Source organism: Rhinatrema bivittatum, chromosome 2, assembly GCF_901001135.1.
Source record: "Rhinatrema bivittatum chromosome 2, aRhiBiv1.1, whole genome shotgun sequence".
NCBI classification, from domain to species: Eukaryota; Metazoa; Chordata; class Amphibia; order Gymnophiona; family Rhinatrematidae; genus Rhinatrema; species Rhinatrema bivittatum.
Genome location: NC_042616.1, coordinates 31,632,884 through 31,777,062, shown reverse-complemented (window position 1 = coordinate 31,777,062; position 144,179 = coordinate 31,632,884). Strand labels below are relative to the sequence as shown.

The 144,179-nt window shown below is 45.7% G+C and overlaps 3 protein-coding genes and 1 long non-coding RNA gene across 8 annotated transcripts in view; 2 read left to right on the top strand and 2 right to left on the bottom strand.

Moving 5' to 3' along the window:
• Positions 1-26,055: 26,055 nt before the first annotated feature.
• Positions 26,056-26,560, bottom strand: LOC115083773. The gene is made up of 3 exons (XR_003854400.1): positions 26,437-26,560; positions 26,220-26,288; positions 26,056-26,120 (listed from the first exon to the last, which is right to left on the bottom strand). It is a non-coding gene; the product is annotated as an uncharacterized LOC115083773 (long non-coding RNA).
• Positions 26,561-43,628: 17,068 nt separating this feature from the next.
• LOC115083752 (zinc finger protein 84-like) lies at positions 43,629-76,840 on the bottom strand. The gene is made up of 5 exons (XM_029587751.1): positions 76,723-76,840; positions 76,410-76,613; positions 75,911-76,037; positions 64,764-64,877; positions 43,629-48,522 (listed from the first exon to the last, which is right to left on the bottom strand). The coding sequence occupies exons 2-5, from the start codon at positions 76,431-76,433 to the stop codon at positions 46,049-46,051; spliced, it is 2,739 nt and encodes a 912-aa protein (XP_029443611.1). The 5' UTR covers positions 76,434-76,613; positions 76,723-76,840; the 3' UTR covers positions 43,629-46,048.
• A 1-nt stretch (position 76,841) lies between these two features.
• LOC115083766 (zinc finger protein 12-like) lies at positions 76,842-104,840 on the top strand. Of its 5 annotated transcripts, none has more exons than XM_029587782.1 (5): positions 76,842-76,972; positions 77,701-77,899; positions 78,961-79,045; positions 87,985-88,098; positions 102,760-104,840. In XM_029587782.1, exons 2-5 carry the CDS (start codon positions 77,876-77,878, stop codon positions 103,701-103,703), a joined length of 1,167 nt encoding a protein of 388 aa, XP_029443642.1. In that variant the 5' UTR covers positions 76,842-76,972; positions 77,701-77,875; the 3' UTR covers positions 103,704-104,840. The 5 variants fall into 5 exon arrangements, with proteins under 5 accessions (XP_029443642.1, XP_029443640.1, XP_029443639.1 ...); XM_029587780.1 differs by having other exon boundaries at positions 87,979-88,098; XM_029587779.1 differs by having other exon boundaries at positions 78,919-79,045.
• A 32,923-nt stretch (positions 104,841-137,763) lies between these two features.
• Positions 137,764-144,179, top strand: part of LOC115083753 (oocyte zinc finger protein XlCOF6-like) — a 187,302-nt gene continuing 180,886 nt past the window's right edge. Inside the window, exon 1 of the mRNA XM_029587753.1 lies at positions 137,764-137,873. Coding sequence (XP_029443613.1) covers positions 137,850-137,873 — 24 coding nt within the window. The 5' untranslated portion in view covers positions 137,764-137,849. The remainder of the gene's footprint in view (positions 137,874-144,179) is intronic.

Below are 144,179 nucleotides of genomic sequence, written 5' to 3'. Positions count from 1 at the left end.
CAGTCTCGACCACTCGGGAATCCCGGGGGATCTTGTACCCCGGCGATTAGAGGCTGCTTCTATTTCCTGGGTAGATCTCTTTAAGGGGATTCATGCCTTTGTCCAGATGCAGACGGCTTCCCGTCCCGGCCCTTCCGTTCCTACTGCTCCTGTTGTTCCTGCTGTGGCGGCGGTTCCTGCAGTGACTGCATCGGCGACGCCTGCTGCGGCTCCTGCTGCGGTGGCGACGCCTAGGGATTCTGTTCCTGGGCCCTCCCAGTCCTCTCGGGAACGGGACCTCACGCCCCTGGACAGTCCAGATCAATCGGACCAGGAGGTTTCGCCAGACGGGTCCGACCTTCCGGACGAGGGAGACCTCCCTCCTGGGACTGAGCCATATAGGACCATGAGACGGTTCTTCCCTAGGGAGGACCTCTCTGACCTGGTGTCGCAGTGTCTGGCGGAGTTGCATATCACTGGTCCCAGTGCTTCGGTACCTCCTGCGCAGAACCCCCTGCTGGAAGGTCTTCGTCCTACAGCCCGCCATTTTCCTTTCCTGCAAGCAGCTCAGCAACTCATCGATTTGGAGTGGACGGCGCCGGCGGCTTCCTTCAAAGGGGGCCGGGCCTTGAGGGGCATGTACCCATTGGCTCCGGCTCTCCAGGACCTGCTGGCGTGTCCTCAGGTGGACGCCTTGGTTAGTGCTGTTGTTAAGCGCACGACCATTCCGGTGGAAGGGGGGACGGCCCTCAGGGACCCTCACGACAGGCGAATGGACACCTTTCTGAAACAATCTTTTGAGGTGGCAGCTCTTTCTTTGCGGATTGCGGCCTGCTGCACTGTGGTGACACGTGCTTGCTTGTCTCAGGTCAGGAATAACGCTCCAGCAGCTGACATGGAGTCCGCTCTTTCCTTCCTCACAGATGCCGCATCTGATTTGGTCCGGACTACAGCTAAGGGGATTTCGTCCTCCGTAGCCGCCAGGAGGCAGCTCTGGATCCGACCATGGTCCGCCGATGCACCTTCAAAGTCTCGCCTCATCAGGTTACCCTTTCAGGGCTCGTTTCAGTTTGGCAGTGACCTTGACAAACTAGCCACTACTTGGGGTGCCTCTCCGGTACCTAGACTGCCGGAAGATCGATCCAGGAGGGGGCAGCGCTCCTTTCCACGGCCCTCCAGGGGCAGGAGTGCACAGCGCTTTGTTCCATATAGGGGGCGCTATCAGACGATGCGTCCTCAGACCAGGACTCAGTCCTTTCGGACCAAGCAGTGCAAGTGGGGGGCTGGACCCGGTGCGGGTCCCGGTCGCGCCCCTCAATGAGAATCCGCCAATCCATCTGGGGGACGGAGCCATAGGGGGCAGGTTAACCCTCTTCTACCCCAGATGGGTCGAGATCACGTCGGACCAGTGGGTCCTCGCCATTGTCCGGGAAGGATATTATCTGGACTTTCATCATCTTCCCCCGGACAGGCTAGTGGACTCTTCCTGTCCCCTGCACAAGAAGGCGGCGTTGGAGGCTACCCTGACGAGGCTCCTGTCCTTGAACGCCATCCTCCCAGTACCTGCCTGGGAAGTGAATTCTGGACACTATTCCATTTATTTCATGGTACCCAAGAAAGGGGGTACCTTTCGGCCTGTTCTGGACCTCAAGTCAGTCAATCGATACTTACGGGTACCGAGGTTTCACATGGAAACTCTGTGCTCCGTCAAGGCCGCAGTCCAGCCCAGAGAATTCCTCACGGCATTAGACCTGTGAGAAGCATATCTTCATATTCCGATCCATCCAGATCATCAGCGTTATCTGCGCTTCAAGGTTCTGGGCCGCCACTTCCAGTTTCGGGCCCTACCCTTCGGGTTGGCCACGTCTCCACGGACATTCACCAAAGTGGTAGTGGTGGTGGCAGCGGCACTCAGACGGGAAGGGATTCTGGTCCATCCCTACCTGGACGACTGGCTGATCAGGGCGAAATCGCGGGAAGAGAGCCTTCGGACAACCGACAGAGTGATCGCCCTTCTGGAAAGCTTGGGCTGGGTAATCAACCTCAGCAAGAGCTGTCTACAACCTTCCCAGTCAATAGAATATCTGGGGGTGCAGTTCGACACCCGGGCAGACACGGTCAGTCTTATGACCAAGAGACAGTTGAAGCTTCGGCAGCGTATCCAGTATCTGATGGGAGCCAGTCGGCCCATAGCCTGGGATTATCTACAGGTTCTGGGTCTCATGGCATCCACCCTGGAAGTGGTGCCTTGGGCGCGGGCCCATATGAGACCTCTACAGCATTCTCTGCTCTCTCGCTGGAGCCCCCGTCGACGGGTCTATTCCACGCACCTTCCTCTACCGGCCGGAGTTCAGACCCAGTTGCGGTGGTGGTTGCGGTCCAACCACCTGAACAAGGGGTCGAGGATGTCCTCGCCCACGTGGACCCTGCTCACCACGGATGCCAGCCTGAGCGGCTGGGGAGCACATTGCGAAGAGCTCACTGCGCAAGGGCGATGGTCCAGCAAGGAGTCCACGTGGAACATCAATCGTCTGGAGGCCCGAGCGGTTCGTTTGGCATGCCTTCGATTCGCTCTCAGACTGCAGCACAGGGCTGTCAGAGTGATGTCCGACAATGCCACCACGGTGGCCTACATCAACCGGCAGGGCGGAACCAGGAGCCGACAAGTATCTCTGGAAATCGCCCCACTGATGGCCTGGGCGGAGGCAAATCTGCAGGACATCTCCGCCGTCCACATTGCCGGGAAGGACAATATCACAGCAGATTTCCTCAGCAGGGAAAGCTTGAATCCGGGAGAGTGGCAGCTCTCGCCCACTGCCTTCCAGATGATCGTGGATCATTGGGGGATGCCGGACATGGATTTACTGGCGGACAAGTCCAACGCCCAAGTACCCAGATACTTCAGCCGCAAGCGCGACCCGTTCTCACGCGGAATCGACGCCCTGGTGCAGCCATGGCCTCCAGGGACTCTGCTGTACGCCTTTCCTTCGTGGCCTCTGCTAGGCGCTGTCATCCACAAGATCCAGAGGCACCGGGGCCTAGTTCTTCTAGTGGCACCGGACTGACCAAGAAGACCCTGGTATGCGGACATGAGAAGACTGCAAGCGGGGGAGCCTCTTCCCCTGCCTCCTCGCCGGGACCTTCTACGTCAAGGTCCCATTCTTCACGAGGATCCGGCTCAATTCTCTCTTACGGTATGGCCCTTGAGAGGGCTAGATTAAAGAAGAAGGGTTACTCGGAGCCCGTTATTTCTACCCTCCTCCGAGCTCGCAAGTTCTCCACATCCCTCATATACATCCGGATCTGGCGTGTTTTTGAAGCATGGTGCGACACTCACGGCACCAATCCACATGCCACCACAATCCCTATTGTATTGGATTTTCTGCAGGATGGACTTCAGAAGGGTCTGTCCCTTAGTTCCATCAAAGTTCAGGTGGCTGCGCTGTCTTGCTATGGTCCCAGGAGGGACGGCAAGACCATCGCCAAGCACCCGGATGTTTCTCGCTTCCTGCAGGGAGTCAAGCATATTCGTCCGCCACTGAAGTGGCCTGTGCCGTTGTGGAACCTCAACCTTGTTTTGGATTTCCTCGCGGGATCCACCTTCAGACCCCTTCGGGGCCTGTCCCTCCGTTCTCTAACCCTGAAGATGGTATTCTTGCTGGCGGTGTGTTCGGCACGCCGCATCTCAGAGCTACAGGCACTGTCCTGCCGGGATCCCTTTCTCCGAATCACTCTAGAGGCTATCCATCTCCGAACAGTTCCCTCCTTTCTCCCTAAAGTGGTTTCACAGTTCCATCTTAATCAGACTGTCTCCCTGCCTACCACGGTGGGACTGAAGAAATCCGAAGAAGGGCGTTTGTTGCGCCATCTCGATATTGGCAGATTGCTGCCCAGATATTTGGTGCTTACACAAGACCTACGAAAGACGGACCGTCTGTTCGTCCTGCACAGCGGGAAGAAGCAGGGTGAAGCGGCCTCTCGGCCCACCATTGCCCGCTGGATCAAAGAAGTGGTCAGAGCCGCCTACGTGGAGGCCGGGAAGACTCCGCCTCTCCAGGTCAAGGCTCATTCTACCAGAGCCCAAGCGGCATCTTGGGCTGAATCTAGGATGCTGTCGCCGGCGGAAATCTGTAGGGCGGCGATGTGGTCCTTCCTCCATACCTTTTCCAGGTTCTACCGTCTGGATGTCCAGGCCAGGGAGGACTCAGCTTTTGCGAGGGCGGTACTACATGGTCCTCAGGCAGCCTCCCGCCCAGTCCGGGAGTAAAAGCTTTTGTACATCCCATTCGTACTGAGTCCATCTGGCTACACGCCAGGAAATGTTTGGATTACTTACCTGGTAATCCCCTTTTCCGTAGTGTAGACAGATGGACTCAGCATCCCGCCCAGCTGCCTGTGTACATGGGTTTCACCGATTCCAGGTAAGCCATGGCATTTGTTCTACATAAGAGCATACACTCTACCCGGTGTCAGCGCCTTCCGGTTGGGACTGCTGGCGGTCTCCAGCCACTGTCAATCGGTTAGGGGAATCCTGTTTTCACTTTTTCACTTTTTCACTTTTCACTGAGTGTCAGTACACACATCCATAACAGCTTTTGCAAGGAAGATTACTGAATCGCTGCGCTTCCTGTGGGGCTATATGTTACGCTTGGGCTCCGGTCAGGAGGCGTGAACACCACCCAGCAGGGTGGCTCCAGGTGGAGAGAGACAGGAAGCTAGAAACAGTGTCTGGTTCCAGGCTGGGTCAAGGCAGGCAGCAATAAGCAGAGTCTAAGTTCAGGCTGGGTCAGGGCAGGCGGCAATGAGCAGAGTCTAAGTTCAGGCTGGGTCAGGGCAGGCGGCAATGAGCAGAGTCTAAGTTCAGGCTGGGTCAGGGCAGGCGGCAATGAGCAGAGCCTAAGTTCAGGCTGGGTCAGGGCACAGTAAGCAGGGCAAGGCAGGTCAGAAGGCCCGTAGGCCACACACACACAGAAGGCCCGTAGGCCACACACCATAAGCGGGGCAAGGCAGGTCAGAAGGCCCGTAGGCCACACACACACAGAAGGCCCGTAGGCCACACACCATAAGCAGAGCAGGGCAGGTCAGAAGGCCCGTAGGCCACACACCGTAAGCAGAGCAAGCAGGTCAGAAGGCCCGTAGGCCAGGTGAGAACAACGAAGAAGGAGGCCCGAAGGCCGCGCAAGGCAAGGCAAGGAAAGGCCCGAAGGCCGCGCAGGGCAAGGCAAGGAAAGGCCCGAAGGCCGCGCAGGGCAAGGCAAGGAAAGGCCCGAAGGCCGCGCAGGGCAAGGCAAGGAAAGGCCCGAAGGCCGCGCAGGGCAAGGCAAGGAAAGGCCCGAAGGCCGCGCAGGGCAAGGCAAGGAAAGGCCCGAAGGCCGCGCAAGGCTAGAGCAGGGAGCCCAGGTGAGCTTGATGCCGAAGCACCGAGGCAACTGTCAGGCAGGGTTATAAGGACACACCCAGAGCACAGAGTGGACAGATAAGATGGACTGGGCCTGTCCGGAAAGCCAGCACTAGAGGGACCCCTGGTGGTGAGGCGGTTGCACTGCAGCCAAAACTGTAACACTATATACCCCGTGCTGACGTCAGATCCGTCTCCAACTGCTAGTACGCGGATACTATCCCATTCGTACTGAGTCCATCTGTCTACACTAAGGAAAAGGGGATTACCAGGTAAGTAATCCAAACATTGTGTATATAGGAATGGTTCTTTGTAAATGCGAAGGCCCCTAGGAATCCTTTTTAACCCGGCAATACTCATTAAGGGATGCTGAATGAAATTCTGTTCTGATCAGTGTCTTTTTTTTGTTTTTTGTATTTAAAGCTTTTATTGGCAAAATGTAAGACATGAAAACAGTATTCAAACAGATTAAGCTGCGCCAAACATTTTCAAGTATATACAATTCTTTCCTTTCCCAATCCTACCCACCCTCCCACTTCCCCCTACCAAACATGATGCAATAATCAACCCAAACAACAATCAGCAGTCCTCCGCCGGTCGTATAAAAAGGCTAAATAAAAGGTAAAAGAAGAGAAAAATAAAATTATAAGGTATTGTGGCAAAGCTACAAGGGCACTTGTCAGCATATTTCAATAAATGAAATAACCAGAGTAAGGCATAGCTTGTAACAAAAAAAAGGAGTACTGTGTAGTAGAGGTATTACTATGAGTCTGAATGTCATGGGAATTAGCGGTATCTTTATGAGGAATCGTGAAGTTGATACCAGGTATTGAAAGGGGCCCAAACAGAGTGAAAGGTAGCCATCCGTCTGTGGCGTTTGGCTGTGAGACGTTCCATATCTATATGCATTGCAGATGTTGTACAAGTAATTCTTGTTTGGGTAATCGAGGGCTTCGCCAAGGCAGTTTTAGCAACTGTGTATATCTGTTGGCATAATCTTTGAGAGGGTGTAGATAGACCTTTCACCTGTTTCCCCAAGAGCATACTGGCTGATGGTACAGTAATAACCTGTCCCATGATCTGGGCAAGCCAATCTACCACCTGTGTCCAGTAAGGGGAAACTGTGGGACAGTTCCACCATATATGAAGATAAGGCCCTTCTTGGCTGCACTGGCGCCAGCATTTATTTGAGGTGTTAGGATATATTTGGTGTATGCGGGTGGGTACAAAGTGCCAGCGGGAAAGAAGTTTTAAATTCAATTCCTGCAAGTGTGCTAATATAGAGCCTCGGCGTGCTAATAAGAATAGTTCATCCCAGTCCTCTGGGCTCCAAATTAGTTGAAGGTCTCCTTCCCAAGAAAGTGAACAGGCCAGTTTAGAAGACTGTGGGCCCTGTAATAGTTTGTAGAGTTTAGAGATTGTGCCCTTAACAAGCTGACAGTGTTTGCAAAATGTTTCAAACAGGGTTGTAGTATGAGCCAGCTGGGAGGAGGAAAGCACAGATTGGAAGAAATAGGTTACTTGAGCATATTCCAGAAAGGGAATGGGAAAAAGGTCATGTTGCTCCACCAATGCGCTGAGAGGGATGATCTTTCCCTGATTTAGCATAGTGCTCCATGCTAGTGAGGCCCAAGATCTTCCAAGTCCGTAAAGTCCTCTGGGGAAGGCCCGTTGAGAAATGTAGGTTATGGAACAGTTCAGAGGAGTGATGATATAGCGTGTCTCCAACTATTTTTGATTTCCATTGCGACCACACCCTTAGGGTGGTATGAAGCAGTGGAGAGAGGTTGAGTATAGGCCTCCACGTGTTGCGAGATTGCCAAAACAGCACCGTGATGGGCATTCCCCGGAGGAAGTGCTGTTCTATAGTCTGCCAAGGGGTGGGTTGCGATCTGCGATTATGGATATGTAGAATCGCCTTTAATTGAGCAGCAGCAGTATAATACCAGCCTAGATTTGGGAAACTCATCCCCCCATGGTCCCTAGAACGGAAGAGGACTGGCCTGGCAATCCTTGGAGGTCTCTTCTTCCAGATGAATGCAAAAAGTTTCCTCTGGGTGGTCTTCAAAAAGCTTGAGGAGAGGGAGATGGGTAACATGATGAATAAGTATAGTAGCCAGCCAAGAATGGGAGTCCCCGTACCAGCGGAATAAGTCAGTATCTATATTTTTAAGCAACGGAGTATAGTTTAAGTGGAACAGCTTGTCTATCTCCGCAGATATGTTAATACTTAGATATTTGAGCGGTTTGTTTGTCCATCTGAACGGGAGGTTGGATTGTATCACCCTAGCTTCAGTGGGGGGCACATTAATATTAAGAATTTCTTACTTCTCAAAATTTACTTTGAATCCGGAGACTGAGCTGAAGTTCCAAATAGCGGTCAAGACTGTAGGCAAGGAATCTTGTGGTTGAGTGAGTGTAAAGAGCACATCGTCGGCAAAAAGTGTCATTTTGTAATGATGCTTGCCCAGTTTTATGCCCTGAATAGTTGCATCACTGCGAACAGTTGAAGTGAAAGGTTTGAGAAAAAGGGCGAAAAGTAAAGGGGAGCGAGGACATCCCTGGCGAGTTCCTCGGGCTATGGAGAGGCTAGCACCGTAACCTCCATTAACTTTCACTTGGGCTGAGGGTTGGTAGTATAACTGATGAAGCCAAGATAAAAAGTATTCCCCAAAGTTCATCTTGGCAACGGTATGGAATAAAAATGGCCAATGCACCATGTCAAATGCTTTTTCCGCGTCCACCGCTAGAAGTACACTGGGTATATCTTCTCTTTTGACCCACCAGATGAGGTCTATGGTCCAGCGTACATTGTCAGAGGCAGATCTGCCAGGTATGAACTCTGCCTGGTCAGGATGCACCAGCCCTGGGAGTAAGTTGTTGAGTCCCTCCACAAGTATACGTGCCAGAAGCTTGAGGTCAAGGTTAATTAAAGAAATAGGTCGATATGACCCGCATTGTGTGGGGTCTTTTCCCGGTTTAGCGATGACGGAAATACCTGCTGTATTAGAATGGGGGCCCAAGATTCCTCCATCTCTTAAAGCATTAAACATTTGCACTAGTGAAGAGGCGAGAGTGGTGGAGAAGGTTGCTAGACAAACCATCAAGCTCGGGTGCCTTACCAGATTTGAGTGATTTTATTGCCAATTGGACTTCCAACAGAGTTATGGGACTGTCCAAAGTAAGCCGTTGTGAAGAGGTAAGAGAGGGGATGGTTACTGAGTCCAGGTAGCGATCTATATCTTGAGTTGTTATATCCGTGTGAGCGCTATATAAAGCAGCATAAAATTGTGTGAAGCATTGGCTGATATCCGCAGTTTGGGTCACCAAGTCTCCTGTGCAGTTTTTAATTTTAGCATTGTTATTTCGGAGTTCCACCTGTTTAAGACGTCGTGCTAGAAGGTGACCCGCTTTGTTGCCACCTTCGAAGTAAAACTGCTTGGTAACATTCAGGGCATGAACCAGTTGGGCATCATCCAAGGATTGTAAGGCCTGTCTAACCGCCATTGGCCATTTCAAAACTAACGATGAGAAGTGACGCATATGTTGCTGAGTCAGGTCTTTAATATCCTGCAGAAGCTGGGTCCATTTTTCCTGTTTGAGTTTTTTGCAGTACAAGGCTCTGGAGATAAACTCTCCCCTTATGTACGCTTTCGAGCATTCCCATATCATAGTAGGGGAGGATTCGGTAGTATTTTGGTTTCGGAAAAATTCCTCCAGTGTGCGTTCAACCTTGGTAACATAATCTATATCCTCTAGCAGTGACTCATTCAGTCTCCAATATTGGTCACCTCATGTCATATGTGGAAGGTGTAGGTCCATCCATATTGGAGCATGGTCCGACAACGTTATTGGTTCGATCTCCATACGCTTAACATTGTTTTGGATTCCCTTATCCACCAAAAGATAGTCTATATGTGTATAAGTGGAATGAGCGTGGGAAAAAAAATGTGTATTGTGGCGAGAGCGTGGTTTTCTTTGATGCCAGATATCTATCACGCTCCAGCGGTCTATGAGATGAAGGAGCGACCGTCGGGTAGCCACTGCAATGAGGGCGCACCCTCGAATTATCCAAACTGGGTTTTAGTGTCAAATCCTATGATTAAATATGGGTCTGCTTGTTGGATCAGTCTATCGTTCTTTCATCATTGCTGGATCTACAATATGGAATACTATGCCCTCTGAATTACGCCAGGAACTTTGCCACAAAAAATTTAAACAAAACCTAAAAACCTGGCTATTCAAAAAAGCCTTCTATCAATAAACTGAGTTCTATTAAATACCTTTCAGAATATTTCTACAGACACTCTTATATAAATAATTTTTTTTATTTATTTATTTTTTTTTTTACAAAGTTATAATTAGTCTTATATTCATACAGTTATTATGTTATATTGTAAAGCTCTTTGCTGAATTAATGTTTGAATGTAAACCGAGGTGATGTTTCTTACGGACCCCGGTATATAAAAATCCTTAAATAAATAAATAAATAAATAAATATAAAATCTTCCAAGTTTCGCAGAAAGTTATCTGTTCGGTATTAGAGGCGTAGACATTAATGTAAGGACAGCCGTGCCTATTCGGATGGTGAGTATGAGAAGCCTACCTCCGGGGTCCACGTACTGTTGTAGAACCTCATGCACTACTGTGGCAGAAATCAGGATAGCTACCCCTGTATACTTGGCTCTAATTGAGCTGGATGCATAATATTGCGATGGGTAGTTTTTGTGGTGTAAAAGTCGTTCATACCTGGTTTTTAGATGAATCTCCTGTAATAGCGCTATATCAACATGAAGATTGACTAATTCCTGGAACAGGAGGTAATGCTTCCTCTAGGTTTGTAGTCCCTTGACATTCAGTGACATCACTCTAATCATTATTCAGATCATAGTCCCTGGGTAAACAGCTATGTGCCACATAGTCTCTGTCTGTGGAGGATAAAACATGATAATATTCATTAAAGTAAAAAGAGAACATATAAAATAGTGTTTGGTAGAAATGCCCCTTACTGTATCTAGAATCTGCCCAACCTTTATGGCAGAACACCAACCCCCAAGGGGGCATGGGCGAGCATGAAGAAGGACATGCAGCCATATGAGACACCCAGAGAACCCCACCCCCCTCCCCATTCTTTATGTGTTACAACAGACTAAAACAAGTCATCAAACTGATCGCTTGGCCCTGGATATGTAAAAGGTATTTCAGAGCTCAGCGTATGTATTAGAGCTGCTCTAGCTCAACAAAACTGGTGGGAACTAGAAGAGGCACAACTAGCCGGGAAGATGGCTCGCAGAGAGTTAAATACAGTATGTACAGGATCCTCCTGTACATGGAGTCAGCCTTGGACCGACAGGGTCGCGCTTGCATCCCCAGATTGTCGTTGCAACCGGCGATGGCCATTAGCTACCCTTTGCCATCGGGGGTAGATGTCTCTTTGCGGCAACGCCATGATGGTAGTTGGCTATTTGAAAGTGACTTGAAGGCCCACGGACTTAAAGGCCTCTGCTGCGTCGGTGATATTCTTGATGTGGTAAGTAAAATCTTGTGTAGAGAAGGCAAGACATGTTTGGTGCATGAAGACTCTTGGGTGGTTTTGGTAAGTTTTTGAACTATTGCGAATAGCATTCTGGGGTTATGATGAAATTTGGAGATTTTGTTGGAGAAGAATTCCTTTTTCGCATTGTCGATGATATTGTTGTATTGAGCTAAGTTGTTCCGATAATTATTTAGTGTGGTAGTATTTTTGTTTTTTCTCCATTCTCTTTCTTTTTTCCGGAGTATATGTTTGGCAGTTCTGATATTTTCGTTATACCTGTTACGGGCGCGTCCGCCACGCAGCTGACGGGCCGAGGGTTTGGAGACCCTCGGGTACTATTGTAGGCACGAGGAGCGCGGCCATCTCTAGAGCAGGTGGTGTGAGCCCTTGAGCCACGGCGAGAGCTAGGGAGGAGCTCCAGCCACACCGTTGGAGGTGAGCTGGTGCAGGCATGGTGAGGCAGGCAGGAACAGAAGCAGGGGATAAGGAGCGGAGTCTGACCCTCAGCCGGACCTGCATGCCCATAGCAACCAGCAACGCAATGTTGGTTGATGAACGGTCCTCCGACTGTTCCAAGCCCTTTCGGACCTGCCGCTGGGTAACGGCAAAGGGCGGCAGGCCGGACAGAGGACGAGGGCAGACAGAGTCCTTAGTACATGGAAGACATCTTAGACGAGGACTGGTGCAGACATCGTAGACTAGGGCTGGTGCAGAGACATCAGAGACGAGGGATGCAGAGACATCAGAGACAAGGGCTGGTGCAGAGACATCGTAGACAAGGCTGGAAAGGGAGACATGGGCAATGTCCCTCAGGGCGCCCTACTCAGCCCACCCACGGGACTGAGTCGCGGACCACCCCGTCCCATGCGCGCCATACACAGCCCAGGAAGGCTGGTCGCGGACCAAGCTGAGAGTGGGAGAGCACTGGGAAGAAGAAGCGGAGGATTACTGCACTCCAGGCAGCTCAAGGCAGGAACGCTGCACTCCAGGCAGGAACATCTGGGACTGGATCAGGAACTGGATCAGGAACAGACATCAGGCAACATCGGGAGCAGACATCAAGGCAACTTCATAGACAGGACAAGGAGCCATCAAAGCAAGCAAGACCACGGAGGACCTGGATCAGGAGAGGTTACAGGCAACTGTAGAGCCCAATCCAAAGGCAGACATCAGGGCTGGAAACAAGGAACAAGAAGACATTGAACACGAAGCCATCAAGACACAGGAGACCATGGTGGACCTGGATCAGCAGACAGGACACAGCAATGTGCAAAGCCAATCCGAAGGCAAGTAGGAAGTGAAACGAGTCCTTTTATACTGCAGGATGTAGGCAACTCCCTGGGAGGAGTTTACCTGGACCGCCCCTCGCTGGCCCTATAACTGAGGTGGAGAGCTGCGGGCCGGCCCCTAGGGAGAAGGGCATGGCCAAACCAGGAAGTCCAAACGCAGCCAAGCAAGCCTCAGGCAGGCCTCAGGAACAGCTAGGCCTCCCAGGCCCTGGAGAAAGTCCTGGATCGTGCACAGGCGAGGCCCTGGCTTCGGAGCAGCCTCCGGAGGGAAGGTGAGATACCTCCTGTAGCGCAGCAACAGGGGGGATCGTAACAATACCATTGGTTGTTGTTTAGTCTTTGTGATAATGGGATTGATGTTGTCTACAACTTGTTTTGAGATGTTTAGCCATGATGAGTTAGCATTCTCGGAGTTGGATAGATTAATGCTGTTTAATTCGGATTGAAGAGTTTTTTGTAAAAGTTCTATGTTGAATGGTGGACGCTAGGATATTTTGTTTGTGGTGATTTGAGGAGGTTTAAGGTTGAGGTTGGTATATAAGTTAGCTTGGATTAGATGTTGGTCAGACCAGGGTATCTCTGTGGTGTGGGTGGAGATTGATTTCCAGATTTCAGTGTTGACAAAGATGAGGTCAATTGTGTGGCTTGCTTTATGAGTTGGAGAAAGGATTATTTGTTCTAGATATAGGGTTGATAGTGCATCAGTGATAGTTTGGCAGGTTTTTGAGTGAGTTGGTAAGTTGAAATGTATGTTGAAGTCACCAAGGATGGGTTTGTTGAGGGAGATGATATTCATAATATATTCAATTAGAGGTGAGCAGTTTTTATCGAGTGCTCCTGAAGGGCAGTAAATGAGTCATATTTGGAGTTTTGGTGAGTCATATAAAGCAATTTCAAATGGTGGAGGAATGTTAAATGGGCGAAGTGTTAGTTGAAGGCTTTTGTTAGATATAAGCATTAGACCACCTCCTTTTTCTGGGGATTGAAGAGGTGTTGTAATCTTGGTTGGATAGTTGGTTTATTAGAACAGAATCTGTGTTTTTGAGCCAGGTTTCAGTAATTGCAATGAAATCAAGTTTGTGTTCACCGAGTAAGTCATTGAATAGAGGGATTTTTTTTTTATTATAGAACAAGTATTGATGAGTATGAATGAGAGAAGCATATAGCTTGAGAGTTGGATATGTGTGTTGTTTTTGTTGTTTATTGGTTGCTTTACTTTGTGTAGAGGTTTCGAGGATGAATGTTTCTTGGAGGATGTAGGTTGATTGTTTGGAGATGAAGTCTTGATGTTGTTCATCTTCATATTTTTTGGGAGGAAGTTGTTTGTAATGAAGTTTGTTTGTTTTTTTTCCCTTCCTTTAAGTGTCATAACTGTCATATCCAAAAAAGTAACCTGTTGATGATCAAATTCAAAGGAGAACTTTAGATGATCATTTTGTGCATTCAAGCATGCCATAAATCCCTGCAGGGCCTCAATTGTACCCCTCCAGACGAAAAATACGTCATCAATAAAGCAGGTCCATAATGGTATATTTTTCCAGAACTCTGAACAATAAACATGTGCCTCTTCAAATTCTGCTACATAAATACATGCCAGCATTGGAGCCATAGTGGCCCTCATCGCCATCCCCTGTACTTGTTGGTAAAAAGAGTTATCAAGGCAAAAAACATTTTCTTAAGGGCAATAGCTGCTACACTCACAATAAAATCCACAAACCCCTGAGAGAAGTCATAAGACTCCATCAATACTCGTTTAATACTCCTCAGAGACTGATCTTGGGGGATATTTGTGTAGAGAGCAGTAATGTCTGCTGTCACCAACAGACAAGGCTCTTCTTCCAGAAGAAAGGGCTCAATGATCTTAATGAAATGTGTGGAAGTAGTATAATGGGTACACGATCAATCAAACTGATTGACAGGCGAGATAAGGATGACAGCAGCCAATCAGCGTTCACTTCCGGTCTAAGCCCCGCCCACACCCCGCCCCACCCATAGAAGTGAATGGGGGTGTAGCCACGCCCCTCCTGCCTCATCCCACCCTTGACCACGCCCCCAGGCCCCACCCCTTCTGCCCCAGGCCACACCCCTTCTGCCCCGGCCCCACCCCAGACCCCATCGATGCTCCACCCCGCCCACACCCCAACCCCAAGCCACACCCCCCTGTGACGTAGCGGGTATGACATCACCGGAAGTCCACCCCACACCGCCCCCCCAAAAACACACCCCCTAAAACGTCATCAGAAAGGGTCCTGTCGCTTTTTTAATGATTAAGTAAGTATCCCAAAGTGCCCCGCTGCTCATATTACACCTGCTTTTGGCGACTCTCTCCTTGTATGACCATCATAATAGGCATCATTGTGCAGCAACTTGTGCTATATTTTTTATCACTCTGCCTTGTTTTTAATCATCGGTCAGTCCCATTTTTTCTTTCTTTTAACTTGCTTAATAAATAAAGTGCTCTGTGCGAATTCAACTATTTCTGTGAAGAAATCTTCAACGTTCGATGATATGGTAACACTTAACTTAATAATTCCTGTGTCTGATGCTGTTAATGCCCGAATTATCCATCCGATAATCTGTAGCAACGTGATGTATCTTCACATTGCCGTGTCTGTGCCCGACACTGTACGGTGTTTCGGACGGGATCGTCCTTCATCAAGGGCAATATTCTGCGCCATAAAAGAACTTGCGTTAAACTCTGAATCACAACGTTATCAAACAATCCAAACGTGCATCGCTACTTACTCAGTTTTTCCACCATTGTTACTCTCAGCGTTTTTTTGATCTTCTCTTCCGGTTTACCACTTCCCGCCACCATGTTTTTAAACCCACTTACGTAAGTGACGTCAACACGCGGCCCTCAATTCCTACAGAGAATACCACTCAATCATATTGTTTAACCCCATCGGGCTTACAGTCCGCATCCAAAATATCCACTGTTGTTCCTTCAAATTCAACAAAACATTCAAATCACCTCCACGTTGTGATGATCTTACTACTTCCAAGACACGCCAAGTCATCTGTTGAAAGGCATGTTGTTTCTCTACACAATGGGCCACCATTGGAGCCATCATTTTACCCGTGGTTAAGCAGCTCCGATGTTCAATCAAACGCACTCTTATTTGACGTTTTGTCCGTCCTATGTAATACAGGTTACATGGACAAATGATGTCAGAATTAATGGACTCTGGCTGTTTTGATGATTTCACCGGAAGTACAATATAAAAATCCCGAAATATGCGCTCCTAGAACATCCTGATGCCTTTTAATGATGTCGGAGCCGGAAGTATGCTTTTAAAATGCGCCCCTAGAACATCCTTACGTCTTTTAATGATGGCAGAGCAGGAAAACTGTGGCTCATTCTGTTGACAAGGATTTGTTTTTTTTAAAACAAGTGATTGAAGCTACCAGTGGTGAATTGCATGAACTGCAGGATCAAACTTTGCAAAAGACAGGTTTGGTTTTTTTTGCAAAGACTAGGGACCGGAGTAGTTTATGGGTACGCTGTCACTCAAACCCCCAAGCCAAACCCCCCAGTGATGTCACCAGAAGCCCAAGCCCACCCCTCCAAGCCCTTGCTGTAGATAGGCATGCCCCAATAAAAGTTACCAGAGAGCAGGCAGGAAGCTGTGACTCATTCTGTACACAGAGACAGGGAGAATCTCTCCCCCCACACCCCCCCTTCCCTCCGCCCCTCTCTGCCTCAATCCTCCCTGCCAGCCTAAAATCTGTGCAGAGGATAATTGAAAGCAGTGGGGGGTATAGGTTTGCAAATGGTAAACCACAAGGCTTTAGTTTTGTTTTAAAAAAAACAGACTTCTGTATTTTACAGCCATATAAAAAAACAAGAATGCACCAGAGGATCTTAAAGAAAATTTATAATGAGCCAGGATATACTGGCAGTTTTGGCGGTATAACATCTCTTTTGCAGGCAGCTAAAGCATGTATGCCGTCTGTGACCAAGAAACAAGTGATTGATTGGCTTACAGAACAAGATGCTTATTCTTTACACAAACCTGCTAGGGTACGTTTTAAAAGAAATAAAACCATAGTGTCTGATGTGGATGCGCAATGGCAAGCAGATTTGGTTGATATGACTGCCTTGTCTGGTTATAACAGAGGCTACAAATACATTTTGACGGTGATAGATGTTTTGTCAAAATACGCATGGGCTGTGACCCTAAAAACAAAAACAGGTCGTGAAGTGGCCGAGGCCTTTGAAAATATATTTAAAGGTGGTCGTGTTCCCAACAAAATACAAACAGACAGAGGTAAAGAGTTTTTAAACAGATCTGTGAAGAGTTTGTTAAAATACAGGGGCATTCATCATTTTGTGACCAACAACGAAGTTAAGGCAGCAGTTGTGGAGAGATTTAACAGGACTTTAAAATCCAAAATGTGGCGATACTTTACAGCGCGCAACACTTTTCGCTATGAAGATGTGCTTCCGGCTTTTATGAACAGTTACAATCACAGTTTTCACAGAACAATACAGGCCCACCCCATCGATGTAACAACCTCAAACTCACTGCGGTTCTGGAAAGTAATCTACGGCAATAACAACAAACATGAAACTGCTAAGCCTTTTTTAAAAAAGAGGGATCATGTTAGACTGTCAAAAACTAAAGGGAAATTTGAAAAAGGTTATGAACAAACATGGACAGATGAGATATTTATAATAACTGACGTCTTAAGCAGGGGACAGAAAACAGTGTACAAGATTATGGTGAGGAAACATTCAAGGTTCTTTTTATCCTGAAGAATTACAGAAAGTCAGCCCTCAACAGGACAGAATATACCGCGTTGATAAGGTTCTAAAGGTAAAAGGGAGAGGTAAGAACAAGCAGTGCTTTGTGAAATGGCGAGGATGGCCTGAAAAATTTAACAGCTGGATAAAAGCATCAGAGATTCAAAACATTTGATTTGAAAAGACCTTGTCTCATAAAAAGAAAAAAATGAATGAAGGGGGATTTTACATAACGCTGCCTAGTAACGCCTCTGTGAGAATATTTCCACAAAACAACAGCTCTAATTTCACCACACAATTAGCTAGACCTTTGGACCTACAGGGCCCGTGGGAAGTGGGTCTGGTGGAAATACAGTACCCGAACACATGGGATAATATTAAAGAAGACCATAAATATGTTGTCATCACTGGTGAAGGAAGCACAGAGCATCACTTTGTTGTACGAAGAGGGTATTATGCAACCGTTCAAAACCTGACGGATCAAATGAACCACGACATGAACAGTGTCCTCAAAGCCATGGCACCACGAATCATCTATGACCCCAATATCCGAAGAATCAAATTAAAATCAGAGGACAAAACAGTAATTTCTGCAGGGGGTGACTTAGCGACCATTTTGGGGCTAGAAGCTAAAACGAATACGAACCGCTCGCTATTTCCAACGGATATCACAGGAGGGTTTAATACCCTATACCTGTATACGGATATCGTAGAGCACCAGCTGGTGGGAGACCATTTTGTGCAGCTACTTCGTTGTGTTCCCACTAAAGGGGGTAAGGACGAGTTTATCACCTTCACTTATGATAAACCGCATTATGTTCCTGTGAACAAGCAGCACATAGACACCATAACATTTGAAATAAAGACGGACCAGAACCAACACGTCTCATTTCGCTATGGGAAAGTGATCCTTAAGCTACACCTGCGACCCCTGAAAACTATTTTTTAAAATGGTTGTGGTTAAATACTATGGGGACCCTGGCGCATACAGAAATTACTATGCAGCACAGGCCGGTGAAGGCCTTTCGGGGTATTACGGTGCTCCGGTCATGTACGGGGCTGGGATAGGTGGAATTTTTCATAGTCTCTTTAGAAATACCTCTTTTGAGAAGGGGTTTTGAGATTGTTAAACCTCATGTGAAAAGTGCAGCAAAAAACATCGCCAAAGATGTTATGGGCCGCGTCACAACGGCGGTTCTGCATAAAATGAACAATAACACAGAGCAGGAGGGGTCAGGATTAGTGGTTATTAGAAGAGCTGTTAAAAGAAAGAGAACCAATCAACAGGGGCCTCCTGAACCTTTTAAAACAAAGAAGACCAAACGTGTCAAGTCTCAAAAGACTAACCGCAAGGGTAAGAAGAGAAACCTCTCCGCCAAGAAGCAAGATATATTCTAAAAACTATGGCTTTCGTACATCAGGGGTCTGAAGAATGTTTGAAATCAGAACTGGATCTGTTTCAACTGGCCCCCACACAAACCAGCATAGAAAAAAGTGTTTATGTGGAGATTCCGCCATTATCTGCCTTGTCAGAAACAGCCCCTTTAGATTTTTATATAGCCGGACATGGCGAGGATTACCTGGATTTGAACAACACGTTGCTGTACCTGACCTGCAAAATCGTGAACGAAGATGGGTCCAATCTTGAAGTAGGGGCCAGAGTAGCTCTCGTGAACTATCCAATAGCCTCTATTTTTAGCCAGCTGGATGTCACTCTCGGAGATAGACTCATTAGTCAGAGCAACAACTGTTACCCTTACAGAGCCCTCATAGAACTGTTTCTCAATTACGGCGAGGGTCCTCTCAAAACACAGTTTACAAGCGGCCTATTTTATAAAGACACAGCCGGAAACCATGAAGTGAGAGACATGGGATCCCGTAATAAAGGTTTTACCGAAAGAGCTGTTTTTACAGCCGCTAGCCATAAAGTAGAGCTTCTGGGACATTTACATAGTGATCTGTTTTTTCAAGAAAAGCTGCTCATAAATGGCGTGGATGTGAAAATTAAACTAACGCGGAACAAAGATACGTTCTGCTTAATGAGCGGAGATGCCAACGAGAGGTACAAACTCCTTATTTTATCTGCAGCCCTCTTTGTAAGGAGAGTGAAAGTGTCACCGGGAGTGCGCTTGGGGCATGCAGAAGCGCTGCTGAGAGCTAATGTCAAGTACGCCGTGGACCGTGTAAGTCTGAAAGTCTTTAGCATACCGGCTGGCGCCCGTGTGACTAACCAGGAAAACCTCTTTTTGGGACAATTACCCAAAATTATCGTATTGGGCTTTGTGGATAATGACGCTTTCAGCGGTAATTACTCTAAAAACCCCTTCAATTTTAAACATTATGATATTAACTTTGCTGCGCTGTATGTGGATGGGGAGCAAGTCCCAGGGAAACCTCTCCAACCGGATTTCGATAATGGCTGTTGTATCAGAGAATACATGCAGCTGGTTCAAGCAACGGGTAAACATTTGAAAGACAGTGCTCTCTTGATTGATCGTCAAGAGTTTTACCAAGGTTATACCTTATTGGCCTTTGACCTATCACCCGACCAAGAGTGCACGGACCACTACTCTTTGATTAAAACCGGTAATCTGCGGGCTGAAATCCGTTTTGCCATCACTTTGCCACACATGGTGAATATGATTGTGTATGGTGTCTTTGACAACGTGATAGAAATTAACCACAGAAGGAACGTCCTTTTTGATTATCTATGATGATGAACACCGTACAGATCTACCGTATTTTAAAGAAGGATCCGTATGTTACAAAATCTTTTGTAGACGTCCTACCCAGTGACTGGCTGTCTGATGTGCAAATAGAAAGGAAACCTGCAAGCTTGGTGGTAAATACCCACCCCCATGACCTTCCTGGAGAACACTGGCTAGCAATATACGTGACTGAAAACGGCACAGGAGAATTTTTTGATTCCTACGGGCAACAGCCTGATAGTTTGTTCTTCCCTAACAGTATTATGAACTTTTTCAATAAACATTGTGAGGATGTTTTATACAGCAGCAAACAACTGCAACACCCTGTATCTACAACCTGCGGTAACCATTGTGTGTTTTTCCTACATCAACGCTGTAAAGGGCTGTCTTTTGAAAATATTTTAAAACTGTATTCCGAAGAACCATTGCAAAATGACAAAATGGTTTTACAATTTGTAAAAAACAACAAACAGAGAACATGTTGTATGTCTAAATCTTTTCACTGTCTGTTTCATACCCCCCAGATGTGTGTACCGTACCAAGAATATTGTACTAATCCTAAATAAAAACAATCTCTCTTGAGAGTTTTTGAAAAACAAACCAAACGTCTATAGTCTATATTTTAAAAAAGCCTTTTTTTATTTGAAAAGATATAATTACACCTTCAACCATCTGTTTGTGTCAAGTACTTTACGTCTTTTACGGGGGAGGGGGTCTTTGCACTTTACAGTCTTTGTGTACATTTCAGCAGTTGTCGCTGAAGGATTTTCCTTGAGCTGTACCAGCAGATCCCTGTTGGCTGGATTACCCATGACGGTGGAGGGCATGTTTAATTCTGCCAGGGTTTGCATGAACTCTCCCCAACCTTTGGGTATCCTCCGATGTGAAAGAGCACGGGTCTGTGTAGCTCCACGAACCAGGTCTAATAGGTTAGAGCCACTTACAGGGCTTCCCTTGTATACAAAAGTCCCATTACTCTCCCAGGATGCAATGTCCTTATTCTTTGACAGTTTATTGAGCAGTATTTCTGCATTTTTTCTACGGTGCATGCTGATGCTGTTTAACACTTCCTGCATGATGGGGTCTGGGGGGCTTTTGTGCTCTAGAAATGCAGAGGTTGCTATATCATCCTGTGGGGGTAGATACAGATTTATTCTTTCTTTTTCCATTTCTCCGTGTCTGTTAAGCACCAGATAGCGCTGTAGCACTTCTGAATAGCGTTTGGCTTTCTCATATTCAGACATACCAGAACTTTGAAGTATACCTTTCATTTCTTCATCGAGTCTTTGAACAGCTGTGGTTCTAATATTTTCCTCATGAACTGAAGGGCTTCTCAAACGGTCAAGTTGTTGACTAGACACTAAATACATTTTTTCTGTGTACTGCATTAGTATTTTCGCTCAAAAGCCCCGTGATGAGTGGTAGCGCGAATCCTAGCAGAGGCCCGATAAACCCCCCTGACTGTTTGACCAGCTTCTTTTTTTTCTTAAGTGTTATTCTTTTATCACCCAAAATCTTTATGGCTTGACGTTTCCTTTTCAAGATGTTTATCTGCTGTTGTGATAAAGGAACATTACCTCTCAGAGTGTTTAGTGCGATCTCCGCTATGGCCCCCACTAAATCGTTAGAAGCGGCCTTTAGGATAGCTTTTCTCCGTTGCGGAGAGGCTTGAACTAAAAGTTTTAAAAGGGCTAGGTTCCGCTTTAAGCGAGCAGACATGATCTCTGGGACACACACAAAACAAATATGTGGGGGAGAATATATATTCACTTCTTTTTATGGAGGGGTTGTGTTTTTTCACAATATACCATGGTCCATTCTGGTGGAAAGATGTTTGTCCTCAATCTGTAACGCTCAGGGGTCGTAGCATTTAAATCCACGATGAGATATCCATATGGCTTTCTGGTGGCATCCTCAAAGGCTTCTAAAAAGAAGCGTGACTTACCAGGGTACATCTGTCTGGCTAAAATAGCGATTTGCAACTTGTCTCTAGGATTCTTAAAGAGCACCATATATTTGGTATTTAAGGCTATAGTTCTGCTTGTTTTGCCTTGACAGAAGACATTTTGTACAATTATATATAATACTCAGATTTCTGTGATGCACGTATTGTGTGAATGCTTTCTCGATTTCATCACTTTTACAAGCAGAAGCCATCAAATCGTCTATAATAACCATATTTATTTTATTGGTTGGAAACAGTTGATCATCATTAAAAGTATCAGGCAAAGAATCCATAAAGGTAATAAAAGGATATTTACACAACATTTCTTTATTCAAAGGTTGCCAGCAACTATAACACCATACAATATTATCAGGCATGTCAGTCAACACACGTCCAGCGTGATCTAGCAGGTTTTTAACAAAGAAGCTTTTGCCGCTATTTGACGGTCCGGCTAAAATACACGAAAATGGGTGCCTCCAGCGCACATCCACAAATTCAGTATCCATAAGGCAGCGTGTTAAAACCCTCTTTTATCACCCTTTTATCGTATACGACCCTTTGTGTTTTCTTAAGTAGGCCGGTCTCTATCGCCCAGGTCTTTTTGTTTCTAATGATCCCAGATTGTTGTACCTGTATCTTTTTAGGACTCTTGTCCACAGCGTCAGTTTTATAGTCAAAGACGAGGTCTTTCAAATTAGTGAAATTGATCTTTTTACAATTTTCCACATTTAACGTAAACCCCTTCACTTTCATACAGGTCTTTCCGCTGGATAGTTTGTAGCCATATGTTTTGGGCCCAGCCGATACAAACTCTATGATATGCTCGTCTGCGGGTATCTCGCTCGTCAACTGTCCTAAATAATCTCCCAAAGGGGGATCGCTGGCACCCTCACGACTCACAAATATCACAGAGTCTGTATCGTGGTACAGACAACGTTCTTGCAAACTGTCAAGCAGTTTGTACAGTTCTAAACGAGCATAAGCAGTTGTGAAACAGGCAATGAAGATGTTTGTATTACCTGACAATATGCTGCGGTCTTTTGAATGCTTCCATGTCACACAGGCTGTTTCATCATCAATAAAATCGCATGATGAAACATCATATTCGGGTGAAAACAAATACTTATACAGATCGTCAGGATCTCTCACAATACTTGTAACAGGTAGGTTTGTTCTTTGACCAAACTTCCCCCACAAAGAGTTTAAGAAAAGCTTGGCAATTTGACGCTTTGCGGGGTTTATACTAACCTGTTCAGGCCTTAAAACTACACCTTCTTTTTTGTAAAAATCAGATATATACATGTTTTGTTTTTCTACACCGGTACACCACTGAGGGTAACCAGATGCCTCCTGTTTTTGACGGAGATGCATTTTTATGTATTCAGAAAACAGGCTGACAGATTTACATTCAAAGTGCCATATTTCACATATTTCAGCAACCACATACCCTTTTGCAACAGCCTCATTCATCTCCACAGTGCACCAAGTCCCTACGAGGGCTCTCTCCTCATCCGTGTGGTTGCACATATCCTACAGACTGTTGTCAGCGCATGTGCGGCACAGTGGGAACATGAGCTTACCACTCACACGGACCGGTAATACTGGGAAAAAGATCTTTCGTGGTGGATACACTTTGGCTTTAACAAGCCCAAAATAGTCTGAGTGGGGACCAAAGATGTCATAAATGATTTGCGGGTGGCCAATAGGGTATTCCTTGGTTTTATTGACAAAGGGGTAGAGGCTGGTAAAATCATAGTAATGTATTTTTTCATCAGCCCTGGCTTTATAGTACAAACAAGTAACATTGGTTCTACCACCAAAGAGGGCATCTCTGGGTACTAGCTGCTGCGGCAGGCCTGATTTAACCAGAAAGTCTGCACAACCCCTGATATTTTCTTTCACCATTCTCTTCCATTCGTGTTCCCACAAGCTTATGACCTTAAACCCTCTTCTTTTCAGGAAATCTGCTTTGATTTGTGTTTTGTAATTGAGAAAACCAAAGATTGTAGCCGTTAAGGGGTTCTGGTCTTTATCGTTATAACAGCTCGGACAACCGTGGAAAAAACAGCCGTTAAATTCAAAAGCTGTTGGTACCCCATCAATAAGTGCATAACCGTCAAGAAAATAGGGACCCACCTGCTTTTCACCCCCCCCTTTAGAGCATGGATGATCTGTATTTGCTCTGTGGCCTCTGTATACATCAGCCACTGTATAGAGGGTGTTGAATATCTCTTTGTGTGTCTGTGATAGTTGTCTGGAGGGACGAGTGCCACGGTCTTGGGTTCTAAGAACATAAACCTGTACATAGCCATGCACACAGATGCCAGAGTTATATATTGGAAGGGGTCTATACACCTTTTCACAGTTTTAGATCCACCATCCTGCTCTACAACCACTTCTCTCTCTGTCATAGCCATGATTTCATTTCTGTATAAGACACAAGCTTGCCTCAGAATGTTCACATCCTGTTGGCAATAATAGGCCAGCTCCTTTTGTAAATCAAAGGTGTTATTTTGATTGTCCCTGTACCATTTTAAAAATTCCTCTCTTTCTCCAGACATCATATACCCATCTCCATAATACTCAACACTGGGCATAGGTCCCACATAATTTTGATTAACCCTGGTGTTAAAAAAAAATGCGGGAAATAACCCTTACAGCCTTGAAATCCCAGGGCTTGCGGAAGCTTGCTAAGCTTCATGGGCAGGAAATTTAAAGAGTCTTTAAACCGTATACCCAGGGGTTCTATCGTGATTTCTAAGAGCTTAGCACCCTGAGCTAACAAGCGCACATCCATCTTTTCCTTTAGCAGCTCTCTAACTACAAAATAACCATGATAGCCTTTAGAATTATGCGCTATGAAGGTGTATCCTTTGAACTTTTTGTCACAAAAAATCTTAACAAACTTAGAAATACTCTCAAGACCTTTGAACTCCCAGTTTCTTGTGTTGTTTAAATCTGTTGCATATATATAATTTGGAACATGAAAGCCTGTTTCCTGAACACATTCACAATCATAAAATATATATTTTTCAGATATTTGTGCATGATCAATAGGGGGCATAAAACACAAATGCTTGTCGCCAGCGATCAAGGGTTCAGAACAAAGCTTACATTGTCTGACCCGGCATTTATGTTTTTTATCAACATACGATTCACATTTTTCACACAGTATTTTAAGCAAACACTCAACTTCTTTTTTTAAAGCCAGAACCGTATGCCTTTCTAAACACTCTTGAGAACGACAATACAGCCTGCATTTCGGACATCTCTGTTGTAAACCAACATTGTCTACACACATTGCTGTTAAACAGAGATGACACCATAATGTACAATTATGATCGTGACTATATGGTTTCTGGCAAAAATGACAGAAGTTTCGCTCCCCATAGAGCTTTTTTACATCTAAGATTCCATAAAAATGGTCATCATGTAGCAATATAAATACAGTTTTCTGGAATTCAGGTCTGTCCTTTGTCTTAAAACACCCCAATTCTGTTGTATAAAGCACAACTCTTATGTTTATACCTAAATGTTGTTCAAATGTTGAGACATAATCTAGCATGACCTTTTTATGTTCTGACCAACCTAGCTCTGTGTGCAGTTTTTTAGCACTAATAGCTCTGCATCTGTGAGCTTTGTTGGTGACATGAGCGCTGTAACGCTCCCTGCAAAACATAGGTTATTATCTGTGTTATTCAAGTCTATTAAATGCCTTCTCTTTTTATGTATGATTTGACTGTACAGAATAGACCTTAAAACCCTTCGTGACCCGCCCCCTCTGTTCCTTATAACAAGAATGACTATGCGGAATGTCTCACCAAACTGTATCTCTCTATAACTCTGCAGGAGTTTACTAACTTGATCTAAGAAATCATCAGCGTTCAAATCCTGAGGGTTTAACTTTCCCGAATACAAAGAATTATGAAAACCTGTAGAATGTAAATGAATCTGTATATAATCATGGGGGGACACGTTATGGCTTATTTCATTTAGAACATGCTGTATGCCTTGTCTCACAACATTTTGCGCATCTATGAAAGAATCTATTCTATCTAAATTAATAAAACGAAATTCCTCTGAATAAAGCACGCCATTAAATTTTTCTAAATCACGGTTCCACCTTCTCACAAATTGCACAAAATTAACCGGTTCATTTTCTACAGCTGCATTTTCAGAGGTCTCTGGTATACAATTATTTACCAACCCCCCTGAAACATTGTCATCGGTACAATTATCTAAGAACATGCTTTCACATTCTTTCTCTACTTCCTCCCTGTGCACAGGTCTGTTGCTGTCTCTCTCATCTTTTCTTTCGGAAATAGGCTTTTTTGCAGTCTTTTCACGGTCTAAAATTAAAAATAATAATTAACATGGGTGGTCTCATACTTTTTTTTTGCAATATTTTAAGAAGAATTTTTCTTAAACTATAACAGTATAGATTCTTACTCTTTTGTTTATCTGTCGGTTTTTTGTATGGTCTTTTGTCAGATTTCTTTGGCATATGCTGCTCATGGTCTGTTATGTAAAAAAAAACCATGGTAATACCTTTTCTTTTACACAGCTGTGAACTAATTGTTGTTTTACCCATACAGATATAAAAAAAATACTTCTTACCTTCAACTGCATCTTCAGACTCTTTTCGCTTTCTTTTGGAAATAGTTTTGTTTGCATCATTTTCACATTCTAAAAATTACAAAATAAAATAAAAAACACAGGGTCACACACACTTTTGATGTCTTTGTAAATAGATCTCTGCTTCATTGACTGTTATGAAGGGAAAAAAGAGAGACATTTGGGGGGTCATAGACATTAAGGAAAACCTATTTCTCACCATTATTTGTATTGCTGTCAGAAATGCCTTGTTGGTTTATTTTTTTTCTCTAAGGCATTACTGCATCTAGGCTGTTCTTGTTCTATGTTCAAATCTGTGTCGGATTTTGCAATATTTTCCTGTTCTAATGATAAAACAGACAAACACTGTTTTTACTACAGTTTTTTAAAAAATCATATCTAAAAATATACATTAAAACTATTAACTCACCTTTTAATTTTCTTTGTTGTCTTCTTTTAGTAAGTGACATTTTATTAATAAACACAGACTTCTGCCTTTCTTTGTTTGAAGAATCCATTTTCTGTTTCAAACTCCAGACTGCTGAATCTTTTCTGGTCACCGGCTATACCCTTTTATCACCAGCATTAGGTGGGGCGTAACCACCAACAAACCTCAAAACCTGTGTATTGAAACAAAAAAAACAAAAAAAAAAGCTACCTGGCCTCTCTGTCATGTGATGGACATCTTATAGAATAAGATAGTTCTCTTGCTTGGGTTATCATTTACAGGGCTTTATTATCAATATCTCTTTTAGATCTGAAGCCCATTCACAAAACTACAGTATGTTGAACCTTTTTTTTGTGATTTAATGTTTGCTGATCATTGTTTCTCCCTGATTAGATCATGTGTCCCAGACAGCTATCCGCACCTACCTCCTTACAATATACACCCCCCCTTTTGTTCATGAAAGGTAGTGTGTTACCAGCGCCCTCTTAGGTCTTGGGGCACTTTACAAAAAAAAAATTGGCCTCTCTTGAATGTCTTGTCATTCTGATTAGATTAACCATTTACAGATCTTGGATCCAGACAACTTCCCCACCCCCACCCACACACACACACACATAGCTCATAGCAATATACATTCCTTAGTTAATGAAATAGTTGCTGTATCAAACATTTTGCAGCCTGTGCATTGATATCAAAGAGACTTAATAAAACCATAAGATATCCCCCCCCCTAAAAACTTCCATATCACCTTAAAGCACAATTGACACATTTTGTTAATTCTGATATATTTATTAGTTGTTTTTATTAACTAATTTATACACATGGCAAAATTTGTTAAAATATTACAAAGTATTTCATTGTCAATACATACTTCTGAAATACAGATAAGAAAAAACATTACTAGCAAACAAACTGCTTTATTATACATTTTTAAAAAAGGACTGGTGTTTTCTCCCATAGATGATGGCATTTATATATTTTATCATTAAAATCTCATCTGTAGGTTTAAGCAAACTGTTTAGTTTTTGAACAGGATTTTCAGCAGTTTTCACACTGTGTATAAGATATATGATCAGATTCATATCGTCATTGTTTAGGCTTAATACACCTCGTTTATATGATGCTAATACTATAAGATTCAAAACACGCTCTAGGCACAACCTGTTACAAGCGGTCCTTAATTGTTCCTGTGTGTCAGAGGCTGTCCAATAAACGCAACTATGATCGTCCTGACTCGGATCGTCGAGAACACAGCCTTCGCAATTTTCATACCGTATGCCAGACAGACATTTTGTAAGAATACTATAGACAGCCACCCTTACGATTGATCTAAATGTTGTTTTTCGAAAAACTCCATGCACCGGCGGTGGTTTTGGGAATCCTATATAGCTCCACCAGCTGAAATCGTGCACATCTTCAGGATTGGTTTTTTTTTTTGGATCACATGTATCTGGTTCTTTTATACTTGGACAGAAGCAGCAAATACAGTTCATTTTGATACCTGGTGTGTCTCCATATTCTTCTGTTTGTAAAGATCCTTCATTTTCCTATAAAACATAATGTAAACATTAAATTAAAACCTCTTCTAAACAAACTCTCTATTATAGATAGCTCCCAAACCCGCCACCCCTAAAATGCATCATTAGAAGGAAAGAGATTTTTTCTTACCTTACACTCAAGCTTTTCCAACAAATAATCTGCTTCGGCATCCAGCGCAGCTTTGTGCAGCTCTAAATCTTCAGAATCTAAAGCATTTTCATTGACCAAGTTTGGATCCTGTGAATCAAAAAGCTTTTGTCCCAACGGTAGTTCATCAAAATCTGGGTCAGTGCTTCCTCCTCCTCCTTCTGCCCTCCGCTTTCGTTTATGGCTCCTCTTTAGTTTTGGCTGTTGAACGATTTTCATTTCGAGACGCTTAGGTGTTTCATATACGGCCATTTTCAGGAACAATTACAACAACTCTGCTTGAAGATTGTTCTCACGTGATCACTATCACATGCTTACTTCTATATCCGGTCTTGCAAGTTTGGGCGTGTCTAACAGAGAGGGGAGGAGGGAAGGGTTGTGGGGGAGAATACAGAAGTCTGTTTTTTTTTAAAACAAAACTAAAGCCTTGTGGTTTACCATTTGCAAACCTATACCCCCCCACTGCTTTCAATTATCCTCTGCACAGATTTTAGGCTGGCAGGGAGGATTGAGGCAGAGAGGGGCGGAGGGAAGGGGGGGTGTGGGGGGAGAGATTCTCCCTGTCTCTGTGTACAGAATGAGTCACATCTTCCTGCCTGCTCTCTGGTAACTTTTATTGGGGCATGCCTATCTACAGCAAGGGCTTGGAGGGGTGGGCTTGGGCTTCTGGTGACATCACTGGGGGGTTTGGCTTGGGGGTTTGAGTGACAGCGTACCCATAAACTACTCCGGTCCCTAGTCTTTGCAAAAAAAACAAACCTGTCTTTTGCAAAGTTTGATCCTGCAGTTCATGCAATTCACCACTGGTAGCTTCAATCACTTGTTTTAAAAAAACCAAATCCTTGTCAACAGAATGAGCCACAGTTTTCCTGCCTCCTAAAAGCATACTTCCGGCTCCGACATCATTAAAAGGCATCAGGATGTTCTAGGAGCGCATATTTCGGGACTTTTGTATTGTACTTCCGGTGAAATCATCAAAAACAGCCAGAGTCCATTAATTCTGACATCATTAAAAAAGCGACAGGACCCTTTCTGATGACGTTTTAGGGGGGGTGTTTTTGGGGGGCGGTGTGGGGTGGACTTCCAGTGATGTCATACCCGCTACATCACAGGGGGTGTGGCTTGGGGTTGGGGTGTGGGCGGAGCCATCCATGACATCATGGGGGGTGGGAGGGGCTCCCCATTCACTTCTATTGGGAGGGGAGGAGCATTGATGGAGTCTGGGGCGGGGTCTGGGGCGGGGCCTGGGGCAGAAGGGGTGTGGCCTGGGGCGTGGTTGAGGGTGGGATGAGGCGGGAGGGGGTGTGGCTACGCCCCCATTCACTTCTATGGGGAGTGGGCGGGGTGAGGGCGGGGCTTAGACCGGAAGTGAACGCTGATTGGCTGCTGTCATCCTTATCTCACCTGTCAATCAGTTTGATTGATCGTGTACCCATTATACTACTTGTGGAGTCTCGAATATAAGACTTAGCCAAAGGTACCCTAGGTCTCAAAAACTAATCTATGTATTGAGACAATGGCTCCAGTATAGACCTAGTACCAGGCACAATTGGTCTTCCAGGTGGGTTTATTAATGTCTTGTGTATTTTGGGCAAAATATAGAAGATGGGGACTTGAGGATAAGGTTCTACCAAAAAATTGTATTCTGAACCAGTAATGATCGTTTCCTTTCCTGTAACAATTCTTGTATCTGAATCCTTAATTCCCATGTAGGGTCATCTTCCAGAAGTTTATAAAAATTCCTATCTACTAACTGACGTCGAACCTCAGCATAATATTCCTCAATATTCATAGCCACAATTCCCCCCTCCCTTATCCGCAGGGTGGATAATTATTTCAGAATCCTGCCGCAATCTTTCACAAACTTGGCATTCTTTCAAAGATAGATTATCAAAACAAATTGTCGGTTGTTCTTCTATTCTATCTATTGCTTTCACTACCAATTGTTCAAAAGTCGTGATTACCGGATCCGGAGGTCCTGGAGGTATCCATCTTGACCTACGGTGGAGCTTCACCTCCCTAACTGCCATAGCCGATTCCGCAAAATATTTCTTTATTTTTAACAGATGAAAAAACTTCTCTAAAGCCACCCGAGTAGAAAAAGAATCATATTTTACAGGGGGCACAAAAGACAAACCCTTTTCTAGTAAACTCTTCTCATCTTGAGTAAGGCATCGGGAAGACAAATTGAACACTACGTGCGATACATTCCCTGTGACCTCGTTATTCTTTTGTCGCAAACTGGTCATGGAGGCTGTAACCTCTGTGGATTGTACTGTTCTCCCCCATAGTTTTTTCGTACATTATTCGATGTATTCCTTAAAGAACCTTCCACCTGAAGCTCTATGTCACTGAAAGTTGGTAATTCTGCTGCTGCCCTCCTTGATGATTTTCCATGCTATCCTCATCCGAGGAATCACTTGAGGAGCTATCAAACAGGCGTACTTTCTTCTGAGCCCTATTCTTATCCATCCAGGGATATAGTCTCGTTCATCTCTCTGAAACCTTTTAATATTGGAAGCTTTCAATTCTAGCCAGTATTTCTGCATATTCTTGTTGTATTAGTTTGAAGCTCAGAAATCTGACCCTCAATTACAGATTTTATCTCTAAGGAATTATTATTAACTGTTTCTATAGTTAGGAGCATCAGATCGTAGGAACACTTATTAAGTATCGCATTCCATCTCATTATAAACTCACTATCCTGAGCATATACAAGAATGGCTCCTTAAAAATTCTTTTTTTTTTTTTTTTTTTTATTGGCAACCAAACCAAGAACATTGCCATAACATCCTGAAATACATGTACATGAAAATGTTCAATAAAACATTTACAATCATTGCCTTGCCTATTCAATTCCCCGTCCCCCGCCGTCCCCGTCCCCGATGTATGAGTGCTCCATGGGTAATACTCAAATGTTCGTCACTCTCCAAAATGCCGGAAGTTATGCCAGCCGAACAGTCCTCCCCCTCTAGGGTATCTGCTGTGTTGCTAACGAGTCTGGCAATCCTGCGAGGCTCATGAGGTTAGACCTCATCTTATGGCCCTCTATACCAGCGTAGAAAGGGTTCCCAGATGAGAACATGTTTGGCCACTATGTCATGCTGCTGAGCCCTCAGATAGTACCAGAAGTGCATCAGCCACAGTCTCTGTATAACAGTCTCCATCCCTGGCGTTCTATCCTGTCGCCAATGTGCCGCTAGCTCCTGTCGGGCCGCACTAAACACGTGATGTATTAGCGTACGCACCTTCTTTGTCCACGTGCCAGGATAATCTGACAACAAGAAGACAGCTGGTTCGAAGGGCACCAGAACAAGGACCATTTGCAGAATCAGCTGTCGGATCCACCTCCAGAATGGTACTATCTTGGTGCAACTCCACCAAATATGCAGGAATGTCCCCTCCTGTTGACAGGTCCTCCAACACCGCTCGTCTTGCGTAGGATATATGGTATGTAATCTGGTAGGGGTAAGGTACCACCTCAACATTATTTTATAGTTGGTTTCCATGATGTTGGCAGAAATAGAGCATCGGGACACTTGCAGGAAACACCGACTCCATCTGTCCGCAGACCATTGTAAGTTTAAGTCCTTTTCCCAAGCTTGCTGAAAGCGATGTAAAGGCTGGCCCGGCTGAGACAACCACACATATATGTTAGAAATTGTGCCCCTCAGCTCTTCTGCTGAAGAGCATAAACTTTCAAAGGCCGACCTCTGCCTGCGCACATTTTCCATATTATACGGGTCCTGGAGGCAGTGTCGTATTTGTAGATAAGGATAGTATTCCCCCGTCGGGAGTCCATAGCGGTGTTGCAATGCCTCAAATGAAGAAACACGAGAATCCTGGAATAATTGTCCATAGCTCCAGATCCCCCACTTACACCACCGAGAATATCCCAGCCCGCCATCAGAAATCTCACATTTTTGTTTGTATAACCCAATAGGTAGAAGGGGCGTAACCAGTTCTGCCTCCGATAGCAGCCGCCTGCATTGCCGCCAAATTTTCAGTGTTACCTGAGTAAAAGGACTCTCTACCTCCTTATCCTTCCCCCTCCCTGGGAGCCCCCATATACAACTATATAAGGGTATTCCACCGCTCAAAGATTGTTCAATTGTAGCCCAAGGCTTCAGTGAGTGCCCGGCAGACCATTCAGGTATGACCCTTAACTGGGCCGCTTGATAGTATTTAATAAAATTAGGAACCGCTAGCCCCCCTTCTGTGCGAGGCCTATATAATACCTGCCTCGCTATTCGCGGAGGCCTTCTGCGCCAAATAAAATGAAAGACCTTGGTCTGCAGGTTTCGCAAAAATTTAGAGGGGACCGCTATCGGCAGCGTTTGGAAGAGATACAACCACCTTGGCAGCACATTCATGTTAATCACTGCTATTCGCCCTAGCCAGGAAAACTTATATGGATACCATATATCAAGGTCTTTAACCATTTGCTCCATCAGTAGTATATAATTTAGGCTGAATAGCTTTTTCCAATTCGCAGTCATCTTAATTCCCAGATATTTTATCCCCTTCTGAGCCCACTTAAAAGGGAATTTATCTTTAATTACAGAAATCTGCTCATCCGATAATGTGACATTCAAAATTTCCGTTTTAGACATATTTACCTTAAAACCTGAGATTGAGCTAAACTTATCCAGCTCATGCACCAAAACCGGTAAGGTACTTTGGGGGTGAGCAACAGTAAATAGTAAATCATCAGCGAATAGTGTTATTTTAGATTGCTCTCCCCCACTATCAATGCCCTGTATAGCCCCATTCTGACGAACTAAAGCGGCTAGTGGCTCCATAAATAAGGCAAACAGGCGTGGGGACAGTGGGCACCCCTGTCTGGTGCCCCTCCCCAAAGCAAACTGTGAAGAGTAGGACCCATTAACCTTAATGCACGCCGTAGGCCTGGAGTACATTGACCGAAGCCACTTATGGAAATTGGGTCTATATGTGTCTCTCTTTTTTTCTTTTTTATAAAAACACTTCTAACTCTTCTAAGTTGAGTAATTTTATGATTCCCAAAACCTTTGGTATTAATTAGATCCAATTGCGACGAACATGCAAAATCTTCTAAAAGTGAATATGCTAATTGCTTGGACAAAGAATTTCTACAATAATCTTGTCCTGGAGAAAAGAGAAGATATGTAATTTATGGGCTTCCAATGGACATAAGTTATTGTGGGTAAAACAGCAAACAATAGTGCGATAATCAGTGGCAAGAAAACAGAGCCGCTGAAAACAGTCAGCACTAAAAGATTTTAGGATTGTCGAGACAATTAGCATATTCACTTTTAGAAGAATTTGCAACTTTGATACAGTTCATCGCAATTGGATCTAATTAATACCAAAGGTTTTGGGAATCATAAAATTATTCAACTCAGAAGAGTTAGAAGTGTTTTTATAAAAAAGAAAAAAAGAGAGACACATATAGACCTGTGCTTGAATCTACTGGTTACAAAATTCTTGGTCAACAGACCTGGTTTTTTTTGCCAGTTCTGAGGTCTTTGTCGCTTACATAAACAATTATTCTTTGGGATTTCTTCCATAAAATAAATTTAATAAAGTTTGTTTTTTAACAGATTGTTTAATCCAGGATAACTAATGCAGTGCTTGCAGTTAGTTATTTAGTAGAAAATAAATTGGATACGAGCTGGCTCCCTTTCTTTTGTTCAATTAACCCCAAACTATACAGAATGGGACAAAACCCCAGTAGAAATCCTACACCTCCACTTCTGAAAACAGACACTCTGTCCAGAGGAACACCCCTAATGGTGCAGAGCAGAATTAGGAAGCTTCTCTTACTATTCACCATACAAAAAAGAATATTCAAATTCTGGTGTCAGCTCAATAACGGTGACCCAAACCCCTCCACTACCAGGCTCTTGGTGCAGCAACACAAAATGCTGGAAAAAAACATACTGAGCACCCATGTAGCAACCCTGCCCTACCAATCCAGCACTAACACCCGGAACACAAACAATGTACAACCCGGCACATGAAAAGATGGCGATGCAAATACTGCAACATGCCTGAGGACAGTGGTACTCGACAGGTGTGCCACGAGGTCCCGAGGAGCGTGTCGCAGGGCCAGCAGGAAGCTGCTCTCTCCTCATCAGCTTGGCTGGGGATCGGTTGACTTCGTCTTTCATCAGGTTTGACAGGAGGCTACTCTCATTTTCTTCTCTTTCTGGCCCAGTTGGGAGGCTGTTTCCTCCTCCATCCAGCTCAGAGGGAGATATTGCCTATTCCTGCTCCTCTGGGCGCCCGATGGGGTATCAACTTTATCTTCCCCTGCCTGGCCTGGATGTGTGATACTGCTAACGATCTCTTCACCCTGTGGGGGGAAAGGAGGTTGGGGATGCTGGGCAGGGAGAGGTGGAAGAAGGAAGGAAGGTAGGGGCTGCTGAGCAGGAAGGGGGTGGGGAGAGGGGAGGAAGGGGGCAGGGAGATTCAAGCAGGGGAGAGGGACCCCAGGCAAGAGGATGTGGGCAGGGATGTGAGTGTGAGGGGATGATTGAAAGAGAGTCATTGAGAGAAGTGAGGGGTGATAGGGGCACGGAGGAGTGGACTGGATGTCCATTTGGGGAAGGTGCCTTTCTTCTATCTTGGTACTTTGCTTAGTATAGGAGGAAAAGCATTACTGTTTCTAGTTCTCCAGTTTTGCAGTGCACGCAGGGGGGGCTTTTCATTCATTCATTTATTTATTTATTTCTAAACTGCATAGTTCGCTGATCTACAAAACTCATATACATAATAGGCAACAGAGATGAAAAGTATAAGTAATTGACATTAAAACAAAAAAAAACGACCTGCTGGGGGATACACACAGGTAACAGTTTATTAGGTTTGTGGTGACAGCAGTCCGATGTGAAATAGCGTACCATTGGAAGGCTCCTATGGGGCCTACTCTGGCCATAATTCAGGCAAGAGTGGACAAGATTTTTGCATTATGTAAAATCACTGCTCATAAACGTGGGAAATTTGGGTCCTTTTTGAATGTTTGGCAAAAGTATTTAGAATGGAGGGATACACTAGCATTGGGTTGAAGGCTCCTTTGCACTTTCCACTGAATCAGTATTGGTTATTGGTGTTAGATACATGTAAGGGTTAGCTAAGCCGGAAAGGGAGGGGAGGGGTTAATAACAAAATGATGTGGAGACGGTTATTTTGTATATTGTTTATTTTGTTACACAAACGCATGTTACACAAACATAGAACTCCCTCCCCACCCTCCTACGCCAAGAGACATCCCTGCAAATTTTCAAGAAAGGAGTCAAAACATGGCTATTCCGACAGGCCTATCCCGACACAAACCAAATTTAATTTCTCCCCAGCCCCCCATGTTCGAACTTTTTCCACCCCTTCCTTTGTTTCCCTCGCTTCCCCCCGCACCACCCATGGATACCCTAGAAGAAACAATATCCCCCCCTACTGCTTAATTTATCCCTTTTTGATCATGATCGGTTAATGTGTCCTTTTGTAAGAAATAGTATTTGGTTCTAAGGTTACATTGTTATGGTTTTACTTTTATTTTATTCTTTGTACATTGTTTTATTGTTTTATTGTATCGCCCACCTGAGTTCTTTGTAAACCGGCATGATGTGCTGCATGAATGTCGGTAAATAAAAGTTAATAAATAAATAAATAAATAAATATTCATTTTTGATGTACATTCCAGTTTTTGTCTCCAATAAAAACCTTTAATTATAAAAAAATAAATAAATAAACCGATCTAGAAACAACAAACATGCAAGACAATTTGCATACGTAGTTACCATCAGCTTTACTGTTTGGGGGTTTCCATTCCAGTCTTTTGTCTCCACGTTTGAAAATTGTGTTCGGGTCTGTGAGGTATTTCAGTAGCCTGCAGGCATTGGCAGTGGTGTTCTCAGCTGCTGCACACATTGGTGGTGCACTGCTGCCTTTTCAGAGCTAGGGCTATTCCTGGGGGAATTCTCAGAGTTAGTGTCGCAAAGGTACGGCAGCTTTAGGACACCTGTGCTGAATGTTTTTAGTAGAGGGAGTCTGTGTTGCCGTTACTGAGATGACACCAGAATCAGAATCTCTTTTCATATGGTGAGTTGTAGGGGGAAGTATCCTAGTTCTGTTCTGCTCCGATTGTCAGAGGTTGCTGGGTTCCTGTGGATGCAGAGTACGTGTTTACATTTTAACCCAGTGTGTCAGGCGTGTGAGCATCAGCGCTCAGGGATGTCCTGACAGGAAAAAAGGTTGAGAACCAGTGCCCTAGAATACCAATCTATTCCTATTGAGGAAGAAATTGGAAAACAGAACCAGCTGGACTGGTACAGATCCTTACACATAAAATACATGCTAGCAGAATATCTCACCTCCATCATATATGCAAAGAATAGGCAAACCCTCGCAAATACAGGATAAGGGATCTGCATACTTCTCCCAACTGCCTTGGTGGTCGGTTCTAGAAGTCACCACAACCCACCTCGGGCCTGAGCTTTTCCCACCCTGCAGTCCTCAAGCAGCTGGCCAGGTACTGGGGAGGTTGCAGGCCTTCTTTTATTTCCTAGTGGCTCCCTTACCTTTTCTCTTACTAATCCTCCCCAATCATATTCCCTGCCACAACCACTGCTAACACCAAGTCCACCTCCCCCCATCCCCTACATTCTTTATCTCACCTGCCATGCTGTCAGCTGCATTGTCCGCTGCTCTTCAGCTTCAAGGTTTTCTCCCTCTCATCCAGCCATCTCCATGCTCCCTGGCAGTATCTCATCCTTGTTGCTGTCGTCTCACCTCTACCTCTCTTCCACGCATTTTTTTGCTCCTCCTCCTCTCAGCCAGGGATATTGATCCCAATCCTGGCTCTTCAAGGCAACTTTCACCCCATCCGTGCATCTCAAACTGTTTCACTATTCCGCTTCTCCCTCCATTTTCTCTTCCTTTCTTGTACTCCAAGAAACCTGCCTAATTCATGACCTCTTTCTCTCTCATACTCTTCATCTCCTTGCCTTGATTGAGACCTGGCATTCCCCTGAGGACTCTTCTTCAGTTGCTGCTCGCTGCCTTGAAGGTTATCTTTTCTCCCATACACCTCACACAGTAGGTCACGGTGGTGCTGTTGGACTGCTGCTCTCCCCCTCCTGTAGGTTTCGATGACTTCTTCCACTTCAGTTCCATTCTTTTTCTTACTTTGAGGCCCACTTCATCTGCCTATTCACCCCACTGTCTCTCCAGTTAGCTGTCATTTATTGACCCCCCCCCCCCCCCCCCTGATAAATCCTCCTCCTTCTCCTTTCTTGCCAACTTTTGATTCCTGGCTTTCCTTCTTCTTGGTGACTTTAAGCCCAGTGTTGATGACCCCTCTGACTCTTATGCCTCAAAACTCCTTTCCTTAACCTCCACATTTGATCTCCACCTCTGTTCTACTGCCCCTACACAAGCATGGCCACTGCCTTGACCTATTCCTTGTCTCCAGCTGCTATCGGACATCTCTGCCTCAATTCTTCTGATCTCAGACATCACCTGATAACTTTCACATTAAACCACCCTCCCTCACAGACCTGTCCAGTCACCACGAACACCTTCAGGAATCTCCAGGCTATTGACCCTTGTATCCTCTCCACTACAGTTTCATCTTTCCTTTCCTCCACTACATTGTCATGAGTCAGTTGATGAAGCAGTTTCTTCTTACAACACTGTACTCTCCTCTGCTTTAAACACTCTTGCTCTCCCCTTACTTGTCCTGTAAACCGCACCAAACCCCAGCCTTGGCTCACCCCTAGAATTTGCTTCCTATGACCGTGTCCACTCTGCAGAACATCTGTGGTTAAAATCCCATGCCTATGTAGACTGCATACATTTCAAATTCATGCTGGCCTCCTTCCAATCTGCTAATACACTTCCCAAGCAAAGCTACTACATCCGACAAATTCTTTTCCCTCCAACTCTCACAGACTCTTTCCCATATTCAAATTCCCTCCTCAAACTGCCTTTGCCTCACACCAACCCACTCCCCACTTTAACTCTGCCCAGAATAAGGCTGACTACTTCCATGACAAGGTTTACAAAATTAGTCTTGAGTTCTCAACCAGGTTATCTCTACCTCCCTCTCCCCTTCCTCTGGCCGCCACCACCACTCTCCTCTCTTTCTGAAGTCACAGTGGAGGAACCTGCCCATCTTCTATCCTTCAAACTCACAACTTGTTCCTCAGCTCTGTCTCTACTGCAGTCATCTCTTCCATCTGTCGCTCTCCACTGCAACTTTTCCTACTGCCTTTCAAACATGCTGGGATCACAAATTTTCTTCCGATGGTAACATGGACTGTCTGTAGTGACTGTATTTAGTGAAGAGAAATTGATCTCCTGCTTTGCTGATTCTTTGTACGTCGATTTTCCAACTAGGCGCTTCAAACTTCACCCGTTGTTAATAAGGAACTTGCTTATATGCAGCATGACCGCAGAGGATATAAGATGGGGGGAGCAGAAGAGGGGCATGCCTTAATAATGCGACTACGGGTGGGGGTGAGGGGCGGCAACTGTGATGACATTTGCCATGGTTCTCTCCCTTTCCCACCCCAGGGATGACCATGATTTTCTATGTCTTAAAAAAACAAAGCTGCCTCCCCTCCGCAGCCTAGCTGCCTCTTTCTCAGTAAAGGCTGAGCATATTGCATGCACCAGAATGGAGGCCAAAACAGGAGGAATGTCTCACGTATCTGTACAGTGCTGCATCTGTGTATTAGGAATAATAAATAGTGGTGGGAATAGTTGCTTACTGCTGCTGCTGCTCCTTCCTCACCTCAGGGAAGGGCTGCCAATCTATGAAGAATGGTCTTCCTTTCACGTACACATCTGTGGCTCTGCAAGTGCCTCTCTGATGTTATGAATATTACAGGAAACTCCAAGAATATTTCTAGCTAGAAGAGCTGACAGAGCCAGATATTGGCTAGTAGGGATGTGAACCGTTTTTTGACGATTTAAAATATCGTCCGATATATTTTAAATCGTCAAAAATCGTTAGAGCCGCGATACAATAACAATTCCCCCGATTTATCGTCAAAAAATCGTAAATTGGGGGAAGGGGGAGGGCGGGAAAACCGGCACACTAAAACAACCCTAAAACCCACCCCGACCCTTTAAAATAAATCCCCCACCCTCCCGAACCCCCCCCAAATGCCTTAAATTACCTGGGGTCCAGAGGAAGGGTCCCGCTGTGATCTTTTACTCTCGGACCTCCGTGCGTTGTAGAAATGGCGCCGGCGCTACCTTTGACCTGTCATATGACAGGGCAAAGGTAGCGCCGGCGGCATTTTGTTTTTTTGTCCCCCGACGGCAGGAGCGTAGGAGATCGCTCCCGGACCCCTGCTGGACCCCCAGGGACTTTTGGCCAGCTTGGGGGGGCCTCCTGACCCCCACAAGATTTGCCAAAAGTACAGCGGGGGTCCGGAACGACCTCCTGCAGTCGAATCGTGTTGCCGTACGGCCGGCGCCATTTTGCGCAAAATGGCGCCGGCCGTACGGCAACACGATTCGACTGCAGGAGGTCGTTCCGGACCCCCGCTGGACTTTTGGCAAGTCTTGTGGGGGTCAGGAGGCCCCCCCAAGCTGGCCAAAAGTCCCTGGGGGTCCAGCGGGGTCCGGGAGCGATCTCCTACGCTCCTGCCGTCGGGGGACAAAAAAACAAAATGGCGCCGGCGCTACCTTTGCCCTGTCATATGACAGGTCAAAGGTAGCGCCGGCGCCATTTCTACAACGCACGGAGGTCCGAGAGTAAAAGATCACACCGGGACCCTTCCTCTGGACCCCAGGTAATTTAAGGCATTTTGGGGGGGTTCGGGAGGGTGGGGGATTTATTTTAAAGGGTCGGGGTGGGTTTTAGGGTTGTTTTAGTGTGCCGGTTTTCCCGCCCTCCCCCTTCCCCTCCCCCCCCCCCCCCACTGGACCCCAGGTAATTTAAGGCATTTTGGGGGGGTTCTGGAGGGTGGGGGATTTATTTTAAAGGGTCAGGGTGGGTTTTAGGGATGTTTTAGTGTGCCGGTTTTCGATTTACACGATATTTAAAAAACCCAAACTGCGACGATCCGATTCCCTCCCCCTCCCAGCCGAAATCGATCGTTAAGACGATCGATCACATGATTCACATCTCTATTGGCTAGGTTTCTCCTGATTAGACCTCTTAGAGCATGACTGAACCCAAGAGGTTTACATCATCAATAAATAGGACAAATCAGCATAAAATACAACAATCTCAATGTAATACTACAGTATGTATATATATACATACTATATATAGTGCTTAGGAGGATATGATGACTGTCAGTAGCAGAGGTCTGGAAGCTTCATCTGCACACTTCTCCCAGCAGAGGACTCCAGGGGCTAGGCTTCATAATCTTCCACAGCCCCTGCTCGCCAGCAGCAGAGAACTGGAAGGCTCATTTCCATACTTCTCCTAATAGCCCCAGCAGAGGACAATGCGAGACATCTAGGTTTCATCTTCCATGGCTCCTGCACGCTTTTCAACAGCAAAAGAGCTGAAGTCTCATCTGCATACTTCTCCCAGCAGAAGATACCAGAGGACACTGTGAGCCCTCTAAGCTGCAACTTCCAACCCCCCCCACTGTTCTATTTCCAGCAGCAGAGGACAGGAAGGATCATCTGCATATTTCTTCCAGCAGCCTCAAGTTTTTTCTTGTCTCAGTTTTTACATTTTCCATTTCGGTTCACTTTGTTTCCTTCAGTGAATTCCTACTTCCTTTCCCTCTCTCTTCTCCTGCTGCTCGCTCTTTGTTCTATCATGTTTCCCCTCTGACTCATCTTCCCCAGTAATTTACAATCACCCCAGCATTTGCTCCCCTTCTAACTCTTTCCACCCCAAGCATTCACTCCTCTTCTCTCACCTCCTTTAGCAGCATTCACCCCTCCTAGCAATTACCCCCAACTCTCCTCCTCCTGTTAACATTTACCTCCTCTCACCCTTTCCCCTACATTCACCCTTGTTTAGTCTCCTCACCTCCTCTGTTTTCACCCACTCCTCTTGCTCTTATCCCCTGCATTCAGCCCTCTTCTCACCATCTTCTAGCACTTGCCTTTCACCTCTTCTGAATTTACTCCTCCCCACTTACCACGCCGTTATTCACCCCTATGCTTGCCTTCCCCTCCACCTCAGAATTCATGGCTCTTTTCACTTCCATCTGTGTCTAACAGCCACTCTTCTCAACATTCATCCCCTCTCTTGCCTCCCTCTGTCATTCACCCTCTCTTTCTCCAACATTTATCCTCTAGCTGTCATCACTCACAGCTTGCCTGCCTGCTTGCTGACTCACTCCATCTTATCTCTGCTGGCAGGCCACCTTCAACTGGTGCAAGTGAAACAGAGAGATCAGGCAATGACATGTTACTTCAGCCAATTCCTTGATGGCATATGTGAAGCCGTACAGAGTAAAGGCACTGACCTTAGGGACCAATGCAATACAGTGCACTTAGCCTAGCGCGCTGTATAACCTGCAGCTGGACGTGGGTTGTATAGGCGCTCCCCTTGGTGTGAAACTAATAGCACTCATCACATGCAAATGCATGTGAATGAGGCCATTAGCTATTCACTGCCTATGCAAAAAAAAAAAAGTGCGTCTAGGATGCACATTTTACTGATCAGAAATTAACACCTGCCTGGAGTAGATGTTAATTGCTGAGCGCTACTAAAACTAGTACAGAAAAGCTGAAAAAACTGATTTCTGTACTGCCTCCTACATAATATTGTTGGGATGTTAAGTAGGAAGAACAACTCTTTAAAAAAATTAAAAAAAAAAAAGTTTAATAAAAAGCACTGGCAGGGGTTAGGAAAATGGACGCTGATAAATTCAGCGTCCATTCTCCAAACCTGACTGCTGGCACCAAAAGGAGTGTATAAATCAATATTAAAGTGTCAGGCACTTAATATTAACTTATTCACTCCTTCACTTATTGTCCATTGGTCCCTTCACTGTCACATGTCAGTGAAAGGACCAATCACCTTTCAGGACAGCCTTCTGAAAGGAGATTGGTCCTTTCACTGACGTGAATAAATTAATATTAAGTGCCCGACGCTTTAATATTGATTTATTAACTCCTTCCGGTGCCCATAGTCAGGTTCGGAGAATGAACGCTGAATTTATCAGCATCCATTTTCCTAACCCCTGCATAGGCGCTGATTAGGAAAACGGGACGCTGATAAATTCAGCGTCCATTTTCTTAACTGGCGGACAGCCGCCCACAGCGGACCTCTCTCTCTGGCTCGCGCTGTCAAGGAGGCGCTAGGGGCTCACAATCGCCCCTAGCGCCTCGACAGCGTGAGCCCTAATTTAAATATTGCATCGCGCCCCAGGAGCAGTGCCTGGGGGCGCGTTATGAAAGCGGGTACTGAACACACAGCGCCCGCTTTCAGCGCAAGTTTTTCTGCATCGGCCCCTTAGATAGTGGGCTTTGGCTGTGGTAAGAGTTTCGCAATGCGCTTTGCTTCTGCGTTTCAAGAACTGGTCTGAGGATGACTGTGGTGTGGGAAACAGATGACGATGCCTTCCTCATCCCATTGCCCTTCCTGTAGCAGGTTGCTCTGTATTGTGCAGGTTTGATAGGAGTAGCTTTATGGTTGGAACATTGGGCTGAAAACCAGGGTTCAAACACTACCCTGCAGAAAAAATACGGATTTTTATAATTCTAGTAGAGCAGTTAATAAAGAGATATTTAGGATAGGGAAAGGATTATTAGGGAGATCAGTGGATGGCATTTTAATGCCCGATTGGGCTATGTTTGGCTCTTTTTTTTGAGAAGACAGTCTCTGCTTGTTGGAGCTTTCTAGTGATTACTGTGAGGTGTTGGGGGATAATGTCGTGGTAGGGGATAGTTAAGTGCCTGAGATGATGGAGCAAGTTAGTGAGTTTAATAGTTCTTGTGTGTTAAATAGTGTGGGTCTAAAAGTATTATCCTGCGATCCAGGGGCAGTGTCCTCACTGCGATCCACTGGCAGTCCTCTTGATCCTTGCACTCCTGTGGCTAGTTACGGCAATGATGGGCGAGTGGTTTTAGAGATCTAAGATTAGGCCGAGATTAAAGAAGCCAACTCTAGATCCTGATAAGTGTAACAGCTATAGGCCTCTATCAAATCTGTTTTTGGCAAAAACTATAGAAAAGGTCATGGCTGGTAAGGAGTCAAACTTCTTAGAATCAGCTGGGCGATTTGCAGAGTCACTTGGGCTTTCGTCCTGGTCATAAAGCGGAATCTGTTATGGTGTTGTGGAAATCTCCAATTGTAACTAGGTCCCTGGTCCTTCTCTTTTCTTAGATGGAATTACAGTCACACTCAAGTTTGCTGCAGTAAGAAATTACCTTTATTGATGTGCGCATATCAGCGAAGCATGACAAAGTCGGTCTTGTCACAGTTCTCATAAGAACAAGGATCAAGCATGACTTTTATACCTTTACAAAGCTAATCACCACAGTGGCATTTGTGGATGATGTTCTACGGAGGTTAGATAAGGGTCAGTCTGGTATTTGGTTTTTGTTTCTTTTAGTTTTGTTGGAAATGTCTTGTGCATTTGACCTAGTAACGCACCATCTTTTACCGTCAAGATAGTGGTAGATGGATTTGGAAGATAAAATGTGTTCTTGGATTCCCTCCTTTTTGCAAGTTTGGTCTTTTTTTTAGTACAAGTGGGGAATGATTTTTCGGCCTCTATTGTTAGGACAGGTATCCACCAAGGTTCTAATCTTTCGCCGTTATTGTTTAACACCTGTATGCAACCATTTGTGAAAATATTGAAAAATTTGGGTGTCACTGGGCATATTTATGCAGATGACATGCAGCTTTTGATTCCTATTGGAGCAGATATTTGTTGAGGCAGTAATATTGCTGAACTCATGTTTGAACAAACTATCTGTTTGGTTTCAGAAGCATCAACTTATACTTAGTGGGGCGGATTTTCAAAGGGTTACGCGCGTATATTATGCGCGTAACCCCGAAAACCCGCTCCTGTGCGCGCTGAGCCTATTTTGCATAGGCTCGGTGACACGCGTATGTCCTGGGTCTTGAAAAAGGGGGCGGGGGGTGGGGCCGGAGACTCCAGGCACTGCGGCCATTTGCTGCTGTGCCCAGGATCGCAGCCCGGCCGTCGCCGGCGTGAACAACCTACGCCTGCCCGGAGGCAGGCACAACTTCACAAACAAATGTGAGGGGGGGGCAGAAAGAAAGTTCCCTCTGAGGCCTCTCCGATTTCGGAGTGGCCTCGGAGGGAACAGGGAAAGCCATCGGGGCTCCCCTAGGGCTTGGTGCGCGCAAGGTGCACAAGTGTGCACCCCCTTATGTGCGCCGATCCCAAATTTTATAACATGCGCGCACAAATCTACGCCCGCGCGTAAGTTTTAAAACCTGGCCCAATACGTTTAAGACTGAACTAGGATATATTGGAATTAATTTGGAACTGATGCTTGAGGGAAGCAGAATATTGGTTTCCAATAAGAGCAAGCGTTTACAAGTTGTTATGGATTCTAGCTGTTCTTTTGAATCCTATGTTAGTGCAGTTGTTAAATGAGCACACCTACAATTACAAATAGTTTGCTAATTACATCCAGATTTGGATGGTAAAGCTTAGAAATTGGTGGTCTTTGTATTGGCCATCTCACGTCTTGACTATTGCATTGTGCCGCATTTGGGATTATCTGGGAGGGTTTCAGGGGGTCCAGAATCCAGCTGAACAGTTGGCACTACGTAGGTAATTCCAAATTCGAGAGAGCTACTCCATTGCTCATAAAAGTGCACTGGCTGCCTCTTTTAGATTGACAAGTTCAAATTGTTAACTCTGAAATTCAGGCAATGCAGGATAATGGACCATTGTATTTGTGGGGAAAACTTAAATGGTATCAACATAGGTGCAGTACAAGAGCTTCTCAAGGATGCTTTCTGGCACCTGTTAAGCCGGTTAAGTGGAGATTGAAGCAGTTGACATCTAGGGCTGTTTTGCAAGTGACACCAAGGATTTGGAATGCACTTCCTACACAAAACCAGGGCAGATTAAACATTTTAAGGTTCTGGAAACAGGTTAAAAGTTTCCTGTTTCCAAAAGGAGAGGGAACTGGAGGACAGCACTGTTTGGGGTAGAAACAGGTTTTTTTGAGTAATTGTTTTATTTTTGTCTATTTGATTTTTATTTTATTTGTTTTAACTTGATTATGTCTGATATTATTAAACAGATTCTATAGTTTTAACTGGTAGGCGGTATATACATTTCTTAAATAAAGAAATGAATCCCATGGATACTACAAATAACCTTGGGTATAACATTTTTGCATGGGGTAACCTGCGTAGGAGTGGAAGTTTCTACCGTTAATGGAATGCATGGGGGTAACCTGCACAGAACTGCGGTTAATAACAGAACGCATGGGGATAACCTACACAGAGAGGAAATTACTGCCATAAGCAAACTGCTGGGCAGGTTCGATGGACCATTTGGTCTTTATCTGCCGTCACTGCTCTGTTACTGTGTAAGTTACTTCACTCTCCATTGCCTCGGATACAAACTTAGGACCTTTTCACTAAGCATTTTCCCTAATCCTCTCTGGTACAGTGATGTTATAGGGTTTAAGGGTCTCCAGTGGATGACCCTTGCCACCTTATTATGCCTTTTTATATACAGGCCTTCTAACATCAGGAAATCACACCTAATGATGAAATGTGTTAGTTTCCAGTTCTGTGCTACAGAATCTGAACTTGCGCTTCTCCTGTGTGAGATTTCTTATGGACTATAAAACTTCTTTTATGACTGTAGGCTTTTCCACAATCACTGCATGAAAAGGGTTTCTCGCCAGTGTGGATTCTCAGATGTTCTGTAAGACTTCTCTTCTGACTGAAGCTTTTCCAACATTCATTGCATGGAAAGGGTCTCGCTCCTGTGTGGGTTCTCTGATGTATTACCAATTTACTTTTGACAGCAAAAGTTTTCCCACATTCAGTACATGAAAATGGTTTTTCCCCTGTATGAGTTTTCTGATGCAATACAAAACTTGTTTTATAACTAAAGCTTTTTCCACAGTCAGGGCATGAAAAAGGTCTCTCTCCCGTGTGTATTCTCTGGTGTTCTGTAAGAACCCCCTTATGACCAAAGCTTTTCCCACATTGATTGCATGTAAAGGGCCTCTCTCCTGTGTGAATTCTTTGGTGTTGCATAAGGCCTCCCTTCTCACCAAAGCTTTTCCCACATTCATTGCATAAAAAGGGTTTCTCTCCTTTGTGGATCCTCTGGTGGATCACCAGATTTCCCTTCTTGGTAAAGCTTTTCCCACATTCAGTACATGAAAAGGGCCTCTCTCCGGTGTGGGTCCTCTGATGTATTACCAGCTCCCCCTTCTGAATGAAACTCCTCTGACATTCGGTACATGGAAAGGGTCTCTCCCTCACATGAGTTTTCTGGTGTTTTGTAAATATTCTTTTATTGGCAAAGCTTTTTCCACACTCTGTGCAAGAAAAGGGTCTTTCTCCAGTGTGCAGCTGCAGATGTTGTAGAAGAACCCTATTCTGACTGAATTTTTTTCCACATTCATTGCATGCAAAGGGTCTGTCTCCAGTATGGATTCTCTCATGTATGAGGAGATTCCCCTTATGAGTAAAACTTTTCCCACAGTACGTGCATGCAAATGGTCTCTCTCCTGTGTGGGTTCGCTGATGCATCACCAGGTCTCTCTTCTGAATGAAGCTCTTCCCACACTGAATACACAGAAATGGCCTCTCTCCTGTATGGGTTCTCTGATGCATTAATAGGTCTCTCTTGTTAACAAAACGTTTCCCACAATCAAGACATGGAAAGGGTCTCTCTCCTGAATGACTTTTCTTGTGGGCTAGAAGACTGGCTCTGTGACTATAGCTTTTCCCACATTCAGCACAGGAAAATGGTTTCTCTCCAACATGTGTCCTCAGGTGTTCTACAAGACCTACCTTCATACAGAAGCTTCTCCCACACTCCATACAAGGAAAGGGCCTCTCTCCCGTGTGAGTCCTCTGATGTATGACTAAGTCTCTTTTGTTAATAAACCCTTTACCACATTCAGCACAGACAAAGGGTCTCTCTCCTGTATGAATTTTCTGATGTATTTTAAGACTGGCTATATATCGAAAGCTTTTTCCACATTCCGTACAGGAAAATGGTCTCTCTCCTGTATGCATTCTGAGGTGCTGCACAAGATGTACCTTCAGACTGAAGTTTTTCCCACATTCGTTGCATGGATAGGGTTTCTCTCCAGTGTGGGTTCTCTGATGCATGACGAGGTCTCCCTTCTGCAGGAACCTTTTCCCGCATTCATTGCATGGAAAGGGTCTGTCTCCTGTGTGGAATCTCTGATGTATCACCAGGTGTCTCTTCTGCAGGAACCTTTTCCCACATTCATTGCATAGAAAGGGTCTCTCTCCTGTGTGAGATCTCTGATGCATCACTAGATGTCTCTTCTGAAGGAATCTTTTCCCACATTCATTGCATGGAAAAGGTCGCTCTCCCGTGTGAGATCTCTGATGTATTACCAGGTCTCTTTTTTGAAGAAATCTTTTCCCACATTCAGTACATGAAAAAGGTCTCTTTCCAGTATGGATTCTTTTGTGCTTGGAAAGATAGGATTTATTGCTAAAGTGTTTTCCACATTCAGCACATGAAAAGGGTCTCTCTCCTATGTGAATTTTCTTATGCACTGCTAGATCTTGATTCTGAAGGAACCGCTTTCCACATTCAGGACAGGGGAAAGCTCTGTCTTGGTTAGTGTGGATTTTATAGTGAATTGAGAGATGCTGCTTCGCACTTAAGTTTAGCCCGGATACGGTGCCTGCCTGTGTTCCCTCTTCTCCATGCATTCTCTGGTGTAATTTCAGAGATCTCAGATCCATGCAGCAGTTTCCACATTCATTACATATATACTGTTCTCCAAGGGTCTGGTCTCTCTCACACTCTATAGTGCGGGGGATATCACTGGCACTTTGCTCACAGGGAGTCACGTTCTCAGTGGAGTCTCCTGCTGGATTTCTCAGCCTTTCCTCTGGCTTGCACTGATTCCAGCAGTTTTTACCCCAGTCACAACATGGGCAGGTATCCCCTCTCTCTTTCTCGGAGACAGTTTTAGGTACTTCCAGCTGTTTAATGGATTCCTTAGGATGGCTCCCCTTGTGTCTTCTCATGGACTCATCGATATCTGGATAAGAAAATAAAGGACAGACATTACTTGATGTGAGGGAGACTCATGGTGATAATGGGAAGGATTTTCTCAGCATAAACACACCACATTAGGGCAGGCATAGGAAAACTTGTAGGCCCAAGGGAAGGGTTGCCAACTAGCTCCAGATTTTCAAGACAGACTGATCTGTTCCCAGTTCTACCCCACTGCTTGCATGGACTTGAGATCCTATTTTCCTAAAGGGAAATCAAGAGGGGCACTGGAACTACAAGTCCCTGCATGCAGTGAGCTAAAACCAGGACTGGATCAACCTATCCTGCAACAAAAGAGCCAGTTGGCAACTCTAACCAAGGACTACATTAATGTCCATGCCTGGACAGACAGTCAGTGAAGAGCCAGAGGAAAGGAGTCCCTCAGAGCTCCATCTGAGTGGGTGGGCTCCTCATGCCCCTCCTGCTTGCAGCAATATCATCACTTCTCACCCACAGATGTCACACTTGCTGCCATAGGTGGGGAACTAGATTACCACCACAGACCAGGCTCAACCTCCAGCAGTTCTTCACTCACCACTGAACACCTATGGGGGCTGGGGTTGGAGAATCACTAAGGAAAGGCGGGTCCAGAAAATGTGGATCTCTTTCTCTATCCTCTGTTCCTGGTCCTCCACACTCAAGCCCCCAGTGATCCTCATTCCCCATCACCAGTGGTCTTACCGCCCCCCAATGTTTCACCTGAAAATCATTGGTGATCCTTGAGCCCCCTTACCAATGGTTACTAATACTTCCTACTCGGAAAATTATCCTGTCCAGCAACTCTCCTCTTCCTTGGCCAGTAAGGTACAAGCCTCCCCTGGAGGATGGGGCAGACTGGCATACACTGTCCATTCTCCTTAGATAGGAAGGGGGCGCTGGAAATAAGATGCACTGTCTTCTTTTTGTCTTCCTGGCAGTGGGTGGAGGGAACGGAAGGAGGCAGGACTGCTATGTTCTCCTTATTTACTCTCTCCCCCTTCTTATCACATCCTTTCCCTCATTCACTCTTTATAATGTAGACTGCAAAGAGAAGTGCTCTGAACTCTTCCTGTGTCTGCTTTTCATCCTTCTGAACTTGTGCTATAACTGATATTTATTTATTTATTTATTTATTTAAAGTTTCTTTTATACCGATGACCGTTTACACATCGCATCGGTTTACAGTTAAAAAGGAACAAATGGGCAGAACCCTTACATATAACATTGAAAAAACAGGTTAACTTTTGGGCAGGGCCCTTACATGTAACTGAGAACAAGGTGGTTAAAAGTGGGATAGGGTATAGAGCTGACTATGCCGCGAGCGTCCGTGATATCAATAAATAGATACAGCAAAATCAGTAAAATCACAACTATTTACAAAAGCTAATTACATAAGTAGCCGAGTCAAAGTACAAAATCGATGGGCATGAGACATATTCCGAGAAATAGATTCCTAGTCATGTAGCAAATTCTTAGTTACTCAATTTTTAGTTAAACAGTGGGGGTTTATGTAATGGCAGGTGATGTGTGGTAAGCTTGCTGGAAGAGCCATGTTTTCAGTTTTTTCTTGAAAGTGGGTGTGTATGTTTCCAGGCGTATATCGGGAGGCAGGGAGTTCCATATGGAGGGGCCAGCGAGAGAGAAAGCTCTGCTTATGGTAGATGATAATTTGAAAGATTTGATGGGTTGGGCACGTAGGGTTCCTTGGAGGGCTGTACGTGTGGGTCTATTCGAGGTACGGGGGAGGAGTGGGGGGTTAATCCAATTGAGGTTAGAGTTCAACAGACTTTTGTGGATGATGGAAAGGGCTTTATAGAGAATTCGGGAGTGTATAGGGAGCCAATGAAGTTCGATAAGTGTGGGGGTGATGTGATCTCTTTTTTTTGAATTTGATAGTATCCTAGCGGCAGCGTTTTGTAGTAGTTGTAAGGGTTTGGTATAGGTGGCGGGAATGCCTAGAAAGAGTGCATTACAATAGTCTACCTTAGATAAAATGATAGACTGGAGTACAGTGCGGAAATCAGAAAAGTGTAGCAGTGGTCTGAGTTTTTTTATGGTTTGGAGCTTGAAATAGCATTCCTTGATGATAGATTTGATGAAGGGTTTGAAAGTAAGATGGTTATCAATAAGGACACCAAGGTTGCGAACGTGTGATGGGAAAGATGTGGATGAGTATGCAGGTGGGATGTCTGGGAGCGGTGGCCTATTAGATATGATTAAGAGTTCAGTCTTGCTGGGATTTAGAGCTAGTTGCATGTCATTTAGTAATTTGTTGATAGAGGAAAGACAGGCTTCCCAGTTAAGCAGAGCAGTATGGAGAGAGTCAGAGAATGGGAAGATGAGTTGCACATCGTCGGCATAAATGAAATGCTTGATGTGGAGGTTAGTGAGGAGGGTAGTGAGGGGAAGCATGTAAATATTAAATAGGGTAGAGGAGAGGGAGGAACCTTGGGGAACACCTTGGGGAAGATTAATGGGGTCAGATTCATTGTTATCTACTAATACAGTGAAAAGGCGATCCTGGAGATATGATCGTATCCAGGATAGGGCATTGCCAGTGATCCCGATACTCCTGAGTATGTTGAGGAGGACATCGTGATTGACTGTGTCGAATGCCGCCGAGATGTCAAGCATGGCAATAAGATAAGAGGTACCTGAGTCGGTTCCTTTAATGAGGGTATCGTGTAGGGAGAGCAGCAGGGTTTCAGTACTTAAGTGCTTTCTGAAACCGTGTTGTGTAGATGGGAGAATGTTGTTTTGTTCCAGGTGATCGGAGAGACGGGAGTTGACAACTTTTTCAATAACTTTAGCTAGGAGGGGTAGGTTAGAGACAGGTCTGTAATTGGATAAGGTGTCTGGGTCAAGATTGGGTTTTTTGAGTAGGGGTTTTACTACTGCTTGTTTAAGAACTTTAGGGACTGTGCCATGCTCTAGGGAACAGTTAAGGATATTTGAGAGGGGTTTGGCAATCACCTCGGGGATAGCTAGCAGGAGTTTTGTGGGGATGGTTTCGGAGGGATGAGATGATGGTTTTAATTTTTTAAGGATGTTTTGTACTTCAAGAGAGGATGAAGAGTCAAAAGATGAGAGGGAGACTGGAGAGTTGATGGTGGGCAGACAGATATTGCTGTTATTCTGTGAAAATTGTGCAGTGATGGAAGAGACCTTGTTTTTGAAAAATTGGGCTAATTCATTGCAACGATTTTTAGAGGGATTAGCAGGTAGTTGTTTGAGGGTAGGAGAAGTGAGGTCCGCAACCATGGTGAATAGGGCCTTAGGGTTATATTGCATACCATGTATTTTTTTAGCATAGTAATTACGTTTAATCTGAAGGATGGAATTTCTATATTCATGCATTTGTTGGTAGTATAATGTTTTAGTTGCGGGGGATTGGTATTTGCGCCATGACCTCTCAGCTGTTCTGAGTTGGGTTTTAAGATTCCTAAGTTCAGGCGTATACCAGGGTTTTCTGTTTCTACGGTTTGGGTTGATAGTTTTTATTGTGAGGGGGCAGTGTTTGTCAGCAATGCTGAGGGTGAGGTTGAGCCAGGTAGAGATGGCATTGTCTGGGGATGAGACGTCAATGTGACTGTCTATATCAGCGCATGCTTGTGAGATGGTATCTATAGGGCATGGTTTGCGGAAGTTAAATGAAATGGGCTGATGGGGCGTGGTGGGGGAGATTTGCGGGAGTGAGAGTTTAGTCTGAATAAGGTAGTGGTCAGACCAGGGTACTGTAGTGCATGAAGGGGGATTGCTTATGTTGATGGGGGAATTGACAAAGATAAGATCAAGTGTGTGGCCAGCTTTGTGTGTGGGAGAGTTCACTATTTGTTGGAAGCCCATTGCTTCAAGGGAGGAGAGGAATGCTTCACATGCTGGGGATTGCGGGGAGGTATCCACGTGTAAGTTGAAGTCTCCTAGGAGAATTGTGGGTATGTCAGGGGATAGTGAGTTTGCAATAAATTCGATAAGAGGGGATGAATCTTTCTCCAGGAGACCTGGGGGTGTATAAATGAGACACAGTTGGAGTGACTTCGATTTGAAAAAGCCAATTTCGTACTGGTTTGGAATATCACATTTCTGGGATAGTAGTTGAAATTCCTTTTTTACAGCCAAGAGTATGCCGCCACCTCTTTTCTTTTTCCGAGGGATAGAGAAAACATCGTAGATTTCTAAAGGTAGCTGGTTGATGAGGGGAGTGTCATGTTGTTTGAACCATGTTTCTGTGACAGCACATATTTCTGGTTTAGAGTCTGTAAGAATATCGTGTAAGAGATGGGTTTTCTTTTGGAGTGATTGTGCGTTAAATAGGATAATGGAAATGAGTGATAGACTGATGGCTTGAGTGCGTGTGAGGGTGTGTATTGGGATAAGCCTTCTTTTGCTGAGCGTGGTCTTGCGGTGTGTGGCCTGATGAGAGAAAGTAAATGGATAAAATGGGATGTGTTGCAGGTGGCAGGCTAGGGAAAAGTTTCCAATTAAAGGGGGCATTGTTGATCTGTGGTGTATTGAAAAACTAGAGTTGGATGAGACAGTTGTAAGGCAGAAACTACCGAGAGCTAGTATCATGCACTTTACAGGCAAAACACCATTCTAGTATAGTTCCAGGCAGACTGATAAATAAAGCATGTTGTACATCCGTTATACAGTGATGACAGAATATATCTCGTTTTCGGGTATCTGGATGAGCAAAGAATGTGAAAACTTGATATTGCTAACGTACATATGCATTACAATCTAGCAAAAAGGCATGAGAGTGGTTTGTTCCTGAGTAAATCCTGATAAGGCACAGAAAACGCATTAATCCAACTAACGTGTTGGGAAAGAGAGAAAAAATGGTACTGAGTGCTAGAGAGACTTCAAATATTAAGCAACAGACTCATGAGGCACATTGAATTATTGTCGTTTAGGAGTTCAGATTACCAGTGGCTCACTGACAGGTTTTACATACTTTGCTAGGCTTACTGTTAGATGTTGTTAAACGTCCGTACTGTTAAGCTTTTCTGTGCTTGGGCTGGACCCGCTGGGTCATGCGGGGAAAACTTTGGTATTGATTCCGTTACTTATCAGACAAATAGTTTGAGACTTACTCCGACCTCTTTAGATACGACTGGTTATGACAGTCACACAGGCGAAGTCCTTTCGGCCTGTTGAACGGGGCTGCTCGAAGGGGCGCTCAAAGGGGCAGGCCCCTTTGACACGCTCCTTAGACGCGCGACGCCGGGATGAGCAGGGTTTTAAACTCTGCGGGGACGCCCCTGGATGACGTCAGCTGGTGGCTCGCACAGGATGGGACGCTTCGGATGCCGCTTCGGAGGAGGGCCCTGGTGATCGGCGAGGTAAGGAACGGTCCTCGTGGTCGGCGGTAGGGCCCGCGGGGGGTAAGAGAGAAAGTAAAGGCCTTACCCCGACGGGCTTTAGCGCCGACCGCGCAGGCTTTCACGGACTTCCCCCGCCGTCTGAAGAGAAGAAGCCGCCGGGAGGAGCAGGGTTTTAAACTCTGCGGGGACGCCCCTGGATGACGTCAGCTGGTGGCTCGCACAGGATGGGACGCTTCGGATGCCGCTTCGGAGGAGGGCCCTGGTGATCGGCGAGGTAAGGAACGGTCCTCGTGGTCGGCGGTAGGGCCCGCGGGGGGTAAGAGAGAAAGTAAAGGCCTTACCAAGACGGGCTTTAGCGCCGACCGCGCAGGCTTTCACGGACTTCCTCTGAAGAGAAGAAGCCGCCGGGAGGAGCAGGGTTTTAAACTCTGCGGGGACGCCCCTGGATGACGTCAGCTGGTGGCTCGCACAGGATGGGACGCTTCGGATGCCGCTTCGGAGGAGGGCCCTGGTGATCGGCGAGGTAAGGAACGGTCCTCGTGGTCGGCGGTAGGGCCCGCGGGGGGTAAGAGAGAAAGTAAAGGCCTTACCCCGACGGGCTTTAGCGCCGACCGCGCAGGCTTTCACGGACTTCCCCCGCCGTCTGAAGAGAAGAAGCCGCCGGGAGGAGCAGGGTTTTAAACTCGGCGGGGACGCCCCTGGATGACGTCAGCTGGTGGCTCGCACAGGATGGGACGCTTCGGATGCCGCTTCGGAGGAGGGCCCTGGTGATCGGCGAGGTAAGGAACGGTCCTCGTGGTCGGCGGTAGGGCCCGCGGGAGGTAAGAGAGAAAGTAAAGGCCTTACCCCGACGGGCTTTAGCGCCGACCGCGCAGGCTTTCACGGACTTCCCCCGCCGTCTGAAGAGAAGAAGCCGCCGGGAGGAGCAGGGTTTTAAACTCTGCGGGGACGCCCCTGGATGACGTCAGCTGGTGGCTCGCACAGGATGGGACGCTTCGGATGCCGCTTCGGAGGAGGGCCCTGGTGATCGGCGAGGTAAGGAACGGTCCTCGTGGTCGGCGGTAGGGCCCGCGGGGGGTAAGAGAGAAAGTAAAGGCCTTACCCCGACGGGCTTTAGCGCCGACCGCGCAGGCTTTCACGGACTTCCCCCGCCGTCTGAAGAGAAGAAGCCGCCGGGAGGAGCAGGGTTTTAAACTCTGCGGGGACGCCCCTGGATGACGTCAGCTGGTGGCTCGCACAGGATGGGACGCTTCGGATGCCGCTTCGGAGGAGGGCCCTGGTGATCGGCGAGGTAAGGAACGGTCCTCGTGGTCGGCGGTAGGGCCCGCGGGGGGTAAGAGAGAAAGTAAAGGCCTTACCCCGACGGGCTTTAGCGCCGACCGCGCAGGCTTTCACGGACTTCCCCCGCCGTCTGAAGAGATATGTTCTCAATAATAAAGACAGCCAAGTGGAGTAGAGTTGAGTGGCCTAGTGGTTAGAGCAGAGGACCAGGGAAGTCAGGGTTCAAATCAGCTGCTGCTCCTTGTGACCATGGACAAGTCACTTCTCCCTCCATTGCCTCAGATACAAACTTAGCAGCTTGATTTACTGAAGGTTTTCTCCAATTCTGTGTCTATGGGAAAAAATGCTTGCTAAATAAGGCCTGGGGACAGGGAAATACTTATTGAACCTGAATGTTACTCATCTTGAGCTACCAATGAGAAGGTGTAAACTAAATCCTATAATAAATAAAATAAAATAAAACAAAACCAAAATTATTCTACAAGACTGTCTTGGTGATTGTTGAGGGAAGAGATCTTGCAGATAAAAGACCAGCTATTGGGCCTTTACACATTCAAAATATCTCAAAGGTATACATCATGCAGAGAAGCAAACATTTTTCTGTGGAAAGGAAATTCTGGAACAAGACATCGCAGTACGAGGCCTCTGTACTCTGACCATATCCTTTCAGAGATGTACCTTCCAGAATCAGCCACAGTATTCCAGGTGACCTCTACAGAGACATTATAACTTCCTTTTTAGATTATGCACCCTAGCATCCCTCTGAATCTCAACATTGCTTTCTCAAGGAATCATCACATCTGATCACCCCAAGGTCTCGCTCTTGGTTGCCACACATTAGTATCTCACCCTCCTCTCCCCTCCACACACCTCGTGTACCACTCTCTCAGATCTGTTGACAAAATGCATGACTCTGCACTTTTTTCACAATGAAATTTATTTAACCACTCCTCAAGTTTTCTTAGACCCCCTTCTCATTCAGTCTTCTCTCGCAGGGGTATACCACATCACTGCAGCCCTTAGCATCATTTGCAAAGCAATCAAACCTTTCCTTCTTACCTCTGTAATACAGGAACAGAACTGACCCAAGGACTAATCCCTGAGGCACTCCACCATAATCACTCCCTTTACCTACAGTGGGTCTGTAAGTGTTTGAATATCTTGTATAGTTTACTAATTTCTACCCAGTGACATAGGCAAGGCTCTTATCTAGATGTGAGTGAGTAAGAATTTCCTTTGCTCTCAGGAGCCTTGTGCAAAAGATCAGTTTGAGTCTTGGAATTAGTAGTCAGATTTACTTTGCTCTGGTTAAAATGTCAGTATTAGTGGAGAAATTACTTATCTGATAATTTCATTTTCCTTAGTGTAGACAAGTGGACTCAGGTCCAATCGGTATAGTGTGCTCCTGTTAGCAGATGGGAGACAGAGTCAGATTTCAAAGCTGACGTCAGCCTATATACCCGTGCAGGAAGCTCTGCTCTTCAGTATTCTTCTCGAAAAGCAATTGTGGATATATGTGTGCTTTAATAACTTGACATGGCTCTGCCTACTCGCAGCCCCGAATCCAGGGAGTCCCACTCCCGGTTAATCAGTTTCTGGATCTTCTTTCGAATTGGGAAGGTGCTGGGAAGCCTTCTTAGGTCATCCAGCACCAGATTAACCCCTTCGGCATCGAATCCTCCAGAATGAGCTTGATCCCCAATTCCTCCAATACCTGGGGGATAAGTGGGCGAAGCTCCTCTCTCTTAAAGAGACGGATCACTCGAGGATCATTGCCCTCAGCCTCCGGACCCGCAGAGATCCCCTGGTCCGTCCTAGAGTTTCCTGGGTCCTGGGGGGGACCCCCTGCTGGGTCCTCATCCCGATCGGTCCCCCGAGGAATTGTCTTCGTCCTTCTGAGATTCATCCGAATCTTCCGAATCAGACTCCAAGCGCGCCGGGCGACTTTCGCGGGGCAGGCTCTGTGATCTCGCGGATCCCTGAGGAGGAACCTTCATCCGTTTAGCCGAGTCTGCCAGGCTTTCCTTAACACCGCACTTGCCTGCCTGGCTGCCTAGCCAGGAAGGCCTCGTGCAATAAAAGCACAAACTCGGGAGAAAACCCTTCCGGGGCTCCCGAAGGTCTCTTGGGGTTGCTAGGACCCGAGTCATCTGGGTCCCTCCTCCCGCGGCTGAACCATGGGGGAAAGAAGTGGCGGGGAGAGGAGGGTCACGTGATGTGGTAGCGGGGAGGACGTGGATCTCCTCAGCTCCCGCTTGACCTCGCAAATCGCGGCATAAATCGCGCGTTCGGAGCAGCCCCGCTCGGTTTTTTTTGGGGCTGGGAAACACGCCTATGTCCGTGGCCAGGACCCGGGCTCGTCTGGCGCCGTCGGTGACTGCAAAGCCGGCGAAAAAAGACCGCGGAAAACCGAAGGGCCGAGACGACAAGATGGCGGAGGCGGCGGATCGGGACTCCCCCTCCCCCCCCGCGGCCTCATTGACTATTGCGGACATTAAAGCAGCGATGAGAGAGGCCCTGGAAGAAAAGTGGTCGGTGCTCACGGCACAGCTGGGTGAGGTGCGTGACTCGCTGGCCGCGCTGCCGCCGCGGCTGGATGTGGCAGAGAGCAGGATCTCAGGGTTAGAAGACGCTGGGGGTGAAATGTCCCGCAAGATGGCGGCGCAGGCCAGTGATTTGAAGGCCCTGCAAATTAAAGTTGAGGACCTTGAAAATCGTGCGAGGCGCGACAATTTACGCTTCTTGGGCTTCCCGGAGGACATTGAGGAGCGGACCCTGTGTGGCCTTTTGGAGACCTGGCTGCCAGAAGCTCTCTCTCTGCCCCACCTGCAAGGTAAACTGGTCGTGGAGCGGGCACATCGGCTGGGCGCGAAACGCACGCCTCTAACTCGCCCGAGGCTTGTAATAGCGAAAATATTGAATTCAGCACACAAAAGTGAGATATGGCGAGCGTCCCGGGCGAAACGTGACCTAAGCTACCAGACCCATGCTGTTCGCATATTCCAAGACTTTTCTACTTCGGTCTCGGAGGCACGTAAGGGCTTCTCTCCTATCTGCTCCACGCTTCATAATAAGGGGGTGAAATTTGCCTTGCTCTTCCCGGCGCGGCTTCGTATTTGGCACGCAGAACGAGCACATGTTTTTGATTCTGTGGAACTAGCGCAGGCCTTTGTCAACACCCTGCCGCCCTGACTGTGCTGGTATTTTCCCCAGGAGTTTGGTCTGTGTTTTGCCACTAATTGCGGTCACCATTTTTGGTGGGGATAACTCAAGTTGGAGTTCCTGGTTTTTTTTTTCTCTCTTCTCCCGTTCTACACAGCTCTCACGAGTGCAGCTGTATTGCTTACTGTGGATATGGACCTTGCCTTCTTTGGATTCTTTCGTTAAGGTCCTTGGTTCACTTTTTGGGTCCCTTGAAGGCTGCTTCTTTGTTGGCCACCCATACTGTTCTCCAGCTCTTCAGCCGTCCTGCACATGTTTTTTTTCCAGAGTTCTTCCTGGCGCGTTTGCCTGGCAGTTTTCGGCTGGCGGTTTTTTTTTACGCCAGGCCTTTTGTGGGTTTGCCGGTTGTGTGTTTCGTTTGATGTTTACTTCACCTTTACTTTTCTGGCCTTTCACGCACCTTGGATGAGTATCCTGGTTTTTTTTGGATGATGCTTTCAAATGGACTTTTTGGTTGGCACTTGGGACTTGCCCAAAGGGCAGCAGTGTTAACTCCCTTGTTTGCACTGTCTTTCTAGGACTTGGCCTGGGCGCTTAGCCAGGGAGAACGGATCCAGTGCTTGCTGGGTCAATTCGGACTTGGACGGGTACTGCCACGTGTGCTGAGTGTGTGTATATGGAGGGGGAGAAGGATGGGGGAGGTTAGGTTTATTGTTACAGAAGTGGGTAGATATATCCCACACTGGTTGATTGCTTTAGCGCACTTTCTGAATGGTTTTCATAGAGGTTTAGGTGGGGACACTTCGTGTCCGGACCCTTATCCTTCAGTGGGAAGGACTGGGTGGTATAGGTAGAAGAAGGGGTTTGGAGGGTAGTCAGTTTGACTGGGAAAAGGGGGGGAGGGGAAGGGGGCGGGTGGGGGGGTTGGTGGGGGGCGGTAGGGGGGGAATGGGGATTTGAGACATGAATTGCGTTGTTACTCCTTGATCTTTCTCTTTTCTGTCTGTATGACCATGGGGGAAAGTTTCACTGGGGGGGGCTTTAGCTGGGAGAGCGCCCTCTGGGGGAATGTGAACTCGCCCGGTATCAGGTTTTTCTTACTAGTATGCTCTGAGTAATCCCACTAGACTTACCTCATGGAATGTATGCGGGATACAAACACCTATTAAACGCTCCAAGATACTTACCCTTTTAAAACGTCAATCGGCCCAAATTGTTTACTTACAAGAGACACACCTCACTAAGGAAGAACATGTCAAATTAAAGCGTGATTGGGTGGGGGAGGTACACTTCGCCTCTGGCACTACCAAATCAGCAGGGGTCGCAATACTGCTTCACAAGAATTTACCCATCAAGGTTAAGCGAGAAATTGCTGATCCACATGGTCGCTTTCTAATTTTGGAAGCGGAACTTTACCATCGCAAGGTTATACTGTGTAATGTGTATGCTCCTAATGTTTACAATCCTAGTTTTTTCAGGCAACTGTACACTCTCCTGCTTCCTAACTTGAATGATTTTCTATTGTTGGGCGGGGATTTCAATACGATCCGTGATGTAGACCTGGATACCTCTCGGTTGGGTGGGGGTAGGGCGAGGGAGGGGCGGGGTCCTCAGATGCTGGAGGACTCTCTGCACTTGATAGACGCTTGGCGCACGCTCCACCCCTTAGAGAAGGACTTTACACACCTCTCTCGCGCGCATGATACCCTTTCCCGATTGGATTATTTCTTAGTTAGTCAGAGTGGGATGTCCCTGGTTCAGGCTGCCGCCATTGGGAACATTGTGATCTCCGATCATGCTCCGGTGTGGCTCGACGTTTGGTTTGCGCCCCCGCAACCCTTTACTCGACAATGGCGTTATCCGTATTTTTTGGCAAACGATGTGAAATTTCGGGACTACTTGAGAGGGAAGTGGGAGACTTATGCGTCTTTGAATCAGGAGCATGCTTCACAACCTGTGTTGTACTGGGATGCGGCTAAAGCGGTCTTACGCGGGGACATTATTTCGTATGTTTCTCACCATCGTAGGATGCTTGACAAACGCATTCTGTTTTTAAATGCTCAGTTGAGTAAGGCTAGGCGCCACTTGGTGAGTTGCCCGTCGGCGGCTGCTAGAACGTTGTATAGGTCTGCCCAAATGGAGCTAAATTCTTTGTTGCATCAGCGGGGGAAAAAGAGCCTTCTCTATTATAAATTTCAGCTCTATCAGTATAGTAACAAGGTGGGACGCATGATGGCTAATTTGCTTCGGTCTACCCGCGCTTGTAGGACAATCCCGGCGCTACGACTTCCCTCTAAGCAGGTGGTTCGTGACACTCCCTCGATTTTACGGGGCTTCCGGGATTATTATGCGACCCTATATACGTCTTCCGCGGGACCAGGAGACCATGGTGAGCACTTTCGCGCCAGGGTTGCTCTTTCTACTTTGACGAGCGACCAGCTTGACCAGTTGAATAGACCCTTGTCGGAGCCGGAGGTGAGTCGAGTTATTCGTCAGCTTAAACCTTTGAAGGCCCCTGGCCCCGATGGGTTTACATCGGAATTTTATCAGTTGTTGGCGGATAAGCTAGTGCCTTCTTTAACCGCGGCATATACAACGCTGATCGCGCTTGGTTCCTTCCCCTCGCGAGATAACATTGCATTGATTACTCTCATTCCCAAGGGGGGGCGGGATTTATTGGAGCCGGGCTCCTATCGCCCGATATCGTTATTGGATGTGGATCATAAGATTTTAGCGAAGGTGATGGCGGAGCGTCTGGCGCCTCTACTTCCCACGTTGGTGGGGGATCATCAGGTGGGGTTTGTGCGGGGGCGCTATGCATTGGCTAACGTACGCCGCGTCTTGACGGCGATGACTATTTGCCGGGCCCTGGAGCAACCTCATCTGGTAATCAGTTTCGACGCGGAAAAGGCTTTCGACCGCGTGGAGTGGCGATATATGTTCTCCTTGTTGGAAGATATGGGATTTACCGGTTTATTTTTGCAGGCGGTGCGCTTATTGTACTCTGATCCTCGTGCGGTGATCTTGGCCAATGGGGCGCGATCCGAGCCCTTTGAGATAACCCGAGGCACTAGACAGGGGTGCCCCTTATCGCCTCTGCTCTTCATCTTACAGTTAGAACCGCTGTTGTTGGCGATGGAAGATAGCCGTGAGATACGGGGCGTTCGGTTGGGGGAGTGTATCTTTAAGGTTGTCGCCTTTGCGGATGACCTCTTGGTGCTGGTGACTGACCCGCAGGCCTCCCTACCCCCTTTGCTGCGCCTGGTGTGGGAGTTTGGGGTGTTCTCGGGATTGAAGTTGAATGAAGCTAAGTCCTCGGCAATGCTTTATCCGCCGGACTTGCGAGCGGCCTGGCCGGATACTTTCGCCTTGCATTGGGTGGAAGATTCCCTGCCCTACTTGGGGATTCGTCTCCTGGCAGACCCGGCCCTCTTGTACCGGACAAATATCCCAGATAGGCTTAAATATACCCAAGATTGTTTGGCTCGGTGGATGAATTTGCCCCTTTCGTTGAGTGGGCGGGTCAATTTATTCAAAATGGTCGTTTTACCTCAATGGCTTTACTTGTTTCAGACTTTACCGATTTTGTTACGCTCGACTGACGCTTGGCGGTTGGAAGGTGGTTTGCGGCGCTTTCTTTGGCGCGGTGGAAAATCGCGGGTTCCCCTGAAATGGTTGCAGTCGCGGTGGGGGCGGGGTGGATTGGGAGTCCCCAATTTGTTAGATTATAACTTGGCCAGTCTGTTCCGGACCATCAGAGATTGGTTGCTAGGCGCTTCGGATTTTTCCCCATTGTCGGTTGACAGGTCATTGATGGCGCCTTATGACCCTGCGTGCATGCTTCAAGTCCCCTCTAGTAAGCTCCCTTCTGTGTTGCGTACCACTAGCTTGTTACGCCCCTTCCGCCAGGGATGGCGGAGACTGCTCAAGTTGTTGCGACAGCCAGCCCAATGCGCCAGCCTTTTGCCAGTGCGAGGGAATGTGGACTTTACCCCGGGCTACCAGTCTGCTAGCTTCTTGCTCTGGGAATCCAAGGGGATCACTCGCCTGGGCCACTTGCTGAATACGGAGGGAGTGTTCATGTCCCTTGAGGAACTGGGAGAATTATATGGGTTAAGAGCCACGCAGGTTTTTTCCTACCTCCAGATTCGACACTATCTTCGAGCGATCCCGGAAGCCTACAAGGCGCCCACTGTGGTCCATGCTTTAGATGGGGTGTTTCACTTTGGGAAGTCCAGGGTCCCATCTTTATCCCTGTATTATCGGGAGATCCGTAGACTACGGGAGGAGGATCACCTAGATGTCTTGGTCTCCCGGTGGAACCATGATGGGGTCTTTATTGTGAATAAATGTATACTGCGGGCTGGATTTCGCCGGGCAGCAAGGATCTCGAACAATTCTTATTATAGAGAGATGCAGTTTAAGTTTTTTAGTAGGGCTTATCTGGCACCCAATGTGGCTTGTCATTTTGGCGCTGATATTACCAGAGGCTGCCAGAGATGTGGAGTGGCCGTGAGCACTCTGTCCCATGCTTTTTGGTCCTGTCCCCCAGTGCAGAGGTTTTGGAGACGGGTGGGGGACTATCTGGCGGACCTGCTAGATGTGGCCTTTCCGGTGACGCCCCACTGGATGCTTTTTGGCTGTGTGTCCCCGGTTCGTGTTCGAGATCCTGGCTCAAGAATGTTATTACTGAAGGCTTGCCTTGTAGGTAAGAAGATACTTCTAGCTGGTTGGCGTTCCACGGATAGCCCGTCCTTTTGGGCCTGGAGGAATGGCCTCCATTTTATGATGACCATGGAACATCTGGCGGCCCGGACTTCCCCCACGCAACGACGACGATTTCTAGTTCATTGGCAACCATACATTCAATCTCTCCCGCATCGTGCCCGAAGTTATGTGCTCAATGATTAAGAGCAAATTCATGTGTGTTCCCCTTGCTTTGATCTTTCTCAAGGAGTGACTCTACTGTATATTGGTGCAATCATGGTTACTTTGGGGCGGGGGGAGGGAGGGAGGGAGGGAGGGAGGGAGGGAAGCTGACGGGTTTACCAGCCATGTATGGTGTTATGTCCGGAGGAGAGCAGGACTCACTCTTCTCTGGTGATTGTATTGTTTCATGTTGAAAATTCAATAAAAACCGTTTAAACATAGAAGTGGCGGGGATCCCCTGGAGCCCCGGGGAGAAAACCCCCTATCCGGCTCCGCTTCCGCAGCCATAGCCACTCCCTCCTGTGCACCAAGCGCTGCTGCCGCGGTCCGCGTGTTTCTCCGCGGCTCTGTCCTCTTTGCTGACGCCCCCCCCCCTGCACACTCTGCACAGAGGAGGAGGTCATTAAGGGAGGCCGACTGAACCCCGCAGGCCTCCCCTAGCTGCTTATCCGACATCAGGCTAAAGCCGCCAAAACAAAAAAGCAAATAAAAGGCAAAGCCCTCGAAAACCGTATGGAAACGCGGCCGGGCCCAAGAGGAGGAGGGGCGCACCGCGCAGCAGCTGCCGAAACTGAAGAGGGCGCACTGCCTCCAGAAATTCCCACCGGCGCGCACAGAAAGCAGTGCAGCAAAAGGGTACTGGAGGTACTTCTCCCCGACCGGGGCCACCCTCGACTGTCGGCTCCCCTGTTCTGCCTTAGCACATCCAGACCCGATCCCGCCGGGCCGACTGCCTAGACAGGCAGCCCAGACACCACGTTCGAGCTGCCGCAGCTGGCAAAGCAGGCACTTTTTTTTTTTTTTCTTAAAGGCCCACACGCAACAGAAAAGTCCCCCAAAGCAAAAAAACCAAGGGTACTCCTGGGCCAGCAGAGGGGCTTCGGGTTCCACTGAGGGGACCAGACCACTGGCTGTCAGGGATCCCGGGGATGCGGGGCGGAAACTGGGCAGGGGTATCCAACCCCCCGTTCACCCAGCTCCCAGTCGAGGGTGGCCCTTTCTCCCCGACTGGGGCCACCCTCGACTGGCACCTCGGGGAACAAACTTCCTCAAAATATCCAATCAGTCAGGACTGCAGGGTTAGCACCTCTCCCATCTGCTGGAGGTAGAGAAATATGGAGGGACTGCAGGTGGCACTCTCGTACATGTGGCAGTGCCCAAAGGTTTGTTCTCTACCTCCATCTGCTGGTAGGGATGAATAATACCCACTTGCCTGGACTGATCTGGGTATGTTCAGGAAAGGGATTCTGCAGGAAGGCCTGGATTTTTCTGCCCTTCCCATGGCTGCAGAATTTGGGGAGACCAGGGGATCTGGCCCTTAGGGCTTTGAGTGACTGCTTATGAAAAATGGCTAAACTGTGTGCCGGGTGCCTGTACTAGAAACCATTTAAAAAAACATAGAAACAGGATGGCAAAAAAAGACCATATGGCTCATCTAGTCTGCCCATCTACCCAATTAAAGAGATCCCCAGAGGAGCTTGTGAAGGGGTCTCTGCACTTCCACTCTCCAGCTCAGCGGTTTGACCCCGCTCCCTCTTATTCCTGCTCTCACCTGAGCAGCTGCTTTTCCCAGTTCCTCCTTCCTCTGATCCCGGCTCATCCCTGATGTACGGCTCTTCCCCTCGTTCAATGTGGGAGATAATCTCAGGGGTGACGGTCGGAGAGCCTGGGATAACAACACGGCATTATTTATTTATATATGTAATAGTATCTATTACCTGCCCTTCCAAAATGTTTGGGACGGGGTACAATAAAACATTCACAGTTTCAAAATAAAATAACAAAACAGTTCAAAAACATCATCATCATTGCTACAGGAGAAAAAACAAGAGGAAGCAATCGTGAAGAACTTAACCAGTAACAATGAAAGGGAGTCGACATGCTGCAATTATTGATAAGTCACTCGAGGCTAAGGAGACCCATGGGACACAATATGAATGGGTATCAGCAAAAGCTTTGCCGAACAGGTGCATTTTCAGAAGTTTTTAAAAAAAAAATCCCTTACTGACCTGGGTCAGGCAGATATGATTTGGTAGGGAGTACCATAATGTGGGCCCACGGGTGGAAAAAGAGCATTCTCTGGCCACGGATAGGCGCGCTGACCTGGGGGAGGGATGTCGAGTAAACACTGGCCAGAAGAGTGTAGCAGACGTGTATGTGATTCCGCAGGGTGGTCGCAATCCAGAGGGAAGAGATGTTATAAAGTAAACTGCTAATGTTTACTGCTGTTTTATATATAGTAACATAGTAATGATGGCTGAAAAGGACCACCCAGTCTGCCTAGCAAGCGTCTTACGGTAGAATCTGCCACACCATGCAGGTTACCCCCATGTTTCTCTTAAGAGTAGCAACTTCCGCTCCTTGCAGTTATCTCCAAGCCTTACGGCAAACCATAAAAAAATTGACTTAACATTTTTACTGGGCGAGAAGCCTTCTTGAAAATTCAGACAGTGCTGCTTGACGTGCTTTGCTTATGGACTTGTTCATAGAAGCAGTCCTGTGTTTTTTTTCCCCTTATGTCTGTGCATCACTACCCCAGACTGTAAAAGTCAAGGGATCATGTTGGTTATCTCTGAATCCCATTCCTCTTTCCTGCCAACCTCCCCCTACCCAGTCAAAGCATAGAGCGATGTTGCACTTGCATCAAAAGCATCAAGGCTTATTGGTCAAGGGTAGTAATCGCTGCTCCATGCAGGTCACCCCCATGCTTATCAGTTCCCAGACCATAAAAGTCGGGACCCTCATTGGTTGCTGTCTGAATCCAATTCCCCTCTTCACCCTGCTGTGGAAGTGGACAGCAATGTTGGAGGTGCATCAAAAGCATCAAGGCTTATTGGTTAAGGGTAGTAACCACCCCACCAGCAAGTTACCCCCAAGCACACTTTTCTTCATTTCCACCCTCTAGCTTTTAGGGATCCACAGTGTTTATTTATCCTATACCCCTTTGAATTATTTGACTGTTTTCTTCTTCACCACATCCACCAGAAGGGCATTCCAGGCATCCATTACCCTCTCCTTGAAGAATTATTTCCTGATTTGGTTCTGAATTGTCCCCCTTGGAGTTTCATTTCATGACCCCTAGTTCTACTGATTTTTTTTTTGATGGATAACGTTTGAAGTTTGTGTATCATTAAAACCTTTCAGGTATCTATAAGCCTGCACCATATCTCCCCTTCAGGGGAGATATGGTGCAGGCTTATAGATACCTGAAAGGTATCTATAAGCCTGCACCATATCTATATACCTTCTCTCTTCCAAGATAGACATGTTTAGATCCTTCAACCTCTCCCCATAAGCCATTTGATGGAGACCCCCTACCATTTTTGTCGCTCCCCGAATGCTCTCTGTTCAGTACCAGCTGAAAACCTCTCACCCGAGCCTGTCCCAAGCACTCCCCCTTGCAGAAATGCACGTTCCTGTGACTTACTCCGACTCCGTGTTTAACACTTTAACATCTCTCATACCAAAACCAAGCCTTCAGCCTGCCATGGGCCTCAGCAATTGAACAGGAACAACTACACAAGTGATGGATCTCCATTTTTATTTATTTTTTTAATCACACAAAGGCACTCAAAACAGAAAGGAGAGTGGAAGGGGGGAGGGGAGGGGGCGGTGGTGGTAAAAGGAAAATTGGTTCTTACCTGCTAATTTTCATTCCTGTTATACCAAGATCAGCCCAGACCAGTGGGTTATGCACTCCCAGATGAAAGCAGAGAACAAAGCTTTGAGGCACTGGTATCCCAAGTGTGCCACCTGCAGCTCTAAGGTATTTATTGATACCCAAGCAAAGTATAATTGACAAAAAATCATCTAATTCCCGAAACAAGGGCGAACCGGAAAAAACTCCCTCAAGGGGCCGAAACAAATGACCTCAATACCTGAAAATCAGGTTTGAACCATGGTTCGTAACAAAAAGCAAAATATTACAGAATCATTCTGATAGATTCCCTATGTACAGCAGCTAACCGTTAGGTAAATCAGTCTTTCAGCAGTAGCACACGGGCGGGATCCTGGACTGATCTGTGGTATTACAGGAACGAAAATTAGCAGGTAAGAACCAATTTTCCTTTCCTGTACATACCCAGATCAGTCCAGATCAGTGGGATGTACCAAAGCCACATTACACTGGGCGGGACCCGCTCGCAAGACGCTCTCTCCAAAAAGCGCTTGGTCCAGATCCCTGACATCCAGACGATAATGCCTTGTGAAGGTATGCAGGGAAGACCAGACTGCGGCTCTACAAATCTCCTCAGGTGACAACAACTGACACTCCGCCCAAGAAGCCGCTTGCGCTCTCGTCGAGTGAGCTTTCAAACCAGTCAGGACGGGGCGACCCTTCCCAATGTAGGCCAAGCAAATTGTTTCCTTCAGCCAGTGAGCCAAGGATGCCTTTTCACCCTTCTTCGGACCTCTAAAGAGCACAGAAAGGTGATCCGATTTTCAAAAAGAGTTAGTGACCTTCAAATACCGAAGGAGAACCCGGTGGACATCTAACAGATGAAGATCTCTTCCCGTAGCGGGGTCACAAGCCCAATCATGGAATCCGGGTAACTCCATGGACTGATTAACATGAAAGACAGACACCACTTTCGGCAAAAAGGAAGGAACCGTGCGCAGGGTCACCCTATCAGCCGAGATGCGAAGGAAAGGATCCCTACAGGAAAGAGCCTGCAATTCTGAAATACACCTCGTGGATCAGATGGCCACCAAGAACACCGTCTTCAAGGTGAAGTCCTTTAAGGAAGCATGTCCCAGAGGCTCAAAAGGGGGAACTCGAAGCGCTCTCAACACCAGATTGAGATTACCCTCCAGGCATAATTTACAAAGAGGAGGACAAAGGAGCTTCACCCCTTTCAGGAAACGGACAATGTCCAAGTGGCTGGCTAGAAGCCTGCCACCTACCCGCCCTAGGAGACATCCCAGGGCCGAAACCTGAACACGCAGGGAACTATAAGCCAAACCTTTAGATAATCCCTACTGCAAAAACCCCAAGACCTGAGGAATGGTCACAGACAATGGCACTACACACTGCTGGTCACACCAGACTTCAAACACCTTCCACACTCGAGCGTATGCCATAGACGTCGAGGGCCATCTGGACTGAAGCAGGGTGGAAATCACCTGTTCTGAATAACCTTTCATCCGTAACCACCACCTCTCAAACACCAGGCTGCGCGAGAGAAGTGATCCTCCCGATCCGAAAAAATGGGCTCTTATCGCAAGAGGTTCGGCAGATGAGCTAGGCGTAGTGGGCCGTCTGTCGCCAACCATACCAGGTCCGCAAACCACGGCCGTCGCAGCCACTCCGGTGCCACCAGAATTACCGAACTGGGATGGTCCTCTATGCTCCAGAGAACACGCCCGATCAGGGGCCATGGAGGAAAGGCATACAGGAGGATTCCAGTTGGCCACTTGCAGACTAGAGCGTCTACTCCTACTGCCCCAATTTCCTTCTTTTGGCTGAAGAATCAGTCTGTCTTGGCGTTGACATGGGTCGCCACAAGGTCCAATTGGGGAACTCCCCATCGGGCACAAATGTGATTCCAACCCTCCAGGGATAGTTCCCACTCCCTGGGATCCAGCTGTTGATGACTGAGGAAGTCCGCCTGCACGTTGTCCACCCCTGCCACGTGAAAGGCTGCGATGCCTTCCAGATAAAGCTTGGCCAAGTGAAGAGGAGGTGTGCTTCCTGTTCCACGGCCAGACTCCTGGTTCCTCCCTGGCGATTGAGATATGCCACCATGGCGATGTCCGAGAAGACTCGAACCATTCTCCCCTGCACCAGGGGCTGGAATGCCAACAACACTTTGTGGACTGCCCTTGTCTCTAGGCGATTGATAACACCATGACCGTTCGGGTAAGAACCAGGTTCCCTGCGCCCCATGACTGAAGCACACTGCTCCCCAGCCTTGAAGGCTCGCATCTGTTGTCATGATCACCCAATCCGGGACTTTGCGGGGCATCCCCTTCTGTAAGTTGTCTTCCAACAGCCACCATTGCAGGCTGGACCTGATTCGCTGCGACAAAGGCAGGGGCAACTGGTATTGCTCTGAAACATGGCGTGAGGCTTTGCCATTGCCATTCCGGGGACGCCAGAGAGAGGGGCATGCAGACGCGGCAGCAGCTATCTTCCCAAGGCTAGCGGAAAGAGCAGAGAGAAAGGTGAGGCACAAAGGTCGTAGCTGTCTGAGACCGACGGACGCAACACAGATGACTTTTCGCTTTGTTGATTACCCAGCCTAGGGACTGGAGACAATGGATCACATGAAGAACCTTCTGCTCGCCTTCCTCTTCCGACTTGGCTCGAATCAGCCAATCGTTGAGGTAAGGATGGACCATTATCCCTTCCTTCCGGAGGGTCGCCGCCACCACGACCATCACCTTGGTAAACGTGCACGGGACCGTCGCCAGCACAAATTCCGGTGAAAATCCCCCCCGCTCCCATCTTGTCACTGCTAGAATCAGTGTCCGTGTCTCTCGATTCCTCTGGTTTCGAAGTCTGTGTGGTGGGGGACAGCAGGGGAGGGTCATCCTGGGAGATCTTTTACACAGAGTGTGCAGTGGGGGTTGGGCTTCTTCCGTTAGACCCAGCCACCGAGCCTGACCTGCATGCAGACATTTTAGGTTTGGTCCTCTTGTCTGAGGCCCCTTCTCCACCCAGTGCACAGACTGCACAGTGACAGGGGGTCTAAATAATCTGACCATACCCTGCAAGCCTTACAGGGTTCCACCAGAGGAGTTTCTGCCATGTTTTGGCGTAGTTCTGAGAAAAAGGGATTCCATCGTGATAGAAGTGAGCGCTGAAGGGGTCTCATGTGAGCTCGCGCCCATAGTACTACTTCCACTGTGGATGCCATCAGACCAAGAACTTGTAGGTAATCCCATGCTGTGGGGCGAGGTTTGCTGAACAGGCTTTGTAACCGGTTCCACAGTTTTGATCTCCTTGTAGGAGTCAGGCTGACCTTGTCTTCTTTGGTGTTGAATCGGACTCCTAGGTACTCTAGAGACTGTGAGGGCTGTAGACAACCTTTGTTTGTGTTGACCACCCATCCTAGGCTCTCCAGTAGAGTTTTGACTCTGTTGGTTGCTTGGCGGCTTTCCTCTGGAGATTTCACCCTGATCAGCCAATCGTCTAGGTAAGGATGTACGAGGATTCCTTCCTTCCTCAGTGTCGCCACCACCACCACTATGATCTTGGTGAACGTCCGGGGTGCCGTGGCTAACCCGAAGGGTAGTGCCCGGAACTGGTAGTGACGGTCCAGGATTTTGAAGCGTAGATAGCACTGGTGTTCCTGATGAATTGAGATGTGTTAGGTAGGCCTCCGAAATATCCAGGGATGTGAGAAACTCTCCCGGTTGTATTGCCCTTATTACGGAGTGTAGGGTTTCCATGCGGAAGCGGGGAATCCTCAGGTGGCGGTTGACCGACTTGAGGTCCAGGATGGGCCTGAACTTCCCCTCTTTCTTGGGGACGATAAAATAAATGGAATAATGCCCAGTATTTATTTGTTGTGGAGGCACTGGGGTTATGGCCTCGAGGGCCAGTAGTCTGGTTAGTGTAGCTTCCACTGCCACCCTCTTGGCGAGGTCGTGGCAGGGGGATTCTACGAACTTGTCCGGAGGGGTTCATAGAAAATCCAGATAGTACCCCTCTCGAATGATGGCTAGGACCCACTTGTCCAAAGTTATCTCGACCCATCTGTGGTAGAATAGGGCTAGTCTGCCCCCTATGGCTTCTTCCCTTGGACGGGTCGGCTGAATCTCATTGTGGGGTACGGCTGGGGCCTGTACCCGAGCTGGCTCCCCTCTTGTTGTGCTTGGTCCGAAAGGACTGGTTCCTGCCCGTAGGGCGGGGCGCTTGATAGTTGTTTCTGTATGGATTGAAGCGCTGTGATCTTCTGCCCCTGGAGGGCCGGGGGAAGGGTCGCTGGTTCCTCTTCGTCCTTCCTCCTGTAAGCGCGGCAGTGGGGACTCGCCCCATTTGTCGGCCAGTTTCTCTAGCTCGCTGCCGAACAGGAGGGATCCTTTACAGGGCATCCTTGTGAGGCGAGTTTTGGAAGATGCGTTGGCCGACCAGCTTCGGAGCCAGAGTTGCCTCCTGGCCGTCACCGCAGATGACACTCCTTTGGCCGCCGTGCGCACCAGATCGGAAGCAGCGTCCGCAAGGAATAACACTGCTGGTTCCATGACTTCTCCAGGGGTGTTGCTCCTGGTCTGAGATAAGCAGGCACATGTCACTACGGTGCAGCAGGCCGCTATTTGTAGGGACATAGCGGCTATGTCAAAGGACTGTTTAAGGATGGATTCCAGACGTTGGTCATGTGCATCTTTGAGCGCCACTCCTCCCTCCACTGGGATAGTAGTGCGCTTCGAGACCGCGCAGACCATGGCATCCACTCTTGGACATGTGAGAAGATCTTTGGCCGCCGGGTTCAGGGGGTACATGGCTGCCATAGCTCTTCCCCCTTTGAATGTGGACTCTGGAGCGCTCCATTCCAGGTCAATTAACTGCTGGACGGCTTGTAACAGTGGGAAATGGTGGGAGGTCTGGCGGAGGCCCTCCAATAGGGGATTTGGCTTGGGCCCCCCGAAGCATCTGGGCCCAGAATAGCGAGCTCTCTCAGGCTGTGGGTGACCAGGTCAGAGAGCTCGTCCTTGGTGAAAAAGTGTCTCATGGTTCAGTGAGGCTCTGTCCCCGGGGGGAGTTCCCCTTCTTCTAGGGGCTCTGCTTCCTCTTCAGAGTAGTCCAAGTCCCCATAGATGGGGCTCCTGGGCGGTGGAAACCTTTGTCTAGCCCTCGAGGGGCCTGGGGCATAAAGGTCCTCTGGCGGAGGATGTGGCTGGTCAGCCAGAGGTTCCGTTTGCATGTGAACAAAGGTGTGTAGCCCTTTGAAGAACTCCACCCATGAGATAGACGCTGGATCCAAGCTAAGGGGCGTTGGGTCCCTGGGGGTCCCGCTGGGATTTGCAAGGTCCGGGGTACCCACTGAGGAGCTATTACTTGGCCCTGGGCTGGATCTCCCAGGGCCTCCTCGCACTGAGCGCACAGGGCGTTGGCCTCCTCGCTTTGTGCGGCTCTGATATGGCATGCTGGGCAGAGACCTTGAGCCGTTATCTGCGTTTCTGGTGGTGCCATGGTTGTCAGCGTGTAAACCCTTATGCGTCTAGATGTGCGTTGTGCGCGCAGTTGTGAGTCCAAGTTGTGGTTATGCGCTTAGCCCGGTAGGTGCGCGGCACGCGTATATCTTGTGCGCACGGCCCTTGCCGTGCGCACAAGATATACATGTGCACAAGATATACGTGAATATGTGCGTGTAACGTTATGCGCACATGTAATTTGTGCGCCTAAGTAAACTTGTGTGCCCGGCCCAAGTCTACAAGCGGAGCGGCGAATAGGGCCAAGATGGCGACGGCGACCACACGGGCAATATGGTGACCACCTCGGAGGGTCTCCACGTGGGTAGACCCTTGGATCTAACCGGGGCCTGGCCCTGCTAGGGCGGATCAACCCAGCGGCACTGGTCCCGGCCGGCAACCTGTTCGACTCCTCGAACCTCGGAGACCGGAGTCAACGCTGAAGATTTCTACCTTACCTTGTCTTCAGCGCTTCCCGGTTTTGTTCCGGGCGGTCTCCGGCTGCGAGGGGAGAGGGCAAATACCTTCACTGCCGTGCTCGAGGGTACACCTGCTGCCTCTCAGCCGCACCCGGGATCGGGGGCTAGTTCCTTGCCGCGATTCGGCCGCCAGACCGAGGCTCACCTCCGAGGGACCACGGAAATCACGGAAATCTCCACTGGGGGAGGGACCCGAGGGTATCAGCGCAGGAGAGCGAGGCTTGTCTTCAGAGGTAGGTTTTGTCTTCAAATTTGGGTTTTCTTCTTGAATTGGTTCTTACGCTGCGAGAGCATGCAGATAGTCCCTAACTGCTATGGAGACGGAAAATACTGAAGAGCTGCACTTCCTGCAGGGGTATATGTACTAGGGGCTGACGTCAGATTGAAATCTGATCCGTCTCCATCTGCTATCAGGAGTACGCTATACCCATTGGTCCTGAGTCCATCTGCTACACGCTAGGAAATGTAAGACATTGATAAGACAGGCTAAGAGAGACTTTGAAAAGAAGTTGGCCGTAGAGGCAAAAACTCACAGTAAAAACTTTTTAAAATATATCCGAAGCAGAAAGTCTGTGAGGGAGTGAGTTGGACTGTTAGATGATCGAGGGATTAAAGAGGCACTTTGAGAAGATAAGGCCATCGTGGAAAGATTAAATGATTTTTTTGTTTCTGTGTTTACTGAAGAGGATGTTGGTGAGATACCCATATCAGAGAAGGTTTTCATGAGTAATGATTCAGATGGACTGAACCAAATCTCGGTGAACCTAGAAGATGTGGTAGGCCTGATTGACAAACTGAAGAGTAGTAAATCACCTGGACTGGATGGTATACACCCCAGAGTTCTGAAGGAACTAAAAAATGAAATTTCAGACCTATTAGTAAAAATTTGTAACCTATCATTAAAATCATCCATTGTACCTCAAGACTGGAGGGTGGCTAATGTAACCCCAATATTTAAAAAGGGCTCCAGGAGCGATCCTGGAAACTACAGACCAGTTAGCCTGACTTCAGTGCCAAGAAAAATAGAGGAAAGTGTTCGAAATATCAAAATCACAGAACATATAGAAAGACATGGTTTAATGGAACAACGTCAACATGGCTTTACCCAAGACAAGTCTTGCCTCACAAATCTGCTTCACTTTTTTTGAAGGAGTTAATAAATATGTAGATAAAGGTGAACCGGTAGATGTAGTATATTTGGCTTTTCAGAAGGCATTTGATAAATTTCCTCATGAGAGGCTTCTAGGAAAAGTAAAAAGTCATGGGATAGGTGGCGATGTCTTTCGTGGATTACAAACTGGCTAAAAGACAGGAAACAGAGAGTAGGATTAAATGAACAATTTTCTCAGTGGAAGGGAGTGGGCAGTGGAGTGCCTCAGGGATCTGTATTGGGACCTGTACTTTTCAATATATTTATAAATGATCTGGAAAGAAATACAACAAGTGAGGTAATCAAATCTGCAGATGATACAAAATTATTCAAAGTAGTTAAATCACAAGCAGATTGTGATAAATTGCAGGAAGACCTTCTGAGACTGGAAGATTGGGCATCCAAATGGCAGATGAAATTTAATGTGGATAAGTGCAAGGTGATGCATATAGGGAAAAATAACCCCTGCTATAGTTACACAATGTTAGGTTCCATATTAGGAGCTACCACCCAAGAAAAAGATCTAGGCGTCATAGTGGATAACACATTGAAATCTTCGGTTCAGTGTGCTGCGGCAGTCAAAAAAGCAAACAGAATGTTGGGAATTATTAGAAAGGGAATGATGAATAAAACGGAAAATGTCATAATGCCTCTGTATCGCTCCATGGTGAGACCGCACCTAGAATACTGTGTACAATTCTGGTCGCCACATCTCAAAAAAGATATAGATACACTGGAGAAGATACAGAGAAGGGCGACCTAAATGATAAGGGGAATGGAACAGCTCCCCTATGAGGAAAGACTAAAGAGGTTAGGACTGTTCAGCTTGTAAAAGAGACGGCTGAGGAGGGATATGATAAAGGTGTTTAAAATCATGAGAGGTCTAGAACAGGTTAATGTGAATCAGTTATTTACTCTTTCGGATAATAGGGGGCACTCCATGAAGTTAGCATGGGGCACATTTAAAACTAATCGGAGAAAGTTCTTTTTCACTCAACGCACAATAAAGCTCTGGAATTTGTTGCCAGAGGATGTGGTTAGTGCAGTTAGTGTAGCTGTGTTTAAAAAAGGATAAGTTCTTGGAGGAGAAGTCCATTACCTGCTATTAATTAAGTTGACTTAGAGAATAGCCACTGCTATTACTAGCAACAGTAGCATGGAATAAACTTAGTTTTTGGTACTTGCCAGGTTCTTATGGCCTGGATTGGCCACTGTTGGAAACAGGATGCTGGGCTTGATGGACCCTTGGTCTGACCCAATATGGCATGCTCTTATGTTCTTCTTATGTTAAGTTTTCTAAAAAAAAATTTCACTCCAGCCTTTCATCATTCATTCCCTCCTCCATCCCACTCAGCCTCCTACACATCTCCTGCTCAGTGTTCCTCTCCTCTCTCCATATCTCGGTCTCTTCTACCTCCTCTTTCCCATCATTCACCTTCCTACTCATCTCCTACTGTCTTATGATTTTCTCTTCTTCCTCCACATCTTTCATTTACTTCTCCAGCCCTGTCACCCTCCTAAATATCTCCTGCTCCCTCAAGTTCTTCTCTCCTCTGCCATCTCAGTCCCTTCTACCTCCCCTTGTCCCTATCATTCACTCTTCCATAGCTTTCTGCTGTTATCTCCTCCTTCCATATTTCTCAGTCCTATCTCCCTCCTCCAGCATTCGTCACGCATCCTCCTACCTTATATTCTTTTCTCTTCTCTTTATATTCCTCAGTCCCTTTCACCATTCCCCTGTCACTCTATTGTTCCCTGTTTTATCACCTTCTTTCTGGCCCCCGTCCTCTCATTTTTTCTCATGAAAAGACCACTTTTATAACTGGAAAGTAATCACTGTGATTTCACTCAATTTATAATCAAATAATAAGCTGCACTTTACTATCTTTTCAAACGCCCTCTTTTTCTTTAAAAATAAAAAAAATATCTCCTTACTCAGGGAGCTTAGGGTCTGATAATTGTCCTTCATCACATCCTTGTAAAGCTCTTTCTGCCGCTCTTCTAAATTCTCCCATTCCTGCCGTGAAAAATATACAGCAACATCTTCAAAGGTTACTGGGACCTGAAACACAAACCAGAAACACGTTCAGCAGCTTCTGCATCATGTCCATCAGGAGACTTCCCAGCACTGGGGCTCACCAGAACAGGGAGATAAGTTTTCCAGGTATATATAATTCAGGCACATAACACACAGTCCCAGAACAAGGTTTTATCAACTGAAACCAGTTACACGGAGAACCAGGATACAAAATCTAACTTTGTGGGACTCCTGGTCTCTTTCTTTAAACTCAGGAGGGCCCCAAAATGTATTTCCTGCACCCCAGGTCTGTTCGGGGTCCTATTAAAGTCAGGACTGACTTTGCCAGTGTCCCAGGTTACAAAGCTGCAGCAATGTTTGTATAGAGAGGGCAGGAAGTTGTGGGCAATTTCCTACCTGAGCAGAAGTTCCTGCATGCATTTTCTTCTCTACTTTTGCTGCTTTCGGGATTAGAAATGAATTGGGGGCTCTTTCTCGGGCTGGGGAAGAGCTGAGTGTTTGCCTCTTGCAGTGCAGCTCGGGGGCTGCCACAGGCGCAGGAGGAGAGAAGGGCAGAAGTTGACATTTGGGGATGGAGGGTTCTGCTTTCCAGCTGTTAACCTACAGACGAAAAGATGAAATAAAAGCCTTTGAATGATAACATCAGAGATAAGACTGGAGAAAAAAAAATGTGTGTACACTGTGGGCACAGGCCGATGACATCACATACATGGAAGGCAGAAGTTTATACTAAGGGCACAGACGGGGCGGAGCTTTGCAGTTAGCGCTTCATCTGTAGGAAGGGCTCTTTTGTCCCGATTGCTTCAGCAGTGCCTGGGAGGGGCGTTATTTGGAGAGAAGGAAGGGCGCTGGGTAGCTCTAGGCCGCGATATCTTGCATTGGACGGTTTTGCTTTATTTCTGATGGAAATCTAAGTCGGGATCTACAGCTGTTATGATGGAGGCAGTTTGATTAGGGAGGTGAGCAGTCACGAGCCGACTTTACCTCCTGCCCCCCTCCCCTTTAGAACCAGGGTGCAGAGGGGGATATACGAGATAGAAACAGAGACGGGAATAGATGATAGTGGAATGGGGGACGCGAGAGAGCCGCCTCCCCTCTGCTACCTCTGCCTGTGGGCCTTCAGCCGCGGTGCTCCAGTGTAAGGGGGCTGGGTGGAGCGGAAGAGACAACGCACTGACGCTCCCCCAGCAGCCAGACACACGCTCAGGGTGTAGAAGGCATGTGAAAACGATTTGTGCTCCATGGAGCATACATGTCCGGTCTTACTTTCAGAGGGGATTAAAGACAGCTAAATATTTTGCATGGCTCCTTTCGTTTGCAAAGTAACACACTGTTGCGATGCCTTTCCAGATTTATAGCCTGGACCATAACATCCGTACAAAAATCTCACTTTCTGGACTTGCCCACCCTTTACCTAAAATAGAGGGTACTTGCTTTAGATTTTTTTTTTTCTAAGCATTAAGTCTGTGCCCTTGGTACGAAGCTCTACCCTACACTTTCGTGATATCATCGATCTCCGCCCTTGTTGCAAAGATTCCACCCTTTCCTGTGTGATATCATTAGTCTGCGTCCTCTTTGTAGAGTCCTGCCCACTCGGTGTGACGTCATCAGTCTGAGCCCAGCAGGAAGAGGGGTTGCTCTGTGCTGGAGACAAGACATAAAAGACTCTTTCTTCGTTCATTTGCAGGTTAACAGCTGGAAAACAGAAACCGTCAGCCCTATATTGCAGCTTCTGCTCTTCTCCCGCCTCTATAACAGCCCCCGAGCTGCCCTGCAAGAGCAAACACTCAGCTTTTCCCCAGCCCGAGGAAGGGCCCCCTTATTCATTTCTAGTTCTGAGAGCAGCAAAAACAGAGAGGAAAATGCCTGCAGGAGCTTCTGCACAGGTAGGAGATTGCCCCCCCCCCCCCCCCCCAACTTCCTGCCCTCTCTATACAAAGACTGCTGCAGCTTTCTAACCTGGGACACTGCAGAGTCATCCCTGACTTTAATCCCTGAGCAGAACTGGGGTGCAGAAAAGGCACTTTGAGATCCCCCTGACTAAGGGGGATCAGGAGTCCCACGATGTAAGATTCTGTTGCTCTGGTTCTGTATCTAATTGGTTTCAATAGCTATAACCCTGTTTGTTATGTAACTTTGAATTATTTACACCCAGAAAACCCTCCCCAGCCTTGCTGAGCCCCAGTACTGGGAGGACTCCTGAAATATCCTTCTTTGGGATTGTGTATTATATGACTGTGAACTCTCTGAGGACAAGCAGGATGTGTAGTTCTCACACATAGGTGTAATCAGACCAAGTTCAGGTCAGATCACTGACTTCAAAGCAAGTAAAATGATATTTTACTAAGCATGAGTGGGATGCCCTGCATCCTTTTATTTGCATTGGACTCCTCCTTAGTTCATTTTTTTTTCATAGAGATGGTCATTTATTCAGTAAGCTCTACTTCACCTACTTTTGTTCTTGTAAATAACTTTTTTTTTCAGTTAGCCTCTCCTGGTTCGACTTCCCTCTCTTTCTTAAAATTAGGATTTTTTGGTCATATTTTCAAGTATTATTTTTCCATGGATGTTTGTCTGCATCTGTGCAGGTGTATCAACTTGACTGTATTTTCCAAGATTGAGTTGTTTGATTTTGGTGCAGCTATTTTTTTGTTCTATGTCCCAGAAGGAGAAACTGGCCAATGGCTTCAAGAAGTGCAAGCAGTGCAGCCACATAATGTCACTTTCTTTCCCTCATGCTGAGCCCCAGCGCTGGGAGGTCTCCTGAAATATGCCACTGCCCTGGGACTGTATGTCATGTGATCGTGAATTATATACATCCAGAAAACTCTCCTGCCTTGCTGAGCCCCAGCACTGAGATTTTCTGATGGACGTGATGCTGAGTATGGAAGGGTTTGTGTTTCAGGTCCCAGTAACCTTTGAAGATGTCGCTGTCTATTTCTCTCAGGAGGAGTGGGAGGATTTAGAAGAACGGCAGAAGGAGCTTTACAAGGATGTGATGAAGGAGAACTATCAGACGCTCAACTCACTAGGTAAGGAGGGTTTAAAATTTATTTTTAGAAAACAGTTATTTGAAGAAAAAAGAACCATCAACTTCCAATCTATAAACAAAGCCTTTTTTTCAATGAATGCTTGAGAGAGAGTGCTGAATGACATTAAGGCCAGAAAGAGAGAAGGTGATAGGACTGATACATTAACAGGAAAGGTAGGAGGGACTGAAAGATATATAGAGGGATTAGAGAAGAACATGTGGGAGTAGGAAGGGTGGAGGAGTGTCAGTGAAAGGCAGGAGAGAGAAGGGACTGAAAGATATGGAGGGAGGAGAGAACACGAGGGAGCAGATAAATAGGAAGGTGATAGGACTAAAGGATATGGAGGGAGGAGGTGAAAAGAGCTGAGTGAGGTATAGGAGGAGAACATGGGAGAGAAACCTGAAAGAAGTAAAAGGTGAGAAGAAAAGGCAGGAAGAATGGGGAGAGAAATGAGGGAGAGGAGTGAAACAAGATGGAATGGGAAGGAAACATGAGCTCTTGTGGCAAATGTGCTGACTGAATGGTGGGACCAGTAATTTCATTACATTCAGAGATTGGAGGTTTCGAGAGAGAATATAAATCAGGATCAACTTCTAGGTTTCAGGGCCTTGGATATATATATATTGCACAGTGGACCAAGGGCAGTGCTTTAAATTTCATTCGCCAAGCAATGGACAACTAGGCAAGAGTTCTGAGAGCAAGGCTAATGTGCTTGGTAAGAGAGACATCTCAGCTCTTAGCTTTCATTAATCAGTGCAAGGAGTGCCATTTCCCTGTGGAAACTGGACTGCTTAGGATGGAAGAGTATTTGTCATTTTTTCAAGAAAATTTGAACAATGACACTAAATAGAACCTTTTCCAAGAGTTTAAATGTAAATGGGAGGTTGAAAACCGATCGCTAGTGGACAATGTTAATAGGATCAAGATTGAGCTTCCTTAATGTGGACTGAATTGCAGCTCCTTTTGCTGATGCAGGTATAAAACTACTCAAGATTTGTGCTCTCAATTGATTAGAAGTAAGGAAGCAGACCTAGTTGCTTTTCTTGACTAATATAGAAATAGGTCTAATAATGAAGTGGTAGGGTTCATTTCTTTTAAGTGCTTTTTGACAGTTAGTATTATGTTCTTAAAGACTGAACTTGCTGCCCAACTTAGTAAGAGAAGATAGAGGAAGAGCTAGAAATTCTTGAATTTGCAGATCTCGCAGACTCACTTCCAAAAATTCCTTTTGAATATTCAGTATTTAGTTTCAAAGTAATCTGTCAAATCTGTGGATAGTATCTCAGGGCTTGAATTTGGCCTTTTATGCTCCTTAATGCATAAAACGTCTTAAGATTTGAAAAAGTTTGTCATGGGTCTTTTAATAACAGTGTTTTATAAAAAAAAAAAATGTTTGGCAGTTCCTGTTGGTACCCAGATCAGTCCAGATTCCTGGGTTTTGCATCCCTGCCAACAGATGGAGACAGAAAATGTTTTACTGACACTGCTACATAATCTAGTGTGCTACCTGCAGTCCCTCAGTATTTCTCTGTTTCCAGCAGATGGGAGATGATGTAAAACCTGCAGTCTGGAAAACAAAACTTGGGGGGGGGGGTGGAAAAAAAAAGGAAGATTTGTGGATCCTCCCAAGGAGTTGTCAGGTCCTGGTGGCACCATCCTCTCTGGTCTGGGTGGACAAGCAGGGGATTGATGACACTTTTGGTTCGCTCAGTCCAAATTGAATGCTGGAAAAACTGAACTGATACATCCATCAACCATCTCCAACACTTCCTGCGTTCCCCTCTCACATCTCTCCTTTGATAATCACCAAATTCCTATTGTCACTCCTGCACGAAACCTAGGCATCATCATTGACTCTAAGCTATCTATGATAGACAACATATCCAATTTAGTAAAAACCTCGTTTTAGAAACTAAATCTTTAAAAAAAAAAAAAAAAAAAAAAAAGTAAAACCTTCTCTATTTCCAGCAGACTTCAGAACGGTACTTCAAGCCATTATTCTCTCGTGATTAGATTATTGTAACTCCCTATATGTTGGCCTCCCCGAAACAGCCATGCATCCACTTCAGCTCATACAAAATTCCGCAGCTCGCCTCCTAACAAACACCTAGAAAAATGAACACATCAAACAAAGCATTCAACATAAAATCTTAACCCTAATTTTCAACTTAATTCATAACCCTTTGTCCATCTGGCTGTGCACCTCATTACCTATTTACCAGCCCCAGCGTCATTTGAGATCTACTGATAAATGCCTTCTTGAAGTCCCGACAATCAAAATTGCAAGACTAGACCACTAGAAAACATGCCTTCTCCATGGCAGGTCTCCTGCTCTGGAATTCCTTACCAATGTCACTGACTCATCACCAATCCCAAAGAATTCAGAAAAAAACTAAAATGCTATTTATGTGCCATTGCTTTCAACCTCGATCACCATGAATAACTGCTCCCCCATCTCTGTTCTCCGCGCACTCTGCTCATTTCATGACATCTGTCTTAGAATACAGGTTAGAAACAATTTAAGTTCAGTTTTTCATTTCTGGTTAGAGTTTTTTTATCTTATTTTACTTTTCTTTATTTCGTTTTTACTTAATCTGTTTTATCATTTTATCTGTTCATGATTTATTTATGTATGTTTTTACATGTAAACCGCCTAGACCATTACCTATGTATAAGTGGTATAGAAAAATTTTAAAATAAAAAAATAAATAAATTCTGTGGGGTGGACATCTGTTGGTTCAGATCCCTCACCCCCCACGATGTAGCCTTGGATCATGCTGACAGCTCTACATTAGCAGCCCTAAAGAGCAAGGAAATATACCTTTTACTACTTTCTGGGCTAGAGTTTATTCTTGCCAGTAAAGTTTTTTATTAAAAAAAAGTGGCATGAGCAGGTTACTTAGTGATCCCTTTTATTTATTTTTTTAATTAACTCTTTTATTGAATATTCAATATAACAGATAATAAGAAAAACTTTGACAACAATATCACGACTCTCTTCTCATAGTTTTATCCATATTCCAACTTATCCCCCCCCCCCCACCCCCGGTCCAAGATTATAATGAGGATCCCGTGGTTGTCATTATTACTAGTCATTTGCCAACAGTAGCATATAAAGTGAAATAAATTAAAGTTCCAGACTAATTGGAACAACCTATTACTCAACAATGGTTTGAATCTCCAAGGGACTTACTTAGTAAAAGTTTAGTATAGTGTTTGTATAGCTACTGTTGCACAATGGAGTGATACTGACTGGGGTGCAATACCATCTTAATAAGATTTTGTAACTAGATTCTATCGGGGAAGCAGAGAGGAGTCCTTTACTAATTGTCCCATAAATAGCCTACCACTCAGCGTCGGACAAAGTATAACCGAGATCTTGCTCCCGTGCTTTAGTATGTTTGTGTGGTGTTGGAGAATCTCTATTCAGTAAAGTGTAAATTTTTGAAAGAGCCTTTTTTGTCTTGTCAGCATTTCGGCACATGGACACTCCCTGCCTTAAGCTACATCATTGGTGTTTGCCTAACCTGGTTATAAGCAAATAGAGAATCATTTGGAAGACCATATTTTCGCTGCATTGCGTCAGTCTAATAATCCTTGAGGCCCCCATAGGTATTCAAATCTAAATACCTTCTTTTCTTTCCACACCTGGAACAATGCTGATTCTAGACCAGGAGCAAAGGTTTTGTTATTGTACAATGAGGAACTGTAATAGTTAAAAATGGCTTCCAGTTCTTCCAGGTGTGTAATGTGGATGCCACCGAAGGAAGTACTATCGTCACAGCTCTCCATGTCTGTCTGGATTGCCAAGAAATATCCAATAGTGGCATTTGTCCAAGCATGGATTGCTCTAGGTGTATGGACCCTTGGTCTGATCCAGCATGGCAATTTCTTATGTTCTTATATTCTTATGTAATTTAGGAATCCTGCCGGGTAGCTGTGACCTGGATTGGCCACTGTTGGAATCAGGATGCTGGGCTTGATGGACCCTTGGTCTGACCCAGCATGGCAATTTCTTATGTTCTTATCCAAGGCACTGGGGCAGAGATCTTAATCCAATCTATAAGGCTTCTAAGGCGAGAAGCTGCATGGTACCGCATTAAGTTGGGTACCCCCAGACTTCCCTGAGCTTTGGATAAATGTAAAATACGCTGAGCCACTCTAGGTTGCTCCCCTTCCAAATAAAGTGCATTATTCTTTTTTGCCATTTCTTAAGTAAATATATTGGTATAGCAATAGGGATGGTTTGAAATAGATATAAGAGCCTAGGTAAGACATTCATTTTGATTAACACTATTCTGCCTAACCAAGATACGTGGTACCGGTCCCACTCCTAAATCTTTGAGGACCTTGGCCACTCCTTACTGTCACTGGACTACTCAATTCGTACCTCTGCTGGTAGTTGGAGGCGTTCTCAGCTTCAATGGTGGCTACAGGAAGACCACCTGAGCAGGGGAGTAAGCCTATCCCCCACCGAACTGGATCGTGCTCTCCACAGTCGTGAGCCTACGAGGATGGGGAGCCCACTGTCAGGAATTGATGGCCCAGGGACAATGGAACAAGGAAGAGGCGGGATGTAACATAAACCGCCTGGAAGCTTGAGCAGTCAGGCTAGCATGCCTGCGATTCAGCCACAGGCTCCAAGGGCAGGTGATCCGAGTAATGTCTGACAACGCTACAACGGTTGTCTACATCAACCACCAGGGAGGAATCAGAAGCCAGCAGGTGTCTCTGAAAATAGATCCTCTCGTGGCATGGGCGGAGGTAAATCTGCAAGGAATCTTGGCCTCCCACAACGCAGGGAAAGACAACGTCTCAGCAGACTTCCTTAGCAGAGAAAGCCTGGACCCAGGGGAATGGGCACTGTCAAACAGAGCATTCCAACTGATAGTAAATCGCTGGGGTCTCCCAACCATGGACCTTCTGGCCACCTCTCTCAATGCCCGAGACCCCAGGTTCTTCAGCCGAAGACAAGATCCACATTCCCAAGGGATCGACGCCCTTGTCCAGACCTGGCCAGAGGAGGACTTTCTGTATGCCTTCCCCCCCCCTTGGCCACTACTGGGCAAGATCATCCGCAAGATAGAACACCACAGGGTGTTAGTTCTACTAGTGTCCCCGGATTGACCAAGATGCACATGGTATGCAGACATGCAAAGACTCCTGGCGGGGAGCCCTCTGTGCCTACCTCCATACAGGGAGCTTCTCCAGCAGGGCCCAATTCTTCACGAAGATCCGTCTCGATTCTCTCTTACGGTCTGGCCCTTGAGAGGACTCGCCTGAAGAAGCACGGGTACTCGAAGGCCGTGATTGACACCTGCTCCACGCACAGAAGTTCTCAACATCGCTGGCATACATACAGATTTGGAGAATATTCGAAGCCTGGTGCGAGGACCGCGGGGTGTCCCCGCGGACAGCCAAGATTCTCATGATTCTAGAATTTCTACAGGACAGTACGAAGAAAGGGTTGTCTCTCAACTCCCTCAAGGTTCAAGTAGTGGCCCTCTCCTGCTTCAGAGCCAAAGTGAGCAGAATCCATTTATCAGCGCATCCGGACTTGGCCCATTTCCTTAAAGGGGAGAAACAACTTCGACCACCCCTAAAGTGGCCGGTGCCTCTATGGAATCTCAATTTGGTATTAGACTTTCTAGCGGGGGCTTCCTTCAGACCAATGCGCAGTCTGTCACTACGCCTCTTAACATTGAAGACCGTATTCCTGGTGGCAATATGTTCTGCCCGGCGCATCTCCAAGCTGCAGGCACTCTCCTGTCGGGAACCGTTGCTTAGGTTCACTCCTGGAATGCGTGAACCTAAAGAACGTCCCCTCCTTACCACTGAAAGTGGTCTCCGAGTTTCATTTGAACCAAGCCATCTCCCTACCATCTCCAGAGGAACATAAGGACTCAGAAGACTACTGCCTTCTTCGCCATCTAAACGTCGGTAGACTCCGGATGCAATACGTGAAACAATCGGAACAGGTGTTTAAAACGGACCGCCTGTTTGTCCTCCACAGCAGGAAGAATCAAGGCGAAGTGGCCTCACAAGCGACCATAGCTGGCTGGATCAAGGAAGACAGCCTACATAGAGGCAGGAAAGCCCTTACTCCTACAGGTTAAGGCTCATTCTACTAGGGCCCAGGCAGTATCTTGGGCAGAAGCCAACTTGTCGCCCGCCGAGATCTGTCGAGCAGCGACATGGTACTCCCTACACACCTTCTCCAGGTTCTACTGCCTGGACGTCCAAGCCCGAGAAGATGCAGCCTTCGCAAGGGCAGTACTAAGTGGGCCACGGACAGCTTCCCGCCCTGACCGGGAGTAGCTTTTGTACATCCCACTGGTCTTGAGTCCATCTGGCTACATGCTAGGAAATGGAGAAATTACTTACCTGATTATTTTGTTTTCTTTAGTGTAGACAGATGGACTCCGCATCCCGCCCACAGCTGCTCCCAGAGAAAGAGGGCCTTGGAAAGCGAACTTCGAGGTTAAACAAATTACGGGTAAGCTGTTGGCTACCTCTAGTTCAGGACACCCGCAGTTAGCTTGCTGTCAGCGTTAATTGATCGAGTGCACTGATGGTCTCCAGTTTTTGAAACCAGTTCAATCAGTTTAATCAGTTTTAATCAAGTTTACGTAAGTTATATATCTCCACAATGGCTTTTCAAGGAGAAGCTGAAGTCACTGCAGGGGTATATCTAGGGTGACGTCAGCTTTGAAATCTGACTCTGTCTCCCATCTGCTAGCAGAAGAGCACATAACCCACTAGTCCTGAGTCCATCTGTCTACACTAAGGAAAACAAAATTATCAGGTAAGTAATTTCTCCATTCAGGCCAAGGCCAAGGTTGCATCAGCCTCTCCCAAATTTCTCCTGAGCCGACTTTTGCCTTTACTGATACACTGCCATCTTCTCAAATCTTCTTTTTGAGGCGCTAATGGCCCTTGTGTTCACAGTGGAGGATATTGGCGGCAGACCGGCTGAGATAAAGGCCTCACGGGCTTCTGCAGTAGTTTTTACTCTGTAACTTACTCCTTGAACAGAAAACCATAATCCAAACGGGTAGACCCATCGGTAGCGGATGTTATCTTTGCGCAACAATGTAGTGGCCGGATGCATTTCTTGTCTCTCTCTTAAAGTTATTGGTGATAAGTTGGCAAAAAAGGAGATGGAATGTCCTTGCCAAATCCATTTTTCCTGTTTTCAAGCGGCGGTAAATATTTTCTCCTTCACAGCGAAGCTGTGAAAACAGGTAACAATGTCCCGAGGTTTATTGTCCACTCTCCTGCCCAAAGTGCGGTGGGCCCTCTTAATTTTAATGCCTATATGCGGTTGGTCTGAGGGGAGATTGGCTTGTGTCAAAATATGCAGGCAGAGTTGTTGCACTGTCTTCTCCGAGTTTTCGTATTCAGGGGTCTCCGGTACCCTGCGTATGCGGAGATTGGATCGCTGTGATCTGTTTTCAATGTCCTCCAGTTTGTCCAAGATGTTGACAAGATCCGTTTTCATCGTTGTTTTGCTCCTGAAGTAGTTGCACCATTTCTTCCGCCTGTGCATCCACACGCACTTCATTTTCGTCTACTCGTCTCCCCAGCTGTGCGATGACCTCTTTTAAGTCACTAATTCGCTCCATAATCTCTTGCTTATATGATTTCATGTCCTGTCTTAGTTCACAGAACCATTTGCGGAATTCTGCCCGATTAGGTGCGTCTGTATCTGGTGGTTCTTTGCACTGTTTAGGGTGTCTTCCATTAGTGAGCTCTCCTCTGCAGCCTTCTTGGCTTCGCAGGCCTCTTTTTCTGTGTTTGCTTTTTTATATGAAAATTGACGAAAATCTACAGATTTTCGCCGCAGAGACATCTGCTGGAAATTATAGTTGATATAAACCGATGAATGGAGCAGTTGGAGAGCTGATGTAAGAGGTGTTTTTAAGATAAATCGGGTGGCTGGAGGAGCTCTGAGTTTATGCTGCCAGCCAGTCCAATTATGTCATTTCTTCCCCTTTTATTTTTTTTTTAACCTGCAGTTCTAGATCAGGTGAGAGGCAGGGATCTGAGCGGCAAGGCTCTGTGGCAGACCGGATCCCCAGACCATGTGGCAGTGGCGCATGGCAATGGCGTGCGGCACTTCTTGCCATGCTTTGGGGGGGGGTCGTGTGCACATCTTAACCACGTGGGTCTTTGTTCTGGCTGTCTTTCGTGGGGGGGGGTGAAGGCACCTCAGGAGTGTCTTTGGCTTCTGTTCCTGCTTCTAAGTGGATAAGGAGATCCAGGTCTGCCACAGAAGGTGTCCCGTTCAGTGTGAGAATGGCAGCCGTTTTATCTGCCTGCACGGAGCCACCTGCTGTTGGGTGGGGGGGGGGGGGGGGGGGGGGGGGGGGAGGGGGGGGGGGAGAGAATGGCTGCTTCTCCACCACGTTTGTTGCTGGCAGTTTCTGACACCAGGGGCACTTTGATGGACAGGATTGTTCTTTAAATCCAGCTGATGTGGAGGACCTTCTCCTGGATTGGAATTCAAATGATTCCCAGTCATTTTCTGCTGACTTTGCCTTGCTTCTGCCTAAAGCATGTTTAGCGAGAAAAGCAGCAGAAACTCTATCAATGTCCAGGGCTCAGTCTACAATGGGGGCCCAGTCAGGCAGAAATCCAATGAGGGTTAAGAAAAAGCACTCTGAGGGCATCTGCCAGGTTCTTGAGTTTTTCACATGGACAGGTGAACCTGATGATGACTCTGAGGAGAATGTTGATTCAGTTGCTGCTGAAGGGGCTTCTCCAAGCCTGATGCAGTTGAAATAGTCCTAGACACAGAGGAGGTGCTGGTGGCCAAAGGGGATGATCCCAAGGTGGTGTGCCTGTTTCACAGAGAAGAACACTGTCTCTTGCTTCTGCATGTTACACTAAGCAATGACTGTGGAAAACCTAATTCAGTTTTCTTGCCCCAGGAACAGGTTCTCCAACTATCACCCCTGATATTATATCCCACATTGAACGAGGGGAAGAGCCATATATCAGGGATGAGCTGGGATCAGAGGATGGAGAAATTTGGAAAAGCAGCTGCTCAGGTGAGTACAGGAATAAGAGGGACTGGTGTAAAACTGCTGAAATGTGGTAAACTGTGGAATGAGTGATGGTGTATTATGTCACAGAACACACAAACAAAACTTGTAAAAGCAAATACTTGGTTTACTAAATGTAAATATTGTAAATATCAGCAAAGGCAAACAGTATCACAGTAAATATTGCATAAATCAATAAAGTTAATAGTATTGCAGTAATAAAGCTCTGTATAAAGATTTGTACAAAAATAATTCCCTTACAGTCTCCTTTTGTGAGTCAATGTATTCGGGAAGATCAAGAGACAAACAGGCCTGGAGAAACACCACAAGATGGTTAAAGGCACTCTGTCTGATGTTCTGCCAGAGGCTATTAATTATTCTTTTCTTATATTCTAATTTCTGGCTCTAGTCCAGGTTGTACAGTTTGTTGTTCTATTTAGAATTCACAGTTTCAGCAAATTTATGCCTTAAGCTGTGGTAGTGCTAGAAGACATCCTGTTACTGCATGACTCTTGACAGTTTAGTCCCTGGCCTTATCAGGCAGTCAGCAGATATTTCCTTTTCCTATTTTAGCTTGTTACTAGCAGACTAAGAGCATGCTCTATTTTCACGTCTTAATGATTTTTATGCTTAAGCTCTTGCGCAATATATATTGAGCCATATTTTTTATGGCGATTATCTTTGTTCCACTATTATCTCCACCTGCCATGTCACAAAGTTCTTCCAGTCCACTTTAACTAACTCCCTGTTACTTTCCACAGATGTAGAGTGGAATGGGCAGCTGGGAACTACATCTGCATAATATCTCAAACTTGGGCCAGTGAGGTACTGCATATCTTTCCCAGCTTGCATAGTGTTTGACTTTGAAAATTACCACTTAAGTTTTTGAATGCACTTGTGCATGTACTGCACTATGAAAAGCTGGTAGGCTATAATCCTCTCACTACTCATGAAACCCCAGAAGACTTTCTTCTGAAAAGAATCCAAAGACCTCTGGACTTTTCTGGGAGGTATGTGGGAATTTTCTTTAGAGCACGTTGCCCATTTCAAAGCTGACTCCACTATGACTGCAGCAACCAGACCACTCGAAATCCAGAAGAGGTTTGCACTCTGCTTCAAATCAATCTTGTGTGCTAGCAGCAGACAAAACCTGGAGGTCTGCCACATCCGTGTCTGCGGATCTTTCAAAAGGCCATGACATAGAACTGATGTGAATTCTGTAGGGGGCTGGATGAACTGAAGCAGCCCCAAAACATTCATCCTTGGATCTTCTTTCTTTCTGAAGTTAATGGATGACTTGATCACCATCTTCTCCTGGAACCTTGAGTAACTTCACCTAAGGCTAGAGATGGATTGGATGGCATCCCCGTGGACATTACCTTGTCCGACCACTGTGGCACACCCATCTGTGCCCCAGAGAAAGAGGACTGTAACCTTGGAATGGATTTCTGATGCTCTGATGAAGAGAAGACCGGTAGGAGCTCGGACTGGACCAATTCCACCCATTCTCCCTCTTAATTCCCTAAAAGGAGTCGCCCCAAGTGGAAAGGGACTGGCCATGATGTTATGCAATCTTGCTTTGATTGATAACAGCCTCTAAGGGAAACACTTGGACATCTCTAGGACTCCCTGGAACCCAGCTGTGTGGGAACAACTTCTCTATTCTGGTTAGGAAAGGCTGTATCCTTCCTCTCTAGTCTTCAGGAAGCAGTATGGCAAAGAAATCCCTCACCATTTCAAACAGCTAAGATGCTGACTGTGGAGGGACCCTCTATGCTGGAGTAAGTGGGGAGACATCTTCTTCTGACACCCAGAGCTGCCATGGCTGTTGATGTCAAAAGATGAACTCCATGAATGGGTTCTCAGCCCCAGGATACATTAGGCTTTAATTCACTCTGCTCTGGTTACACTGAAGTACTCCATTGACTAGAGTCAGGCTGAACTATTGATGATGGCAGGGATTCTCTCTGTGCAAGTGCTATACCTTCCATTATCAACAGTAGCTGACTTCTTGGTGCCAAGGTGCTCAGGATCAAGGTGCTCCAAGCTGAGGCAGGATGCACCTTTGGGTTTGGCATGGCACCAGCACCCTCCTAGATGACACTAAGGAATGGCACCACTTTAACTGCGGTGAACAGGCAGCCCGGAGTCAGAGTCAGTGCCATGGAGCATTACACTGTCTCTGCTAAAGTGATCTTCACTGATATGACTAAGGGCACTCTCCTTGGTGTGGAGTAGGGCCCTGCAGCTGTGAAGTGGTGTGCCGATGGTGCCAGCTTCTTAAGTGCTGAGGGAGCTGGCCCTAGAGGAGATGCCTCATGCCACTTCGGTGCTTTTCTCGGCGCCTTCTCTAGTTCCTTAGGGCTCCATGCCATGCTCAAACCTCTGCCTGTGGCATATCCAGGAGTCAGCACTAATGATTTGCAGGAAGAAGGGACGATGGCTGTCTCCTGGTACAAGCTCAGGTGTTTCTTATGGCACCTGGAGTCTGAAAAGGCCTCACTCTGGGAGGTAGAATGACTATGCTGTGCACTCTCATGCCAAGGCTTGGGGCCTTAATCGATGCCGACTTCCACAGGTCCTCCATTTTCCAGGTATGGGTCTGAAGGGTCTGCCTGGACAATCCTGCGACAGCTTGAGCAATTAGGCACATTATGGTTCAGAACATAGGTAGCAATAGCACATGGTGTGGGTTTCTGTGAAGGACATGCGGCATCCAGGCCTTGAATCTATTTTCCAAAGACTTTTCTTTTAAGTTTTAACTTTTCAGTTCTTAAAAAAAAAAAAAAAAAAAAATTCTGTTGAAGGGCTGCTAAAGCAGCAGCAAAAACTGGAATTTGCAAACTTGAAAATTCAAACAAAAATTAAAACACAGAAAAAATTTTGAGAGAATGAAAATCCATCCATGCCTTAGTTTGAATTAAGAAAAACTGAGGGACTCGCAAGGCAGTGGCCGTACACAGGAACCTCTGCACATGCTCAGAAAGACGAGCTGGGTCTGTGTTGGCGTTATGAGATGATGTCACCCATTGGTTATGGCTGATTTAATCATGCTTATTTATGGAGAATAGACATTTTCAAAGTACTGAAAATTGCTCTTCATTTTAGGTGATTGATTATGAAGGGAGAACTCCTCTAATGATATTCCTTGGAAAGAGAAATTTCTCAGACAAGGAATCCCAACCTTAATTGGAATCATCTGTGATCAGAATTTCTTGGAATTGGGATTGAAAAAAAACATTGACCTAGTGGCTCGATCATACAAATCTTTCAAAATATCAGAGATTTGATGAGAGCATTGGTTGTTCTCAGTTTATCTAACAATGGTTTGAAGCTTTAGCTCCCACTGAGTCTGCTTCATGTGAAGACATGTGAATGGACTGTTGCTGCCATGTGACTTAACATCTTCATGAAAAGGAGTGCGGGGACATATCTTTGATCCCTGATCTATAAGGATTATTTTTGATGATTCATCTGCTTTCTGAGGCAGAAATGTTCTCCGCTGGGTTGCATCCAGATGGGCCCCTTTGAAGTTGATTACTTGAGGTGGCTTCATGTTAGATTTTTGAAGGCTGATTAGAAAACCTAGGATTTGAAGCATGCTGATTGTACGAAGAATGGATAATGAGCTCCCTGAAGAGGATGGCTCACTTCTTCTGCCCAGTCATCCAGGTAGGGGAAGACAAAAAACCATTTTGGTTTTCCTGAAGTGAACAGCAACAACTGCAAGGCATTTTGTTAAAACTCTGGGCACGGCAGGGAGGCTAAATGGGAGGACATGGTACTGATGGTGGATCTCGGCTATGGTGAAACACAGAAAACATTTTTTTTGGTCTTGTGAATTAAGATGAAAGTGTAAGCATCTTTTAAGTCTAGAGAGCAAAGCTCACTGCTGGTCCCAAAGAGTTCATCCTGAATTTTTCTTTCTTTGAGTATTTGTTTTGAATCTTCGAGTTGAAGATTAGTCGAATACTACCTGTTTTATTCAGAATCAGAAAGTACTTGAAATAAAACCCTGAGCTCTTTTCTTGCCGTGGAACAAGCTCTACTTCTGCATTGGCTAGTAAGTATGGGAAAATAAGTGTGGAAGCTTGCTGGGCAGACTGGATGGGCCGATTGGTCTTTTTCTGCCATCACTTCTATGTTCTGTGTTTCTTTGTTAAAAGGGATGATAGCTCTTGTTGAAGAAGCATGTGCGTTTTGGCATCTAAACACTGCTTCACTGGAAGATAGTTTGGGGGAGCAGACTTGAGGTTATCCATGATGTATAATTTTTGGAATCCATCCATCTATTGCTCTTAGGACCCATTTGAAATACTGATATTTTCCCCCTATCAAAAGTTAATCTAAGGGTGGCAAGGAAGATTTGATGAAATTCTCAAGTTTGGATTGGTTTTTGTATGCATCTGTTGTAGAGGCTTAGGTTGCCTCTCTCTGGCACATGCTGATGTTTGAAATGAGAGCATAGATGGAGTACTGCTGGTATCTTCTTGGGTAATAATAATGCCTTCTGTAAATTTGAGACTGAGCTTTTCCAGAGATGGAAGGTTGTTCCAACATAGCTCTAAGCCTTGTGGCTCCAGTGGCTGTAGTGGAAGTGCCAGAAGAAGTGACATTGACGTTGTATGCAGTTCTTATTTATTTAAAAATATTTATTTCCTGTCCATCCACCATTCTAAGCAGGTTACAAACTATATTATAAAAATAGCATTAAGAACCATTATCAATATGGTGATATTTGCCACAGTCATCTGCCTCCTGAATGACCAGAAAGAAGCAATTCATCTTTTCTATTGGAAGTCGTTCCGCTAGATGTAATCTTTGCAGACAAGTGTGCATATATTGAATCATATGCAACTGATGAGTTGCTATTCTAGAGGTTAGCATAGCTCCTTGGAAGACCTTTTTTGCCATGTGTAGTTGCTCAGAAGCAGCCTCATGTTGGGAACAGCCAGGAATATATGAGGAGGAGGCCAAACTCTGGCTGGTTCCACACAAGCAGTTTATTTTACAGGGAAACAAAAATATAGCACAAAGGCCGCTTACCTTAGCAGTCCCTTTGGTTCACAGAACATTCAAAGGTACATAGTTTGGGCATAAGCTGGCTTTCTGCTTTAAGAACATAAGAAATTGCCATGCTGGGTCAGACCAAGGGTCCATCAAGCCCAGCATCCTGTTTCCAACAGAAGCCAAAACCAGGCCACAAGAACCTGGCAATTACCCAAACACTAAGAAGATCCCATGTTACCGGTGCAATTAATAGCAGTGGCTATTCCCTAAGTAAAATTGATTAATAGCCATTAATGGACTTCTCCTCCAAGAACTTATCCAAACCTTTTTTGAACCCAGCTACATTAACTGCACTAACCACATCCTCTGGCAACAAATTCCAGAGTTTTATTGTGCCCTTCTCTGTACCTTCTCCATCGCAACTATATCTTTTTTGAGATGCGGCGACCAGAATTGTACACAGTATTCAAGGTGTGGTCTCACCATGGAGTGATATAGAGGCATTATGACATTTTCCGTTCTATTAACCATTCCCTTCCTAATAATTCCTAACATTCTATTTGCTTTTTTGACTGCTGCAGCACACTGAGCTGACGATTTTAAAGTATTATCCACTATGATGCCTAGATCTTTTTCCGGGTTGGTAGCTCCTAATATGGAACCTAACATCGTGTAACTACAGCAACGATTATTTTTCCCTATATGCAACACCTTGCACTAGTCCACATTAAATTTCATCTCCCTGGGGCCTCCTTCACCCTTCTGAGTCCTGCCTTCTTATGCTAGGCTGCAGGGATCCTCCCTGGGCCCAGAATCCCTTTCTGGCTTGGGACTGAAGGAAGACATGGCCAGATAGCTGTGGCTGGTCCTTTAAGGTGTTCTGAGGGAATTTCTTATATACTCCCTCACATACCCTCCCCCTCAGTTTAGCTTTTCTAGGCTGAGCATTGGCCTGTACTAGGGATACTTCTCTAGATGGAAATCTGCATTGGTGTTTTCCCTTCCTGCCCTATGTCGGATCTTATAGTTGAAAGGTTGCAGGGCCAGGAATCACTTCATCACCCTGGCATTGGATTCCTTGTTTTGTTTATCCATAAGAGTGGTTGATGATCCATCACAGGCGTGAGCTTCCGTCCTATCAGATAGTACCGAAAAGCCTCTAAGGCTCACTTGACTGCCAAGGCCACTTTCTCAATCGTTGAGTAACTCCTCTCCCTTGGCATCAGTTTCCGGCTGATGTATGCCACTTGGGGGGGGGGGGGTAGGGGGTTCTTGGCCATCTTTCTCTTGAATTAATACTGCTCCCAGACCTACCTCTGATGCATCAGTTTGTAATGTGAAGGGTTCGGTGAAGTTGGGACTTATTAGGACTGTTTCAAAGCATAACGCATCTGTCAGATCCCTGAAGGTTGCCTCCACTTTGGCTGACCATTGTACTTTTTCTGGGGCTTTCTTTAATAAGAGCCTTGTTAGAGGTTTTACCTTCTCCAAGAAATTGGGTATAAACCTCCTGTAATACCCATAAGGCCTAAGAAATCTCTCACTTCTAATTTGTTTATGGGACTAGCATCTGGATAATTGCCTCAATTTTCCTGGTCAGTGGGTGGACCTTCCCAAGAGCATACCAAAGATACTGGATGACTTGTTCTTCTAGCAAGCACTTTTTAGGATTGGCCAATAGTCCTGCCTTTCTCAGACTTGTTAGGATGGCCTAGAGTTGGCTTAGATGTGTCCTCAAATCCGAGCTACATACCTCGATGTCATCCAAGTAGGGTTTGCATAACCTTGATGCAAGTGGTTAACCAAGTGCTGAAATGTTGCGGGAGCACCATGGAGTCCAAAAGAGAGGACAGTGAATTGGAAGAATCCACCTGGCGTAGAGAATGCAGACTTATTCTTTACTTCTGCTGTGAGAGGCATCTGCCAATACCCTTTTGTAAGGTCCAAGGTAGAAATGAATTGGGCTGACTCCAGATGCTCATCCACTCAAGGCATTGGGTACATATCAAGTTTTGAGGCCTCGTTGATCTTTTTAAAGTCCATGCAAAACCTGATGTTCCCATCTAGCTTTGGCATCAGCACTATGGGTGAGGACCAGACACTGTTAGATTCCTCTTTATCTCCGAGCCAGGGCATATTCTTCACTTGGGTCTCGATGTAGCTCCTGGCCTTGGGAATCAGGGCCATTGTCACACAACAACTCCAGGATGCATAATGTTATGCTACGCAAGGTGTGTTCGACCCGATAGGTTTGAAAAGATCTTCGTGTTTCATTCCATTAGTTGATTTAAGTACCCTTTCTGTGCAGTGGAGAGTTGCACTTCAAAAGGAATCTGGGATCAATCCGACCTCTGGACCAAAGTCTTCCCGATGAACCACTCCTTACATTGGTGCCTCCCATTTCTTCAGGAGATTTGTATGGCAGATCTGAGTTTTCTTTCATTTATCCAGCTGGGCTATTTTATAATCCACGGGCCCAGCTTTCTCTAAAGCTTCACATGAGCTTGCCAGCAGGCTAACAACTTTGTTTTTCAAAGATGGGAGGAGGACAAGTATTCGGTCCCTTGGTTGGAATACCCTTTGAACCATGGGGTGATTGTATCCTTGGGCTTGAGTTGACTAAGCCTTTTCTAGGCACAGACAAGCAGCCTCCCCAGCCTTCTTCAGTTGTTTTGCACCTGGATAATGTAGTCAACTAGGTTCTGTCCCAGGTTCGCCTCTTCTTCCCAAGTCTCGTGAGCTGTATCCAAGATTCCTCTCTGACTCCTTCCATGCAGTAGCTCAAAAGATGAAAACCCCATCGAGCTTTGGGATACTTCAAGGACTGCAAACAGCATGAAGGGTAGCAAGGAATCCCAATTCTTGCTGTCTTCCACCACAGATTTTCTCAATATTTGTTTGAGCTTCTTAAAGTGCTCAACAGGGCCATCCATCTGCGGATAATAAACAGAGGTTTGCAGAGCTTTTAGCTTAAGCAAGGTGCAGAGCTGGTTACCTTGGAAATGAACGGGATTCCTTGATCAGTTATGACTTCCTTGGCAGCACAAGTTGGGAAAAATCCTTCATGAAGGCGGGCACCACCTTAATGGCCTTTGTTTCTTAAAGGTACTGCTTCTGGATATCTGGTGGCATAGTCTAAAATAACTAAGATGTATTTTCCTGGGCACATCTCTCCAAAGGCCCCACTAGATCCATGCCCACCCTTTCAAATGGGATCTTTATAATTGGCATTGACAGAAGGATCACACCCCAGCAGGCTTAGTTAATTGGCACATTGGGCAGGACTGGCAAAGTAGCTGGACCTGTCAGTGTATGCTAGGCCAAAAGAACTACAATTATATTCTCTTTGTTTTTTTTCCTCGCCCAGATGGCCTTCTAAAAAGTGGCTATGTGCTTAATTGCAGGACCTGCCAGTTATAGGATTTGGGGACCAGGAGTTGTTCTTTCACGTCTTCCTTCTGTTACTTGGTAAAGTAAGTCTCTTTTCATTACATGATAAAGGAGAAGAGGATCCTTATCTTCTGCTCCAGGGACTAGTTTCCCATCCACCCTCTGGATATGCTCCCTTGCAGCCTTAAACGGTCTCATCCTCCCTTTGAGCCCATCTGAAATTCCCTAGATCATGCCCATTTTGCCACTCAAAGGGATATTAGGTATATTCTTCTGGGCAAGTGGCGGCTATTCCTCTTCCTTCTCCTCTGTGCCCCCCCCCCCCCCCCATTGGACCCAGAATTAGTAGCATAACTGGGTTTTTTCTGTCGGTGTTGCCTCCGGGGTTTAGAGTTCTTAGAGTCTTTACTGTACGGGTCAGGATCTTCTAATAGAGTTTTGGAAATGCCAGTTCTTTATTGCTGGGCGTGGTTGAATTGGACATGAGTTGGTTCCACAGGATTTTAAAGTTTGTACAGTCCTGTCCTATTGCTACTGGATATGGAAGCCAAGGAAGAACTCCCACTTCTATTTTGTCTTGGTCCCTGAGGATGTATGCCAGGGTCACGGTTGTGTTGTGGTCAGTCTGGACCTGCTTCACTAATTCTCTTCGAATAAGCATTTTTACACTCCCAGAGTCCACTAATGCCTGGATTGGAATGCCATCTAGCTCAACAGCAATCATAAAAGTAGAATCTCCCTGTTGGGGACATCCATGAAATTACAAAAGTGTGGGCCATGGCATTAATGTCCATTAGCTTATCGTCTCTGTGATGACAATCTTGTGCAAAATAGCCCCTTCCTGTGCAGCTGAAACACAGTGGTCCCGTTCAGGTTCGTAGTTGCAGTGTAAAGTCCAGCTGATCTGGTTTCCCCAGCTGTCGGGGCCTACTGCCCTTAGGGCTCCAGTGTCCTCCCCCCAGGTCAGGTGGCCTCCCCTGAGATCGTGGTTATTCAGGCATGGACTGGGCTTGGTAATAGGTCTCCGCCACTTCCAACGCCATTTCTAATGTAAGATTTAGGTGTTGGCACATTGGGTGTTCTAGACCATCTAGAAATTGTTCCAGCAAAACCACTTTGACTATCTCCACCCCAGTTTTCCCTTCTGGGCACACCCACTTCCAAACCACATCCTTAAGATTGTGGAAAAGGTTCAGTAGATTTTCCTCTAGTTGAAGATCTCCTCATCAAAATTGCTGTCAATAGGCTTCTGCAGTGAATCCCATCCTCTCTAGGATAGTTGTTTTGACTTTGGCATATGTAATTCTTCATTCCAGATTGGCAGTTTGAAAGGCAACTTGGCTATTCTCTGTAAGTAGGTTCCCCAGTTAGGTAGTCCATCTATCTTCTGGCCATTCTGCCAATTGAGCTGTCCAAAGTTCTTCAAGAAACAAGTGAGGTCTTCTCCTGAGGTCTTCTTAGATACTACTGGCAACAAGGGAGGTGGCCTGGTTATGGCGGTCTGCACGGCCTGTGCCACCTTGGTTTGCCCCATGTTTTGTTACATAACTTGCTTTCACAGTGCCTACTGCTGACCAGTTTGTTTTTGCACAGCAGCCTACAGTTGTTTCTGCCCTGCCGTGAAGAACTATATTACCTGCTCCATTTTGTCCACTTCTTACAGTGCATAAGCAGTGAAGCTGGGTGGCTCTCCTGGGGAAGGAGAGAGGTCAACAAAAAAAATCCTACTAGGCTGTAGGAATCCTCTCTGGTCCAGAATCCCTTGCTGGCTTGGGACTTGAGGAGAACCGGGCCAGATGGCTGTGGCCAGTCCTTTAAGATATTCTGAGGGAGTTTTGTATATACTCTTTATGCCATGTTGTCCAGCATCCTGGCGTCTTTTCCCAGGATTGCTGTTGGAATGTAAGTTGGAGCTCTTTGCTTTTCTTAAGGCTAACTCTATTATTATGGAGTGACGGGGAAGTTAAACTGTATCATGTCATGGTGTTAGTTGGACTCTGTATTTTAGATCTGACTTCTTTGATACAGGGAGAATGTGTGCCACATTCTGGCTTGAGGTTCTTGAAGCATCCATGTACTGGAACTGCCACTACCTGCTAAGGTATGTGAACATATTTAAGGAAACCAAAGATATCTTCTCTAGGTTCTGATTCTTCCTGCAATTTGAAAGGAATTTCATTTACCATCTTCTGCACAAAGGTGGGATCGAGTATATCTTCAGAAAGAGTAGAATCAGATGGAAGAACCATAGATTTTTGACCAAAAATATTGTGAGGCACTGGAAAGAATGAGCCTTCTTGGGAATCAGATATTTCAATAGGAGGGATTTCTAGAGGAATCTTATCCATGAGAGGAAAAAAACTCTGTGATTCTAAATGGATTTGTACCATTTCATCTCTGGATTGGTACAGCAGGGTATCCAACTTTGATGCCATATGGTTCAGAATAGGGTTCACGTCCTCTAATGGAAGAGGACAAGGCAACTTTGGCATATCAGTGTTATAATTTTTTATAAAGTCTTCCCATGGGGACTGCAGAGAGGAGAGAGGAGATCTCGACCTGCTAGAGAGTGCTGATTCTATCTTGCCTCGACTGAGTTCCAGCTCTTGGCCAGCCCTGGGCGTCCTGACATCCTTTCGGATGCTGGGAGGGGCTTTCATAATCGGGCCTGCAGCAGCGCATCACCAAAGCTGCACAGGCCAAAGGGGCGCGCGGCTTTGCCCAGTTGTGGAGTCTTTTTGATGTCCGTTGCTGCTGCTCACTTTGAAGACTCCTTTAAGTAAGTTCCTCTCTCTCCTTCCGTTATTTCTTGTTTGGCATCAATCTGTTTAGTTATATGGGGAAGGAAGAGGAAGGGGACTATTTGTGTTTTCCCCTCCAACCCTACAGTTCCTCCCCCTTTTGCGTCCCAGCTGACTATCAATGGGTTTTTGCAGCCTTTGAGTACCAGTACACCATCAGGGCTGTCTCAGCTTGGCATAGGGGTTCCTGCCGCTGCTTCTTCGGGGAATTCCATCTCCTTCAGCCCTGATCGCCGCCTACCACTTAGCCTGGATTCTGTGCCTTTATCAGGTTCGCAGGAGATTTTGCCTCAGCCTATAAGTGCTATACAGGCCTCTCCTGTGGAGGGGGAACCTGTTTTGTTGGACTCTCAGGTTCTGCCTGATGCTTCTAATGCCTCGGTGGCATCTGCTCCTGGTACCTCTTCTAATCATCCTGAGAGACCTGTGCAGATTACCATGGAAAACTCTGGACTGCTATCAAGGGACTGGAAATATCTCTTGGGTCCAAAATTGAAAATATTTCTGTGGTTGTTGGTTCAATTCAATTTCAGGTTTTGGGGCATGATACATCTATTAAGGGAAATTTAGAACATATTTCTCATTTGGAAAAGCAGTGTGAAACATTAGGTAAAAGTGATACAGCATTGATTAAAGGGCAAGGATTTAATCAGCGAAAGTTAGAAGCTTTAGAAAATAATTCAAGGAGGTTCAATTTGAGAATTCTTAATTTTCCTAAGTCAATTAGTATTTCTCGTATTGAAATGCTTAGGAAATGTTATGTGGAGGTACTTAAGGTACCACATGATTCTATTCCATCTATTACTAAAGCCTTTTATATTTCTTCTAGGCCATCTGCTGTACCATCGAGTAACTCCCCTATACAACCCAATGTATTGGATAATTTAACAGCTATGCTCCAGGATTCTCAGGTTGGTATCCAGGGCTTTGCTACTTTGTTGGTAGTATTTGCCCTGGAACCTGATAGAATTTGGACCATGAAAATGTTCTTTCATGCTTCAGATAAAAGGTTTTTTGGCCAACAGCTTGCAATATTTCCTGATGAAGCTAAAACCGCCCAGCTGAGACGGAAAATGTTTCTGAAAAAAAAACCGAATGCTAGATATGGGTGCTTCATTTCTTCTCCGATTTCCTTGCAGCTGTGTTAAAAAGGCCCTCTTAAATAGATCTTTTTTTGATCCAGATCATTTAGAAGGGGTTGTTTGTTTTTGTTTGTTTTTTTTTTTGCAGAATAGAGACCCCCTTGTCTATTTCTTCTTAAAATTTGTACATAGAGTCCAAGATTTAGCAGATTATAAACATTTTTGTGGTCATTCTTTCCTTTTATTGATTTTTCTGTTTAATTACAGTACCCTATTTTGAGGTCTCAGGATGATTGCTTACTTTCACTTTCTTGTATTTTTCTTTGTTTCTTTTCTATGATCGTTCGATATTCTATGTATGACTTGAATTTTGGAAATTTATGAAAATAAGAGTTAAAAAAAAAAAAAAAGTCTTCCCGCATTTTCTTTGGAAAGGAATATTGATCCATGGGAGGAGGAGGAATTGCTGGAGAGGAACCGTTCAATTCAGGGACCAGAATTAGCATTTTCAGTGGCGAAGACTGTTCTCCTCTTGGTTGAGGTTTCACCAGAGTATTTCCAGCCTTTTTTTGGATTGCTCACTGGCGCAGAAATAATGTGTGCAGCGAGTTGATGGTGTTGGCTTACTGTCTGCGCGGAAGAGACTCTGAGGATGGTGTCCGCGCTCACATCTGTTTTCTACTTGCACCACGTGCCTTGGAGGACGTCCCAACTTTTACTGCATCAGTAATCCTCGGGTTTGGTGCGTGGGAATGTTCTCTTTTTTTTTTCCCCGTTACACTGCTACACTTTGTTGCCAAAGAGCTCCACTTACTTCCCTCTTTACTGGAGGGACATAGTACTTGCATCAACTCGTGATTCCAAGCTGCCCTGTTCACTTTGAGCAAAAGTTCCTTTGCAGGTGCAGACTTTCTCCTTTTTGGTAGAAAGAAGAGTAGGTGAATTAAAGAAGTCGGAGTGTGTGGCTCCTGGATCTTCTGGCCGTTTGGGGCACGTGAGCTCAACGGGTGCAATTCGGCATGTTGTGAGAGAGCGCCCACGACTTCTCTCACAACAATCATGGAAGTCAGACATTTTTTAATGCACTGAGGACATCGCGTGAAGCCAGGCTTTGACTCTGACATTTTGAAAAATTACCAAAGCAATGTCAAACTCTGTTTTGATAGAGGGGATTTTTGGCATCTTCCAACAAAGCAATGGAATTCATTAATTCTTTAAGGAGACTCATTTAGAAAACTAAATAGTAATGAAAAGAGAAAAAGCGGGTGGCTGGAAAAATGTATGAGCAAGCGATTTCATATCTGTTCACAAGAGCAGAGAGAAAAAAAAAACTGAGGAGACTCACATGATGGGTGGCTGCATGCTCATAAAAGCTTTTTTGGTCTTTCTGAGCTCTGAGAGAGCTTTCCCATCTTGGTGCCATGGGATATTGTCACCCACCTGTGTGGCTGAACTTATCCCGCTTGTCCTCGGAGAACAGGTCTACGCCATGGAAGAAGGAAAGAGACTGTGGCATGGAGACAGATGTATGCAAGGTAAGAAGGGATAGAGACCAAGACAGAGCCCTAGAAGGGAACAAGAACTAGAAAAAGAAATTGAGAGCTGGGGAGACAAGGAACTCTACATAGTGTGAAATATAAGAATTTTTCACTAAAATACAATTTAAAAAAGACAGCTAAGAGATGGCTTTGCCTCCTATAATCTTCAGCAGAAGCTATTTTTACATTTTTGGGATTTTGTTGGGGTGAGGGAGAGGGAATGGTTGCAATTTAAATAACTAACCCTACTATTACTTCCACCAATGTTACCTAACTTATTCAACTATGATACTCTTTGTTAAAACCCTAATGTTACTTTGTCCTCATATTTTTCCTGTAAACCGTTGTGATGGCAAAACCATTCGGTTTTGCCATCACAACGGTTTACAGAAATCCCAAAAATGTAAAAATAGCTTCTGTATACCATTTTTCAAATGGTATACAGAACATGTTAAATAAACCACACTCTAATTTATTTATTTAACTTCTGTCTTCCTTCTCTGAGGTAAAGAATGCATACTTGGGCGGTCTGCAGCCAGCACACAATAATTGAAGAAGAAAAAAATAGCTGCTCTAAGGTGCCATCATGGCACCAACAGAGAGAAGGTGGCAAAATGGTTGTAAGCAGGCTGCTCTCCAATTTTATTAGCAAAATAAACTTCCAAAATCTGATCTTTGTAACTTCCGCTATGGTGAAGAGTACAAGGTCTGTGCTTCCCATTTCACTTCCCTTGTTCCCTTTGAGATCTGTATATCCATACTGAGAGAACCCCAGTCATTGACACTGTGAGTCTCCCTCACATCGAGTAATGTCTGACTTTTTTTTTTTTTAATTTTCTTATCCAGAGATCGCTGAGCTCAAGAGAGGGCACGAGGAGACACATCCTGAGGAACTCACCAAACATCTGGAAGTGCCTAACACTGTATCAGAAGAAGAGAGGGAAGGTAGTGACTGGGGAGAAAACAGCTGGAATCAATGCAAACCAGAAGAGAGGTCAAGAAACCCAGCAGGGGACTTCGCTGAGAACGTGGCTCTCTGTGAGCAAAGTAGCGGTGCTATCCCTCACACCATGGAGCAGCAGAAGAACCCAGCACTAGGTGAAGAGTATATATGCAATGACTGTGGAAACTACTGCATAGATCAGCAAATGTTGAAATTGCACCAGAGATTGCATGGAGGAGAGAGACCATGTTCATGGGCAAACTGTGGGATGAACTTCGGTCATAAGGAGCTTCTCACAGCCCATGAGAAAATGCACACTGAGCAAGATAGATCGTTTTCCTGTCCTGAATGTGGAAGATGCTTTGTTAAGAAAAGCTACTTTCTGCTGCATCAGAGAATCCACACAGGGGAGAAACCCTTTTTATGCAACGAATGCGGGAATAGCTTTAGTCAGAAAGGACATCTCACCCAACACCTGCGCATGCACACAGGGGAAAGGCCCTTTCCGTGCAATGTGTGTGGGAAAAACTTCAGCCAGAAGGGAGCCCTTGTGCAGCACCTCAGAACCCACAGTGGAGAGAGGCCCTATCAATGCACCGACTGCGAGAAAAGCTTCAGCCAGAAGGGAAGTCTCACCCAACATCTGAGAATTCACACGGGCGAGAGACCCTTTTCCTGTCCCGAATGTGGGAAAACCTTTAGCTACAGGGCGAGCCTTAACAGTCACCAGAAAATCCATAGCATGGACCGATCCTTTCGTATATGGGCAAAGTCTTTCCGTGTATGGACGGAGCCTTTCCAGGTATGGAACATGGGAGGGCTGAGGGGGAAGGAGGGCATGGAGTAAAACGTCTCTGGCCGAGTCTTGCTGAGTGCCTTCTCCGTCTCAGCAAGGTGTGACCGCTGCTCCGGCAGCATGAAAAGAAGCGAAAAGAAAGAAAAGAAAATAAAAGAATCATATTGGCCGGACGTCATTCAGGAAAAAAACAGCACCCACCCTTATCCTCAGCACTAGGGCTTACGCCATTGGGTAGCGATAGTGCTGAATAGTCGGGCAAAGATCTCTGGTGCAGTTACAGGCCCTGATGGACCCACAGCAGCAGGAGATAGACCGCAGCAGCTGATGAAAATAATTAAGAGGACCGAATACAATCACGTAGACTATTTGGGGGGGGGGGGGGGAGGAAGAGAGAGCAATTTTTAAATTGCTCACAGAAGTGCAAAGTCCGTGGTTGCTTGTTACTCACAGACTTTGCACCAGTTTTATGAAGGGAGGGTTGCCAAAGAAAACGCTTCCAGAGGAATCTGCGTCTCCTTTCATGCGTGGGTGCTTTATTCCGCCAGAAAACGCACGGGTACTTTTGAAAATTCCAAAGTGCGTCCCTGCTTTTGCAGCCTCGCCCCGGGAACTCCGTTGCTTTCACCGCTGGCAAACATCCTGCGCATGGGATTTTTGAAGAATTAGTTTCTACGTGTAAAGCCATGCATTTAAAAAAAATATTTTAAAAAGTCAGCACGTACGTGCGGATAAGTTCCAGCCATCTTTTTTCAAAACGGACATGGACGCTTGAGCCTGCTTGGGAAATTATCCCAGCAAACCTACCCGTGCAAGATAAACCTGCTAAAATGTCCGTGCATGTGACTTTTGTTTTTTTGTTTTTTTTTGTGAAAGCTCACGTGCATGAATTTAACAAAGCATGCGTGCGAGTCCAAACCCTTCCCCCACTCCTGCCCTCATGGAATGGCTCCGCTTGACCCCGGTAAACGTCTGTGTGCGCGTGCTTTAACCCTCGTAGCAGGCATTTTGTGAGGGGCGACTTCCAAGCGGGTAAGACCTTTTTTTTTTTACCCACAGAAATCCCTTTTGGAAATGCCCCCTCGTGGGGAGATCATTTTCGAAGCCATTTCCGTACATAAAACAGTGGTTTCCGTGCGGAAGTAACTGGTTACAGAATTGCCCTGGGGATGTGTGCGGGGGGGGGGTGGGGAAAGTATGCACGAAATGTTGTTTTTTTGCGTGTTTTGCCTGCGCTGAGCAGGGGTGTTCCAAGGGTGGTGGGAGAGGGGTCAGTGTTCACACGCACACTTTTCTGTTTTGAAAAGCACGCGCGGATGTTTTCTCAGGAAAAAAAAAACAAACCTGCGCAGGGCGTTTTTTGCTGGGAGCATTTTCAAAGCCTACTTCTGCGCGCAAAGTCTGCACCCGCTCTGTCCCCAAACCGCTGCGGGCTGTTAGATGATTACCCTCGTAACATTTGGCTATTTTAATGCCATAAACCCTGCATGGAAATCGGTCGGTTATGCAAAGAACCCACCACAAATTGGAAGAAAAAGCAATACTGTCTAAGGTACAGCTACAAAAAGCAACTGAGGCAAATTTAAGCTTTCTGACTGGAAAAAATGCCCAACTAGAGGAGTAGAAACAAGATATTGACTTCAGTTGAATGAAGCTGCAGAAAGAAAAATGGAGAGAGTGAGTGAGTCAGAGTAATTGAAGGAGATAACAGATGAGACACCAGTGAATGATATGAGTGTACATGGGAGGAGGAGAGCAACAGACACGAGTCAAAAAAAAAAAAAAAAAAGAGGCAAATAGACTACATGATGGCAGGAAGTGCTAGCTGAGCTCCTGGACAGCGTTAAGCCGGGATCCAGATAAGGGAAAGACTGCCTAAGTTAGGCCTGACACCCAAAGTAAAACTGAAAGCATCTTACCAACATGAGGCCAGAAGCAAAGAAGAAATAAATACATTTCTCTGTGGTAATGACGTATAGAGAAAAAAAAGATTAGTGGGGGTGATTTTCAAAAGAATTTATATACATAAAAGTAACATAAATTGGAGCAATTTTCAAAAGCCCAATTACGCATGTAAAATGCACTTACATGCCTATTGACAATTCAATAGCATATATTGGAGCAATTTTCAAAAGCCCACTTATGCCTTTACAACCCAGTTTTAAGTGTGTAAATCCTTTTGAAAATTTACCTTTGTGTGCAGACTGGTAGACGAATACCTCAAAGGAAACTGGACACCAGATCCAAAACAGTCTGAAACGCTACAAAAGAATCTGCCTCTACTAATTGTCACTTCTAAAGGACTGCTAGACACATATGCAGCCCTGTACAGATACACAAGAGAGACAGCCCTGTTCCATGGCGCTTAGAGTCAAGTCGAGAAACACGCATGACAAACAAAAGTCTAGGGGAAACATATTTTATTGTAGAGATGTGGTTAGGATTTAAAAGCAGCCTCAGGTGACTTTTAAATCTGGTTTTCAATGTGGTCAGAGAAAGGGAGCTTGAAGCATCTCTTCTTTCCGTTCGGCACGGCAAGATGGAAAACACAGGGTTGGAAGTTGGTGGTGGAGAAGGGCAGAGATGAGAGCAACTTGACTGATGAACAGAGTTCACTGGGACAGATGGAAAGAGAGAAGAGAAAATGGGTAATGAGGAGCTGCAGAATTGAATGCATTTGGAGACCAGTAAGAGGAGCTTGAAGTGGATATGGAAGCAGATGGGGAGCCAATGTAGCAACTTGAGAAAAGGGGGTTACTGGGTCATAGTGATGCTGAAAGAAGATAAGTCGTGAAGCTGAATTTTGAATAGATTGCAGTGGAGGAAGGTGATTCAGCAGGAGGCCCACAAAGAGCAGATTGCAGTAGTTTAAGTAGGAGGGGATAACTTAATGGCTGTACTCTGTAGTAGTATAATCAAGAAAAGGAAAATGTGGATTTTAGCAGTGCTATAGAGGAAGAAACGACATGCTTTAGCAATGTTTTGGATGCGAGTAGAGAAAGAGAGGCATCAGCGACAACCCCCAAGGGTTACGGGCTGAAAGATCTGGGAGGATGAATGCTAGCCACATAATCAGAAAAAAGAGGGAAGAATGGAAGTGGCAGAGAAGAATTGAAGTTCAAATACTCCACTAAGAAATTGAAAATAACAGCAAGAGCACAAAAGCTGCAGAGAGATGAAGAAAATAGAAATGAAAGCCATGAAAAATAAACCATTTGTAGAAAATCCAAAGAAATTATGCTTGGAATTGGGAAAGAGCATCAGTGCAGTTAAAACACCACCAATCAAAACAGAAAAGTTCTAGAGAAATTTGTGAGGATCCTGTAGAGCACAACAGAAGCAGAATAACTACCCAAAATACAGTAGAACGTGGAAAAAAGCCAACATCAAAATTATAGAATGGCCTGGAAACGAGAGATCCAAACTGGAAGAGCTGTGGTCTTGATGGATTGCCCAACTTGTGGAGTAAACATTTTAGCATCTCTTCCCCAAGATCTGTCAGACAGCCAGAACTAACACCAAAATGGCTTAAAAACGGGAGGAACACTGTTCTCCTTTCCAAGGGAGACCCAAGTAATGTCCCCAACAATTCTAAACTGATAACTTGTCTACCTACAATTTACAAACTGTTCACCGCAATAGATGCAGATAAGAGATTGTGTGCTCATATATTCTAACAACATCATGGCTGTAGAGCACAATGAAAAGGAGAGGCGCCTATGGAAGCAAAGACCAGTTAATGCTAAAAAATTAAAAAAAAAAAAAAAGCCATTATGACTGTAAGAAAAACCCCCAAAACCTCAGTATAGCACTAATTAACTGAAAGAGCCATTTTATAGCATCTCCTGCAGTCTCGAAGAATTAATTGCCTTGAAATAAAAGAAATCCCTGCATTGATCAAGTACATTAAGTTCACCATGAAAATGTGGCAGAATTTGAATTATGAAGATGGACAATTTGTCATTCCTAACGTGGAAGTCCATTTTTGTCCGTTTCGGTGTCTCCAGGAAGCTGACTGGAATGTGCAGGCACTGTTTGCAAGGCATCGATATCTCCATACAACAATCAGGTCATGTTACTCGGTCACAGACTTGGAAGTTGTAAGGCCAAGTGAAGAATAACCTCCTCTTGTGGCCCGTAGAGCAAGCCCTGCTTCTGGAAGTCGTGGGGTAATCTTCCCTTTTCTCTAATTCCATTCCAGATTTTATCATGGCTTGCCTGATCAGAATCAGCTCAGTAATTGTTAGGTGGTCTTGACAGTGGGACAAGTAGGCCTGACTCTCTGAACTTCTCTGTGGGGAAGCTCTTGGTTTCTTTGCAGCAGGAATGCCATGGGTTTTCAAGTTAAACTGCGATGATGCCGGCACTGAGAAGAGCATAAAATCTGTGTAAAGTTCTGAACTGCTGGAAGTGAACTCTGAGGACCTATTCTCGGGTGTCAATTCAGAACCAGAGCCACATCCCGAACGCCAGCTTGCCTGCCTCATCAGCCAGTTCAGAGTTGGTTGGATCCATCGCAAACAGCTGCTTGGTAATATTTGTATCTTCCAACACCCTGTGCTCTTAAGACTTCAGCACACACAGGGAATCTTCACACTGGATGACCAGAGACCTTTGCGTTCCACTGTGATCTCTAGTTCCCCCTAGTTTCTGTGGAGGTTAAGCAGAGCCATTTCCCAGATTTGATTTCTGTCATAAGCAGCTCGTGCAGGCTTAACTCTCTCGGATTGCTCTTTCAGTTTCCAGTCTGTCTGTTTCAGAGAAGAGAGAGACTGGAGGTAATACAAACTCTGCTCTTCAGGAGGTCTTGCTGTTGTCGGCCATCTTAACCTTGGGGAGGGTGTAGCTCCTGAACTTAATGTCATCCATCAAAAGCTCAAATGGGGAGGGCTGATGCAGTACGGGCAGAGTTTTTTGTATTGCACCTCTTTAGTGCCTCCTCCGTGTCATAGCATCCCTCAGCTCATTGATTACATCCTTCCAGCAATAAACTTGTGGATTAACACAGGCATCTGGCTCTGGACGAACTGCTCCACAGCCAGCATGAGGGACAATCCTGGAGCTTTTTCTCCACGATGATGATGATAAAGGTGAATTTTAGATTAAATATACAGTTACTGGTGGTGTGTTAGTCCTGGGCACATGCGGCTTGTGCCCCGAGTCTGTCTGTCAGTGCCCTGAGTTTGCTGCTGTTGTAAAAAAAAAAAAAAATTGTCCCCTGATTCATTCCTGCTTTGGAGCCTTCCTTTTTTCTCCTGCTGCCAGGATAGTTGAATAATCTATAATGAGGAATATTTCGGGGAGATTCCCTGTTAGTCAGTGATATAAGAACATAAGAAGTTGCCATGCTGGGTCAGACCAAGGGTCCATCAAGCCCAGCATCCTGTTTCCAACAGAGGCCACAAGAACCTGGCAAGTACCCAAATATTAAATAGATCCCATGCTACTGATGCTGGTAATAGGCACTGCTGTTACCTAAAGGGTCGATTTTAAGACCTGCACGCGCGTCCATGTGTGCGTGGTTCCCGGCATGCGGACATGGACGTGCCGATTTTATAGCATGCGCGCATTGCCACACATGATAAAATATTATATCCGCTTGTAGGTGCGTGCCGGATTTTAACATCCGTGTGCGCAGGTGCAGGCGGCCCGCGAATTACGCCCGCGGGAGGGGGGATTTTAAAAAGCAACATGCGGTGCAAGTAGGGCTTCCCCAGATCCTTCCCAGTCCGCCCCAATTAAGGAGCGGACTGAGAGGGAACTTCCCTGTACCCCTATCTAACCTTCCTACCTTTTTCCCTCTCCTCCCCGACCCCTACTCCCTACTTAACTATTAGAATTTTTTTTTTTTTTTTTGAACCTTACTGCTCCTTTGGAGCAGCAGTAGACTCCGCGTGCCGGCCGGCTGCTGGCGCGCGCTGTCCCAGCACGCACGCCCCACCCCTTTCTTTGGGCCCAGCACTTCAGCGTGTAATGGACCCTTGTAAAATACGCGCAGCACCCAGCTGCGCATGTAACCTCCGTTTTTTACACGCATGGGCCTTTTAAAATCGGGCCGTATGTCAACTAGATTAATAGCAGTTAATGGACTTCTCCAACAACTTATCCAAACCTTTTTTAAACCCAGCTACACTAACTGCACTAACCACATCCTCTGGCAACAAATTCCAGAGCTTTATTGTGCGTTGGGTGAAATAATTTTCTCCAATTTGTTTTAAATGTGCTACTTGCTAACCTCATGGAGTGCCCCCTAGTCCGGTATCTTCCTATCATCCTCATTAGTAAACACAGAAGCAAAAATTAATTTAATCTTTTTGCAATGGCCTTATCTTCACTAAGAGCCTCTTTAATCCCTTGGTCATCTAACGGTCCAACTGACTCCCTTGCAGGTTTCCTGCTTCAGAGATATTTAAAACAGTTTTTATGAGTTTTTGCCTCTATGGCCAACTTCATTTCAAATTGTTTCTTAGCCTGTCTTATCAATTGTTTTACACTTAACTTGACAATGCTTATGCTTTTTCCTATTTTCTTCAGCTGGATCCTTCTTTCAATTTTTAAAAGATGTTTTTTGGCTAAAATAGCCTCTTTCACCTCACCTTTTAACCATGCTGGTAATCTTTTGGCTTTCCTTCCACCTTTCTTAATGCATGGAATACATCTAGATTGTGCTTCTAAGACGGTATTTTTAAACAATGTCCACACCTGTTGTGCAATTTTAACCTTTGCAGCTGCACCTTTCAGGTTTTTTTCTAGCTATTTTCCTCATTTTAGCAAAGTTTTCCTTTGGAATGTTTAGTGCTAAAGCCATGGATTTACTTATTGTCCCCCTTCCAGTCATTAGTTCAAATTTGATCACGTTACGATTACTTTGCCAAGTGGCCCCACCAGCATTACCTCTCTCACCAATTCCTGCATTCCACTAAGAATTAGATCTAAAATAACTCCCTCTCTTGTCTATTCCTGAACCAGTTGCTCCATGAAGCAGTAATTTATTCCATCTAGGCACTTATGTCTCTAGCATGTCCTGTTACATTTTCACAGTCAGTATTGGGGGTAATTGAAATATACAAAGTCAATAGTGCAAGTAAGAGAATGAAGTCCCATTCACTGATATAATAATTTTATTGAACAGAAGTTCATGCTTCATAAATAATTCATTCAATACGGCAACTCCAGACGGATAACAACAGAGAATTTAAAGTCCCCCGACACGGTCCCGTGTTTCGCGGAGGCTGCATCGGGAGGGACCAGAAAACCGTATTATTCACATCTGCAATATAATATACAATAGTAAGGAGTGGAACAAGAACTGCCATAAGAATTATACAAGTAAGATACACATACCTTTTAGAGTTTCCTCAGGAGCGCAATCGCCCTCTGAATTTCACAAACTTTTAAAGAGCAAGAAAAGGCGCGAAGGGCAACTCTTGCGAGATGCTGTAATCAGCAGATATACCTGTGATAAAGTCATCTGATCTTTATTAGTAGAACTGATACCATTCGATATCTTTATTCAGACCAAAGGGGACAACTGTATTAAGGGTATAGATCCATCGCTGCTCCCTCCGACTCAGCATGCCGGCAAAATCTCCCCCCCCCCCCCCGCAAGGGGGGTGAGACCACCTCCAATACTGAGAAGGAGAGAGCATCGATGGAGTGTTCAGCCTGGAGCCAATGAGACGCCAAAGGCTCATCAATTCTGGAGGACCTAATGTTGGAGCAATGTTCTATGATGCGTGCCTTGATCATCCGGGAGGTCTTGCCCACATACAATAGTGGACAGGGACATACAATAGTGGACAGGGACATACAGGGACATACAATAGTGGACAGGGACATTTAATAAGATTTTGCCGGCATGCTGAGTCGGAGGGAGCAGCGATGGATCTATACCCTTAATACAGTTGTCCCCTTTGGTCTGAATAAAGATATCGAATGGTATCAGTTCTACTAATAAAGATCAGATGACTTTATCACAGGTATATCTGCTGATTACAGCATCTCGCAAGAGTTGCCCTTCGCGCCTTTTCTTGCTCTTTAAAAGTTTGTGAAATTCAGAGGGCGATTGCGCTCCTGAGGAAACTCTAAAAGGTATGTGTATCTTACTTGTATAATTCTTATGGCAGTTCTTGTTCCACTCCTTACTATTGTATATTATATTGCAGATGTGAATAATACGGTTTTCTGGTCCCTCCCGATGCAGCCTCCGCGAAACACGGGACCGTGTCGGGGGACTTTAAATTCTCTGTTGTTATCCGTCTGGAGTTGCCGTATTGAATGAATTATTTATGAAGCATGAACTTCTGTTCAATAAAATTCTTATATCAGTGAATGGGACTTCATTCTCTTACTTGCACTATTGACTTTGTGGATTTGCTTATGTGCAAGGTTGCTTCTGTATATCTCGGGTAATTGAAATATCCCATTATTACTGCACTGCCAAATTGGTTAGCTTCCCTGATTTCTCGTAGCATTTCATCACCCATCTCATCAATGTGGCCAGGTGGATGGCAGTATATGCCTATCACTGTACTCTTAACCAACACACATGGGATTTCTACCCATATAGATTCTATTGAGCATTTAGTCTCTTGTATGATCTTTATCCTGTTGGATTCTATGCCCTCTTGGACATAAAGTGACACACCCCCTCCAAGTTGATCCTCCCTAACATTGCAATATAATTTGTACCCTGATATAGCACTGTCCCATTGATTATCCTCCTTCCACCAGGTCTCTGAGCTGCCAATTTTGTCACTCATCATTTACTGCTATACACTCTAACTCTCCCATCTTACTTCTTAGACTTCTGGAATTGGCATACAGACATTTCAAAGTGTGGTTTTTTCTTGTTTTAACAACCTGCTTTTCAGTTGATAGGGATACTTTGGACCCTTTAGCTCAGGTGATTCTTTACTTATAGGCACATGGACTACTTTTGCTTTTATTGGAACCTCTCTGTTGGGATGCCCTACCTCTCTTGTTTCATTAGTATCCTTTGAAGATACCTTTCTCCGAACCATATACTGCTGAGTAACTGTTGGCTTTTCCCCTTGTTCTATCTAGAACAAACAAAAAAACACATCTGTATACCGATGCCAGAAGTCTAAGAAGTAAAATGAGAGTTAGCGTGTTTAGCAGTGAATGATAAGGTAGACATAATTGGCATCTGAGACTAATCTCATTAATTTCTTGTGTTTTGGATTTATCTTTAATCCTAGAGACACTAATGGTCCACCGATGACATTGCACCTATTCTTTATAGATGGCTTGGAGATTTACAGCTCCTGTGACCATCTGTTTCTTTATTTAAATCTATATGTATTCCACCTTCCTGGTTGAGCAAGCGGTAAAGGAGACATACAAACAAGTAAAATACGCAAAGGCAAAATACAAATTAAGTCAAGGGTAGGCAACTCCAGTCCTGGAGTGCCACAAACAGGTCAGGTTTACAGGATATCCACAATGAATATGCATGCGGTATATTTGCATACAATGGAGGCAATGCATGAAAATCTCTCATTCATATTTATTGTGGATATCCTGAAAACCTGACCTATTTATAGCACTCCAGGACCCTGACGGTGCCTTACTTTGAATTAAGTAGACCAAATGTTACAAGGTCAAAATGTGATTAAGCATGGCCCCCCCCCCCCCCCATAAATAGACGATCTGAGGTAAACACTAAAAGTTAGTCTGCACACATTTAATATAGCCAAGTATATTTGTTCAGGCATATGGCTATAGTGGATTAACAGGAGAAAAGCCAAGTTTTTAAGTCTTTCCTGAAGAGCCAACAAGTTGGCTTCTTTCTTGTTATTTAATGGAAGGCTGCTCCATAAAGCCAGAATTGATGTTAAAGTCAATGCATCCTCTGAGCAGTGAGAATACACCGGAGACAGCCCTGGCTACATCTAAGCTCCCTACCCAATCTATACCAGCTTAACTTTTCTCTAAGGTTTGGGAGACCTTTTTTTCCCCCACAGAACTTGGAAGGCAAAGGAAGGAGCTTAAATTTTAGATGTAGGCAAACCCAGTACCCAGCTTAATTCATGAAAGAAGGGCACTGCGGTAGATCTTGATCTTCCTGATGCAATTCTTGCTGCAATGTTTTGTATAGTCTGTAACAGAACAAATCCGAAAAGTGAAGAGTTTCTCAGCTATCACAAGAATGACATTTAGTCTAGACAAAGGTGCTAAGGCAGGCTTCCTTATAGAAAAATTTAAGCAAAACTGAAAACACATTTCTCACTGAGCATTGTAATATAAAGGAGCTTAAGCAGGAAGGACTATATAAATATCTAGAAATAGATGAAGGTGCAACAATCCAGCACAAATCATTGAGAGAAAAGTTCAGCAAAGAGTACTACAGGAGATGCTACCGGAGACAGATATTGAAAAGTGCTTTAACAGCACCGAATAAGGCACAAGTCATCAATCAACCCATAATCCCTACACTTTCATACAGCTTTGGAATCTGACTGGCCCCAAAAACATCTCAACTAATTGGATGTAAGAAAAAGAAAATTCCTCTATGCCCACCAGCTAATCTATAAGAACCAGTCTATGCTGAGGCTGTACATCCCAGGAACTGAAGGAGGAATGGGTCTTCTAGAAATAATTACACATAATTACTATCATAGGCCTCTAGGCGCGCTTAACAGCATCCACACACTTAAATATTCAAAAAGTGCTGCAGTATGAAAGTAAATAGTCACAGTCTATCTCCATCCTTAAAGTTGGACAAGTGTTCCGAACAACAGAAAGAATGACTGAAAATCCACCAAGCCACATGGAGAAATAAGCAACAGAATTTCCAAATCATCATCATGAGCCTCTTGAAGAGGTGGCCAGCAGTGGGAGGGATAAGACCTAGCTATATTGAGACCTACCTGGGGGAGGTTTTTCTTCCATCTTCTTTCCCCCAGAAAAGAAAGAAGCCCTGTCCCTGTGTTCTTGTTATGTCTGACTCTGCAGCCCTGCCCCTTTCACTGGCATTATCGCAGACCTCTTGAAGAGACCGCCGAAAGTGGAGGTGAATCACTCCCAAAGGAGTCACCTTTTTGGAAGCTCCTTGGGGATGAATGGGTGGTAGACCACGTGTTCGGTTGGCTGTTTTTTAGCTGGTTTCTTAGGTTAGTGGTGAAGGTGGTTATTTTTAGGTGATGCTGATTTTATATTTATTATTAATAGATGGGTTGTTGGTTAGAAGTTTGTTTATTTAATTTGTTATTTTTATGTGTGCTATGGGTTGGAGTGCATCTTTGGATGTTTTGTCATCATATTTGATAATATGGCTGGTCCATAATAATGACTTCATATATTGCTGTTTGTATAGGTAAGGAGTGGGTTGTGGTTTTTGTTTTTTTGTTTTTTTAGATGTTACTATCTCTTGCTCCTCCAGCAAAAGAGGGAATTGTAATCAATCATATTTAGGGATATTATTCTTATGTATTTTATTGTTTTATTAGATATTCTATTTTATCATTATGTATTGTGTTCTTTTGATGTACCTAGTTTCTAAAGTGTAAACTGCTTTTTCAGGGAAGGAAGGCTGCATATAACCTGAATAGAAATAGATAACATCCTGACACGGTTGTGGCTAAAGAGAGATACATTTAAACCTACAGATGATAGATTAATTGCAGGACAGGGTAGTAAACTATATGGAGAAGCTGGCTCTCAACAAGCTTAGACAAATCTGGCAAAACAAATGCATGTTCTGTATTACAGGACAGGAAACTATTACACATCTAGTCTCTGGTCATTTCATTCTGCTATCAGAAGCCCTGTATATAGAAAGGCATAACAAAGGTGCCACGTCTCATCCACTGGAAACTGTGTAAACATCATAACCTCACTGCATCAGAAAAGCACTGGGATCATGACACAGAGAGCACTGCAGAGCATGAAGACGGCATGCTCACATGGGACATTCCCATTCAAACCGATTAAACAGCTAGAAAACCGGACATTGTGATAAAGGAGAAATATACAAGAATGGCATTCCTTATCCTTATAGAACTGGCAGTACAAAGCGACCATTCTGTATTGTGTATGGAGAAAGAGAAGCTAATTTACTAAATGATGCCATTGCTACGTTAAAGCCACCACACATCTGATGTGTGGGCCACATATTAGAGACAGAATGATGCTAATTTTAAGGGAGCTACATTGGCCCCAATTACTTAGAAGAACCAATTTAAACCCATGACTTTTCATTTTTAAGCACTACATGGGTTGGGCCTGAGTTATTTGAAAGGTAAGCTTCTGCCCTACATGCCCTTTTGTTTGAGATAGATGGACAAGGCCTTATTGTGTGAGCCCTCCATCAAGAAGAGAAATCCTGGTGCCACCCCAGGTGTGGAATAATTTATCCAAAGACATTTATTAACTATCAGATTGCAAGTAGGTGGGTTCTAAAGACCTATCCATCAGGCATTTCCATCATACGATTTTTTTGCTCTTTGCTGTTGCTGTTCATGGATTGTTTTAGTTGGTAGATTTTGTTTTTAACTATTTAAAATTATTTTCTTAGTTTTAATGTTTTATTAGTTCTTGATGTTTTATTCTTAAATTTTATGATTCTTAATGTAATCATCTTTTAAATTTTTTTCATGTTTTTTGCTGGGGATTTTTATTGTAATGTGTTATTTATTATAATTGTGAGTTATTGCCTTTTTTGTGTACTTTACCTTGAACGCACTAATAAATCAGAGACCAAGAAAATCTGACAGACAGATTCAGAAATAGTCCCATTTATATTGGGTGGAACTGGCCAGATTAAAAAGAACTTTCCTTGACATGTTGCCTGTACACATTACATCCGGTGAGCTTCAGAAGGAAGCTCTCTTTGGCAGAATGCAAGTATTAAGAAGAGCACTGGCAGTTAATGTGAGAGACTGACGTCACACTGAATATGCCCTGGTTTAAGGGTGGGGGATTGGAAGGTGTGTGAAAGAAGGAATTAGCATAAGGAGGGAGAAGTGTGAGAGAGCAGACTCACTCTCCCTCTCCTGAATTCAGATCTCCCATGTCCCTGAACCAGGATCAGCCCTCTCACTACTCTCCTGCTCAGTCCCCCCCCCCCCCCCCCCTTCCTTTGTCTTCTACGTGGCTTAATCCCACTTCCGTACTGTATTGCTGATCCTCGCTCCCTGATTCCCCCTCCTTCCAAACTTTTTCTGTGCTTCAATCACACTTCTCCTTCCCAGTCCCCTTTTATCACCTATCCTTCTACTTCATCCCCCTTCTCCGAGATCTCCTCTCTCTCTCTCTTTGCCTCCATATTCCCTTCCCTATCACAGTTCTCTATCTGCCCTCCTCCCTTCCCAGCACCCATCCCGGGATGCTGTCTTCAGTCCGAGAATGACTTTCTTCTTTGTACACCTTCTGTTAATACTCAGACATGGGTTTTTTCCTGCATGGCTCCTATTTGATGGACTTGCCCTCCCTAGATATCTAAGGCTGGAGCAAGACTACCCCAGATTTAGCTGGGGGCTAAAAACATGTCTGTTCAGCATGGCGTTTGCATGATTTTTACTATGAATAATCATAGAGTTATTTCTAATGTATTCTAGTAGGTATAGATGGTATTTACTGTGATTTGCTGCTACGATCACTTGGGAATTGGGAAGGGAACTATAGCTAGAATAATATTTATGAACAGATTTGGTGTTAGACTGATTGTACTTTAAAAAGCTTTTATGTTGTCAACATTTTTTGATGTGTTACTTTGGATGTCTACCATTTTATTATTTTAATCATTGTTAATTTGTAATTATTTATAGAGGATCTTTTTGTTTGTAGCTATTTAATTTATTTTTGTACATCATCTTGGGCCTTCTTAGGTTAGACGATTGATAAAGAGTTCTTAAATAAAATATATAAAAATAAATAAGGACAAATTTTAGTCTTAGCTGTTCATTTCCTTTCCTTGAACTCTGCTATACCAGTCCAATCCTACTAGCAGATGGAAACAGAGAGCTACAAAACGCCTCCCAGTTACATCACCATCGGTATATAGGATAGGGCAGTAGGGATTTGCATTCATTTTAACAAATGCAAAAATAATGCAACGAGTGAGGCCATTTTCAATTTTGTTCTGAATGGAACAAAGCAAAAATAGCCTCCAATGAACATACCCTAAAATTGTCAGATGTTTACATATTGCATGTTTTTAAAAATAAGAATGAGTTTCCGATGGCCTGATGCTGAGGCTTGGGCCTGGTGCCTAGGCCCGGGCCAGGCCAGGAGCTAAGGCTTAATCCAAGCTGGGTCCTGCTCGGAATTGGCTAGAGCTGGGTACTTGCCATGTGCAGGCGTTGGGGAGCTGCCACCTCAGCTCCTTTTTACCCCCTTCCCAGTTCTAATTTTTGAGCGATGCCCAGTCAGTCCCACCCGAATCTTGGTACTTTAAAAAATGGCAAACATCTCCAATAATAACCAATATAGAGCAAATGAAGTGTAATAAAGATTCAAATCATTGATACTTCTCTCCATGGTTTGAACCTTTATTACACTTAATTTGTTCAATATTTAAAAAAAAAAATAAAAAATGGCACCATCCCCCTGGGGATAGTGCCAATGTGACATCACTTTGGCACCTTCCTCTGGTGCAGCTAGCACCATTTTGTTGTACAGCCATACAATACAGTGTCACCAGCCACACGGGAGAAAGACACGAAAGTAACATCACATTGGTGCCATCCGCAGGTGGATGGCTCGATTTTTGCAAGTGCTGGAGACAGGAAGTGGGTAAGAGAGGGACCAGCGAGGGAGCTCCCCAGTCCCTGCAGTTGTGAAGACCCAGCTTGTCCCAGGTAGGCCTGGGGCTAGGCCTCAGCTCCAGGTCCAGTCTAGCACAGTTTTTTGACCTAGGAAGGTAGCGAGGGTTGGCAGAGGCCTGTTTTTTAGCCTTTTTTTTTTTGTTGTGGGGGGGAGGGGGGCTGTTTAATGGGTTTTTTGTTTGTTGGTTTGGCAAATGAATCAAACTCAAAAAATAAAAATTAATGAACCAAACCAAATTGAGGCTACAGCTATCTAGAGTGCAGCACCGGCAATTTCCGGTATACTTGTGTCAAAGCAATATAATCAAACAATAAAGTGTCCTTAAAATAGACCTAATATAAACCTCAAACACAGTAGGGATCCTGTAAAATAATTCACTCCTCCAGATCTCACCAAGGGACACATAGGAAGGATATAATGATCTGCAAGGATAGAACAGAGAAATATTGGGTGCTTCCCACAGGAAGAAATGAAACCACCTGCAAAACCTGAGATTTTTAACCAAGGGGAACAATACAGTCTCCGACTTCTTGGGTGGATCTTGGATTGATGTAGCAGGATTGAAGGAAAGGAAATTAACAGCTAAGAATAAATTTCTCCTTCATTATCATCCTGCTACACTAGTCCAGATGTGGATGAAGTACTCAAGCCAAACTAAGTTGGTTGGGCGTTAGACAAGGCTGATGTGAGAATACCTGCACCAAAGGCTGCATCTCTCTTGGCTTCAACATCCAACCAGTAGTGTTTAGTAAAGGAATATAAGAAGGACCAAATATCCTCTGAAGAAAGAGCCAAAGTCTCCACCCAAGCAGAGGCTTGAGCTCTTATAGACTGAGCCCAGAGGATCTCCAGAGTCCGATGACCACCTAAGAAAATAAGGAAAGGAAATTGTCTCTTTAATCCATCTGGCCAAAGAGGACTTTGAAGACCCCTGGCTAGCATGAACAGTCTATTGGATTTAAAAAAGGATTAGTCGTCTTCAGATATTTAAGGAGAACACAATCTGAAAAATAAGGGACCTGTCTTCCTTAGAGGTTGCTGAAGGACAAATCATCTAATTTAAATGAAGAGCAGATACAAACCTGGGTACGAAACTGGATGAAAAAACACCAGATCTGAGGAGAACAGAAGACAAAGCCTGTAATTCCAAAATGTCATCTTGTAGAGCAAATGGCCACCAGAAAAACCATCTTTGATGACAAATCCTTCATAGCAGCCTGTCTAATTGTCTCAAAGGGGAAGCCCACCAGAGCCTTAAGAAACAGATTAAGGTCCCAGTGGGAAACCAGCACTTGACAAACACAGTATACCTGGGTGAGAAACTGACATATCCTGAATCCAACCTGTAACAAATTGTTACTAACTCATCTTTTAGGGAATTGAATTTCTGCAGAAAAAAAAGTAAAATGGTCATATCTGCCCCAAACTAGAGTCTTCAGAAAGGTAGGAATCCCTGCAGAAGAATGAGATCTTTGAAAGGCCAGGCCCTAAGAAAGAATGGATCCAGATTTTTCCATGAGAACGGGCCTTGATGTAACTGGCCTTAAAGCCCAGAAAGAAGGAGACGAGACGAGATCTGCAACCTCACTAGATTCATGTACCACTGCCTTCTTGGCCAGTCTGGGGATAGCAATGTGACCAAGACTATCCTTCTCAGGATCCTGCCTATGAGAGGCCAGGGAGGAAAAACATACTGGGAGTGGTATGTAGTAGGGGGTGAAGAGCTGATGTACACTGACCAGGAGAAGGACCTTAATGTAATAGTGGCAGATGTTTTCTAGGTAACAAAACAGAGTGATAAGGTGATGGACAGAGCCAGGAAGTTGCTTAGATACATAAAGAGAGGCAATAATGCCTTTTTACAGGTTGTTAATGAGGCTTCATCTGGAGTACTGTGTTCAGATCTCAAGGATGTATCTTGAAAGGAGATAGAGAGGTTAGAAATAGGCCAAAGAAAAGCAAGATTATAACAAAAGCCCTATGAGAGGAGACTAAAGGCCCTTATTATATATATATATCCTAGAAGAGAGGTGAGACAGTGGGGATATGATGCAGACATTTACATACCTGAAAGGTGTTAATACACCAGAAACCAAGTTTTTCAATGGAAAGGAAGCTGTCTAACTAGGGATGACAATTTGAAACTCCAAGGGGATAGATTCAGGAACAAAGGAAGTATCTTTTCACAGAGAGGGTGGTGGATGCCTGGAATGCCCTCTCAGAGGCAGTGGTGAAGACAAAAACAGTAACAGACTTCAAAAAAATCATGGCATAAACACAGAGGGATCCCTAGTGGTAAGAGAAGGGTAATTGAAGCACTAGGCAACCTTCACAAAGTGATAACTGTAGTCCAAGGCAACAGTGATTATGGCTGCATTGTGCTTCCTGGAAGGCATGGGGCAACCTGCCCAGAGTGCAGTTGTAACCCTAAAGGATACACGGCAGGAGTATGGGTTGGGGGTCCTTGTGAGAATTTGATCTACTTTAGGTAGGTGTGCATACAAGTGCTACTGGACAGACTGGATGAGGAGTTTTCATCTTTCATCATTTACTATGTTACTATAAAGAAGCTCATTCCTTGGACATGGCTGAATCAGGGCATTAATCAGGCAGAAGCCCCACTCCTTCCAAAGGCTGAAGAACCGGGCAGTCTTGGAATTCCTGTGTGCCACAAAAATATCTATGCACAGATGTCCCTACTGCTCTAGTATCTTCTGCAAAGCTTCCTGCCAGTGTTCCCAATTCCCAGCATCCAGGGTATTTCTGCTGAGAAAGTTGGCCTGGATGTTTTCCACTCCCACTGTATGAGCCACTGATACTTGCAGGAGATTCTGTATCACCTACTGGAATAGTGGACTCACCTCTTGTGCCATCACTGGACTCGGAATACCCCCTTGTTTGTTTACATAAGCTGCCATTTTGGCATTGTCCAAGCACTCAAGACTGCCACTCCTTTCACTCAGGCGCATATCTGAAGTGACCACAATTGAACTTGGGAGGGTCCAGACTCATTCCCATTTAATAGTTGGCAGAGAAAGTCCACCAAGATAGACTCTCTCTTATGGGAAATGGTAGCAAAAGGCAAATTTTATAGTTTTGTGATGGTGGGAACCAGCCAGTCAAAAGAGAAGCCTGAGATCTAGCTAATTCTGACGTAGCCATTATGGACATGCAAGAGCCAATGATAATCCCAAGTCCTTGGAGTCTCCTGTGAAAGAAAACCTTGCACCTGAATCTGAAATGTGGGTATTCATTCTTACATTAAGAAAATACTGCCAACTGTGGTAGTGAAGAGAGCTCCTAGATACTCCAGAACCTGCAAAGGAACCAACCTAAGCCCTATACAACTCTGTTCAAGAAAAACTGACTTTCTGGAATGATTCTATCCATATTAGTCAATTGTCTAGGTAAAGATGAACCGTAGTCCCTTCTGAGCACAGGAATGCCGCCATCATGACAAGATCCTAACCTGATTTAACCCCTTTCTGTCTGACAGGCAACAACTACATTTCATTGACTTCACATCGACACCCTGAGCCTTAACCTGTGTAGTATGGCCAAGACTTTTCAACATCTACTTGAGTTTACTAGCACAACTGTTCTGAAGTTTTGATATCAAATGCTACATCTCTGTGGATGATGACCAGCTGATACGTCTTATGGATCTGAACCCATCTGTTGCGTCCGTCGGTCTCAGACGGCTTCGACCTCTGTGCCTCGCCTTTTTTTCCTTCTCTCTCCTCAAGCCTTGGGAAGATGGCTGCTGCCGCGTCTTCATGTCGCTTTCTCTGGTGTCCCCGGATCGGTGACGGTGTTCACCATGATTTTCCTGAGGGCCTCCTAGGGTGCGCACGCCGCCCATGTCTATATCCACGTCATGGCAGGAACCTCAGGGCTGTCCCCTCTGAGTGACATCATCACATCCTGGTATTTAGCCTGCCCTTCGTTTGCTAACAAACTGACAGCCCGATCCAGTAAAGTCCGTGGGAGAGCGGACGAACGCCCGCTCTCCCGGCGCGCGCACCGGCCCCTCGCCGGTGCGAGCGATCCAGTATTTAAATGAGGCGACGCGGTGCAAACGAGGAAAAGGAGGCGCTAGGGACACTAGCGCGTCCCTAGTGCCTCCTTTTGGCCTGGAGCGGCGGCTGTCAGCGGGTTTGACAGCCGACGCTCAATTTTGCCGGCGTCGGTTCTCGAGCCCGCTGACAGCCACGGGCTCGGAAACCGGACGCCGGCAAAATTGAGCGTCCGGTTTTCGGCCCGACAGCCGCGGGCCGAATTCAAAATTTTATTTTATTTTTTTTTTACTTTTTTTTACTTTTGGGGACCTCCGACTTAATATCGCCATGATATTAAGTCGGAGGGTGCACAGAAAAGCAGTTTTTACTGCTTTTCTGTGCACTTTCCTGGCGCCGGAAGAAATTAGCGCCGACCTTTGGGCGGCGCTAATTTCTTAGAGTAAAATGTGCGGCTTGGCTGCACATTTTACTTACTGGATCGCTCGGGAATACCTAATAGGGCCATCAACATGCATTTGCATGTTGAGGGCGCTATTAGGTGCCGCGGGTGGGCCGCGTGTTTTCCTCCCCTTACTGAATAAGGGGTAAGGGAAAACACGCGTCCAGAGCAGGGTGACAGTGCGCTCCGATGGAGCACACTTTACTGGATCGACCTGTGAGTTAGCAAGGATCAATTTGGATCAGATCGGATTGGACTCCTCCGGTCTATGCTGCTCTGCCGCTTCCTAGCTGCTGCTGGAAGCTCTCCTTGCCCTTCGGGGTATTTCTTCACTAACGTGGGTACCCACTCCTCGGGGGCCCTTTTGCTCTATTTCAGGTACCTATCTTGGGATACTGTGTACTCTCTCCTCGAGGGCCTGCTCTCCCTAATCTGGTGCCTGCCACTGAACACTTCTGCCTGCCAGGACTTCCAACATATAGCTTCTGCTTCAGTGAGTATTAACCCTTTCAGTCTGTCTCAGCTTCAGGGCTCTGTGTCTACATCCAGGACCTGTTCCTGCTACACTGCGCTGCCTAATCACCTACTCAAGTGTGAGAATGGTTTCCTCTGCTGAGGTCCCCTGGACTGCTCCTGCTGGGTTACTTTCACTGCTGCCCGCTCCCCGGGCAGTACCATCGCGCTGTACAATAAATACAACTTCTCTGTGTCTGCGTGTATAGAGTCTAGACTAGTACTGCGGTTCCTCACGGAACTTCTCCCTGTGGGAGTGGTCATCACCACAGTACCCAGGAATCCACTCCAACACCTCATAACACCATCATCGGTTATAATTAAGCTAAGTCTGTTTCACAGCCATCCAAGAATGGACTAAAAACAAGAAACTCCAAGTGAACCCCAACAGAATGGATATTCTGTGGATAAAAAATGCAAATGAGTAGATCGCTGATCTTAAAAAGCCATTCAGAACCTTTTAAGCTCCCCCTACAAGCACTGGAAGTCTAGGAGTCTTGCTGAACTCCGAACTAATCATGCTCCCACAAATCCAGACAACATTAAAGAGCTGCCTCTTTCAACTTTGCAAGCTGGGAAGTCTCTATCTTCTCATGGAGAAGAAGAACCCAGTCACTTTGGTCCTTGCCACAGTAACCATTCAACTGGAATACTGCAATACTGTCATGAGACTAACAGAGAATGCCCTTTACAAATGCCAACTAATACAAAACGCCACTGCATGATTGATAGAGGGTTGCAAGCCCCATGACCCTATCACTGCTGCTGTACAAACCCTACACTGGCTACCAGCCCCCTCCAGAACCAAGTTTAGTAGCCTGACACTGATTTTCAAGGAGCTGAGAGGAAACCGCTCTAGTTACTGGAGAGAGAAGCTGTCCTCCTGCAAGCCTTCCAGATCCCTAAGCTCCTCAATTTCAGCCTCCATAACAACACCATTGCCAAAATAAATCAAAAGAATGGACACCCACTGATGAACTTTCTTGGGAGCAGCTCTTAATCTATGAAACTCTCCCCCCAAAAAAACTCCACCAAATGCATGATTACTTCTAGTTCAGAAAGCAAGTAAACGCTTGGCTATTCCCCCAGACCTTTACTCACAAGCCTGTCCCTACCTACTCCCCTTCATGCATTAGATTCTCAACTGGCTGCCTTAGAATTGAACTATCTGCTGTAAACTGTTGAGGTATTGTTTGTCTATGTCATGTTAAGTCCTTGACTGCTTAATTGTGTGCTGATCTAATATGTACTACTGTATGTTGCCATTCTAATATATAGTACCCTGGCTTGAGTGGGTTTTTAATTCAAAAAGGTAAACTATAAATCCAAGTATTTTTATAAATAAATTACAAATGTAGGCATATTTATGAAAATGTAATGCATGATTGCATCATTTCAGAAACTACACAGGTTCTGCCCTTGAGCTGCTCCAACAAACTCGGGTTTATGGATGTAAAGATGACATCTGTAATTTTGTAAAAAATAAAACAGATTGCCGCAATCCTATGCGAGAGCCCAAAGGTTGTTCTGATTGTCTGCCATCGTCCCCCCACCAGCTCCCCAAATGCAGGCATCACATGAGAAGCCCAGCAATCCTTCTTAAAATCTGGTAAGATCGGCTCATCCTGCCTCCAGCACCTTTGCAACATAGCCAGGCTTATCCTCAGACTATTCTCAGCCCATATAAAGCTGTGAGAAACTGCATTTAGATATTTAAAATTCTCCTCTGGTACTTCAATAGAGGTATTATGACAAATATACAATCAGGTAATATTTTCAAGACATTCCTCCAGCCTATCAATGAAAGTAATAAAAATCCCCACCTAGCCAAATCCCCCCTTCTGTTTTCAGCAATAAAGAAAATGTATGCACCAGAAAATTAAGGTTATGATCTATCCATATTTCCAAATGTTTGTGGATTTACCTTCATTTCCCCTAGATTCAACAATGATTTATTGTATACCAGAAAAAGAGCAAAAATAATACCAGTAGGTTAAGTACAACATTTCAGGGCTTTTTAAGATAGACTGAAATATCATGTGTCTATAGAGAAATTGCATATTTTTGAATCCCACATTAAGAACATAAGAAAATGCCATACTGGGTCAGACCAAGGGTCCATCAAGCCCAGCATCCTGTTTCCAACAGTGGCCAATCCAGGCCATAAGAACCTGGCAAGTACCCAAACGCTAAGACTATTCCATGTTACCATTACTAATGGCAGTGGCTATTCTCTAAGTGAACTTAATAGCAGGTAATGGACTTCTCCTCTAAGAACTTATCCAATCCTTTTTTAAACAAAGCTATACTAACTGCCATTCAACATTGATAAGGTTTTTTTTTATCATTTCTAAATTAGCCAGAGAGTTCTTCACAAGAGAAAGCAAAGAAAAAAGCTTGCAAATGCTTTGTGTTCCTTTGAAATGAGAAATTACAATTTACCTGATAATTTCATTTTCCTTAATCCAGACCGATGCATTCAGTATCAGTGGGTTATGTACCTGTACCAGCAGATGGAGTCTGAGCAAAGCTGACATCACGGTATATATATTCCTGCAGTAACATCATCCTGCCAGTATTCTCTTTAAAAGCAACTGTGGACAAACAAGCAAAAACTTGATTCAAAACAGATAACCATTTCAATTCTCAGCCAACAGGAAACACTGAGCTCAGATAAGAAATACATTAACAGTAGTCAATCTAGGGCCTGGGCCAACACTTACCAGTAACCCCTGGAACACGGAGTCCCTCAGGAGGACCATAACACAATCATTTGGTAGCCAAGGGCGGGAAACTGAATCCATCTGTCTGGAGTAAGAAAAATGAAATTATCAGGTAAGTCGTAATTTCTCCTTTCCTAGCACCCAGACAGATGGATTCAGGACCAGCGGGATGTACCCAAGCTACTCCCGAATAGGGCGGGAGGCTGCCCGCGGTCCTGTCAAAACTGTATGTGCAAAGGCTGTGTCCTCCTGAACCTGTACGTCCAGATGATAATGCCTGGAAAAAGTGTGTAAGGAGGACCACGTCACCGTTCGGCAAATGTCAACTCGAGACGACAATCTAACTTCCGCCCACGACGCTGCCTGAGCCCTAGTGGAATGAGCTCTCACCTGATTAGGTAATGGCTTTTCAGCATCCACGTACACAGTCGTGGCTACTTCATTAATCCAGCGAGCAATTTAGCCTGCAAAGCCAGCTCGCTGTGCTTACCTCCACCATTTATTTATTTAAGTCTTTTTTTTTTTTTTACACCGATATTAGTAGCAACATCATATCGGTTTACATCAGAACTACAGAATGGAAATTACAAAAAACAGGAATCAGGGAAATGGATTTTATAGGAACAAAGATACAGCAAGGAGTAGGAGATACAAACACAACAGGCCATGAAGGATAAACAGGCGAGCTGTCTTCTGGAAAGACTCAGAGACCTCCAAATACCTGACAATATGTTTTTACATCCAAGAGCCACAACAGACAATATTCCTCTGCATCTCTTTCCCTATCCAGGGCTGGTAGGGAAATGGACTGATTCAAATGAAAAGCAGTGACCACTTTTGGCAAAAAGGAAGGAACAAGTAAGCAGCTTTATCACCCATGAAGTCACTTGAAGAAATGGCTCCTGGCAGAAAACATCGATGCTGTAGTTGGATGGGAATATGTAGATACACCATGGGCAAATCCAGGAAGGTCAGATATTCTTCTGACTGCATGGCCATTATCACTGAGCACAATGTTTCCATGTGAAATCGAGTCACCTGTAAATGACGGTTGACCCCTTTGAGGTCCAGGATGGGATGAAAGGAGCCCTCCTCCTTGGACGCAATGAAATAGATGGACTATTGACCCATATTTTCTTGAGACGTGGGCCTTGGAACTACAGCTCTCAGACTGAGGAGCCTTAATAAGGTGCCCTCTACTACCTGCTGCTTCTGTGGGGAGTGGCAGGGAGACATCATGAACACGTCCTGAGAAACACTGTGGAACTCCAGCGCATATCCTTCTCATATCACCTCCAGGACCCACTGATCTATTGTGATTTCAACCCACCTCTGGGGGGGGGGAAGAGTAAGATGTCTACCTATCTCCTGTTCCCAGGGGTGGGTCAGCAAACCTTCATTAGGAGGCTTGGGAGGTTCCACTACCTGAGCCCGCACCCCGTCTGAGCTGTCTGGGTCAAAAGGACTGAGACCTACCGAAAGGCTGAGTCCTCTGAAAGGTTGGTCCTCTATAGGGTTGAAAATGCTTGGATCCCCTAGCATGACCTCTAATACTAAAGGAGAGCAGCGTCTGCTTCTTATCCTTCGGCCACCGATGAACCGGTGATTCGCCCCCACTTACTGGCCAGTTTCTCCCACTTGCTTCCAAACAAGAGCAAGCCTTCAAAGGGCAATTTTGTAAGCTTAGCCTTGGATGTTGCATCAGCCGACCAATTTCGCAGCCAGAACTGATGCCTGGCCACTATTAACAAAGCCACCCCTAGGGCTGAAGTGTGGATAAAATTGCAACCCTCATCTGCTAAAAAGGCAGCTGTCTGCTCCATAACTGCCCTGGAATTCACTCCAGAGTCCTCGACCTCCTGAGAAAGAAGTAAACAAGAGCGAGCCACCAGGGAACAACAAGAAGATATCTGCAAAGTCATTTCCACTGCTTCAAATGCTTGTTTAAGGATGGTCTTGATCCTCCTATCATGTACATCCTTCAAGGCCGCTCCTCCCTCCATGGAGATAATCGTCCACTTGGATACTGCACAGACAAGTGATTACTGCCAGGCAGGAAGTTGAGGAGCAGTTGGGCAGAGGAGTGGAGTAGAAGCGACTTTTGTCACTGGGTTAGGGGGTTGTGGGGAAGAAGGGGGGCTGCTGCTGGGCAAGGAGGTTGGGGGAGAGGAGGCTGCTGAGGCTGAACAGGAAGTTGTTGGTAAGCAGAAGATTCTGTTGAGCAGATGGTTGGGAAGAGGGGCTGCAGGGTAGAGGGTGGGGGAAAGGAGGCTGCTCATTGGCAGGAGTTGAGAAGGAGAGAGAGGAGAAGAGGGAAGCTGCTAGGCAAGGGATGGATGGTAGAGAAGGGATGCTATTGTGAAAGGGCAGGGTGGGGGAGAGAGGATGGATGCTACTGGACAAGGAATGGAGGAGGAGGAGGAGAAAGAGAAGGCTGTAGGGCAAGGAGTGGATGGGGATAGATGGAAATGCAGAGCACGGAATGGGTGGAGGTTGCAGGACAAGTAGTTATGGGAGAGAAAGAAGTGGACTCAGGGCAACTGATGGGGAGAAAAAGAGGGGAGATGCAGGACAAGGAGCTGGAGGATAGAGAGGGGATGCAGGATATGGAGTAGAGTGGGAGAGAGAAGGGTTGATGTAAGGCAAGGCATGGGGAGAGAGAAGGGGATGCAGCCCATGGAGTGGAGTGGGAGAGAAAATGGGGTGCAGTGGAAGCAGTGAGAGAGAGAAAGAGGGAGATGCAGGGTATAGAGTGGATTGGGAAGAAAAAGAGGATGCAGGGGAAGAATGGGATGCTGGATAAGATATGCAGGAAGAGAAAAACTGGGGATGCTAGGTAGGAGGGGAGAGAGGGGGGTACTTTGCTGGAGTCATTGCCACAAGAGGTAGAGATGTACCTTTGTCACCAAAAGAGACAGCATTGTGCTGCAGCAACCACTGGTAAGCCAAGGGTGGGAGGGGTAATTCTCAATATCTGCCCCAAGTGCAGAAAAAGCTGGGCCCAGCAATATTTTGTGTTTGGCCAGGCATGACCAGGATTTAATGGTCTCTGCTGTCTTTCATCAGGATGTGAACATCTTCCATCAGCAGGCTGTTGACTTCCATCAGTATGCAGCTGTATTCTAACTCTAACAACAAAAACTGAAGAGGGGAAAGGGACCCACTTGCCATTGTAGTCATTCACTGTGTTCTGTGTCTTTGAGGCCTCATCAGTGACCTGTACAGAGGCATTATCACTTCCTTTTTTTCTGCTGGTTATGCCTCCCTCTACGTAGCCCAGCATCCCTCTGGCTCTAATCACTGCCTTGTCACATTGCTTCACTGCCTTCAGATCATCAGATACTATCACTCTAAGGTGTCTCTCCTAGTCCATGCACACCTGTAAGCATACAAAATGAAACTGGTGTTCTCTTGCTTTGTGGTACATTGGGTAGGAAAGCAGGCAGTGTCCTCTCCTTATCCTCCAAGTTGACCATGTGCCTTTTGCTGCATGGCTGACTGCTGCTTCACAGTTCCAGAAGACAGTACTCAGTACCGGCACAAGTGCCCACAAGTGTGCCCAACCAGGGGCTCCATGGCTCTGGGCACCAGCACCCTCTGCTAGTGGATCTCTCCATGTCCCTAGCAGGACAATATGCCTTTAGAAATCAGATTGCAAAGAAACATCAAAACTTTCAGAAAAAAAGTTTAAAAACATGGCTATTTGAGCAAGCATACCACAAAGAGAATGGAGAGTAGAATCCAGGGAAATGTAGGATGCGGTCAGTAGAACTCACACATGCACACCTTTTTTTTTGAGTGTTTTTCATTTTTTTTTTCTTTCAACAACAAAGGACTAGAGCTAAGTGTTAATTTATCTTATAGCTGATACAGATAGAATTGGACATGACCTATAACACACACCAATTAATATTTATTATGAAACTATGTTACAGTATTTTGATGGCACCTGTTTAGTCGATATAAGTTAAGACATTTTATGAAACATGTAGTTATGTGCCTTATTGTGAACCGTTGTGACGGCGTCTAGCTTAACGACGGTATAGAAAAGAGTTTAAATAAATAAATAAATGTTACCAGATGTCTGTGTCTGACCATTGGTCTCACAATTCCAGGTCCCAGCACTCGCTGTACCCTGCAACAGCGGCCCCATGCGTTTGGTCACAGAGTTCTTGCATTGCAGGACACAGGCAGACTGACAGAGGATGGCTAGACAGAATCAGGACATATAAGGCATTTTCTTGCAGAAAGAACACCTAAAAATCAGACAGAGGTCCAGGCATGAGAAAAAAAAAAAAAAGGAATTGAAACCACATGTAACCTTTATTTCATGGAGTTAACTGTTTCCAAAGGGCATGCAAAAGTATTTATGTCTCTTCACTATTTTTTCCCCCTTCCTGCAGTTTTCCAAGGAGTGGGTTCTTTCTGTAGGGGTGAAGGCAGTCCTTCTTGGCACAGCCAGTGGTGTGCTTTTCCCTTATTTATTTATTTTAGACATTTTATATACTGTCGTTCCATGTATAGATCACAACGGTTTACAAAGTGACATTCATAGTTATGTGTGTCTGTATTTCAAGTGGTCACTCCGGTGTCTAATGCTACTGTGCTGCTGAGGACAAACAGGCAGGACCCAGCACTGGGTATTCAAATGACATTTACTGTTTCTTTAAAAGTCAAATAAAATGTCCAGTCATCCAAAACTGTGTGAAATTACAGCTGTTGGTTGGACTACTTCTGTGTAGGCATTTCTGAGCTCAGGTTCCCCGGGCTGTACGCTTCCCACTCGTGCCTTGTGTGCACGAGAGTCCAGGGTGACTAGGGAAATCCTACTGGCGAAGGGGGATCCCCTGCAGTACAGAAAAATCCTACCTGAGTCCAAAGCTTTCTACTCTTTCACCCAGCCTGCACCGTAGAGATTCCTCTGCGAGTCTCCAGTGTTCTTCTCCATCTTCCAGGACTGAGCTATTATAGCCCCAGCCCCAACTGAGGCAAAAAGCCCCCTCACCAGACAAAAAGGGGTAAACCTCTACGACAGTCAAAAAAATCTCCTCTGACGTGAGTTAGGTCACTGTGGCCCCTCTGTTCCTTAGACGGGTGCTCACAGATCTTCAGTGCTTGGGCCTTCGATCTGGGGAATGGCCATCACCAAAGGCTCCAGGTTATCACCTCCAGTCAAAAAAACCCAAAACCTTTTAAAATGGAAGCAGATCTGAACAAAGTCTCTATTTTAACCCAGGGGCAGCCCCCCTCCCCTCCCCCAGGCAGTGGCCGACAGGGGTTTCCCTTAACTAAGATGTCACCAAGGGGCCGATGCAATAAATTCGCGTAGAAAGCGGGCGCTGAACAGTCGGCGCCCGCTCTCTTGACGCGCCCCAGGCGCCCCCAAGGGGGGCACCATGCAATATTTAAATTAGGGGGGGTCGCGTTAGCAAGGAGGCGCTAGGTGGGGCACGGCAGTCATGAAAATTGTCGCTGGGTTTATCGGCGTTGGTTTTCGTGACTCGGCTGTGCGCCGGTAAGGAAAATCAACGCCGAGGGTTCAGGAAGCAAACGCTTGTCAGTCGAGCGCCGTTCCCTGAACCCGACTGTCTCTTTTTTTTTGTAATTTTTTTTGTTTCTTTAATTTTTCATCTTAATTAATATCACGATATTAAGTAGGAGGCAGTACAGAAAAGCAGTTTTTTCAGCTTTTCTGTACTTGTTTTGATGCGCTCAGCTATTAACGCCTGCTCCAGGCAGGCGTTAATAGATGACAGTTAAATGTGCATCCGAGACGCACATCTTTTTTTTTTTTGCATTGGGAGTGAATGCCTAATAGCTTCATTCTCATGCATTTGCATGTGATGAGCGCTATTAGATTCACTCCGCGTTGGACACGCGTTGAATATGTGCTAATCCCCTTATTGCATTAGGGGATTGATTAGCGCCTATTCTACCCGCGTCTCACTGCAGGTTAACAGTGCGCTCGGCAGGAAAGGAAACTAACACAGCTCCTTATTTTTCAAGCACTAACTTAAAAGACCACACCTAGCCTGCTCCTAGCCCCCCACTTCAACGCAGGGAAGCAACCATCTCAGTCATCCTCAGGGGGAGATGCTGATAGGATGGTATCTCCCTCTCTGCTGTTACCTACATTGGCAGATATCCTGGGCCATCTAGTGGGCAACCTGGGGGTCCCTACATAAAGGTCAAACCTAACTTGTTTAGTCTTTCTTATCAAGGGAAATCAGCTTATTAACATAACAAAAAGGTTTGCAAGTGCAGTAGGATGCAGTACATGAAAAATCAACAAAATAAAGAAGGTTTCTTCTTTAAAAAAAAAAAAAAAAAAAAAAAAAGTCAAGTAAGAATAAATAAAACTCTGGCAGGCATCTTGAAAGATGACCAGAGCTACAAGAGGCTCTGGCAAGCTGCAGCAACTATGTTAGTTTGTTCCATTTATTTTTTTAATTTGAAAGTCTATGGACTTGAAGAAAGGGATTTTGAAGCTGACTGGCTGATCGAATCTATCCATCAAAATCTGTCATATCTTAAAAAATAAAATTTAGAACACTAGACAGTAGACAATCCTCATCTTTTTCTCAAGAGTGTTTAGTTTTGGGGAGTCAGATTACATTTCCAAGAGAGCGGAATTCAAGGATTCAGATTCAGGAAGCTTTATGGGCAGGGACAATTTTTACACATCTTTGCCAAAGCAATACATAGAGGGGTCGATGCAGTATCATGTGCGTAAAAACGTGCATCCAAACTGGGCATCTGTTTTTTTTAAACATGCGCACATCCACCTCTCCTGGGAGCATGATGCAATATTCACTAACATTACTAATGTAATTATTTGATATAAGACCTATAAGTTCTGAGAATAAATATGTCATTTTTCTTAGCCTGCTTGTAATAAGAAACAAGTCATGAGATCATATATATTAATAAGCAGTTACTCAGGAGGCTAACTGTGCAGCTATCTGGGAAAACAGAACAGTAGCCACTTGGCCACACCAAAGTGTTTGCTGGTGTGATAAGGACAGACAGTTGGGGCCTCTAGAACACATGGGCATAGCCCAGAGGAAAAATGAAACTACCGTAGGACAAAGGTCAGCAGAATCAGCATAAAAAGACCAGCTTCAAGCTAACTGTTTGAAATCAGAGAAAGAACAGATCAGAAGAAAAGCTTGTTGAACATTACAGTAGTTAATGAAGTTCCTGCTGAACTGATCCTGGTTTTCCAACATTGTGTTTCCATCTTTCCAAAGATATATAAGAGTCTCATTGGAAGTTGTGAGGGGAAGTATCTTTGTATATATTCTTTAATGCAAACTCTAATCTTCTGTGCTTTTATTGCTTATATTCAGACTTATAAGTAAAACTTCTATACTTATAAACAAGTGTGTTGTGTATTCTATGACAAAATAACCACCAATTTTTCTACTCACTACAGTTTAGTCTTATATGTCTTTGCTAAGCGATACACAGAGGGGCCAATGCAATATCATGTGCGTAAAAACTTGCGTCCAAACTGGGCGCCCATTTTTTCAACATGCACATATCCACCTCTCCTGGGCGCATGAAGCAATATATCTATATTTTTTAATTTATATTTTTTGGATGTAACACTCATTGACAGAAACACCTCATCTTGTGTACTGTATACATAGAAGGACATTTGTTTGTCATGATGCAATATTCTAATGAGCTGTGAAGCTAAAAATGATGTGTAGGGATAAATTTTGTGTCCCTAGTGCTCAAAAGCATTGGACACCCAGAAGATGTGGCTGTGCGGGTTAGGAAAATGGATGCTCAATACGAGGGTCCACCGCAGATAATTTATTGGCACAATATACACAACCTGGAGCATGTATATTGTGTGTGCCCCAAAATGTTTTTTTTTCAATCAAGCCTTTTTTTTTTTTTAATTTTTAGTCATCTCAAGGAGATCTTAGCATCACAATAATACCAAGCAGAAGAAAGAACAGAAAAGCAGTATTTTTTTATTTTTTAGTTGAGCCCTTGATGTGCAGCAAGACTTAATGCCAGCTCCAATGCTGGCATTAAATTTGCTATGTCAAAAAATACGTGTTGAGTGCACAGCGATTTTTTGCATCAGCGTATAGCTAACAGCCTCACCTACTTGGTATTTACATGTGATGAGTGCTATTAGCTACTCATTTGTTTGGACGCGTGTTTTGAATGCGCTAATTCCCTTATCGCATCGGGTGTTAGCCTCGCATTTTATTTTATTTATTTATTTATAGATTCTTCTATACCGTGGTACGTAAAGATATACATCACCACGGTTTACAGTGAAACAATAAATTAGCAACAGGCTTTACATATAACAGTTGAAACAGAAAAACATATAACAGCAACAGGCTTTACTGAAAACATTAACCGTCCAGGGCAAGACCCAAGTCACATTAAAGTCAATAGCTAGAATTGCATAACTGATGGTGGGTAAGTATTATGAGAATGATAAATACAAATGGCATGTCCAAAACCCGTGTCCAACTGCGGGTTAACCTGTGCACTAGGCTGAGCACACTGTATTGCATCGTCCTGAAAGTGGATAAAATAAAAAGGGTGGGGAGAGCAGGATTTTGAAATTTCAGGTGTGGAGGAAGGAGCAGCTGAAGTGAGAAACTTGGGAACCCAGAGAGTGCGATTTGGAAAGGTGTCTAGAGCACTTGTAATACTCCCTATCCACAGAAACACACCTAAAATGTATCTCTTTATTTACTGCCTTACGTTTATCACCTGCCTTTTTTTAATTCAAAATGTACTGAAAGTAGTGCACAACAAAATTAGAATAGCAGCATATAAAGAGAGACCTATTGCAGCTTTTCAATAAGAAAGAGTGTATGGCAGATTAGAATAACAGTTAAACCATTAGTGTATAACATTGGCAAGCAAGGTGTACTGTAAGGCTAACTTTATCTAAAGTAACGAACACTGTACCTGCTTGTAAGTCTCCCTGAGCTACCAATGAAAAGGCTTGGGCTGAATCCATATAAATAAAAAAAGAATACTGATTAAACTCTACCAGCAGTCCAGCAGGAATACTGGTGACTAAAGCTAAAAATAAATAACATTCTATCAGAGACTTTAGAAACTTTAGCAACAAGTTTAAATTATTTGAGGTGATGCCAGATGGTTTCTCTTAGTTACCCAAAAAAGATATTCAAATTCTGGTGCCATCTAAAAAAAAAAGAAACACCAATTCCCTCCAATACTAAGCACTCTGTGAAGCAATGCAAAGCCCTGCAAAAGCCACTCTCAGCACCTATAGCTAGCAAACCTGCCCTACCAATCCAGCATTAATACCTGGAACTCAACTACAACCTGGCATACAAAAAGGTAGCAATGCAAATATTGTAACATGCCCTAGAACATTAATACACCTCCTATTAGAAAAAAAAAACAACAACCCAGAAAATTATGGACCTCTAAAGATCCCTAATGAGCAATTCACACAAACAGAATCCTTCACCTCAGTCACGCACCTAAAAACAGCCAGGCCCTTACTAAAATCAGAATAAGAGACCACACTTTGTATTCGATGGGGGGAGAAAGGCTGATGTGCACGGAGCAGGAGAGAGACCTTGGGGTGATGGTGTCTAATGATCTGAAGTCGGCGAAACAATGTGACAAGGCGATAGCTAAAGCCAGAAGAATGCTGGGCTGCATAGAGAGAGGAATATCGAGTAAGAAAAGGGAAGTGATTATCCCCTTGTACAGGTCCTTGGTGAGACCTCACCTGGAGTATTGTGTTCAGTTCTGGAGACCGTATCTCCGAAGAGACAGAGACAAGATGGAGGCGGTCCAGAGAAGGGTGACCAAAAAGGTGGAAGGTCTTCATCAAATGACTTATGAGGAGAGATTGAAGAATCTAAATATGTACACCCTGGAGGAAAGGAGGAGCAGAGGTGATATGATACAGACTTTCAGATACTTGAAAGGTTTTAATGATCCAATGACAACGACAAACCTTTTCCATAGGAAAAAAATCAGCAGAACCAGGGGTCACGATTTGAAGCTCCAGGGAGGAAGATTCAGAACCAATGTCAGGAAGTATTTCTTCACGGAGAGGGTGGTGGATGCCTGGAATGCCCTTCCGAAGGAAGTGGTGAAGACCAGAACTGTGAAGGACTTCAAAGGGGCGTGGGATAAACACTGTGGATCCATAAAATCAGAGGCCGTCAATAAAGAGTGGGTGGCTCACCAGAATGACGGCTACTGCCTGGAGATAATACCCTTATTCAATAAACATACACATGGTTACTGTGACTCCAACATCACTCTAAGCTACAACAGCAAGAGGAAATGTGGAAAAAAGGATTCGCACTCACAAAGTGGGGAGTAGCTGGCTTGTTACGGCGGTTACTACCCCAAACCAAATAAGCCTGATACTTCACTTTCAATACATATCCAGCATAGCTCTCTGCTTCAACGGCAGGGGAGAAGAAAAACTGATACTTCACGCATAGCTCTCTGCTTCAACGGCAGGGGAGAAGAAAAACTGATACTTCACGCATATCCAGCATAGCTCTCTGCTTCAACAGCAGGGGAGAAGAAAAAAGGATTCACACTCACAAAGCGGGGAGTAGCTGGCTTGTTACGGCGGTTACTACCCCAAACCAAATAAGCCTGATACTTCACTTTCAATGCATATCCTGCTTCAACCGCAGGGGAGAAGAAAAACTGATACTTCACGCATATCCAGCATAGCTCTCTACTTCAATGGCAGGGGAGAAGAAAAACTGATACTACACGCATATCCAGCATAGCTCCCTGCTTCAACGGCAGGGGAGAAGAAAAACAACCAATAAGGGCTGAATAACACAGTCTGGGTAAAACAAATAAACATGGGTGTAGCTTGCTTATTGCGGCGGTTACTACCCCTACTACCCCTAACTAATCAAGCTTGATATTTCACTTGGTTGCAGCTCCATCACTGCTCTCTACATTAATGGTGGGGGTGGAAGGGAAATAGAACCAAAGAGCTAAGAGAAACAGATAAGTATGAGAAAAAAATGTGAAGCTTGCTGGGCAGACTGGATGGGCCGTTTGGTCTTCTTCTGCCGTCATTTCTATGTTTCTATGTTTCTATGTTTCTATAAATAGCCAGACAAGCACTGAACTGGAATGCCCAATGAGCCAGACTCTGCTGGAGAAACAGAAATGCATTTACTCCTGTACTAAGAAAAGTTCAATTATATCACAGATGCATATTTCCCAAAGCTGGCAGAGAAAATCAAAGACTTGCCACAAACAAATGAGTGAAAAATGCCCTCTATATAATCCTGGGAGAAAAAGAAGAAACATCAGCTAGAGCAAAAAAAAATGTTGTATCCTGCCACTAAGCCAGAAATGTAACCTGCTCAGGAACAACAAGATCAAGCACCAGAATCTGGGAATTGGCCTTGTTATTGTTCTTCTATAATTTTCTCTTACTGTTATTATCATTATTTTACATTTTTCCCCCTTTTATTTTAACTACTTTACATATTACTTTGGCAACGTTTGTAAAAATTGTAAGGACAATAAAGTTATCTGTTTCTCTGCCTAGATCCCTCCTCCCTTCCCCTTCACCTTTCCTCCCTCCTAACCCGGAACATTTCCTGCAGCTTCTCCGCAAGCCTCCCCATTGAGAGAGAAGCAGAGCCTGAAGAAAGAGAGAGAAGGGAGAGAGCCTGCAGCTTCCTCCTCCCCAGGAGAGAGCATGGCCGAGGCAGAGCCTGCACAGGTAGGGGGGGGGGGGGGGCAGCTTTCACTCCAGAAAATCCCCTTTGCCACTCCCCCACGTTTTCACTCCAGGGCTGGCAAAGGAGATTTCACAAGCACGATTATTCCAGCACCTGACAGGAGGGGGATTGGTGCACCTTTGCTCTCCCCTCCCCATCCCTGAAGCCATGGGTTCCGGGGGGCTGTGTAGCAAGACATTTGGACAGGAAGGGTCCCTTCTTAAGTGACAGGAACCATGGCAGGCGGAGCCGGCACCTCGCAGTTCCTCTTCAATTCATCGCATTTACTGTACTTTTGCTTCGCACCTCCAAAGCCCTGGGGATGCTGATAGTGGCTGCTCCACACAGCGCGCTGTCAGACCGATGCAAAACCGTGCGCTGTGGCCAACGCATGGCTTAACCCGCGATTTGGACTCATGTCCATAACCCCTGTTTACAATACAGGAATTAGCATGTCCGATCGAGCACGGTCATCACATGTAAATTCCATGCAGATGAGGCTATTAGCTAATCTCCATGGTTCAAAAATGTTCCCGCGCAGCCCATGTGCCCATCGCAATGCGGCACATTTTATGCCGGCCCAGGGCTGGAGTAAAGGTATGCCTCGCTCAAGGGCTCACTGGAAAAAGAAAAATTCCAGCTTTCTGTGATTTCTCCACTTAATATCGTCATGTAGGAGGAACCACGGAAAGCAGATTGAAGTAAAAAAAAAAAAATATGGGGCGCCCAATATAGACGCACAACATAGAAGACGATCCAGGCCGTGTATCTTGTGCCGGTAGCTGGGGGGAAAGGGGACGCTCGTATTGAGCCTCTGTTTTCCCAGCCCGCACTGACAGCCGCCTCTCCTGTGCACCCAATGCTGAGGATGCACAGTTTTCCCTAGCACCTCCTTTTTAGCGCGACCCCTCCCCCTCATTTAAATAATGAATCGCGCACCCAGGAGAGGTGGCTGGATACACGTTAGGAGAGCGGGCGCTCGATCACGAGCGCTCGTTTTACGCGATCCGATATTGCATCCGCCCGTTTGTCCTTTACGGCAGCGACCAGGCCCAGGCCGAATGAAAAAAAACCAAATGGGAAAATTGTATTTCAAATGAAAGCACATCCCTGCGATAAACTAATAACCTTGCAACTCACAAAACTCCCTGTTTCATGTCTGTCTCGGTTGATTTCTCTGATTACACTGGTCCCCTCTCTTACTCAGCCCCGTACGTGCACATGTCCTGAGCTCTTCCCACTGGCTGCCTTGGCCCCTGCTGTGTGAACACACGCATGAGGGTGCCATAAGAGCTGGCCCCCCCTCTGTGTTTCTCCCACGGTGGCAACAGGTTAGTACAGTGCACTTCTGGGGGAATTCTGTGCAAAAAAATTGAACATTCTGCACCAAAAAAATAAAAATTTCTGTGCACACATTTTCTAAATTCTGCACATTTATTTGTTGAAATAACACTATTATTTTTTGCAAATGATCATTCTGCATTTCAGTGCAGTCCAGTATTTACATTTTTCTCACTTAGCAAGGGTTTGTAGCGCCCTAGACACCGCCCCCCCCCGTCCAACCCACCCCCGAGTTGAAAGTGCCCCTCTTATAATGGTAGAGAGATAAAGAGTCATGTTCTCCCTTGTACAGTTCTCTCTCACTCTCTCCCTCCCTCTCTCTCCCCCTCCCCGGGTGATAGCTCTCATACTGCCTTCAGAAGTCCTCCCTGCCCGGAGATATCCCAGGTATGGGTCTTCAGGCTCGTGGAGCATTTTTCGGCAAGGCTCGCGGAGTAAATATGAATTATTGCCACAATCCTGCCTGTAGCCTGGATTCTGGAAGGGGAATTCTACGCAAATTCTGCATTCTACAGTGGTAAAGAATTCCCCCAGGAATTACAGTGATGACAGAGGGATGTGCACACATACATACTTCCACCCGGGTTACAGTCTTGGGGTTCCCTTTGACGAGGCAAAATGTCACTCGCTTTTTCAGGGAGTAATTTTCAAAGGGAGACGGGTGGAAGGTGGGCTCCTGCCAGCGCATTACTACGGGTGCTGAGCGGGTCCCTCTTCCTGTTCCAGGTCCCTGTAACCTTTGAGGACGTCGCTGTCTATTTCTGTGAGGAAGAGTGGGAGATGTTGGAAGAATGGCAGAAGGAGCTTTACAAGAAGACGATGGAGGAGAATTATGAAACTCTAAACTCAATGGGTAAAGATCATTTTTGTTCCATTATTAGAAGTTGTAGGCTGAAATATTTTGAATGCACTCCAGATCAGTCCAGACTCCTGGGTTTTGCCTCCCTGCCAGCAGATGGAGACAGAGAAGCAAAGCTTTACTGACACTGCTACTTATCCTGTGTGCCACCTGCAGTCCCTCAGCATTTCTCTGTTTCCAGCAGATAGTAGAGATGTGGAGTTTAAAATAAAAACAACAAGAAGTAACACAAGGAAAGAGATTTGAGGCATTATTCCCAGGGGAGAGGCCATCCCCCAGGTTGAGTGGTTGAGCAAGGGGTTGGGGAACCTGACAGGCTTCAGAGCAACAACAGCGAGGGCATGGATAGCCAGTGGATTGACTCTCTTCCTATCTCCCACGTGGCCTTCTCTCCTTCCTCCCAAGGAAAGTATTACCTTCCTTTCTTTATTAGTTTTGCTTGTTTGATGTTTAAAAGAAAAATAGAAAAATTTGCCAGTGTGACTAAGGGCAAATGTTGAGTGCCCGGGAACGGGATTTATATGGCTCGGGGGGCAGCTCGGAGAGATCACGGCTGTCAAGCCTGCAGTGAAAACAACCAGGGATCGGTTAAGGTGCACCACGTGACTACCTTGCTAATAGGAGCTGTGCAGCTTACTGGGGTGCGTGGGAGGCAGGAAAGTCGGACACAGCAGCATCTGCAGATACGGCAGTGGCTGATGTGACCAGTGCTTGGGGGTCTGACCACGAGGCAGACGATGTTCCATTGGGGGCCATTTTCTCGAACCTGTGCAGGAGAAAAGAATGAGCTGGGAGGGGGAAATCCCTTCTTTCTCTATCCCTGGCCATGCGCAGACCCTTGAGGGTGCAAGATATCTTAGAAGTCACCAAGGACCCCCTCAAGGATGGGGCTATATAGTGTTGCAACCGTCACTGCCCGACGTCTCCACTCCGCCTACCTTACCGCATTGGCGACTCCCTCCGGGGTTGATGGAAGGCTGGCCACCGCGGCATTCTTCGGCCGTCCTTGTCCGGCGTCCCCGGACCGGCCCGACACTGTAATCCGCCATGTTGACCTGATGCCTAGGGGCGCGCGCACGGCGCGGCCCCGCCTCAAGTACCAGAAGTGGCGCGAACCTCAGGGGCGTCCCACTGAGATGACGTCATCCGCTTCAGATATTTAAAGCTCTCTGAATTGCTAACAACTCGAGTTAGCAAGGATAAGGATATGGATAAGGATTCATTCTATCTATGCTACTCTGCCTCCTCGGACTTACCAGGGGTACCCGCTCCTCGGGGGCCTCGCTCTCTCTCTTACTTTGTAGGTTGCAGTCTGGAATCGGTACTCGCTCCTCGAGGGCCCTCGTTCCCGGACTTCTTCGGAATTCACTTCTGCCTGGAAGTCACTGCTGCCTACTACATCTGTGAGTTACCATCGCACTCTCAGAGCTTTCCCTGGAACCAGGTACTTGCTCCTCCAGGGCCTACTTCATTCCAGCTCCTGGGCTTCTATGAGACATTGTGTGAGTGTTACCATCAGGTTCTGTCCATGAACTCTGCATACCCTGCCTACTCACTATATTTCAGTTTCTCTACAGCTCAAGCCATTCAGGGATCACTGTTCCAGTATCTGAGGGACTACAGCCCAGCCGGGCGCTTCCAGCTCACTACTGCCACCTCTGGTGGTTCAGTATAAGGATTTATGGACTTGTTTAAATCCTTTTTTGTTGACCCTGCTCGAACTTTTGTAGCCGGTTCTGCTTTAGTGGATTTGAAGCAAGGCAACAGATCATTGGCTGAATTCGCCATAGAGTTCAAAACTCTTGCGGCAGAACTTCACTGGGACCCCAAATGTCTCAAGACTCTCTTTTGCAGAGGCCTGGATAACCGTTTAAAGGACGAGCTGGCTGCTCGCCAAACACCTGACTTGCTGGACGAATTAGTAGCCTTGGCCACTCGGATTGATCACCGGCTCCGGGACAAAGTGAAGGAACTCCAGCCTAGGGTGTTACCCAGGTTGAAATAGGCCAGTGCTGTCTCTACACCTCGGATGGTTCCAGTAATCCCTGCTGCTGATACAGATGAACCTATGCAACTTATATAGAAACATAGAAACATAGAAATGACGGCAGAAGAAGACCAAATGGCCCATCCAGTCTACCCAGCAAGCTTCCCTCATTTTTTCTCTCATACTTATCTGTTTCTCTTAGCTCTTGGTTCTAATTCCCTTCCACCCCCACCATTAATGTAGAGAGCGGTGATGGAGCTGCATCCAAGTGAAATATCTAGCTTGATTAGTTAGAGGTAGTAGGGGTAGTAACTTGGGTAGTAACTTGGTCATGGACACTTGACTTCAAAGGAGAGAAGATTTCAAAGGAGAGAAGATTTCGGAAGAAGCGCAGCCTTTGCATGTACTGTGGTCAACCTGGCCATGATCTTTCTACATGCTCCATTCGTCCGAGAAACGACGGGCCTAAGTCCTGCAGGAGGACTGTTCTTAGGCCATACCGCGACATCTCATCCGCTCTCTCTCCCAGTCTCGTTGACCTACGGACCAATCACGGTTCAGACTCCTGCCCTGGTGGACTCAGAGGCAGGAGGCAACTTCATTCTCAGACGTCTAGTGGAAGACCTGAGGAGTCCCCTCATCAAATTAGAAGATCCACTATTGTGTTACAACTTGAAGTGGGCTTTGGACGTTCCCCCAACTTCGCCACTTCCACTGAAGATCAGTGATGTCCCCAGCAGCCATCGCTGCTGACTTCTACAATAACATACTCAGCGAATTTTCTTCCAAGACTCAAGATCCACCTGTCATCATTGCAGAAGACGACTTAGAATACAAAGTCGAAGAGATTCTGGATGTTCATAAGAGGCAAGACTTTTGAATACCTTCTATTGTGGGAAGGTTTCGGCCCTGAAGAACACTCTTGGGAGCCTCAGACCAATATCTTGGACAAAGAGATGCTTCATCAGTTCCATCTCGCGCATCCTTCAACCTATCTGGTACCTGAAGAGGAGATCGCCCTTTGAAGGGGGTACTGTTGCGACCGTTGCTGCCCGACTTCTCCACTCCGCCCACCTTACAGCATTGGCGACTCCCTCCAGGGTTGATGGAAGGCTGGCTGCCACGGTGTTCTTCGGCCGTCCTCGTCCAGCATCCCAGGACCGGCCGGATGCTGCAAACCGCCATGTTGACCTGATGCCTAGGGGCGCGCACGCGGCGCGGCCCCATCTTAAGTACCAGAAGTGGCGTGAACCTCAGGAGCGTCCCCTTGAGATGACGTCATCCGCTTCAGATATTTAAAGGTCTCTGAATTGCTAACAACTCGAGTTATCAAGGATAAGGATACAGATAAGGATTCGTTCTATCTACGCTACTCTGCCTCCTCGGACTTACCAGGGGTACCCACTCCTCGGGGGCCTCGCTCTCTCTCTTACTTTGTAGGTTGCAGTCTGGAATCGGTACTTGCTCCTCGAGGGCCCTCGTTCCCAGACTTCTTCGGAATTCACGTCTGCCTGGAAGTCATCGTTGCCTACTACATCTGTGAGTTACCATCGCACTCTCAGAGCTTTCCCTGGAACCAGGTACTTGCTCTTCGAGGGCCTACTTCATTCCAGCTCCTGGGCTTCTATGAGACATTGTGTGAGTGTTACCATCAGGTTCTGTCTATGAACTCTGCATACCCTGCCTACTCACTATATTTCAGTTTCTCTACAGCTCAGCCTCCAGGGATCGCTGTTCCAGTATCTGAGGGACTACATCCCAGCCGGGTATTCCAGCTCACTACTGCCACCTCTGGTGGTTCAGTATACTGTCTAATAAAAGAACTAGTGTGTGTCTGTCTCCTAACTCTGAGCCTGACCGGTGGTCCCTCTCTGGATCATTCCACCAATCCGAGGATCCACCCACAACTCTCCTAAATAAAAACAGATTGCTAACTCCTTGCAACAGATCAATAACACATAGTCATAAGGCTTTGAGCTGGAGTTGGTCCTGTTTCTACATGAGACCTTTCTGGCTAGGAATGTGGCAGGGAGATGCATGCTGGCTCCCAGAGTTGCCTGAGGCTGTTTAAAAAAAAAATCACCAAGGTTGGACCCTGAGAAGAGGTCTAGGAATATCTTG

Coding starts and splice junctions, on each gene's coding strand:
- LOC115083752 (XM_029587751.1), bottom strand. CDS start 76,433: ATGCATGCAGGAACTTCTGCTCAG. Junction 64,878..75,910: donor TCAGACCCTAAGCTCCCTGA/GTAAGGAGATAT, acceptor TTGTTATCCCAG/GCTCTCCGACCGTCACCCCT. Junction 48,523..64,763: donor TGGGAAAAGCAGCTGCTCAG/GTGAGAGCAGGA, acceptor TTTCTTATCCAG/ATATCGATGAGTCCATGAGA.
- LOC115083766 (XM_029587777.1), top strand. CDS start 77,876: ATGCCTGCAGGAGCTTCTGCACAG. Junction 77,900..78,918: donor CTGCAGGAGCTTCTGCACAG/GTAGGAGATTGC, acceptor TTTGTGTTTCAG/GTCCCAGTAACCTTTGAAGA. Junction 88,099..102,759: donor TTGGAAAAGCAGCTGCTCAG/GTGAGTACAGGA, acceptor TTTCTTATCCAG/AGATCGCTGAGCTCAAGAGA.